Source organism: Salvelinus namaycush, chromosome 5, assembly GCF_016432855.1.
Source record: "Salvelinus namaycush isolate Seneca chromosome 5, SaNama_1.0, whole genome shotgun sequence".
Lineage (NCBI taxonomy): Eukaryota > Metazoa > Chordata > Actinopteri > Salmoniformes > Salmonidae > Salvelinus > Salvelinus namaycush.
In genome coordinates this window covers 71,806,388-71,950,566 of record NC_052311.1, presented here as the reverse complement: position 1 = coordinate 71,950,566, position 144,179 = coordinate 71,806,388, and the positions used below count along the sequence as shown (strand labels likewise).

General features: G+C 43.8%; 6 protein-coding genes, 1 long non-coding RNA gene and 2 pseudogenes across 10 annotated transcripts in view; 5 read left to right on the top strand and 4 right to left on the bottom strand.

The window, feature by feature from the left end:
- Positions 1-1,232, top strand: part of LOC120048874 (disintegrin and metalloproteinase domain-containing protein 22-like) — a 24,771-nt gene extending 23,539 nt beyond the window's left edge. The window contains exon 24 of the mRNA XM_038995173.1: positions 1-1,232. This exon is cut by the window's left edge and continues 676 nt beyond it. The gene's annotated coding sequence lies outside the window, so the exon portion shown is untranslated.
- Positions 1,233-4,264: 3,032 nt separating this feature from the next.
- On the bottom strand, positions 4,265-10,812 carry LOC120048873 (annotated as a pseudogene).
- Positions 10,813-21,594: 10,782 nt separating this feature from the next.
- Positions 21,595-24,115, top strand: osgin2 (oxidative stress induced growth inhibitor family member 2). Its single transcript, XM_038993338.1, has 7 exons — positions 21,595-21,661; positions 21,826-21,962; positions 22,203-22,394; positions 22,598-22,692; positions 22,901-23,058; positions 23,143-23,573; positions 23,688-24,115. Exons 1-7 carry the CDS (start codon positions 21,595-21,597, stop codon positions 24,099-24,101), a joined length of 1,494 nt encoding a protein of 497 aa, XP_038849266.1. The 3' UTR covers positions 24,102-24,115.
- Positions 24,116-26,001: 1,886 nt separating this feature from the next.
- On the bottom strand, positions 26,002-44,730 carry LOC120048872 (nibrin-like). Of its 2 annotated transcripts, XM_038995171.1 has the most exons (17): positions 44,564-44,730; positions 44,001-44,122; positions 43,494-43,621; positions 43,249-43,408; positions 43,032-43,135; positions 42,692-42,809; positions 32,215-32,405; positions 31,859-31,959; positions 31,594-31,732; positions 31,289-31,497; positions 30,983-31,160; positions 30,293-30,878; positions 29,937-30,017; positions 29,017-29,160; positions 28,802-28,915; positions 28,331-28,380; positions 26,002-26,960 (listed from the first exon to the last, which is right to left on the bottom strand). In XM_038995171.1, the coding sequence occupies exons 1-17, from the start codon at positions 44,592-44,594 to the stop codon at positions 26,930-26,932; spliced, it is 2,487 nt and encodes an 828-aa protein (XP_038851099.1). In that variant the 5' UTR covers positions 44,595-44,730; the 3' UTR covers positions 26,002-26,929. The 2 variants fall into 2 exon arrangements, with proteins under 2 accessions (XP_038851099.1, XP_038851100.1); XM_038995172.1 differs by lacking the exon at positions 29,937-30,017.
- Positions 44,731-59,491: 14,761 nt separating this feature from the next.
- Positions 59,492-66,645, bottom strand: LOC120048870 (neurofilament medium polypeptide-like). The gene is made up of 5 exons (XM_038995168.1): positions 65,913-66,645; positions 65,673-65,727; positions 60,705-60,819; positions 60,392-60,576; positions 59,492-59,953 (listed from the first exon to the last, which is right to left on the bottom strand). The coding sequence occupies exons 1-4, from the start codon at positions 66,210-66,212 to the stop codon at positions 60,402-60,404; spliced, it is 645 nt and encodes a 214-aa protein (XP_038851096.1). The 5' UTR covers positions 66,213-66,645; the 3' UTR covers positions 59,492-59,953; positions 60,392-60,401.
- A 35-nt stretch (positions 66,646-66,680) lies between these two features.
- Positions 66,681-82,091, top strand: LOC120048871 (restin homolog). Of its 2 annotated transcripts, none has more exons than XM_038995170.1 (5): positions 66,681-66,799; positions 75,315-75,612; positions 80,013-80,067; positions 80,515-80,632; positions 80,821-82,091. In XM_038995170.1, exons 1-5 carry the CDS (start codon positions 66,747-66,749, stop codon positions 80,852-80,854), a joined length of 558 nt encoding a protein of 185 aa, XP_038851098.1. In that variant the 5' UTR covers positions 66,681-66,746; the 3' UTR covers positions 80,855-82,091. The 2 variants fall into 2 exon arrangements, with proteins under 2 accessions (XP_038851098.1, XP_038851097.1); XM_038995169.1 differs by having other exon boundaries at positions 66,724-66,799; positions 75,312-75,612.
- A 584-nt stretch (positions 82,092-82,675) lies between these two features.
- LOC120048869 lies at positions 82,676-88,339 on the bottom strand. The gene is made up of 4 exons (XR_005477048.1): positions 88,158-88,339; positions 87,949-88,018; positions 87,804-87,844; positions 82,676-82,930 (listed from the first exon to the last, which is right to left on the bottom strand). It is a non-coding gene; the product is annotated as an uncharacterized LOC120048869 (long non-coding RNA).
- On the top strand, positions 88,253-92,687 carry LOC120047787 (annotated as a pseudogene).
- A 4,472-nt stretch (positions 92,688-97,159) lies between these two features.
- Positions 97,160-118,384, top strand: LOC120048868 (nuclear receptor ROR-alpha A-like). Of its 2 annotated transcripts, XM_038995166.1 has the most exons (11): positions 97,160-97,685; positions 101,894-101,923; positions 113,851-113,936; positions 114,048-114,189; positions 114,362-114,682; positions 114,779-115,008; positions 115,441-115,573; positions 115,708-115,815; positions 116,465-116,575; positions 116,773-116,882; positions 117,296-118,384. In XM_038995166.1, the coding sequence occupies exons 1-11, from the start codon at positions 97,625-97,627 to the stop codon at positions 117,452-117,454; spliced, it is 1,491 nt and encodes a 496-aa protein (XP_038851094.1). In that variant the 5' UTR covers positions 97,160-97,624; the 3' UTR covers positions 117,455-118,384. The 2 variants fall into 2 exon arrangements, with proteins under 2 accessions (XP_038851094.1, XP_038851095.1); XM_038995167.1 differs by lacking the exon at positions 101,894-101,923.
- The last annotated feature ends 25,795 nt before the right edge of the window (positions 118,385-144,179 follow it).

Below are 144,179 nucleotides of genomic sequence, written 5' to 3'. Positions count from 1 at the left end.
CATGAGAACCCCCTGTTAATCAACTCTTCCTAGTGTCATAAAGAAGAAGAAGTCTGGGACGGACAGCATGCGGGGGATGGTGATGTCATACGTACTGTAGGCCTTTAAGCTTTCTTTACATTATAGGCTTCTTCTATCTCTGTGATCAGCGACTCATTATGAACTGTATCACACATTATACTAGCCAACTACCCCTGACATGGACCCTAGACCCTAGCCACTCCCTGTTCTCTTTCTTTCGCCGTGTCAGGTTTTCCTGAAGGATTTAGTTATCGTTGTAAATATGTACAGCTTAAAGGCAGAGTAATGTGTGCTTTTCTTTTTTACTTACTGAGAGGTGAATGATGAAGGGATGCTCCCCCTCTTCTCTACTCCTCCTGCGGTGGTTCGTGTTATAGACAGACAGGGTCTCGTAGGTCTTTGTAGAGACCCCGTACTTGTTTTTTCTGTCTGTTTCTCTCTTTTCATTTCTGACTTAACTCTCTTCTCTCCCGTGTGGCTGTGTGAACACTCCAGCTTTCTTTTTCTTCCACAGCAGAATGTACAAACAGTGTTCTATATTTCCTCTTTGTGTCATCCTTTTCTCTGAGTAATGCACTCTCAGTCACAGCCCGTCATAATTAAGACAGTAAACTTAAGAATGTCATTGATTTATAACATTACTGAGCATTTTATCCATTTGGATATTGATAATGGTGAATATGATTTGAACTAAGATAGTCCCATGAGCCCTTCCTCGCTACAGAGGGGAGAGAACAAGTGTTTTTTTTGTAGTTTTAGATGTGATATACATGTTCATTTAGCCATGGTGGTTTAGAGAATTTGGAGAAATGTCCTGTGACTATAATCATCCCACACTACGGTCTGTGTGTACAGCAGGGACAGACTGGCCATCTGGCATTTTGGGCAAATGCAAGACGGCCTGGTCCATTTTTTACACAGTGGGCCTGTCTTACTTGTTTTTTGGGGGGGGGAATGATAATTATCTTGCTAATAATGGGGGCCTCGAGGAAAGAAATGGGCCGTTGTGTTTAAAATGCCAGAGCCGATTTCTGGTCCCAGTCCGCCCCTGGTACACAGTGTAAGACTGACATAACAGATAGATACAACTGGAACCGACAACGCCACTGAGATCCAACTGGACGATGTGGGAATAACAATGTGGAAACTGAACATTGTGTCAGATGAATTTGGATTTGGGATTTATTTGGATAAAATTATTAAAATGTGCATTTTTGCTTTTGTTTTGTTTCCTACTGTAAGTTTGCCCTGCTGTCTGTAAATGACGAAGTGTCCTGTACAGTGCTTGCTGTTTGAGATTTATAGGACCAACAGAATGACAATGGATCTACTAGCTAGCACACTATGGCTGTTCTCTAGTAATCTGTCTGTGAGGCTGTAATACGAAATAAGCATGTCATTGAAATACTTTTTCCTTGATTGCCAATTGCTGTTATCTTCTTGGAATTTCATACCACAAACCCCATTCCAGTAGTGAACAGGTTTTCAACATAATCAACCAGGTCTCAAACATTTTCATGAATGGCCCGAGGAATCTAGTGGTTTAAATGTGGCTTAAGATTCAGGTTCAGGTTCTTACCTACTCAGAGTAGGATAAAGTGTCCCTAGTCACTGATCCAAGGTCAGTTTTGTATCTTACCCCCCTGATGGTAAATGTTGTGAATTGGGGAGTGGAAAGCTGATCTTAGATCTGTGGCTAAAGGGAAACATATTTGTACAGAAGTCACAACCCCCATCCTGTAGTTACTGTACTGTCCATATCAGTTAAGCCTGCTGTATGTTAACTGCGTATGCTTAAGTTTCAAATGTGGGCACTGATCGTTTTGATTTTCTACTGTATGCACTATAGATATTAAGATCACCACAATATCACATTAATATTGCTACTGTATGACAAGTCTCAAGTATTTTTTTTTACTCTTAATTAAGTTCCTTTATATGTTCACTTCTCAGTGTTGTGTACAGCCGTTATTCAGACAGACAAACTGCATTATTGTTCTTCTGTGCGTTGAGTGGAATGGAGATATGATGCGGCCATTTTCGTTTTTAAAGCACACACTAGTCTCGGACCGCTCTGGCATGTGAAGATCTGTACGTGTCTTCTATGGTATGAGGATGGGACACAGCTATAGCAACATGGGGTGCATTATGCTATAGAGATCTATGCAGGTGAGCTCATGTTGACTAAAGCTCTCATCACTCGTCTTATTTCAATTACGATATGATTGGCTGGTGCTTAGTAACTTGAGATTTGACCAAGGGATTACCTAGGCCGTGGTAATATGAAAATAAAGGATCATACTTGTCAAGCAATATTTTAAATATCACACTGTCTTAATTCTGACATCTATGATAATTTACCTGCAGGTCATAGGATTGAGGTATATTAGACGTTAGGATGGTGGCAGGTGTAACCTGTCCAGGTAACAAGATGTAACTTGTCTGATGTGTGTTATCTGTATTAGTGGCTTGACTGACGTAACCCAACCGGACCCACAGAGAAACGTCCAAACGCACACAAAGTATGGACAGATTCTTGAATGTATCAATACAACCAAGCACCAACCACCCAGCCGTAGCCTGTGGAGAAGTAGGTTATATCAGGCCTCTGAATGCACCATGCAGTCTACTGAGAAGTAGGTTATATCAGGCCTCTGAATGCACCATGCAGTCTATTGAGAAGTAGGTTATATCAGGCCTCTGAATGCACCATGCAGTCTACTGAGAAGTAGGTTATATCAGGCCTCTGAACGCACCATGCAGTCTACTGAGAAGTAGGTTATATCAGGCCTCTGAATGCACCATGCAGTCTACTGAGAAGTAGGTTATATCAGGCCTCTGAATGCACCATGCAGTCTACTGAGAAGTAGGTTATATCAGGCCTCTGAATGCACCATGCAGTCTACTGAGAAGTAGGTTATATCAGGCCTCTGAATGCACCATGCAGTCTATTGAGAAGTAGGTTATATCAGGCCTCTGAATGCACCATGCAGTCTATTGAGAAGTAGGTTATATCAGGCCTCTGAATGCACCATGCAGTCTATTGAGAAGTAGGTTATATCAGGCCTCTGAATGCACCATGCAGTCTATGGAGAAGTATGTTATATCAGGCCTCTGAATGCACCATGCAGTCTATTGAGAAGTAGGTTATATCAGGCCTCTGAATGCACCATGCAGTCTATTGAGAAGTAGGTTATATCAGGCCTCTGAATGCACCATGCAGTCTATTGAGAAGTAGGTTATATCAGGCCTCTGAATGCACCATGCAGTCTATTGAGAAGTAGGTTATATCAGGCCTCTGAACGCACCATGCAGTCTACTGAGAAGTAGGTTATATCAGGCCTCTGAATGCACCATGCAGTCTACTGAGAAGTAGGTTATATCAGGCCTCTGAACGCACCATGCAGTCTACTGAGAAGTAGGTTATATCAGGCCTCTGAATGCACCATGCAGTCTACTGAGAAGTAGGTTATATCAGGCCTCTGAATGCACCATGCAGTCCCATCCTGCTGCAGTATGCTCCTACTGCGACCTTAACTTTCATATGTACCGCTACAAAATCTATATACAGTGGGTTCCCAAATGATTGACACCCTGCATAAAGATGAGCAATAATGACTGTAAAATAAATAATTAAAATACTGAACTAAATTGTATGTAACAAAAGAATTGGGAAATTATATTATTTGATAATAATACTTTTGCTCAGAGAAAGATCTACCTCAAAAAGGTGGGGGTCAAAATGATTGAAACGCCAAAGGGTTCTTATAAAGTAATCAAAAGTTTCATATTTGGTCCCATATTCCTAGCACACAATGACTACACCAAGCTTGTGACTCTAAAAACTTGTTGGATACAAAAAAAACACGTGCTAGAAATATGGGACCAAATAAACTTTTGACTGACTTTATTTCTAAGAATCTTTAGGGGTGTCAATTTTGACATTCCTTTTTGAGAAAAATAAGTATTACTTGTTAAACAATCGTTCACTGAGCAACTGTATTAGCATAAATCAATCGTTTCCCCCCTTTAAAAAAAATACAATATAGCTCAGTATTTGAATTATTTCATACAATCATTATTGCTCATCTTTATGGAGGGTGTCAATCATTAAGACCCCACTGTATAATTACTGCACTTTTATTTTACTGTATGCTGTACATAGACTGACAATGCAAAAATCAATGCCCATATTTGTTTTTCTTTTCTTACAATATCATTCAGTATTGTAATATATTTAATATAAAATAAAACATTCATCTTTATTTTCTGTGTATGTATGTTTAGTTTCCCTTAAGGTAAAAGGTTATTGCTAAAGGAGGAAGCATTAATTAACATGTTTATTACTACATGGTGGAAAAGCAACATATTACATCAAACAAACAGTCAGAGACAACATCCAGCAGAAAAACACAAACATACCCCCCCCCCCCCTTTTTGTCAGCCCTCTTTCTCGACCTCTGTAACTCTGTCCATAGTGTGGTCATAAGGGGAAGGCAGGACGACAACATCCTTGCCTGGGTTATGACTGTGGGTGACATCATCGTCAGTGTTTTCCATAGATAGTCTCAAACAGGGTGCAGAGCCAGGATGAATGTCGAGGAGTCATCCTACCTAGGGTATGATAGGTAGGAACATCACCCTGACTTCCACAATATTGAAAACGTTCCAGGCTGAGTGAACATGAATCAAGTTCAAACCCTTTTTCAAAACTGCAGAACATACTAACCCTGAATGTTCCACAGTTCAGCTCAAACTGAGGCGGTGGGGCCCCATGTGAGTGTGTTCTTGGCTGGGACCGCCCCTCTCAGCGCCTGTAGCCTATCACGGTGCAGGGAGTCCGCCGTTGCCATAGAGGCATCCTTGTCAAGTGATTGGCGGATACAGGTCTTGAGGTGTGCGATGCCAAAACCGGTGGCAGCTGAGATAGGAACCACGTGTCTGAAGACCATGTTGTTCTTAGGAAGTATATCGTCGGGTAACAGGTGGGAGAACTCTGAAAAGGAGAAGCACACCAGGGGGGCACTATGAGTAGTCTAATGTCACAGATCGTACACCTTAATTACCTAAGTTTATAATCTATGTATATCATTAGATTACCGTGTGGGTTTAGGAGTTGCTCCTGCAGCTCTGTGAGTTTGTCCTCTGCATCAGGCAGGTCCATCTTATTGACCACCAACACAGCAGGCTTACACGGGAGATCCTCCTTATACAGCTCCAACTCCTATACGAGGGGTCGAGAGAGGAGGGGACGGGCGGCAGCGAGTGGGACAAGGAGAGAGAGAGAACATATTGTGATACTGGTGCTCAGAGGGAGGGAGTGGGTGGTTTCTGTGTAGATGTGTCCTGCTAGCCTCACTTTAATTAAAAGTTGAACAGCCTCAAAAGCAGACCTAAAAGGGCGTTTTGCTTGCCAGCTGGAAACCACAAACGTCCACCTATGACCAGAGAGAGAAGAGAGACTTCATCAGTATTACAGCTAGAGGCTTTCTCACCACAAATCTCCTTGAGACTTTGACCATAAATTGTGTTTGTGTTTAGGTCGAACCACAAAGAGCAGCTGTCTGGTCCTCTCCACGTGTTTGAGGAACTGGTGGCCCATGCCTCTATTCATGTGGGCCCCCTCTATCAGCCCTGGGAGGTCTGCCACTGAGATCTACACCAATCCGAGAAGAGAACACAGAATGGACCAATCAGAGGAGAGAACACCGAGTATGTAAAAACCAGAAGAAAGACAATCTTGAGAATGAACCAATCAGGTGAAGGAAACGACTGAGTTGCACAAAAGGGAGAAAGTGACCTCATCTGCTTCTCTTACCTGTTTATGGTCTTCATACATGACCTTGCCAATCTCCGGTCTCAGAGTGGTGACTGCAGAACGACAACACAAACATTTACAATTCATAAATAATTCAAACATCATGGTGTCATCCTACATTCAAACATTTTACAAAAAACTGGGTAATATATGGAACATTCACTTCAACGGGATGTGTGTGTGTAAATGTGTACTCAATACTCACAGGCATAGCTGGCAATCTGGGGTTTGGCGTGAGACAGGGCGGTCAGTAGAGAGGACTTTTCTGCATTGGGGAACCTGGTAATGATGGAGGGGGAAATCATGTAGTCAATGTGTTCCTGTATGATTGTGTGTGTGTGTGTGTGTGTGTGTGTGTGTGTGTGTGTGTGTGTGTGTGTGTGTGCGTCCTGTCTCACCCCACCAGGCCGAGGTCAGCGATGAGTTTGAGGTCCAGTCGTATCTGTCTGGTCCTTACTGGGCAGGAACTCTGAGTGGTAGGATCCTCCTTGACCCCCTCTGGCCACCAGCACACGATCCCCCTCAGTGTTCAGCTTACCTATGGAGGGGATTGATGAACTATAGTCAGTTGAATTTACACCCAACACTCTCATCCTGAGTGCAGACATCAACATCATCTTCAACCAGTACACAGTGCCTTGTGTCAGTGAAGGAGGTGTATAATGTGTGTAAAGACTTACCGAGGACCTTTCCATCATCGTTGGTGACAGTAATGCCAGGAGGAGCCATGACTTCTTGGTCCTCTCCTTTCTGCCCCCTCAGAGCATGGACACTATACACACACACACACACACACACACACACACACACACACACACACACACACACACACACACACACACACACACACACACACACACACACACACACACACACACACACACACACACACACACTTGGATTAGATTGCTGGTAGTTCATGTCATGACACTTCCAAAAAGGACATTAGAAATAATTGTTGTAAAATTCTTTAATGGGTTATCCAATATGTGTGCTGTCTACATATATAAGTGATTGACCGGTGAGCTCACCGTCCACCCAGTGAGTTGTGGTCCAGACGTACCTGCTGTTGGTTCCTACTCCAGCGATTAAGCGTTTCTGGGGGTACTTATCCTTGACCCTCTTCAGAGTCATCTCCTTCTGAGCCACCACCCACACGTCTCCCCCTTTCCCCCCCTGACCCCCCAGACGGGGCAGCCCCATCCCCCCACTGCCCCCTCGCACATACAGACGCAGGTTGTCCACGAAGTTACCATACTGGAGGAAAGAGAATAGTGATGACATCATTGAACACTTTGCGTCAGACAACTGAAATATCTACAGCAATTAATACAGTAGCGTGCCGTGGGCCTGGGGCCTGGGCCTTCAGTGAGGTCCTACACAGTCCCACCCGAATTAATCCACCTCTTATTACAGAAACGCAGTATAACCAGGCGTTGCGTCACCTTGAAATTGACATTTTTATTCAGAGAATTGCAGGGGAAGAGTACAATACAGTACAGTTCAACTAATAGGCAAGAACATAGTCGAGTGCAACAGAGTTATATTAATATTCTTCTTCTATCCATTTCTGGTCCACAAACTTTGAGCTTTAAGTCCCCCAAAAAATAAATACAGTGTGTTCACTAAACAGCGCATTGTCGCACCCAAAGCAGTTTCACCGTGATGATAAAGACACATAACTATTCACTGAAAATAAAAGAAAGAAAACAAATAATTTGCAACATAGGCTATTTGCCATTATATTTTGTTAATATATAGGGTATTTAATATTAACGAAATAAAATGCGAAACATACATACACATTTAATAAAAAATAACATGCATTGTATGCCTACTCACCAAAGACTGATTATTTGAACACAAAATCCTTCCTCCTTTCTTTCCTCAAGAAGACTTCAATGACTCTGTTGTACAGTCTATCTGTGCATTTTAGTTCCACAAATAAGTCCTTTTCTATCGACATGGAGGCTAATGCTGAAAGCCGAGTCTGTCCAGTAGCATTTCTGGAATACGTTTTGATTCGCTTTAAGGCCGAGAATGACCGCTCGACAGAAGCCGTGGACACAGGGATAGTCACTGTCACACATGCCAATGTGTAAAGTTGCCCCATGTCCTCATTCAGATTTTTCTGCTTAAGGAAATCAAGGAGATCAGAGGGACTTTTCCCTTCAAAATCAGTCATAGCATACATTACAGTCAGTTCTGTTTTTAGCTTGGATAGGTCGAACAGTGTTCCGTGACTCTCTGTTAAGCTGGAGAAGGCTGTTTGCGGGAATTTTTTCCGGTAGGTCTGAAAGTGCCGGGGGTCCAGGAGGGAGAGAAACATTAATTTTTCGTGGTCTTGAAACCTGTTTCGTATCTGGCAAAGAATGTTGTCCAGAATATTGCTGTGGAGTTGTTGATAGTATGTGCGAGGGTCTCCTTGTGCTGGGCCTCTGCGTGCGTTGGGTGAACTTGAGATGCGCGCTGTGTCATCGTAGATTTGACTGAACCTGCACCTCTCTCGCTCAATTGTGTCACAAAACTCGTTCACCCTTGTCAGGCAGAATTGTACATCCAAAGTTTGTTTCTGTAGAATTCCAAAAAGCACATCCGAATAATTAAAAATCCCATTGAATGTTTCAAGCAAAAAACAAAACTCAAAATCATCCAAACGTGCATTAAATCCATCAGCCATAAGCACAGTATCCCCGTCATGGTCATCATGATGTTCCAGTAAGTGGTTAAACAGCTCCTTTAGGGCAACTCTCTTTTCAAAGACTGCATTGACCAATCTAGATGTATATTGCCACCTCGTTGGTGCAACCTTAGGAAGACGACGCTTGCAGATGTCATCCAGCAGTTGCGTGCGCTTAGGGGATCGTGAGAAAAATGCTGCAAGGCCATTGAGGTTGGCAAAGAAGACCTTGCATTCTTTAAGATTTGAGGCTCCTTGAGTCAGTACTAAATTTAGTCGATGTGCATAGCAGTGAATGAATAAGGCCATCGGTGCCCTCTCCTTAACTTTAGCCTGCACCCCATTGAGTCCAGATGCCATGACTGCTGCGCCATCAAAACACTGTGCCACAACTTTATCCAGACTACATTCATTTTCCTCCAAGAAACGGAAAATAAGAGCGGCAATGTCATCAGCTCGCTTGCCGCTTGTCACATCTTCAAATCGGATAAATCGCTCCTTGACTCCTGTGTCCGTCACATAACGCAGGACGAGTGAGAGCTGTGCTGCATTTCCCACATCTGTTGTCTCGTCCACCATAACAGCAACAAAGGGAGCTTTTTTAATCTCCATTTTGATCTCTTCTCCCATCACTTCAGCAATAGCATAAATTAGGTCATTTTGTATTTTGCCGGACGTCCCAATGAACACTTTGTTAGTGGACAGGTGGTATTGTAAATCTGTGTTGCTTTCAGAAAGAAAAGAAAGAAGCTCCACGTAGTTCCCTTTGTTTGTGGAGTCAGCACTTTCATCATGTCCCCTAAAAGAAAGTTCATGTTTACCCAAAAACATGACACAATCAATGAGTCTTTTCAATATTTCCCTATTTTTCTTCACCTTTTCATTGTGCAGCTCCGTTGCCCTGCGCGATTGTTCATTGAGCTGTAGATCCACTCGGGTGTCCCCAAAAGTTTTCAAAAGCACCATTGCTTGTAAGTGCCCAGCCGTACTTTGGTGTCTCGTTGCTGCCTTGGTTAGACAACTCAAGTTTGCAAAGCCAGTGTGGCTCCAAACACCAAATCGATCACTTGCAAATAATAGGCATTCCCAGCAGTACAGTTTGCAGTGCTTCTCGGAGCCTGTGAGCCATTGATAGCGCTCGTAGTTGGAACTTTGAAAGTGGCGAACGAACCCCTTTCCCGCCTGTGACAGGCTTTGTAGCATCGGCGTCGTCTTGAGAATGGCGTTATAATTATATCCTCGACCAAATCGATATCTTCTCCTCCTTCCGCCATTGTGGGTTGAAAAAACAGCTTAGTCGTACGCAAATTAATTCGTTTATCAAGTTCAGTTTCCTAGTTCTGAGGATCTGCATAGACCTGCCCATAGGACCTGCTTCTCAATATTGGTAATCCAATCAAAAGACGTGCACGCACTACGCCTGCTAGCTGGCTCCTGTGTAACACTGGAGCCAGCCAGCAGGCGTACAATAGCCAACTCTAAAGCTGATTGGTTGACACTAAATTTTCATTTCCATTCACTTTAAGCTACAAGCGCCCGCACTGTTGATTCTGAAGGCCTGAGGGCAGATTTTAGACCCCTGGCAACACATGATGGCTGAATATGATTGGATAAAAGATCTAACATAAAGACCAGCCCTCCAAATCTCAACCTGGGGCTGGAAGCAGTGCAACCAAGAGGAAAGCTATGAAATGAAGAGTATAATTCTTACTCTGGGGAATAATTTAATACATATTTGTGGGAAAATATATTTAAAAAATATATATATTCTGATGATGTTTAGGCCAGCAGAGAAGGCCTTGCTGGCCCTGACGGCCCACCACTGAATTAATATATTGTACTGTCTTCTACAATGACGTGGACAGTAACGTTAGGCTACACAGTGAAACTATTTCAATTTCCATAGCTAGCAAGTTCATTGTAGAAACGACCATGTAAAACTGATAGAACAGCACAACCAACTAGCTAGCCCCGTCTACGAAACTGACCGTGAAGGGCAACAGAAGACCACCTACGACTAGCAAACTAAACTAACTAGCATGGCTATCTGGATAGTAGAGCCACACAGACAGGAGGGGTTAGTTATAAATATATTTGGTATAGCTAAGTTAGCTATCTTGTTAGCGAACTATGATGCAATTGTATTTATAACACTGAGTTACTAACCTTCCGGTAACAAATCCTACTGATCCAAACCATTTTGACTGAATATTTAGAAGTTACAGTTGACCGTTTGTGGCATTTTTGCCTGAAGACGTCAGATTAGCCGTTCACATGTGTTGTTTGAATAGGTTGTTTGGTGGTGGAACAGGAAACAGCAAACGGGGCGGTGATTCGATGATGTCAGCGTCAGTCAAGGTAGCTAGTCCCGGCTCCCTCTCCTCCCCAGCTAAACTATGCACACAAAATATTAGGCTATGTTTTGGGATTTTACCTGTAGTCATAGTCTACAAAGAAATCACAGTGTTTTGAACAATAATTTGGTTACATCCCTTTGATAGCCTATACTAGTAGTCTTTTTGAAAAGTTAAGTCATTTTAGGTTAGGCCCTATTTGTTTCTAATGTTACAGCATACTCTACCCTAAATTAATTAATTCATCTATTCAGTCAGTCAGTCAGTTGGTCAATCAGTCAGACATCATGTTTGTTCATAGGCTATCCTTGGTCAACTGTCAGCTCGTGCGCTCCTTGCATGTAGGCTATGACAGGGTATGAGGTGCGCGCGGTGTTTGGCTATAAAGAGCTCCGCCATCGAGTGGCCATGTGAGTCAGTCAATACGTCCACACAGTGAACCACACTTGGGATACGCACCCGCGTTGGATGGTGGTTTTAAAAACTGCAACAGCTGATAGGAACATAACAAGTAAGTCGCCTATATTTTGTTCATATCCTATAGAGGCTATGGAAGTGTTTCTTTGAGAGGGAAATCATTACGCACACCTCTGATTTCACAACTCACATTTTCTGTTTCTAAATTTACATTTTAGTCATTTAGCAGACGCTCTTATCCAGAGCGACTTACAGTAGAGTGCATACATTTTATTACATTTACATACTGAGACAAGGATATCCCTACCGGCCAAACCCTCCCTAACCCGGACGACGCTATGCCAATTGTGCGTCGCCCCACGGACCTCCCGGTCGCGGCCGGCTGCGACAGAGCCTGGGCGCGAACCCAGAGATTGCGCGAACCCACTGCGATGCAGTGCCCTAGACCACTGCGCCACCCGGGAGACCAGTGTATAAATGAGTGTATAATGGCCATCTGATCTGTCACAGTAGGCAGGTAGCCTATATTTTACTTGAGACTTCTTTCTCTTAGGCTATTTGTCTCTGCATTCCCATCTCTTGGCCACTCAGGGCTCTCTCTCCTATCGCGCTAGTCGGATGATGGTTTCTCTCCGTGGCTGGAGTCGTCTCCAGCGCCGGTGTATGCTCCTGACTCTCCCCACCGCCTCTTCCAACACCATGCCCAACATTTTGATCGGGGCGGGGGGAGTGGGGCTCGGTCTTGGTCTCGGTGGATTCAGGGCTCCTGGTAACCTGGACAAGATCGACTCTGACTGCTGGGACTCGTCTTCCCTCGCGGTGATCCAGACACGGCGGCTGCCTGGCGGACAGTCGGGGCGCACTGTGGGATTTCATGACATACTTGCGCGCGTCGCAAAGGCAGAAGCACAACGAGCTGTTCCTAGAGTTCGCGCAGCACTTCTGGGCCATGTACGTGGACTGCATGCTGTCCCGCGCGCACGGACTGGGGAAGCGCGGCTTCACGACAACGCTGTCCGAGCTGCGTGTCATGGACAGCGTGTCATGGAAGTATCCCCAAATTACGCACAGAATTAAACAGAGCGAGTGTTGTCTTTGGGCACAATGCTATGCGTAGGGCTACTGCAAGTGTGACAAGTGTTTCAGATTAACCATTCTAATCTACCACCCTCCCGCTCTAGTGTTTAATATTTAGACTTCTGCAATAGGTGGCTAAAAAGATTGGATGTGTATGAACAGTTCTTAGCACCACGAGTAGCCTAAACCGAGGACATGGCCTTCGATACGGCGCTTTGAATAGATATTTAAGCAGCTTGTCAGACATATTCAAACCTGAAAAGTTGTCTGAAGTCAAGTGTATACCCTAAATTCATATCCCAACTGTTGTGTGATATGCCTTATGAGAGTTTAGCAGGTTTATCCCAAAACATATTTGGATGTTGCCTTATTCATTTCAGGATTTAGGTTTGCAACTTTCTATTGCTGATTTTGTGAACTATTCCTTCAAGGCGGGAAAAATATGAAGATCCTACAGTTAGATATGTCTGCTGCATTATCGCCAAAGACATGACAGTACGGAGGTAAGTGACTCAAATTATTTAGAATGTTGAAGAAACTCAATGTTGCTTTTTAGCAGATGCGTTGATAATCATATTGAAACATAACAAAGTCAATTTGAATTTTTATTGCGTTTATCCATATATATGCCTATGTCAAAATAACATTGAGCCCTATAGGAGGCTTTATACCAATAGATGATTCCTACCACTAAACTACAGCTCTCTTGGAGTTACCCTCACACAGGGAAGAGCAGGAATCCACTGAAGGTGCTGTGGTTAGATGAATCCTCATACACTACCCAGCCTTTGAAAAGGCGCATATGGACCGTATCATCCTTTTGCAGATGCAGAGTCACTCCATTGCACACACTCATTCGCAGCATTGTACTACTGACCATTCTGCAATATTCTCTGGCCATTCCTGTACATGTTTAGACCCCCACTAAATGCGATTTCATTAGAAACCATAGAGAATCGGAAGTAGTAGACTCCTCTCACTGGTGCTGTGAAGATACCTGCATCAGAGGGAAGCAGAGAGAGATCAACAACACTGTCAGTTTCTCATGGGCCTTATACGACAGCGTCAACACCGTAATGTATCATGGGTAAATTGTGACTGACTGATCTACAAATAAAATAGACTAGTTATTTATGATGCAAGGTGATTTGTAGGTCAGTCAGTCGACTGCAATGTCGAATAAGCTCATGGACATTGGAGCAGCATGTTTAGTGATCTAGGACTCGCTGGCCCCCGCTGGCCCACGTGGACATGTGTATTGATGTGTAAGCAGTACCTACCTGTATGTGGGTTGTAGGTGTTGCCGATGTTTGTGAAGACTTTGGTGTAGATCAGTTTGGTCTCAGTATTGAAAGGTCCTACTTTTCCTGAGTTAGTCAAACCAGCAGAGAAGGCCAGCTTTGGTCTATCTTTGAGTACACAGGACACATACATAATGATAATGGAGAAACAAGTAAAAATGAACAATGCAAGATGTCTTTGGAAATATCTTAGTCAGCAGACAAGAAAGGCAACAATTTAAACTTAGAAAATAAATGATAAAGTGGTGGCTGATGCATTTTAGCACTAAAGTTTTTATCAGAGCAAACTTGAGATAAAGTTGTCTGTTTACCTGTATTCTGTCTCTTCAGCTCCTCCACCTGGCTCCCCAAGGCGGACAGTTCTGCTGACATAAAGACAACACATCAAACAGTTACCTAAACTTATTTGTAAGCCATATATTCATATTACCTGCGTTGTCTGTCTTCAGCATCTCTACCTGGCTCTCCCTGGCTGTCACTCTTGCCTCCCTGGCTGACAGTGCTGCTGCTTGTGCTGGAGTTGTAGAATCAAATAAAAAAATATGTTCAAGCATGTCATCTTCAAGCTATTGTTGATTGCTACTAAATTGTATCAATAGTAATAATTCCCTACTGATTGCTTATGATCATATCCGCATACCTGCATTGTCTCTCTTCAGCTCCTCTCCCAGCCTCTCACTGACGCTCAATCTGGTCTCCAGGGCTGAAATAACATGACAATGTATTCAGAAATTATAATGATTTAATTCAGGCAATCGAACAAGTCTCCCAGAGTAGTGTTGCTGTACCTTGGGCCGCTTGTTGATGTTCATTGGCATGAATCTTGCCCTGGAAGCAGAACTGAGCCATTTCCGCTAGATGGGCCAGCTGCAAAGTCAAAAGTGGCTATTTTGTAAAAATCCATGAAAACAAAAATGTCACTTTTTGGTATTAATTTAATGTTAGACATTAGGGTTAGCAGTGTGGTTAATTTTAGAGTTAATGTTAGGCTTAAAATCAGATTGCATGACTTTGTGGCTGTGCCAGCTAGTGACCACTCTGCAGAGCTGCTTCCAGAACAAGATTCATGAAAAAAAACGCTAACCTGCCAATGGACATACATGTAAAGTCATATGATTTATTTAATACAATAAAAATCCTCATTACCTGCATTGTCTCTCTTCAGTTCCTCCACTTGGCTCTCACTAGCTGTCAATCTGTTTCCCATGTACCTCAGCTCCACTCTCTGCTCCACCAGGATGGTTCCCTTATTGTGCACCTTGTCTCTGTGCTTTCAGCTCAGTCCAGATGTCAAGACCACCATTATCACGGCTCTCCCACGTTCACTGTGACCCTGTAGAGTGGTGTCATTCTCCCCTTCACTCTCCCCATGTCCTAGACAGACAGAACAGCAACACCAGCAGAGCTGGTATTTCCTACTCAGAAGTAAAATGAGCGATAAGGATTTTTTTAAAAGTGAAATCATTGAAACTTGTTGAGCTTAAAATGTATTTTCAAAATAATGTTTCAATTATTTATTTTTTTGTCCTTATCCCCCATTCTAGGGGGAGCAGATAAAGGGCAGATAAATCTTGCAGAGTTGAAGAGAGATGTAATATTTAACCACAAGAGGGAATAATTGTCACATTTTGACAGGCTATTGTATTGTACACTGGTGTGCACCTGTATTTGTGTACTTTTTACCCATGACTTTACTTGTCCTTGGTGATATTTTAACATTCCACTGAGTTGCAACATGTGTTGGTTTCTCATGCATCAGGTTACCAAGACCAGTGTGTATAAAGAAGAGGACTGAGCCCAGTAGACTACATTAGTTCTGAAGAGGTATTGTTTCAGAATGAGGGATGCTGTAACTCTGCTGGTGTTGTTGTTCTGTCTGTCTGGGACATGGGCTCAGGAACAGAGTGGAGGGGTTAGGGAGAATGACATCACTCTACAGAGACCAAAACTTTCCGTGTTGCATTTATATTTTTGTTCAGTATAATTTAACGATTTTGTTCAGTTTGATTTTCAAGCTAATGTGTTACAAACAACAAAAATATAAACGCAACATGTGAAGTGTTGGTCCCCTTACTCGAGCTGAAATAAAAGATCTCATTCATTTTCCATGTGCATAAAAAGCTTATTTCTCTCATATTTTGAGCACAAATTTGTTTACATTCCCATTAGTGAGCATTTCTCCTTTGCCAAGATAATCCATCCACCTGACAGGTGTGGCATATCAAGATGCTTATTAAACAGCATTACATAGGTACACCTTGTGCTAGGGACAATAAAAGGCCACTAAAATATGCAGTTTTGTCACACATCACAATGCCACAGATGTGTCAAGTTGAGGGAGCGTGCAATTGGCATGCTGACTGCAGGAATGTTACTTTTTCTACCATAAGCCACCTCCAATGTCATTTTAGAGAATTTAGCAGTATGTCCAACCGGCCTCACAACTGCAGACCATGTGTAACCACGCCAGCCCAGGACCTCCACAACAGGCTTCCTCACCTGCGGGATCGTCTGAGACCAGTCACCCTTTTGTGGGGAAAAACTCATTCTGATTGGCTGGTCCTGGCTCCAAGTGGGTGGGCCTATGCCCTCCCAGGCCCACCCATGACTGCGCCCCTGCCCAGTCATGTGAAATCCAAAGATTAGGGGCCTAATTACTTTATTTCAATTTAGACAGATTTTCTTATATGAACTGTAACTCAGTAAAATCATTAATGATTGCATGTTGCATTTATACTTTTGTTCAGTATAGGTTTTTATTGGGTCTATTGGTATGTCAAAGAAACATTTTGTGTTCTTGGGGACCAATAGGGCCTAGATGATTGTGACAAATTTCACGAGTTTGGCTTCTCACCATCTGACGAACACGTTGGAAGGGGTAGCATTGATAGAGTTTGGCATGATGGTTGATGTGGACGGTGGTCGGGGAGGCCAGCCCCCAGTCATGGATTGGGGTTGGTACCTGGCCTCCACGCTGGGTCAGCTTCCATTCGTGAACAAGTGGTTGTGCTGAGCATGCTGGCAGGGCCATCCTCCAGCCGTGGGTGTGCTGGCACCTCCCGGAAGTGAATTGAGGTTGAGCTGGCTGCTCCCATTGTGCAAGAAGCCTGAGGAGTCGAGGTTTATGCTGAGCCTGCTGGCAGCGCTAACCCCCGAGTGTAGCCGGTCATGGACCAGGGTTGAGCTGGCCCGCCTTAGCGCAGGGTGCCTATAGGATGGGTCGAGTCAAGAAACAGCATGCACTTGTCGTACAGACTGTTTGTAAGACAGATGTACAAAAGCGTGAAGAAGGATGTCGTTTAAATACTATGAGGGTGGTTGATTATTGAGATTGAGGCTGATTTGTAGCTAATGAAGATTAGGTGAGCAAATTAGCGTGGTTACGCTCTATGACCAATTAAGGAGTTCCTTGCTAGTAGCCCGCGCGTTCCAATTCATTTTATTTAACCTTTATTTAACTAGGCAAGTCAGTTAAGAACAAATTCTTATTTTCAATGACGGCCTAGGAACAGTGGGTTAACTGCCTTATTCAGGGATAGAACGACAGATTTTTACTTTGTCAGCTCGGGGATTCGATATTGCAACCTTTCGGTTACTAGTCCAACGCTCTAACCACTATGCTACCTGCCGCCCCAATTTGGGTGTCTGGGCCCATATATGTATTTCCTGCCGCGTTCCAATATGAACGTTAACTACAATATAGCGTCATCAAATTACATTTTAGTTAAATTTTAGTTTCCTCGTCCGGTTCTTGAACCAGAAGAAGCCGCGCGATGGTCTGAGCGCGCGCTCTTTGCAGAGACTACGAATCTGTGGTCTTGCCCTATACCTGCCCTACGGGTGCAGCGTGACTGAACGAGTTTCGATGTGACGCTGAAGTCAAGCCAGAGAGGAAGAGGAAGAGAGATGCCCAACTCGGCGGAAAATCTGTCACCCTCACCAGCTGGCGATTTTTCCTTGTTTCGCCTACAAAGCAATACGTTTTTGTATGGCGGTCAATGAGAGTGTCAGATTTTGTCAACTAAATTACTAGCTAATTTGCTACGTAAGGTTTATTTGATCGAATATACGTTTCGTAATGCTTAAGTTCTTACGTGTACAATTTAAGTAGTACAATTTTGTATGATGTCTTTTTATTTTGTACAATGGCTATTTTTCCACCCTTACCACCCTACAGTAGGTGTCGGCATGCACCTCTAACGCTTGTTTGCGGACCGTCATAATACCATAGAAGAAGAAGAAGAAGAAGAAGAAGAAGGATAGGCGGAAGCTAGACAGACCGCGGTGCCGCTTTGTGGACAACGAGTCCAATTGTAGGGCGCAGAGACGTGTATCTTGTCAGTATATCCATAGTCTTTGGTCAAACACAAAAACCGGTTTCTCTCTCCTGAAATAAGGACATCTGTCCTTGAGGTGGATAGATACAAGTATCGGGTGACATTAGTAGCATATTCGGGATTGGATGCTGTCATTAATGGTTAAAACACATCTCATCAGACAGTGTCTGTTCACTGCAGAGAGAGAGAGAGCGAAAGTGAGAGTGAGTGAGGGAGGTGGTATGTGTGTCATCTCATGAGCTCGATAGAGCCTCCCACCGGCGACTGCATATATACAGTGAGAGCAGCGGCCGTCGGCCGTACAGAGGAGCGATTGGGAGATATAGAGATACATCGTACCGAGGTAAGTAGCCAACAGAGCTGCCGCCTCAGAGCTGAGGGATGGTGTTGCTGCTTTCTCTTGGAAGGATGCGGAGAGCTAGAGGATGGCCGGGAGTGTCTGACCTAAATTATAGGAGGTACCCTACAAGGATGATGAAATTGTCGCTATTCGCATGTGCGCCCGCGTACGATGGAATCACTCTCAAGATCACGGAGGGGAGAGACTGAGTAGCATACCCTATAGCAGCCTAATATAGGATGCTGTATAGATTGTGTACCGGGCCAAAATCGCAGTGCCTTTTAGACTAGAAAAGTCCTGTGATGGGCGGTAATTGTGCAATCCACAAGCCTATTTGTAGAGAATGTAACATTGATTACAGTAACAATCATACATTTTTCTCTCAGAAATATGACAAATTTGCTAAATTCTTATTGTGGTATAGGCATAGTTAGCCAAATGGAGGGTTGAATTAAGCCCTGTTTATACCTGGTGCTAACATGCACACTTTGTCCTCATTCTGATTGTGCTGTTTTAGTGTGGGTGAAGACAGGTATAGACGATTAACAGCCACATTGTGATCCGATTGTGATCCGATCTTCCTGACCACCTTCGGAGGTAGTCAGGCACATAAGCCAAACCATTTAAATCATCAATATACCTGCCTCTAAACTCATTGTCAGGTAGCAGCACCATTGACTTATGTAATCAGTAAATGTCTTTAAATAAATAAATATTATTATTATCTGTCTGGACAGATTTCTGTCAAATAACAGCTAATCTGGCTACAATGCGGACACAGTGGATGAATAAGAGACACATTTTAATACAATCTGTAAACAAAACAAACCATAATCAGATAGTGATTGGATCATATTGATCAGATCCCCAAACTCACGTTAGTGCATGGTGTAAACGAGGCTTTACAGTACAAGAACATAAAACACAATTACAGCTAAAACAGATAAAATACCTATTAGGCCTATTTATTTCAAACATTCCAGCTCAGAATGCCAGCCTTATGCAGTTGGCTTTATATCAGCACTTTTACATGCAGGGAATACTAAAGTGGGCATCTCCACGGTAACGGAATTATGCTTTGACTCAGATTTTTCACTTTAAAATGTATGCCAAACATTGATTTCAAAGTTTAACAAACCATAGAACTCTATGCAAATAGACTACTTTGAACAATTTACACAGCAAACTTAACAAAAAACAAATTTATTGGAAGAACTGTGCAGATGCTGAGAGAGAGAATAGCCGAAGGTAATGATAGACTATTGAATATCACACCATTGATATTCCGACACAGTACAAAGTTCGTGGCACCTGTACAAAGTTTGCACTTGTTATTTTTAACAGCGAATAAAAGTCATGAAAATATGTAAAGTTTTTCTTCCTGTTTAACATTTTATTCTTTATTCTTGTTTAAACTTAAAAGGTACAGACTTTGTACAGGTGCAGATACTGAGTGAGTTTTGCCCTGAAAGTAACAAAATTGTTTATCTGATGTAACAAGTGTCCCCTGGCTTGTTAAGTTGGTAGGGAATTGACCCCAACCCTGGCACTGCCACCTAACCCATTCAACCCTGGCACTGAACCTAACCCATTCAAGCCACGGCATAACAAATCAATGTATTAATCCGTTTTTTAAATTGTTATATATATATAGTGCTTTTAACAACAAAATAAAGTCACAAAGTGCTTTACAGTAACCCAGGTAGAAGTTCTAAAAGTTTTGAGTATATACCCCCCCCCCCCTCTCCATGTGAGTAAGCTGGCTGAATGTGGGTGAGAGTGTTAAATTGGTCAGTGGTGTGGAAATGCCAGATTTAGCCTGCAAACAGGGGGCACGGCTCTACATTACCCCTGCCTGCTCCCTCCATGACTTTCTCTGGTACTCCCGCCCAAACAGCACGGCCAGTGTATGGAATCCTGCCACTTTTACTGAAAAGGATAACACCCAGCACCCCAGCACTGGGTGAAAAACAGCCTGCAGTGCTCTCTCACCCAGGGCTGGGCTGGGCAGGGGAGTGGAAAGGGGGAGATGCGGGAGGGGAGTGCGTGCTTGTCAGAGGGGAGGTGGGAGGGGAGATGGGTGCATGTCAGAGGGAAGGTGGGAGGGATGGTGGGTGCATGTCAGAGGGGAGGTGGGAGGGGAGATGGGTGCATGTCAGAGGGGAGGTGGGTGCATGTCAGAGGGGAGGTGGGAGGGGAGATGGGTGCATGTCAGAGGGAAGGTGGGAGGGATGGTGGGTGCATGTCAGAGGGGAGGTGGGAGGGGAGATGGGTGCATGTCAGAGGGGAGGTGGGAGGGGAGGTGGATGCATGTCAGAGGGGAGGTGGGATTAGAGCCTGCTGGGAGTGATCAGGGGGGATTTCCACCCCGCCGGGCACACAATGGCACTGCCACATAACATAAACACTCATACACACACACACACAATGGCAACGTGGCACAACAGACCTGAGCCTCCATAGATTTGATGCTTACTGTCTTTTGTTTGGGAAGAGGAGGTTCGTCTAGCCACGGGCTGTGTGTACGATGCAGGGGGCGCGGCGGGGTGGCAGGGGAGGGGTGGTGTGGGGTGGGAGGGAGGGAGGGGTGTTGTGGTCCTGATTGGATGTGTGTGTGTGTATATGAGGGGGGTCATGACTGTGTGTGTGTGTGTGTGTGTGTGTGTGTGTGTGTGTGTGTGTGTGTGTGTGTGTGTGTGTGTCTGTGTGTGTGTGTACAGAGAGAGAGACGGACACAATAGCAGGATGAATAGAGTTGTTTTATTCCCTGTGTGTGTGCTGGAGAGTCAGCTGAGCGTCGATAGAGACAGACCGAGGGATGGGACCTACGCTCACATAAAACAACAACCGTCGACGGCCGATCCAGTCCGGTGTGAACCTGTCACACCAGACTGAGAAGCAGACTGAGAAGTGACAACTACAGTAATTTCACAGACCACAACCCTCTCTCTCAGCTCAAAGGCACTAACTTTAACACACTCTAACGGACGACAGCTCTACTGTTGGCCAAGCAGACATTCTTCTCTGTATGATTTGGCAGTCCCACACTCACTCTACTGTACCTGACTCACTTAACCGGTGAGAGAATGAAAGACTGTCTGCAACCACCAACCATCTTCACTTTGTTTACGAGTATCCATCCATCCTGTCACCATGGTGACCCCTTTTCTCTCTCTCTCTCTCTCTCTCTCTCTCTCTCTCTCTCTCTCTCTCTCTCTCAGTGTGCCGGCTCTGGCCCTGGCTACAGCCATGCCTCTTCTGGAAGAGACCACTGTGCCTCGAGAGCATCCCCCCACACTGCCTGTGGTCATCATAGGTATGTTTAGCCCTAACCTCTGACCGCTAACATCTAACCCTAACCTCTAACTCTGCCCCGAGAGGCTAACACCCCTTCGCCATCTCACCTCGCCCGCCGTCATCATTCACAGGTAACCTCTGACATTGCAAACATTTGATTCTCTCCTCTGTATGTCTGTGTAGGTAACGGGCCATCAGGTATCTGCCTGTCCTACCTGCTGAGTGGCTACAAGCCCTACCTGGACCCTTCAGCTGTTCACCCAAACCATGTTCTGTACAGGAAGTTACAGGAGACCAGACACCTGCCCATCACTGAACAGGTGAACATCAAAGCATTGCATTAAACACACATACAGCACACACACACACACACACACACACACACACACACACACACACACACACACACACACACACACACACACACACACACACACACACACACACACACACACACACACACACACACACACACACACACACACACACACACACACACACAGATCACAGTTGACAAACACAAACACTGAAACATGATCAAGTCTGGTCTCTCTATGCAGGATCTGGAGTATCTGAGTGAAGGTCTGGAGGGGCGGTCAGGAAACCCTGTAGCAGTGCTGTTTGACACCCTGCTGCACCCCAATGCTGATTTTGGCTACGAGTTTCCCCCTGTGCTACAGTGGAGAAGAGACAAGCAGCAGCACCTCCCTCACCTGGTGCTGGGCAGGGCTACGCCTGGAGGGGCCTGGCACGTGAGTTATTCCTAAACAGCTTATACCCTCCTTTCCCCATTTATTTACGCCTAACCTCACCCATGGTGCTGGGCAGAGCTATGCCTGGGAAACCTGGAAAGACTTCACCCCCAAATCTCCTCATCCCTATGTTCCAATGCTAAACCTAAACTACATTCTTAAAATCCTCACCTCCAATCCTCTCTCTTTTCTCTCTCTTCTAGGTGATGGAGGGCTCCATGCTGACCATCAGTCTGGGCATCTGGATGGAACTGCCAGGGATCAACTACCGAGACCTGACTAACAATGGCAAATGCAGGTACTGACATATGGCAAATGCAGGTACTGACAATGGCAAATGCAGAGAGGGAAGGAGGGAGGGATGGAGAGAGATAGAGAGATGCTGTAATGAAGTTATATAGATTCAAAACAATGAGACAGCTTAAATCTCCTTAATACTTTAAGAGTTTACTAAAGGATCTTTTGTTTGACAACGAGTGATCTCTCCCCCCCCCCCCCCCCCCCAGGGGCGTGACCAACGACCGGGCCACTCCAGAGGAGATCTCGTCTTACTACCGTAACTACGTCAAGCTGATGGGCCTGAAGCAGAACTTTGTTGACAACACCTACGTGACCTCTGTGCAGAAACTTTTCCGTGGACACGAGGGGGAGGGTCTAGAGAATGGTCATGGAGGTTTGGGGGAGGGGGGAAAGGGGGTGTACGAGGGGGGAAAGGGGGTGTACGAGGGGAGGGAGGGTGAGGGTGTAGACGAAGGGGAAGGTGGGGGCCTGTGGGAGGTGAGGGGGTACCAGCGGGTGCAGGGCGACACCCACGTTCCTTTCTGCCTGTTTTCGGAGAATGTAGTTCTGGCCACGGGCGCGTCTGATTCACCAGCTCAGCTGGGTGTGGAGGGGGAGGAGCTTCCCTTCGTGTTCCACAGCATCTCTGCTCTGGGATTGGCTGTGAGCCGGAAGAAGCTTGGGCCAAACTCTGATCCAGTGCTGATCGTAGGGGCGGGGTTAAGCGCAGCGGATGCGGTTTTGTGCGCTTGTAACAACAACATTTCCGTGCTGCATGCCTTCCGCAAACACGTAGACGACCCAGGCCTCATCTTTAAACAGCTACCCAAGACCCTCTACCCAGAATACCACAAGGTCTACCACATGATGCACTCCCAGACCCACGCAACACCAAACATGGCTGCCACCTCCACCACCAATGGCCTTCCCAGCATGGCCGCCTCAGTCTGCTCCAAGATGTGCTCCAAGCCCCAACCCACCACAACTAACATGGCCACCAGTGGTGGTCCCGTTCTGTTCCCTGACTACACCAGCTTCCCAGAGCACTGCGTGGTGTCCTTCCAGCCAGACATGAAGTGTGTCCTGCAGGGGAGCAACTCCCTCAAGGCCTTTAAGATCTCCATGGCCCTGGTGTTGATCGGCACCCACCCCAACCTGTTCTTCCTCAAGGGCCAGGGCCAGTACCTGGGACTGGACCCCACCAAACCCATCTCCTGCAAGCAGAACCCTGTGGATGTGCACCCCTACACCTTCGAGTGCACCAAGGACCCAGGACTGTTCGCCATGGGCCCGCTGGTGGGAGACAACTTTGTTCGCTTCCTAAAGGGCGGTGCTCTAGGCATTGCCTCCTGCCTGCTCAAGAGACTGAAGAAGAAAGGCAAGCTGATCGCAGAAGGGGGAGGAGTAGGAGGAGGGGAGTTTATCTAGGTGAAGTGTGGATGGAGAGGAATGAGGTGGTGAATGAGTTGGAAGGGAGAGGGAGAGAGGAGGAAGATGCATCTTTATTTAAGCGAAGAGAGAAAGGAGGTAGGGAAAGGGAGGAGAGGAAGGAGGAAGAGGAGGGGGTTCATCTTAGTAAAAATAGCTACTATTACCAATGGAGTTCTGAGTTAAAAGGGCAAAGCCAAGCAGTACGTTTTTAATATTTTATTGTTTGCAGTGGACATACCTATTTGAACTCTGAAGCTTTCTTCCCACTTCTGAGAGAACTGAAAACAATGGAAGTGGAGGCAGGCTAGAGTTACAGTACATGACCAGGTTCAGCCCACCACCTGTTACAGCTCCACTGTTCTGGTTTCTGCTGGGAAGCTGTCACAGGGTTTAATGTCCTCTATCCAGAAATCCAATCTGCAGTGTGACAATGTTTTTTTAAGTCATATTTGTGACATTTTGTAATGTCTTGAGTTTTTGTTATTTGCTCACCTTGTCTTTCAAGCAAGTGCATTTTCTGATTTCTCATCTACTTTAAACAATTGTTCTACTATTTATCTGATGGCCTTCACCATGCAATGGAGTGTGAACCACTACAACTCCCCTTTAAAGCTTCAAGGAAATGGAACTTTGTAGAGATAGGCCCATAGCTGCTATAGTGTTTCTGCCATCATCTCAATTCTGAGTTTCTCATCAGTGCCAAGCTACAGACCCCAAGCAGTATCTGGCAGACCAGGATGTAATGGGAACGTTGAAGTAAGAGATGAATCAACAACCCCATCACCATCCTAATCAGACGAAGTACAACTAACTCACTATGGTTGGAGCGCTCCTCTTAACGTTTTTCCTATGCAAACCCTTCCACTCACACACCTGACCTGAATGTATTCTGGATCAGATAACTCATTGCTAACTTACTGTAAATGTCAGCCTGATTTCAACCAATGGGGCATAAGAGTTCTCTATTGATGTTAAACCATAACAAAATGCCAAATAGTGTTTTTTAGACACACTGAAGTCATGCAGATGCGCGTGACTCTTGGCTGCAGTAAAAAAGCCATCGCCACCTGCGTCCATTCAACATAGCCTGGATTTACGATATTACTCTTAACAAAATAATTGTTTGGGGTCTCATACGCTTACCGTGGTGTTTTGATTCTAGCTGGAACAGTCGCTAAGATTATATTTGGTTGTGATCTTTGAAAAATAACTATTTTGGATGCAGCAGTTGTTAGCTAGAAAGCTAACGCTCATTGACATAGGCTGTAGCAAAAGCTAGCCAAATAGCCATTTTACTGGTTGAAGTGTTTTTTTTAAGTATAATGCATAATGCAGTTGAAGTATAAAGTATAATGCAGTTGATTTGGGATAACACAAACAGCAGGACATTCATACGAGCCTTAAAATCCAATTATAATCCAAAAGTAGTGTGAAATGCACTCATAAGTAACATCTAAATATAGGCTTTTTTGCTGCCACCAATTTGCAGCAATGTTAACAAACACAGAAAGGGGTCTATAAAATACTACTAGTCGACGACTCCTGATAAGTGTACATTGGATAAACGCAAACTGTAGGTGCATTCATTGACATCCACCAGTCTGAATACAAAACTGCTAGTCCATTGCATTTATCAGGAGTTGACTATCGCCTATTGAAGTCATAATGACTATGTTAAATGCACATTTTCTGGTTGCCATTATGGAGTAAATATTATGCCTGTTGCTGATTCCAGGTCCGTATAGTATTCTCTGTGACATTTCTCATACAATGTCACTTTCACACAGCCATCATACGCCTCATGTGTCTGTTGTGCCAAATACCTGTCACTGTATGTAAAGCTGTGAGGACTGAGGGTAGAGTTTCATTCATTTATTGAACCAGTCAGTCGCCATTAGAATGTGTGTATTCATATGCAGTTTATTTCCGCATTCAGTCATCCTCAAGACTGAAGCTGCTTGCAGAAAAGAAGAAAACGAAACAAATTGTGGAATTGGGATAAAATATAGATTGTTGACAAGATCAGCAAACTGAAAATGTATGGAGTTCCTGGTCAATATGCTGTATTCCAAACTAACCATCCCTTAGGCACTACATCCAGACCTGAAAAGATGAATCAGTGGATAGGTGTAAATGTAAGGTGGTGGTAGTCACTCAACCTTGCCCCCAGATAGACCATTGGCTTATGGCTAATTACACCTACATGTCCAATCTACACAGTAGGTGCCTTGATGAGAAGGGTTAACTAGGGGTTGATTAATAAAAGGAAACAGCAGGTTCCCCAACCCCTGGGGTCTAACCAGGGTTTTCTACTACTGTCTTACAACATATATCCCACGGTCTTCTCCTGTTCACAACAGACACACAAGCTGCTTGGTGCGTGGTAGAGTTGGACTCCTCTCTTGTACAACTCAAATGAGTTTTTAATATGTTTTGTATACTGTATTTTTTATTATGAACAAATAAAAATCTTGAAATGTAAAACCTATTTATTTGTTTACATTTCCTCGCCATCAGTGACTAAATCAAGGTATATAATTAGTGTACAGTACATAGAAAGTTAGACATTTCTGCCCACATCTATCACCGACAAAAAACGTTTAAACATTTGTCATTGACAGGCCCCTCTTGTACTCATTGTACTCAAAATGACCAGAGTTAACTCAAAGATCCATTCATGAACATTATTAGTGGAGCGGAGATGACAGTTCTATCAAACTGAGAATTATAGAAGCGCAAAACATTCCATGGGGTGTTGACATCCCTTCCTGTGTCTTAAGATGAACATTTGTCTGCAGGGCTTCAAATGTTGCAGCCAGGTGCTCTCATCTTTTCTTGGTGGGTTTGGGGTTGTACCTACACACACACACACACACACACACACACACACACACACACACACACACACACACACACACACACACACACACACACACACACACACACACACACACACACACACACACACACACACACACACACACACACAGGTTAAGTCAGGGCAGTGGCCATCTAGACATCCCACCTAAACACTCAGGCTTTTAAAATTCCTGCTAGATCAATCCTGGATGCATTTTGGACAAATATTAAAAATAGCCCAAATTAAGCCAGCGCTGTAAACCTCTGGCCGGGTTTGAAGAACTCAAACCAAACATCCTCCCAATAAACTAAGTCTGGGAGACGGGTTCGGGCCAGACCCAAAAACATAAAACCACGACTTGTTTTCTTAGTAGCCGGCGCTGTCCTCTGGCCATGCATGACTGAGTGGGCATCATGACTCAATGATCAAACAGCAGTCTCGCTCCAGGCAGGCACGCACGCACACACCCTTTTCTGCTTAGCCAGGGAAAATGCAGCAGCCCTAGCGTGTGCATACATCACCAGCATAACCCAGACAACCAGGTGTGACGCAGGAATCACTGGGCGCTGATTGGTCAGTGACAACAAGCCCAAACCGTCCAAAAACAAAAATCCACCCACTCACATCAGGAATGTTTCTCTCTGTTCTGTGGGTCTTGGTCTAAACGGTCCTTTTCAGATGACTATTTGACAGGCGATTCCAAAAATGGTGTTGATGTGTATTGTACGTATGCAGGGGACCAGCTAATTTCTCCTTGAGGGAGAATACAGCTCTATTGAATGTGAATCATAGTTTAGCTGGAATCAAAACCTGAGATCAGCCATGTTGGTTGGATTACAGCTACAACCAAGGCTATGTTGCTGGGCGGTCAATGTTGTTTTGTGTTTCTGAATTGGGGTTAAGGGAATGAATAGATGAATGAATGAGTGTGGAGTAGTGAAGAGCTCAGCAGACAACCTCTAGTCCCAGTCATCGTGTGGGCAGGCAGCTGTGTGTGCGTCAGCCTGTAGGGCGCTGTTGTCTTGTGTCTGGTAGTGACGTCCTTGAACACGGAGCAATGCCCCCTGGGAATGTGATGTTTGTGTAAGCTGGGTGCTCCAACCCTTCTGCTCCACTGCAGACTGCAGACGGAGTGGCTGACTTTTTCTACCTTGGGGGCTGGAGGGTTCAACATAATCAACATCACTCTACATTTATCCATTCATTCCCAGCCTGGCTCCAAACCTCTTCCAACCAATAGCCCGGGCCACAGCTTGGTTTACATTGTACTGTAGACTGTGGTGTCCTCCACCTGAAATAATGACACCCAAATTGGTTTGGGTTGATTGTTTTGGTGTTTGCAGCCTGACAAGCCTTGTCCTCGTACCTGAAGAGGTCATCTCCCAAAGTCTCCTCTTTCTTGTTCTGACGCTCATCCTGAAACACACAGACACAGGGCTTTGACTCACAGACCCACAAACCTCCATCTCCTCTCTACCCAGCCTCAGCCCCCTCCATCTCCTCTCTACCCAGCCTCAGCCCCCTCCATCTCCTCTCTACCCAGCCTCAACCCCCCCTCTACCCAGCCTCAACCCCCCCCTCTACCCAGCCTCAACCCCCCCCTCTACCCAGCCTCAACCCCCCCTTTACCCAGCCTCAACCCCCTCCATCTCCTCTCTACCCAGCCTCAGCCCCCTCCATCTCCTCTCTACCCAGCCTCAGCTCCCTCCATCCCCTGTTACTACCATTTCATGGTAAATACCATGTACTTCTCTTCTAGGAGTGTTTGTGTGTCTCAAGGGTTGCTAAACAGACAGTAAGTATTGTAGTAAACAGCAGCTGAAGTAGGACTGTGTACCTCTGCTGCGTCTCTCAGCCACTCCTCCAGCTCAGAGTTCTTGCCTCGGTTGTGGGCCAACAGGTCTGACCCTCCGATGATGTTGGGCAAACCCTGGGCACCGGGAACTGGGACCTGAAACACACACACATTACTACACACACACAGAAACAGAGACACTAAGCTAACAGAGTCCCATGACCCTGTGTTGCGGTGAGGTGCATTCTGGGGTCTACCTTGCGGAAGCGTTTAAAGTCCTTCCTGTTGACATTGCCGTGCGTCTCCATGGGGCGTGGTTTAGGTCTTGCCGGTGTTGCCACGGTGAGGGATTTGAACTCCACCACTATAAGTCTGCTGGGGAGATTCTCACCCCCTAAACCCTACATCACAACACACAGACCAGTTACTGACAGACCTAACTCTTCCCCACTGGCCCCTACTCCAGACCAGTTACTGACAGACCTAACTCTTCTCCACTGGCCCCTACTCCAGACCAGTTACTGACAGACCTAACTCTTCCCCACTGGCCCCTACTCCAGACCAGTTACTGACAGACCTAACTCTTCCCCACTGGCCCCTACTCCAGACCAGTTACTGACAGACCTAACTCTTCCCCACTGGCCCCTACTCCAGACCAGTTACTGACAGACCTAACTCTTCCCCACTGGCCCCTACTCCAGACCAGTTACTGACAGACCTAACTCTTCCCCACTGGCCCCTACTCCAGACCAGTTACTGACAGACCTAACTCTTCCCCACTGGCCCCTACTCCAGACCAGTTACTGACAGACCTAACTCTTCCCCACTGGCCCCTACTCCAGACCAGTTACTGACAGACCTAACTCTTCCCCACTGGCCCCTACTCCAGACCAGTTACTGACAGACCTAACTCTTCCCCACTGGCCCCTACTCCAGACCAGTTACTGACAGACCTAACTCTTCCCCACTGGCCCCTACTCCAGACCAGTTACTGACAGACCTAACTCTTCCCCACTGGCCCCTACTCCAGACCAGTTACTGACAGACCTAACTCTTCCCCACTGGCCCCTACTCCAGACCAGTTACTGACAGACCTAACTCTTCCCCACTGGCCCCTACTCCAGACCTAACTCTTCCCCACTGGCCCCTACTCCAGACAGATACAGACAGGACTTACTGAGGCTTCCTGTTTGACAGGTTTGGCATCAGTCTCTGGCTCTTCCAGATGACCAGGGGTCACACCATTAACAGGTTTTGACTTGGGGGGGGACAGAAGATAGAGGATAGTGCATAATAATAGTCACCTCATAGAAACCAGGGCTGGGGAAGGCAGTCAATTCAGGAAGTAAACTGAAATTACAATTCAGTGATTTTAAAAATGGCAGATATTTTCAATGAAACTGAGAAGTCGAAGCTATCAATTTGTATATTTTAAATTAAAATCACTTCCTGAATCGAGTGGCTTCAATTGGAATTGATCCCAGTCTTGATAGAAACACATGACAACAAACACACAATGACAGCTCCTCTCACCTCAATGAAAGACACCTCTTCGTCTTTGACCTCAGCTACAGGCTCCGCTCGCTGTCGTCTGCTGGCTGACGATCGCTCTTCTGAATCCAAGCCTGACCTATGATTAGCTGCGATTGGTTCCACTGGATAAACCCGCTGTTTCTTATTGGCAGAGGTAAGTTCCACTGTCTCTAGGAGCTGTTTTCTATTGGTTGAGCTCTTGTCTGTCAGCTTCAACCGCTGGCCTTGACTGGCTGACATAGGCTCATCCGATTCGTCCATGTCCTCAGACATGATGGACTCCAGTTCGTCCATCTCTATCTCTGAAGCCCCACCCCCTTTAGTCTCCTCCATCTCCTTCCTCTTCCTGGATTGGAGCCCCTGCTGGGCAGGGTTGGAGAACCCCTCTGACAGAGCCTCAGTCTGACCTGGAAACAGATGTGCACCTGAGCTGTGTTGGCCCTGGGACCTGCCTGCGGGGGTGTGTGTGGAGTTGGAGGTCTCTGAGTGCTGTGGTACTGTCCTCTTCGACTTCTCCTTGTCTTCTTCCCTCCTGGAGAGCTTGGCCTCTGATTGGACAGTAGGGGACTCCTCACCTTCCCGAGGTCTGAGAGAGAAAACATTGGTGTCTGTATATAATATCACCATTAACTCAAGATTGATAAGCCACTGTGTGGAATTGTATGGATATCTCCAGAGAGCTGCACTTGCCTTTTCTTGCCGACAGGCTGGAAGAAATTAGTGAGGGCAGACTGTTTCTGGGGGGAACCTTTCTGCGAGACCTGTTGTTTCTGGGAGGAGCGCTTCTGTGGGGACATCGTCTGCACTCCTCCGTTGGTCCGAGGGGCTGTGGCCAGGAATCTGGTGATAGCATCACCTTTCTCTCCACCTAATATCATGATAATGCAATGTCATTTAGCAGACCCGTGTTTTCAGTTTATATGGCCCACGCCAGAACTTTCCTACTGTAACTCTGACACCCACCCACTCTGCCTAAGTCATTAGAAACTATTCTACCTGGATGTTGTAGCTCTCCCCTTTTTCTGTCCGAGCCGCCACCACCAGCGCTGTCTGAGGCGCTGAATGATGACATCATAGTCTCTGCCACTGTGCAGGTCCCGGCCAGCTCTCGGCCTGAGGGTTTGGATCGGTTAAGATGAGAGGTGGTCCGGCTCTGGTCCCTCTCAGGGGTCTCTCCAACTGCGCTCACCCCAGCCACGTCCACCCTACTCAGGGATAAGACAACACAGATCAGCCTGATGCACTCAAATAGAACTGTGAGTTTGGAGCTCAGGTTGTGTGTGTGTGTGTGTGTGTCTTACCCACTGATGCCCTGTGAAGGCTCTGTGTTTACAGCATAGGCTGTGATGTTCTGAGACGCTGCTGGCATTACCGTCTCGTCCACTGGTGCATTCTGGGATAGCGTGGCGCCAGGGATGGTGGGTTTCATTCTCATGGATTCTGACCAGGGGAAAAAAACATTAACAACGATACAAGTGTTGACTCCACTATATAAGTCCATATCATTATAAAATCAGGAACTCAAAATAAACAGACTATGATTCACCGTATGAGAGCCCCACCCACCTGAGTCAGCCATCTGATTGGAGGGATTGCAGTACTTGTCACAGCTGACATAGATGGCAGCCAATCCGATCTCAGACTCTGTGATGAATCGAAGACCTTTCCTGGAGAGCGTGCGAGATGGTAAATATAGACTGTGCTGACAACCAGTTAGTCTCATTTCAGAGCTGCAGAGAAGAAGTGTAACACCATAACACTGAATTGACATAGGAAAAGCCTCAAGTCTCAAAAGCTTTGGGAATGTCTCAATTGTTTGTGTAGTTCAACCCCCCCCCCCTCCCCCAAAACAAATCTCCCTTTTTTAGGTATGGAACACACTCAAACTGCACTCTGTCTTTATGATACTGCAATGTGTGTACCTCTGTAGAATCCTCCCCACAGAGTCTGCCCACTTCTTAGTGGAGGGGGGCAGTAGTGCTTGGGAGTTTCCCGTTGCCATGCCGATCACACAGCTCAATGGTGATTCCAGGAGTGACACAGGGACAGACCCCTCCTCCAAGAGCTGGCTCCTCCCACCTCCACAACTCACTGCCAAACTCAGACGCTTTTGCTGGAGAGAAGTGAGTGAGAGATTTATTATTATTATTGTGATTATTATTCCAAATAGTAGCGGTACGGGTAGTAGGGGTGACGGTAATGATAGTAGTTTAATGATGGTAGGGATAGTGGTGGTGGTAGTAGTAATGATGATGGTAGTTGTGATGTAATGGTGATGATGACAGTTATAAGTTAGTTATAGTAGGTAGTCGGTAGAGATAGAAGTGCTACTAGTGGTAATGGTGGTAGTAGAGATAAAGGTAGAAGTGCTACTAGTGGTAATGGTAGTAGTAGAGATAGAGGTAGAAGTGCTACTAGTGGTAATGGTAGTAGTAGAGATAAAGGTAGAAGTGCTACTAGTGGTAATGGTGGTAGTAGAGATATTAGAGGTAGAAGTGCTACTAGTGGTAATGGTAGTAGTAGGGATATTAGAGGTAGAAGTGCTACTAGTGGTAATGGTAGTAGTAGGGATATTAGAGGTAGAAGTGCTACTAGTGGTAATGGTAGTAGTAGAGATAAAGGTAGAAGTGCTACTAGTGGTAATGGTATTATTAGAGATAGAGGTAGAAGTGCTACTAGTGGTAATGGTAGTAGTAGAGATAAAGGTAGAAGTGCTACTAGTGGTAATAGTAATAGTAGGGATATTAGAGGTAGAAATGCTACTAGTGGTAATGGTATTATTAGAGATAGAGGTAGAAGTGCTACTAGTGGTAATGGTAGTAGTAGAGATAAAGGTAGAAGTGCTACTAGTGGTAATGGTAGTAGTAGAGATAAAGGTAGAAGTGCTACTAGTGGTAATGGTAGTAGTAGAGATAAAGGTAGAAGTGCTACTAGTGGTAATGGTATTATTAGAGATAAAGGTAGAAGTGCTACTAGTGGTAATGGTATTATTAGAGATAAAGGTATAAGTGCTACTAGTGGTAATGGTAGTAGTAGGGATATTAGAGGTAGAAGTGCTACTAGTGGTAATGGTGGTAGTAGGGATATTAGAGGTAGAAGTGCTACTAGTGGTAATGGTGGTAGTAGGGATATTAGAGGTAGAAGTGCTACTAGTGGTAATGGTGGTAGTAGGGATATTAGAGGTAGAAGTGCTACTAGTGGTAATGGTAGTAGTAGAGATAGAGGTAGAAGTGCTACTAGTGGTAATGGTAGTAGTAGAGATAAAGGTATAAGTGCTACTAGTGGTAATGGTGGTAGTAGGGATAAAGGTAGAAGTGCTACTAGTGGTAATGGTAGTAGTAGAGATAAAGGTAGAAGTGCTACTAGTGGTAATGGTAGTAGTAGAGATAAAGGTAGAAGTGCTACTAGTGGTAATGGTAATAGTAGGGATATTAGAGGTAGAAGTGCTACTAGTGGTAATGGTATTATTAGAGATAGAGGTAGAAGTGCTACTAGTGGTAATGGTAGTAGTAGAGATAAAGGTAGAAGTGCTACTAGTGGTAATGGTATTATTAGAGATAAAGGTAGAAATGCTACTAGTGGTAATGGTAGTAGTAGAGATAAAGGTAGAAGTGCTACTAGTGGTAATGGTAATAGTAGGGATATTAGAGGTAGAAGTGCTACTAGTGGTAATGGTATTATTAGAGATAGAGGTAGAAGTGCTACTAGTGGTAATGGTAGTAGTAGAGATAGAGGTAGAAGTGCTACTAGTGGTAATGGTAGTAGTAGAGATAGAGGTAGAAGTGCTACTAGTGGTAATGGTAGTAGTAGAGATAAAGGTAGAAGTGCTACTAGTGGTAATGGTGGTAGTAGGGATAAAGGTAGAAGTGCTACTAGTGGTAATGGTAGTAGTAGAGATAGAGGTAGAAGTGCTACTAGTGGTAATGGTAGTAGTAGAGATAGAGGTAGAAGTGCTACTAGTGGTAATGGTAGTAGTAGAGATAGAGGTAGAAGTGCTACTAGTGGTAATGGTAGTAGTAGAGATAGAGGTAGAAGTGCTACTAGTGGTAATGGTAGTAGTAGAGATAGAGGTAGAAGTGCTACTAGTGGTAATGGTAGTATTAGGGATAGTTGTAGTATTAGTGTTAATAATAGTGGTGGTGGCATTCATTTTAGTAGTAATAATAGTAGCATGTTCATTTTGGCCTCCTGAGTGGCGCAGCATTTTAAGGCACAGCATCTCAATGCAAGAGGCATCACTACAGTCCCTGGTTCGAATCCAGGCTGTATCACATCCGGCCTGATTGGGAGTCCCATAGGACGGCACACAATTGTCCCAGCATCGTCCGGGTTTGGCCGTCATTGTAAATAAGAATTTGCTCTTAACTGACTTGACTAGTTAAATAAAGGTTAAATAAAAATCCATATTTAAACTTTGTCCCTAATATTCACTATATTTTTTGATTTCTACTATTGACTTACCATTTTATTTATGTTATTTCTATTATTTATTTGTATTATTTTACTACCATTTTATATTATTCTTCATTATACTATACACCGAGTATACCAAACATTAGGAACACCTTCCTAATATTGAGTTGCACCCCCTTTTTGCCCTCAGAACAGCCTCAATTCGTCAGGGCATGGACTCTACAAGGTGTTGAAAGCGTTCGACAGGGATGCTGGCCCATGTTGACTCCAATGCTTCCCACAGTTGTGTCAAGTTGGCTAGATGTCCTTTGGGTGGTGGACCATTCTTGATACACAGGAAACTGTTGAGCATGAAAAACCTAGCAGCGCTGCAGTTCTTGACACACTGAAACCGGTGCGCCTGGCACTGACTACCATACCCCATTCAAAGGCACTTATCTTTTGTCTTGCCCAAGCACACTCTGAATGACACACATACAAAATCCATGTCTCAATTATCTCAAGGCTTAAAAATCCTTCTTTAACCTGTCTCCTCCCCTTCTTATACACTGACTGAAGTGGAATTAACAGGTGCCATCAATAAGGGATCATAGCTTTCACCTGGATTCACAGACAGAGACACAGAGAGAGACAGAGAGCGAGAGAGAGACACACAGAGAAAGACACACAGAGATAGAGACACAGAGATAGAGACACAGAGATAGAGACACAGAGATAGAGACACAGAGATAGAGACACAGAGATAGAGACACAGAGATAGAGACACAGAGACAGAGTGGGAGGGGGAGAGAGAAAGCGGGAGGGAGAGAGAGAAAGCGGGAGGGAGAGAGAGAAAGCGGGAGGGAGAGAGAGAAAGCGGGAAGGGGATGGGGAGAGGGAGGGAGAGAGAAGGAGAGAGGGAAGGAGAGAGCAACAGAACAGGAGGGGGAGAGCGACAGAGCGGGAGGGGGAGATTGACAGAGCGGGAGGTGGAGAGCGACAGAACGGGAGAGCGACAGAAAGAGAGAGTGCGAGACAGAAAAAGAGAAACAGAAAAAGAGAGAGACAGAGACTGTATTGAGAGATAAAATAAACACATCACAGATTTTAACAACCATTTCCTCAAATACATAACTGAGTGACCACAAATAACCAACCACCTAACATCATTACCTGGTCTCCAGCTGATGAGAAGAGGCAATAAACAGGACATAAAGACTAATGGAAGCCCTTAATTGATTTATTCAGACTCTCACATTGGGGAGCCATGTGAGGTGAACGCTGTTCTATAACGTTGGATTGTATAACGGCTATGCATAGAGAGAAAGAGGCCGGCCAGTACCTGTTTTGAGTGAGAGAGGCAGGTCAGTACCTGTTTGGAGTGAGAGTGGCAGGCCAGTATCTGTTTGGAATGAGAGAGGCAGGCCAGTACCTGTATTGAATGAGAGAGGCAGGCCAGTACCTGTTTGAGTGAGAGAGAGAGAGAGAGCGCGCGCCAGAGTGAGACAGGCCAGTACCTGTTTGAGTGAGAGAGAGAGAGAGCGCGAGAGAGTGAGACAGGCCAGTACCTGTTTGAAGTGTGAGAGGCTTGAGTTGATTTTATTTTTACAGGGACAGTGCACATTAATCAACGTTTCAGTAAAAGTGACGGTTTTAGCCAGCCGGCTAATTTTCAACCGCAGTCCCTGGGCAGGTTATTAAAAACAATTACAATACAGACAATCATTGAGCAGTGAGCACACGCAGAGCAACATGGGACAAGCAAGACATAGCACAAAAAGCAACAAGACAAAATCCATAAAAGCAACAGTGTTTCCACACCTCACAAGCTAAAGACAACAGACAACATGGAAAGCGGCAATACACAGCTAGGGATTATGTTCACAAATCTGATTGACCTTTAGCCATGTCTTCATGTTTTTTGTGAAAGTTTGATCAGTTGGTGCAGTTGTGTGTGTCCGATGGCAGTGTATTCCAGACATGGGAAGCTCTCACAGAGAAAGCAGATTGACTAAAAAGGTGCTTTTCCTTAGGGGAACTATACAGTTACCTCTCATGGCAGATCTTGTGGATCTGCTGCCATATGTTTGGGTTTTCTGTGTAACAAAAGTACTGAGTGGAGGGGGAGCCAGGCCATTTAGGATCTTGAATACAAAACATGCGTCGGTGTATTGCACAAGATTTTCCCAACTCAGGAGCTCAAGCTTTCTGAGGATGTAACAGTGATGATGGCTATTGGGCTTCCTACCAAGCACTTTGAGAGCCTGTTTGTAGACAGACTGAATGGGTTTTAATGTTGTAAAGCAAGCTTGGGCCCAACTAGTCAAGCAGTATGTTAAGTGGGGGAGTATCATAGATTTGAAGTACAGTTTTGCTACCTCTGTAGTCAAACAATTTTGTATAAATCGGAAATTAGCTAGGTTGAATTTGGTTATTTGAATTACCTTTTTCACCTGCTTTTTAAAAGAGAGGTTGGAATGATGCCACACTGAGTTCTGCCTTCAAGGTATGATTTCATCCATCTCAAGGCATCGGGGGAAAAGTTGAACTTCAACAATTTTGTGATGAGAACCTCATGGTTAACAGTATCAAAAGCCTTCCTTAGGTCCAGAAACATAGCCCCAACAACACCCCCTTTGTCCATCTTGGACTTCACATTTTCCAGAAGAAAGCAGTTGGCTGTTTCTGTGGAGTGTTTTGCTCTGAAGCCAAACTGCATGGAGTGTAATGTGAAGGGGCTGTTGTTGAGGTGGGCAATCAGTTATTCTGCTACACACTTTTCAACAACCTTCGACACCACAGGTAGTATACTAATGGGCCTGTAGTTACTCATGTCAGCAGGGTCACCCGATTTAAAGATGGCTGTTATTATGGCCGACTTCCATACCCTTGGAAACACCCCCTGACCAACAGATGTGTTGGTGACCTTAGTAATGGGGCCAATGAGTGACTCTCTGTAGTTTTTAAGAAAGGTAGAGTCCAGCCCAAACACTTTTTGGGCTTTAGAGTTCTTTAGTGAGCTAATCACCCTGTTCACCTGACTCAAAAACCTCCCTTATGACGAAGACAGGTTGAGCGTCATTCACTAACACTGAGCCCAAGAAACCAGTGGAGGGGTTCTGTCAGTACCCTGACAGAGTCAATAAAGTAGGAATTGAAGGCTATTGCTATTTTGACTGCATCCTGTGTTAGATTGTTATTCACCATGATTTCTAGTCTTTTTGCAGTGTTACTATGGTCTTTCCCTGTTAACTTTTTTTGATTCTCCCAGATAAATTTAGAATTTCCCTTTGCTTCACCAGTTATGTTAATAAAAAGGTTTGCCTTGGCCTGTCTGATTTCTTTCATCACGTTATTTCTCAACATGGTAAACCTACATCTGTCATGCTCTAATTTGGACTTTAGGGCTGTTTTTAGAGCATTTTCATCAATTTCCAGATTTCTCCATTTAGCCAAGGAAGAGTGCTCCTTTGGCCAGGTTTGGATTTTCTTTTCTTTAGGAAACCATTTATTGTAGTCTGGATTGTGGATAGAAAAACCTGACTATCAGCTTCGACATCTGTATAGGACAAGAGATCATTCCAGTTAATTCCCTTAATTGCATTTTGAAAATAATTTAATTCACTCTTAGGTATTCTTAGTTGATCCGGCTTTCTAACAGTAGAGAGGTTAAACCTGCTCTTAGAAAGCTTTCTGGCTAAAAGTGTCAGATTATGAATGATTTAGTCACTCTCTCTGGTTTATTACTGAACACCAAATCAATCTGTGTTTTAGAGCAACAAGTCACTCTGGTTGGCCCTTTAACTAGCTGTGTAAGGTCAAAGGTATTAGTGATCCGTTTGATGGTTTTCCTACAAGACTTGTCTTCATAATTCATGTTAAAATCCCTCCATTAAGATGACCTCTTCCCCAAAATCACATTCTCTAAGCATGTTATTAAACTGATAACAAAACACTTTTGGTGGAAGGTGGCCTATACATTCCAATGAGGGTAAAATACATTTGGGGAGACAGTGTAACCTTCAGGCCAATACAGTCTAGTTTATTATCACATGACCACTCAATTTGTTTACACCGGATATGTTCTTTAATGTAAATCACCAGACCCCCTCTTCCTTCAGTCCTGTCTCTCCTGAAAACATTGTAGCCAGGCACAATCAAAGCAGCATATGGAGAGTTTTTAATGGAGCCATGTCTCTGAAAGACAGAGGTAGTCAAGGTTGGAGTCTGTGAAAAGATGTTGAATTTGATCACTTTTTTGAATGACACTACAAATGTTCAAGTGCCCCCCTAGTAGTCCCTTGGGCTTAGCTCGTGGACTTAGCTCGTGGGTCCCAGATGACTCGAGAGTGATTGTAAAATTTTCATGTGTTTTCTGACGGCTGGGTTTAGGCTGTTTTGAATCGGGGCAGTTCGGTTGTGCAATTAACTATCCCTCCCGCCTGCACTGGATGCGGGGAACTGATTAAAACAGCTTGCGTACCAGAAGCAGAGTCCGGGATAACATATTACGACTTGGATATGTTTGAAGAGTCAAATTCCATCTTGGAGCCGGGTGAGTCGAGAGAAACCATGGGACCATAGCACTCACCCACTTCCGCAGCGGCGACGATCAGTGGACGAGGCCATCCACTGCTTTCCACTCCGGTGAGTATTGCTGGCTCGGTGATGTTAGGCCCAGGATTGAGTTGCACATCCCCGAAGAGCAGGAGGGTAGTGAACAAGTAGTTTAACAGTTTCCGATAAATGTTGGACTTGTGTTTGTTACGCCTAAGCGGTTCAGGGGAATAGAGAGCGAGGTAGACTTGGCTATTATTCAGAACATTATGGTATGCTGTGTGCTGTGCGCTCCCGTGGAACGGTGAACCAATGTGTTTGGTGTTGATATTCTCAAGCAGTCATCCCAGCAAGGACGCACTGAGATTATCAGTAGAGCAGCTACATAACTGACAATCATGGCAATATACTGGAGATAAAACACATAATTGCGCTTTAAATTTTAGCATGAGTTACTTAGCTGGGGTCGGCGTACACCTGATGTTTTAGATAAAATAACAGCATCTGTAGGAGAAGCAGCACCTGCCGCACCACCCTCACTTCCGTCTGCCATTGTTTGTTTGGGGCCAAAACAACAGGCCAGTAGCTGTTTTTTTACGGGCTCCTAACCAACTGTGCTATTTTTTATTTCTTTTTTGCATTGTTTGTAACTCATTCTGTACATAATGTTGCTGCTACCGTCTCTTATGAAAAGAGCTTCTGGACATCAGAACAGCGATTACTCACCTCAACCTGGATTAAGATTTATTCTTTAATGAGTCTGACGCTAAGAATATACTGCTTTGTCAAGACAAGGCCCAAATCCCTGTCATCAGCGTGAAGAAAAGACGGAGGAAAAGGGAGGGCTGCGGGGTGCCTTGTAAGAATTTGTCGACGAGGAGGTAAACCACCACTACCCTCCGTATTATTGGCCTATGTGAAATCATTGGAAAACAAAATTGGACAATCTACGATTAGGACTATCCTACCAACGGAACATTAAACTGTAATATCCTATGTTTCACCGAGACATGGCTGAACGACGACACGGATAATATAGAGCTGGCTGGCTTCTCAGTGCATCGGCAGGACAGAGCAGCTACGTCTGGTAAGACAAGGGGTGTGGGTGTGTGTCTATTGGTCAATAACTGCTGGTGCGCAATGTCTAATATTAAAGAAGCCTCAAAGTATTTCTCGCCTGAAGTAGAATACCTCATGATAAGCTGTAGACCACACTATCTACCAAGAGAGTTCTCATCTATATTATTCGTAGCCGTCTATTTACCACCCCAAACCGATGCTGGCACTAAGACCGCACTCAACGAGCTGTATAAGGCCATAAGCAAACAAAAAAATGCACATTCAGAAGCGGCGCTCCTAGTGGCCGGAGACTTTAATGTAGGCAAACTTAAATCTGTTTTACCTCATTTCTACCAGCATGTCACATGTGCAACCAGAGGGGGAAAAAAACTCTAGACCACCTTTACTCCACACACAGAGACGCATACAAAGCTCTCCCTCTCCCTCCATTTGGCAATCCTACCAATAATTCTATCCTCCTGATTCCTGCTTACAAGCAAAAACTAAAGCAGGAAGTACCAGTGACTCGCTCAATACGGAAGTGTTCAGATTACTCGGATGCTACGTTACAGGACTGTTTTACAAGCACAGACTGGAATATGTTCCGGGATTCATTCAATGGCATTGAGGAGTATGCCACCTCAGCCACCGGCTTCATCAATAAGTACATTGACGCAATCGTCCCCACAGTGACCGTACGTACATTTCCCAACCAGAAGCCATGGATTACAGGCAACATCCGCACCGAGCTAAAGGCTAGAGCTGCCGCGTTCAAGGAGTGGGACACCAATAAGAAATCCCGCTATGCCCTCAGACGAACCATCCAGCAGGCAAAGGGTCAATACAGGACTAAGATTGAATTCTACTACATCGGCTCAGATGCTCGTCGGATGTGGCAGGGCTTGAAAAATATTACAGACTACAAAGGGAAACCCAGACGCGAGCTGCCAAGTGACGCGAGCCTACCAGAAGAGCTAAATTATTTTTATGCTCGCTTCGAGGCCAGCAACACTGAAGCATGCATAAGACTACCAGCTGTTCCGGACGACTGTGTGATCACGCTCTCCGTAGCCGATATGAGCAAGACCTTTATACAGGTCAACATTCACAAAGCCGCAGGGCCAGACAAATTACCAGGACTTGTACTCATAGCATGCGCGGACCAACTGGCAAGTGACTTCACTGACATTTTCAACCTCTCACTGACCGAGTCTGTAATACCTACATGTTTCAAGCGGAACACCATAGTACCTGTGCCCAAGAAAGTGAAGGTAACCTGCCTAAATGATTACCGCCCCGTAGCACTCACGTTGGTAGCCATGAAGTGCTTTGAAAGGCTGGTCATGGCTCACATCAACACCATCATGCCGGAAACCCTAGACCCACTCCAATTCGCATACCACCATAACAGATCCACAGACAACACAATCTCAATCGCACTCCACACTGCCCTTTCACACCTGGACAAAAGGAACACCTATGTGGGAATGCTGTTCATTGACTAAAGCTCAGCGTTCAACACCATAGTGCCCACAAAGCTCATCACTAAGCTAAGGACCCTGGGACTAAACACCTCCCTCTGCAACCGGATCCTGGACTTCCTGACAGGCCGCCCCCAGGTTGTAAGGGTAGGCAACAACACATCTGCTATGCAGGCAACAACACTCTCTGCTACCGCACGGCATGCGGTACCGGAGCGCCAAGTCTAGGACAAAAGGGCTCCTTAACAGCTTCTACCCCCAAGCCATAAGACGTCTGAACAATTCATCAAATGGCCACCCAAACTATTTACATTGACCCCCACCCCTTTGATTTTACACTGCTGCTACTCGCTGTTTATTATCTATGCATAGTCACTTTACAAATTACCTCGACTAACCTGTACCCCCGCACCTTGATTCGGTAACTCGTTATTGTTATGTAATTTTCTTCTGTTACTTTTTTTTCTCCCCTTAATTTTTTCTCTCATTAGTTTATTGAGTAAATATTTTCTTAACTCTATTTCTTGAACTGCATTGTTGGTTAAGGGCTTATAAGTAAGCATTTCATGGTAAGGTCTACTACACCTGTTGTATTCAGCGCATGTGACTTTGAAATGTTGATTTGTTTGCAGTGTGAGCGAGAGAGGCAGGCCAGTACCTGTTTGGTGTGTGAGCGAGAGAGGCAGGCCAGTACCTGTTTGGTGTGTGAGCGAGAGAGGCAGGCCAGTACCTGTTTGGTGTGTGAGCGAGAGAGGCAGGCCAGTACCTGTTTGCAGTGTGAGCGAGAGAGGCAGGCCAGTACCTGTTTGGTGTGTGAGCGAGAGAGGCAGGCCAGTACCTGTTTGGTGTGTGAGCGAGAGAGGCAGGCCAGTACCTGTTTGGTGTGTGAGCGAGAGAGGCAGGCCAGTACCTGTTTGGCATTGAGGAAGAGGAAGGTCTTGCCAGTGAAAAGTTCTTTACGTTCTGGCCTCTCGGTCAGGTCCACCTCATCCTTATTCAGACTGGGCTCGTCTATCTCTGGGAAGAAACTATTAACACCCACAAACAGTCCTTCAATAACATTGAAGGGATAGTGAGCGATTTGGGCAATTTAAAAAATACAATTTCATCAATTTCAGAATAAGGCTGTAACATAACAAAATGTGGAAATGCACTGTAGGTATATAAAATGAGGCCTGGATGAAGTGGCAGCTATTATTGTGTGGTTTGTGGAGGTGAGCAGCAGTCTTGTGTGTGGTGTCTCTTAGTACCTCTCAGCTTTTGGAGGTGGTTGTTTCTGTTGCAGGGCTTTGGTGAGCTCAGTGAAAAACTCCTGCTTGACTATGGGCCGACAGCACAGCAAAGCACAGATAGTCTGCATGGGGAGAGAGCACATTCTGTATGTACAGATGAATTAACACACACACACACACACACACACACACACACACACACACACACACACACAGTTTGTGGTCATGTGTTGACCTTGATGGTGACTTTAACAGTGGGCATGACCAGGTGAGTGCAGTCCTGTGTCCAGGTGTTGGTCAGCCGGCCACCCAGAAGCTGCAGGGTCTGAGACAGTGAGACCTTCCCTTCATTATCAACACAGGACGAGCACACCACCGCAGTTACCTGCTGCACACTGGAGAGAGAGAGACATTTCAAAATATAGATTTCTAATTTGTTTCCATCAAAATTCTTATCATTGCGTAAATGTGGGTGCACACCTGAACTTGCTGTGAAAGACCCCAAATGTCACTCTGTCCCCTGCCGTCAGGCTGCGAGGGGTTTCTCCTGACAGACGCTCCTCGTTAACAAACGTGCCATACTTAGAACTGTCCTTCAGGGTCAGGGCCTGGCACACAACAACAGTCTGTTGGTTACATCTACTTTATGAAAAACTCTCTTAACCAAACAATACAAGACGTGGATTTTGATATCCCTAAAAACAAGTGTCTCCTTATGTAACACATGTACAACATTAGGCAAAAAACCCAGCTCTGTCTACAAGACAAGATTCATGCTGGCTAGTTAGGATGGTGAACAGTGCGAGAGCACCTTCTACTGCAAGGGAGACATGACAGCATTTGATGGACTAGGGACTGCTCACATTCAGCCTATATATTTTTCAGTGAAGTATTTAGCAGTTGTAGGGTAGTGCTCTGGTTAAGCGGGTGTGTAGGGTTTGTGTGTGTGAGTAAAATTACTATAAAGAATATCCCCGTCTCTCTCACCTGATCTGTAGCAGTGAGGTGAGCATGAGCCCGGCTGATGGACTGGTCATTGGGCAGGATGACCTCACAGTTCTTACGCCCCACCACATACTCCTTATCTGGCAGGAGGTAGTGGGTGACACCTGGGACATGATATGTCATGAGATTGAATAATGAGAAAAGTAATGTTCTTATTCAAAACAACTGGAGGATGATTAAGGGCTTAATCATCATATGTTATGCGTTAGATAGAAGATTACCAACTGCAACAGTGTAGGACTGCACGTTAGCTTGCTAGCCAGGTGTAACTTGGATGAATTGTGTCATAGGAATAATACTAGCTAGCTAATTAACGTTAGACATTAACAATTTTTAATAGTTACTGTAACAGATTTGATTCTCATCTTCTAAGCGCGTATTCTAATACTCCAAAATACACTGAGAAACATAGCTAGCTAACATCTAGAACGAGCTGTCAAATGTAGCTAGCTACTAATGTTGTTAGCTGGTGGGTTGGTCATCCACTATGGCTAAGATAGCTAACGTTACTGTAGCTAACTAGAGCTGGGCAAAACAGAAGTTACCTCCGGATTCTAAAGGGTTCAGTGTCCACATGTTATAATACACTACGAGCTATGGAACGAACCGCCGAACATGTGCTCTTCTCTGTCGATAACTAGCTAGCTAGGTATACATCTACAAATAGTAAAATATCTAATGCGAGTCCGAGTTGCGTACAGTCAGCGCGAAAGTCCACATCAACTTCCTTTCAAAATAAGAGTCCCAACTGTGGGCATTGACATGATGCCGCTACTTATCAACTGAATCCAGTATAATTTTGTAATATGTAGTCCCCCATACAGTGATACCTGCCAATGGTTCGTGAGAATATGTGCACAAAACAGAAAGGCCAATGTCTGACTGTGCTTCAAATGTGCTTTATGTAGTGACAATATCAGTGAGGTGTATTCATGGATGCCAAGGGAAGCCAGGCTTCCCCCAAAAATGTAAAGAAAAAAACACAATAATTTATCTTTCTATCACACCGGAGAAAGCATCCGAGCGAGTGAAACAGCGCCCCTCTGTCTCTGTATGTGTAGGCCATCTAACTAATGTTGTCTAATCAAAAATAGTATGACATCATTGTCACCTGTATGGCCTCCCTTGATAAAAAAAAAAGTGTACAATAATAGCCCATGTTGAGCTAACTGAGCAAGCTCAACTGTGAATGGTGTCAAGGGAAGCCAGTTTGGATTTGGCTTCACTCTAATCACATCACATGGAGAGCAATACCTAATTGGTCTTGTCTACACTTGACACTTACATGTGACTTCTGCTATCAGACTACGAAGCTCGCATTGTGCGGATTTCCCCTCAGTCTTGATGAAATCAGGCTACTGAAAGCGCATACAGTGGGGGACTTCAGCACTCAGCACTCCTCCCACAAGTCTCAAGAAAACTTGTGTTTTGGGACAGAGGCACCTTTTCATTATAACATTGGAGGAAATACATTCCTAGTGTACGGGGAACGTGTTTGCTGGCCTCAAATGCTAGCCAGCTAGTTAATATTAAGAAAAACTATTTTTGGGGGGCTAGAGTTATGCTAACTCGTTTGCAATCCCTTTAGCCTTGCTTGCTATCTTGCTGGCTAGCTACAGAGGTTAGCTGGCTACTTAGAGTCTAAAGACCTGTCATACAGAGAAGGTAGGCCCACACACACACACACACACACACACACACACACACACACACACACACACACACACACACACACCCTGACAGCTGCAACATAGCCTCAATACATACACACACACGCTATTATGACTTGCCTTCGTCATCTCCTCTTGTTTCCCTGCAGTGATTGTCCCTGTGCAAACAGTGTGGACTCACTCAGATAACAGTTGCCCCAGGAAGCAGTTATTTTTATGGATCCCCCAAACTGGATGTGACATGTGGTTTCAGAGAGTTAAACCACTAGTGATCATGTGGCTTCAGAGAGTTAAACCACTGGTGATCATGTGGCTTCAGAGAGTTAAACCACTGGTGATCTTGTGGCTTCAGAGAGTTAAACCACTGGTGATCATGTGGCTTCAGAGAGTTAAACCACTGGTGATCATGTGGCTTCAGAGAGTTAAACCACTGGTGATCTTGTGGCTTCAGAGAGTTAAACCACTGGTGATCTTGTGGCTTCAGAGAGTTAAACCACTGGTGATCATGTGGCTTCAGAGAGTTAAACCACTGGTGATCATGTGGCTTCAGAGAGTTAAACCACTGGTGATCATGTGGCTTCAGAGAGTTAAACCACTGGTGATCATGTGGCTTCAGAGAGTTAAACCACTGGTGATCTTGTGGCTTCAGAGAGTTAAACCACTGGTGATCATGTGGCTTCAGAGAGTTAAACCACTGGTGATCATGTGGCTTCAGAGAGTTAAACCACTGGTGATCATGTGGCCTCAGAGAGTTAAACCACTGGTGATCATGTGGCTTCAGAGAGTTAAACCACTGGTGATCATGTGGCCTCAGAGAGTTAAACCACTGGTGATCATGTGGCCTCAGAGAGTTAAACCACTGGTGATCATGTGGCTTCAGAGAGTTAAACCACTGGTGATCTCTATCAATGTAGCTGTTTAGTAACCATTAACCTATGCCATCACGGGACAGCAGATGAGTGTTTGGTTTCTGTGCATGTGTGTGTGTTTGGTTTGCGTTTGTATGTGTGTGTGTGTGTGTGCACCCTTGTGTGTTTATGAGGGAGGGAAAGTCATTGAGAGAAGGTGTCTGCAATATTTGAGGGACCATGTTGTAAGACCACATAAAATGACCACTCAGTATACCAGACGTACTCCTATAGCTCCTTCCACCAGCCTCCTCTGCTATATACAGTTGAAGTCGGAAGTTTACATACACTTAGGTTGGAGTCATTAAAACTCGTTTTTCAACCACTCCACAAATGTATTGTTAACAAACTATAGTTTTGGCAAGTCGGTTAGGACATCTACTTTGTGCATGACACAAGTAATTTTTCCAACAATTGTTTAAAGACAGATTATTTCACTTATAATTCGCTGTATTATAATTCCAGTGGGTCAAAAGTTTACATACACTAAGTTGACTGTGCCTTTAAACAGCTTGGAACATTCCAGAAAATGATGTCATGGCTTTAGAAGCTTCTGATCGGCTAATTGACATAATTTGAGTCAATTGGAGGTGTACCTGTGAATGTATTTCAAGGACTACCTTCAAACTCAGTGCCTCTTTGCTTGACATCATGGGAAAATCAAAATATATCAGCCAAGACCTAAGAAAAAAAATGTAGACCTCCACAAGTCTGGTTCATCCTTCGGAGCAATTTCCAAACGCCTGAAGGTACCACGTTCATCTGTACAAACAATTGTACGCAAGTATAAACACCATGGGATCACGCAGCCATCACACCGCTCAGGAAGGAGACGCATTCTGTCTCCTAGAGATGAACGTACTTTGGTGCGAAAAGTGCAAATCAATCCCAGAACAACAGCAAAGGACCTTGTGAAGATGCTGGAGGAAACAGGTACAAAAGTATCTATATCCACAGTTAAACAAGTCCTGTATCGGCATAACCTGAAAGGCCGCTCAGCAAGGAAGTGCTGGACTGCTCCAAAACCGCCATAAAAAGCCAGACTACGGTTTGCAACTGCACATGGGGACAAAGATCATACTTTTTGGAGGAATGTTCTCTGGTCTTATGAAACAAAAATAGAACTGATTGGCCATAATGACCATCGTTATGTTTGGAGGAAAAAGGGGGAGGCTTGCAAGCCGAAGAACACCATCCAAACCGTGAAGCACGGGGGTGGCAGAATCATGTTGTGGGGGTGCTTTGCTGCAGGAGGGACTGGTGTACTTCACAAAATAGATGGCATCATGAGAATGGAAAATTATTAGGATATATTGAAGCAACATCTCAAGGCATCAGTCAGGAAGTTAAACATTGGTCACAAATGGGTCTTCCAAAGTTATGTCAAAATGGCTTAAGGACAACAAAGTCAAGGTATTGGAGTGGCCATCACAATCCTCAATTCTATAGAAAATTTGTGGGCTGAACTGAAAAGCGTGTGTGAGCAAGGAGGCCTACAAACCTGACTCATTTACACCAGCTCTGTCAGGAGGAATGGGCCAAAATTCACCCAACTTATTGTGGGAAACTTGTGGAAGGCTACCCAAAACGTTTGACCCAAGAAACGTTTGACCAAAGTTAAACAATTTAAAGGCAATGCTACCAAATACTAATTGAGTGTATGTAAACTTCTGACCCACGGGGAATGTGATGAAAGAAATAAAAGCTGAAATAAATAATTCTCCCAACTATTATTCAGACATTTCAAATTCTTAAAATAAAGTGGTGATCCTAACTGACCCAAGACAGGGAATTTACTCGGATTAAATGTCAGGAATTGTGAAAAACTGAGTTTAAATGTATTTGTCTAAGGTGTATGTAGACTTCCGACTTGAACTTTACCCATTGCGTGCCTGAACATATTTCTTTAGCAGATGCACTTTACTTTAGATTACGAGGAAGTCTTTTAATGGCTGCATTGTCCAACAATTGCTTTATGATGCAATTACATTAATACATTCATGCATATCAGTCATTATGTATAACAAGAGGTTCTATCAATTATGATGAGTCATTAAAGCTCGAATCCTTAATTGAAATAATAACAAAGTGGCTAACCCCGCCTGTGTTTTGGTAAAAAGCTGAGGGATGGGCCTGGAGAAATGAAACCACTTTCAAATTTAAAGCAAGAGCTATGTATGCAAGGACTGACCATCCATGATATCAATATTATTGTTTTAACCATGTTTTGAGGCTGTACAGTGTTTGTTTACATTGACTTTGTTTACAAACATTGGAGTATAACAAGCCTATATATGGGTTAAGATGGTGTATGACAGTTGAACTAAGCCCATGAGGCATTTAGAAGTTATATTCTTCAAGAATCAATGGCTATTAATGTATATTATTAAGTCCTACAATGGATGTAGCAACTAAGGATTCTAGCTTTAAAATGTGTTTGTGAATATGGCATCACTGTGTTTCACTGCAGCCATCTAATTATGTAGATATAGGCAATCTTATCCACACTATTTCAAAGTTTTGTGTGTGTGTGTCAGAGTTTATCTTGTAATCTGTTGTTTATACACATTAATGTTCTTTCTTCTTGAAATTGTTTGTATTCACCACCTTGGGTGTCCTGATAACACTCACAAAACAACACACACACACACACACACACCGTGTGTGATACATACAGGAGATATAGAGATCTATGGTGCTGCTGTGAAACCATATTGATATTTTCTGTCCTATCCTGGGTAAGCAGCATCTCATAGATATTCATATTGTCTGACATCAGAAAACCCACCCACCCAGTATACACTACTACCCACATCAGTCAAATTGACATCATTGTGATGTGCAATACATTTTTCCTAATGCTCTCAGAAGCATGTACAGAGTGGTGTAAAGCAATTAAGTACAAATTCTTTAAAGTACTACTTAAGTAGTTTTGGGGGGTAAACCAGACAAAATTAAACGGGCCTATTTATATAATGAATATGAATTCAGAAGACAGAAATGATTAAATATTAAAGTATTAGACCTCTCACTAAAGGCTTCAGTCATACAAAAGTTATACTTAAATCAGAACTGGTTCACTAGGAAATTAATAAGAATGTCTCACCCTATGTTCAAAAATGGCCTTTTCCCTTTATTCAGATTACAACCTCTCACTTTCAGTTATTTGAAAAGGAAATCATCTCCCAAATATCGCTATTTTTAAAACAAGCCTTGGAAAGTTGCAATTTCAATTTAATCCTCCAGAAAAAACAGAATATAGATTGCAAAATAGTTGGGAAGAGATTTTTGACGTACCGATTCCATGGCACATGGTTTATGAACTGATACGCAAAACGACGCCAGATTCAAAACTTAGAATTTTTCATTTTAAATTATTTCATTTTAAATTAATTCTTGCAACCAATATATGGGTGATACAACCTTCCCAGCTCTGCAGATTTAGCTGCGAACAGACAGAATCATTAGATCATTTGTTTTGGTACTGTCCATATGTATCTTGTTTTTGGTCACATGTCCAGGAATGGCTGAAGAATTGCAACATTTACTTCCAGCTAACTCTGCAGATAGCACTACTGGGTGATCTGAAAAGTCATAGTCAATCAATCCATAATATAATAATACTTTTAGCAAAAACTTTCATTTACAATCTGTGGAAATTATGAGAATAGAAAGGTTCAGAACTTTTGTGAAACATCACAGCACACTTGAAAAATATATGGCAAATAGAAATCCAATATGGATGGTGTTAAGAGATAGATGGGAGGGGTTGAATGGAGCAGAAGGTTGGGAATAATAGCAACTAATAACAAGAAGATAACTAATGTAAAACATACGGTGTCCGTAAAACATATATTGGTTCAGAAATTTGGTGAAAGAAACAGATGGAGAGGTTGAGGTTAGCGGAAGGACAGGAGTAAAAACAAACAAAATAGAACTATTGTAAAATAGACTGTGCCATAAAATGTATACAGTCTGTATAAGCTGGAAGTAGAAGCCTAAGTGTTGTTGTTCACTAGTTTACTCCAATTAGGGAGGGGTGGTAGGGTTAGAAAGTAATAAAGGAAAAAATATATATATAAAGATGTGTATGTATATGTATTTATATGTATCTATGTATGTATCTATTTATGTATGTGTATATGTATGTATCTATGTATGTACAGTGTGTATGTATGTAAACTCAGCAAAAAAAGAAATGTCCTCTCACTGTTAACTGCGTTTATTTTCAGCAAACTTATCGTGTAAATATTTGTATGAACATAACAAGATTCAACAACTGAGACATAAACTGAACAAGTTCCACAGACGTGACTAACAGAAATTTAATGTGTCCCTGAACAAAGAGGGGGTCAAAATCAAAAGTAACAGTCAGTATCTGGTGTGGCCACCAGCTGCATTAAGTACTGCAGTGCATCTCCTCCTCCTCCTCCGCACCAGGTTTGCCAGTTCTTGCTGTGAGATGTTACCCCACTCTTCAAACCAAGGCACCTGCAAGATCCCAGACATTTCTGGGGGGAAATGGCCCTAGCCCTCACCCTCCGATCCAACAGGTCCCAGACGTGCTCAATGGGATTGAGATCCGGTCTTTTCGCTGGCCATGGCAGAACACTGACATTCCTGCCTTGCAGGAAATCACCCACAGAATGAGCAGTATGGCTGGTGGTATTGTCATGCTGGAGGGTCATGTCAGGATGAGCCTGCAAGAAGGGTACCACATGAGGGAGGAGGATGTCTTCCCTGTAACGCATAGCGTTGAGATTGCCTGCAATGACAACAAGCTCAGTCTGATGATGCTGTGACACACCACCCCAGACCATGACGGACCCTCCACCTCCAAATCGATCCCGCTCCAGAGTACAGGCATCGGTGTAACGCTCATTCCTTCGACGATAAACGCGAATCCGACCATCACCCCCGGTGAGACAAAACTGCGACTCGTCAGTGAAGAGCACTTTTTGCCAGTCCTGTCTGGTCCAGCGACGGTGGGTTTGTGCCCATAGGTGACGTTGTTGCCGGTGATGTCTGGTGAAGATCTGCCTACAACAGGCCTACAAGCCCTCAATCCAGCTTCTCTCAGCCTATTGTGGACAGTCTGAGCACTGATGGAGGGATTGTGCGTTCCTGGTGTAACTTGGGCAGTTGTTGTTGCCATCCTGTACCTGTCCCGCAGGTGTGATGTTCGGATGTACCGTGTTGTTACACGTGGTCTGCCACTGCGAGGACGATGAGCTGTCCGTCCTGTCTCCCTGTAGTGCTGTCTTAGGCATCTCACAGTACGGACATCTGCAGTCCTCATGCCTCCTTACAGCATGCCTAAGGCACGTTCACGCAGAAGAGCAGGGACCCTGGGCCTCTTTCTTTTGGTGTTTTTCAGAGTCAGTAGAAAGGCCTCTTTAGTGTCCTAAGTTTTCATAACTGTGACCTTAATTGCCTACCGTCTGTAAACTGCTAGTGTCTTAACGACCGTTCCACAGGTGCATGTTCATTAATTGTTTATGGTTCATTGAACAAGCATGGGAAACAGTGTTTAAACCCTTTACAATGAAGATCTGTGAAGTTATTTGGATTTTTACGAATTAGCTTTGAATGACAGGGTCCTAAAAAAGGGACGTTTCTTTTTTTGCTGAGTTTATATGTGTTTATATATTTGCAAAAAAATATATGGGGGATTGGAAGTGATGCAGACAATTACATTGATGGAAGCTACATTCTATCTGCAATATTAAAGCTGATCTACCCCCTAAAGATAAATGTATAAATAAAAATAATACATTTTGGGGGGTATCTGTACTTTATTATTTACATTTTTGACAACTTTTACTTAACTACATTTCTTTAAAACATTATGTACTTTTTACTCCATACGTTTATCCAGACACCAAAAAGAACAATTTACATGTTGAATGCTTAGCAGGACAGAAAAATGGTTCAATCACGCACTTATCAAGAGAACATCCCTGGTTATTCCTACTGACTGATCTGGCAGACTCACTAAAAACAAATGCTTCGTTTGTAAATTATATCTAGAGTGTTGGAATGTGCCCCTGGCTATCCGTAAATTTTAAAAAACTAAATTGTGCCGTTTGCTTAATATAAGCAATTTGAAATTATTAATGCTTTTACTTTTGATATTTAAGTATATTTTTGCAATTAAATTTACTTTTGATACTTAAGTATATTTGAAACTAAATAATTGTTTACTTTTATTCAAGTAGTACTTTACCAGGTGACTTTCACTTTTACTTGTCATTTTCTATTAAGGTATCTTTACTTTTACTCAAGTATGACAATTGGGTATTTTTTCCACCACTGCATGTATACATCACACACATGATGATATTACTCATTATCCTTAATCATATTAGCCGTTGCTTAGCGACTAGCACAAACTCTTAGTGTCTGGAAGTAATGTGGAAAGTCTCTCATTCCCAAACTAAGTCAAAGATATAATTAAAATATAAAATAGCCTGCCAAAGACTTCTCGCAATATCTCTGCATAGGTAATACTGTTGAGCGACATGGATTCAGAGAGGGGTGAGTAAGGGAGAGAAGAGGGAGAGAGGGTGTGAGAGAAAAAGAGAGCAAGGGGGGAAGAAAGAGGGAGGGAGGGAGGGAGGGAGGGAGGGAGGGAGGGAGGGAGGGAGGGAGGGAGGGAGGGAGGGAAATGAGACAACGATCAGTTTTACTGTCTCTGTGAGGTTTGATATTTTGATGTGGAGTTTTTGGAAGGTCAATCCACGTCCATCCTCTTAAATGTAGAGGCAACATCAGCAGCCTCCACAGTTTGGACCACTTCCTATCTGTGGGACTGGGATGGACTGTTATGGCCATGGACCACTTCATATCTTTGGGACTGGGATGGGCTGCTATGGCCATGGACCACTTCCTATCTGTGGGACTGGGATGGGCTGCTATGGCCATGGACCACTTCCTATCTGTGGGACTGGGATGGGCTGCTATGACCATGGACCACTTCCTATCTGTGGGACTGCGATGGGCTGCTATGGCCATGGACCACTTCCTATCTGTGGGACTGGGATGGGCTGCTATGGCCATGGACCACTTCCTATCTGTGGGACTGGGATGGACTGCTATGTCCATGGACCACTTCATATCTTTGGGACTGGGATGGGCTGCTATGGCCATGGACCACTTCCTATCTGTGGGACTGGGATGGGCTGCTATGGCCATGGACCACTTCCTATCTGTGGGACTGGGATGGGCTGCTATGACCATGGACCACTTCCTATCTGTGGGACTGGGATGGGCTGCTATGGCCATGGACCACTTCCTATCTGTGGGACTGGGATGGGCTGCTATGGCCATGGACCACTTCCTATCTGTGGGACTGGGATGGACTGCTATGGCCATGGACAACTTCCTATCTGTGGGACTGGGATGGGCTGCAATGGCCATGGACCACTTCCTATCTGTGGGACTGGGATGGACTGCTATGGCCATGGACCACTTCCTATCTGTGGGACTGGGATGGGCTGCTATGACCATGGACCACTTCCTATCTGTGGGACTGCGATGGGCTGCTATGGCCATGGACCACTTCCTATCTGTGGGACTGGGATGGGCTGCTATGGCCATGGACCACTTCCTATCTGTGGGACTGCGATGGGCTGCTATGGCCATGGACCACTTCCTATTTGTGGGACTGGGATGGGCTGCTATGACCATGGACCACTTCCTATCTGTGGGACTGGGATGGGCTGCTATGGCCATGGACCACTTCCTATCTGTGGGACTGGGATGGGCTGCTATGGCCATGGACCACTTCCTATTTGTGGGACTGGGATGGGCTGCTATGACCATGGACCACTTCCTATCTGTGGGACTGGGATGGGCTGCTATGACCATGGACCACTTCCTATCTGTGGGACTGGGATGGGCTGCTATGACCTTGGACCACTTCCTATTTGTGGGACTGGGATGGGCTGCTATGGCCATGGCTCATAACTGTACTAAGGTGCCATTATAATTAGCCTACTGTTCACTTCTGATTAGTGCACATCGGATAACACAATCTTTGTGTAAGTGCATCAGTCCCAATTTAGATATCCACAGTGGATTTGGTATATCTGCGCCTGATATCTATATAGTAATTATAAACTATTGCAGATAGTAAAAGTCAACTGTACCCTCAGTGACCTGACAACCAGATACAATTCGCTGTACTGCCCATAAAAATGCACATTTGCATTTGTTGATGGACAAACCGTAGTGAACTGTAAATGGTTGTTTGTTTAGTGGGCGGAGTCTGTTGGCAGCTGCCAAACTGGAGGTGCAAATATTGCGAAAGAGATGATGGATTCCCTACACACCAATACTCTGACATCAAACGTCATTAACCCTCACACCTCCGCACTTCTCATTTGTTCAATGTTTTCTGTATACACAGCAGACACGGATCTTATCTCTTGAAACACTGTGGCAACATTTTCCAATCAGTCTTTTCCAGGTTTAACCGTCTTTATTCAAAGTAGATGCAATAGCAAAGACAATATATATATTTTTAAATGAAATCTAAGCAGCCAAATACTACATTACATTACCTGAATGTTGTCAATTGGTTATTTTAATAATGTTAAAACATATAAAATAGAAATGTTTGTTTCATTTTAATTTACAATATAGTCGTCCATGCTCGTCTATTCAAAAACTGGATAACTCTTTAGAATAAAATAAAATAATAGCTCATGAATAAAGCATTTTTAAAATGATTTACAAACAATACAAACCCTGATTATCTGACTCGACTGGCCTGTTAGTATCCATGGTCTGTAGATGTGTGCCAGGCTCTGTAGGAATATGTCTGATATTTAGTTGACTTGATTACGCAGGAGAACAACCGAATATCAAACATATCACACAGCCCCTGGCCAAACAGGACCCCGTGCAGCCATCCTGTCTTCTGTCTGAAAAGAGACAGATATGGGTGGGTTTTTAGGACAGATCATTTGTATGCTAGTGTTAAGAGTTAGAGAGATGATGAAAAAGAATCAGGAAAAGGTGAATTTGGACATCAACCTGAACAATTTATTTAAAAAAATTAAAAAAACGGTGGTATAAACTGGTTTAAGACATTTGATGTAAGTGCACATTTAACATGTTATTTAGTTTCATAAGGAGAGGACCAGACATGAATGATATCCAGAGTTCCACCTACAGCAAAGTAACAGAGCAGAGGGAAGAGCCCTTTGTGGGGAGAGAGTAAAGGTGGGTTGGGAGGGACAGACGAAACAGATGAAAGACAGGAAACCAACTGATCCAACAGTCCTACAGAGCAAGAGAGAGAGAATCTTATACTTACAATGTTTTCTATGTCCCAATAGCATAGTCCTATTTATCTTGGTCCAGTATGTGTGTGTCATATCCATTGCCCATGTTCTGGGTTGTTGACATGAAGAGCAACAGCCGTTCAATGCATGTCCCATTCACACATCTACTCTAGTAACAAAGGTGTTAGGTCTCAGCATGTGGGTGCGTAGGTTTGTGAAGTTTCCGTAAAGTATGTAAGTACAAGTCTATGTCTTTTTAAAGTGCTGGGGTATTTGAGAACATATGTGTGTGTGTGTGTAGCTGTGTGGTGTGTAGCTGTGTGTCAGTGTGTAGTGTGGTTGTGGTCTGTGTGTAAGAGTTTGTGTGAGTTCCCTGTGGGACGAGGTATATATACACCCCTGTAGATTTGGGGGGCTCCACACACACCCATACATAATTAGGAGTGTATTGATTGCTGTGGCCTAGGGCCCTTCCTCCCTGCATTAGCTGGATCAATACATCAGACTTTCATCCAGCTGTGAGTTCACACACTCACACACCCACATGGTCATAGACTAAAGTCAATTAACTCCATGTTTGAATATATGTTCTTAGCTGTAACTATGGCTATAACGTCACTGTAACTATGGCTAGAATGTCACATACAGCCTTATAAGTGGACTATCTTTGTGAGTTTAGTAGATAGGAAAGTTGTTTGGATTGATTGTTGCTCTCTCCAGCAGTGGCCCTGTGGTGGGCCTACTGTGGATGGATGTACTGTAGACAAGATATAAATAACCTGTGTTTTCTCCTTACAGCCTTTTTCTTTATTTTCAACCACCCCCTGTCATCAAGGAGCCCTGGTTGTCAAGGTGAACCTAGTCGTCATGTTGACCTTAGTCATCAAGGTGACCTCTGGTTGTCAATGGAACCCCATGGTGGCTTGTGATGTCATCTGGTGAGATTCTGCCGTGTGTCTGTGTATCTCACTCTGAATGCAGGTCAAGGGTCAACACTCTTGATGCGTGAAGGGCTCAATGAGAGCAGAGCAACACTTCTCTGGGTGGTATGAACCCACACCTTTAGGGGTAGAATGAGGGAGGAATCTGAAAAGGGAAAATCAACCAGTTCAACAAGGGGTTTGGTGTTGTGTCGTGTGAAGGGATTCACAGTCTTATTTCACAATCATCCAAATATTCTGTTTACTTCCCTTCTTTCAATCATGAGCCTGCCTCAGATGTGCCATCTACTGAGTTCCTGTAGGACAAAAAGGGTACAAAGGATATTATAAAGTAAATATGAACAACAAAAAATCTGACTGTTTTCCAGCAAAACCGACCAACAGAGGGTTATTAAAAAAAATGTATATGAGGCTCCAACTACATATACTTAAACTTATACAACATTATAAAAAAAATTATCATACATTTACAATACAATTTAAAGTCTAAATGAAGTCTGGTTCAGCTTTGCAGCATGATTAAGTCTAATAGTAACAATTCTATTTATCTGTTGAGGATTTGTCATCTGTTAATTTCTAATTCTATTTATCCTGTACTGTTAGAACATGTAGTACTTTCATATTAAACTGAATGACTAAGAATAATTTAACGTCATGACTACCACCTTACATCATTTGAATTGTCTACTTCCTCATTGCTTCGATTAAGGACAGATATTAGGCATATCAGGACATACTATATGTATTAGTGATGTTAGTGGGATGTTGGGCAGAGGTCCACTCCCCCATCCCATCCTATCCCTCCCTCCTCCCCCTTTCCCCACTCTCTCTGTCCTACAGTTGCCGGGCGGTAACAGTGACCTTGTGAGTTTGCTGGAGCGGAAGGATAGTTCCCTAATTGGCTAGGCCTAATTTAAGCCTGAAGGGAGCATTGTCATCTGTGGAGGGAGGTAGGGGGGAGGGAGGTAGGGGGGAATAGAAAGAGAGAAGGGGGAGGCAGAGGGGAAGAGATAGGAGGGAGAAAGGTGGAGAGGGGGAGACATTAAATGGATAGGAGAGGGAGAGCAAGTGAAAGGTAAAGATAAAAGGACAGAGAGTGAACAGGATGGAGTGACAGAAAGACAGTCTCTGCAGTCTCCACAGTATATTGTATGAAAAAAAATAAGGACAATTATTTTATACCAATACAATTGCACAGAGAAAAACATGTAATTCTCAAAAAGACACGTGTCTAAATTATTGGCACCATTAAATATTCTTATATTTTATCCGAATTAACATTTTTCTTTTTTAAGTTGATCTCAGTTTAAGGAACTGAATTGTGGATTTCCATTGCTTCCTGTTTCACTGGGGCATAAAAATGAGGTAACACGCATGTAAAATCCCTCTGTCATTCATCACCTTGGGGAAAGGCAAAGCACTCACAAATAAGAGACATGGTTGTTGACTTTCATAAAATCAGGCAGTGTGTACGATTTTTTTTCTGAAAAAACAAATATACCACTTAATGTTATTAAGGCAACAATTTTGAAGTTTTAAACCACTGGAACAGTGGTAAACTTGCCTGGTATCGGATGCAAGTATATCTTGTCCCCAGTGGTGTAGTGGTAAAATTGCAATACTTGGTTGCATCTTCGGGTCACCAAATCTACAATGAGACGCCACCTCCATGCCAGTTGGCTATTTGGAAGGGCTTCAGTAAAAAGCCTTTACTGAGAGGAACCAGCATATGGAAACGCCTGGGGTTTACTAAACGGCATTGGCACTTTGACTGGAACAAGAAATAGAGCTCTTTGGCCATGCACACTAGTGTTGGGTTTGGTGTCAAAAGAAGAATGCATATGCAGAAAATAGCCTCATACCTACTGTAAAATATGGTGGCGGATCTTTGATGTTAAAAGGCTGTTTTGCTTCCACTTGTCCTGGGGCCCTTGTTAAGGTCAACAGCATCATGAACTCGTAGTACATTTTTTGGGGAAACTTGGCCGCAAGTGGATCTTCCAGCAAGACAATGACCCCAAGCAAACATCCACAAATAAATGCTTAATTGACCACAAAAATCTACATTTTGCAATGGCCATCTCAGTCTCCGGACTAAAGAAACCTGTGGTTTGAACTGAAGAGGCCAGTCCATAAGCACAGGCCAACAGATATCAGGGATCTGGAAAGATTCTGTATGGAGGAATGGTCTAAGATCCTTCAATCTCATAAAACATCCTAGAAAAAGGCTCAAACACATTATCCTGGCTTGGTGTGGGTACACAAAGCATTGAAAACAGGTGTGCCAATAACTTTGACACTTGTCTTTGAGATAAAAATATATAAATACTTGTTCAACAAAATATTTTTCTCTGAGCAATTGTATTACTATAAATCTTATTTTTATTTGAGCACACAATATACACAATAGCTTAATATTTGTATTATATAGTACTTTTTGCTCATCTTTATCAAGGGTGCCAATAATGAGGTGACTTCATTCTATATGAGTTTTACATCATTGTGATACTCTAACAGATCTCCAGCAGCTGTTATTAGTTATTTGTCTTGAAATGTTTAAAGATGGAGGGAATCAGAACATACAGTAAACAATGCCAATGTTTGTGCTCACATTAAATATGAAATGGTTCTGTATCAATAGTTAATCAAATCCACATTCAAAACTTTCCTTTAGGGTTAAGCTTTATTACATCAGAATCAGACTAACAGAAATAACAGTTAGTTTAATCCACGACTTTTGATTGGTCAATGCTATGGTCGCCACCCCTGCAAAATACCGTCACCGGGGTAACAGAGTGAGGATGATGAGGAGTGACAGAGAGAGGCTCTGGACTTTCCGATTGGTCGATACTGGTGGCACATACACATTTGTTCAAATCACACACAAACACCCCCTGAGGGAGGGTCATACTGAGAGAGAGGAATGGACAAGGTTAACAAAAACTATTCAATATCCACTCATGTTAGATGGTAGTTAATAGACACTCTAAAGTAGCACGAAGGACAAGTTCTAACGAGTTTAAAAAGAAACAGAGAAATGTCCTGCAGAAGGTCTCCATTTTTCATCCGCCTTCCTTATGTCTTTTCTTTGATTCCATGTTGCTCTTCCCGTTCTCGTCGCCCACCCTAAAAACAAACAAAGGTCAAAATGAAAGAGTCAGTCATCCTTCACACAACAAAGGAAAATACAACCAACATCCTGATAGACAGATGAGACATTGTTCCAGAGGTGGATAATACATCTGTCATGCACACACCTCTGTCAACAATGAGAGATGGGGATAATAACTAGGACATCATAAAGCTGGTTAACAACATCATACTGACACTAGTCAACTCTAATACAGTCCCAGACACCAAGACTCAAAAGATAGTGACACTGTATTTGACTGAAATACTATCCTTTTTCATGATAGAAGCCCTTTTTTATGATGGTGTTTTTGAGTCTTATCTGGCATTTCTACATAATAACATGTATCTTCACTGCTATAAGCTGTTTCCTAATGCTATCAAGAGAATACCAATCAGTGGAATGCTAACAGAAAAAGACAGAACAAAAGATACCCAGCTCTGCTCATCTCATCTTTGGAGCCTCAGGTTTGGGAACATCTGGTTTGGGGGCAGCCTCTTGTTTAGGGGCTTCTTTAGGAGAATCAGGTTTGGGAGCATCTGGTTTGGATTCTTCTGGTTTGGGGGCATCTGGTTTTGGAGTGGCCTCTTGTTTAGGCGGTTCATCCCCACACAGTTTCCTTTGGGAGTCAGAGACAGATAGAGCTAATGTGTGCAAGTGTCCATATACCTGTGGTGTACAGGTATACATACAGATGGACATGTATAGAGGTGTTCCATGTTCAGGGCTCCAGTCCCAGTCTCTTACCTTCCCTCTACAGAGTCCTTCTTCACAAAGACACACACTTTGCTGCGCTGCGCCACCTGCTGTTTGAGAGACGTCATCTCTGCTTCCCAGGCAGCCTTTTGCTTCTCAAACTCAGCTACAGGACCAGACAGAGAGGGGGTTAGATGCTACAGGACACAACATGGGGCTAAAAGCTACAGGACAGAGACAGAACATGGAGCTTAAAGGCTACAGGACAGAGACAGAACATGGAGCTTAGAGGCTACAGGACAGAGACAGAACACGGAGCTTAGAGGCTACAGGACAGAGACAGAACACGGAGCTTAGAGGCTACAGGACAGAGACAGAACACGGAGCTAGAAGCTACAGGACAGAGAGAACACGGAGCTAGAGGCTACAGGACAGAGACAGAACATGGAGCTAGAGGCTACAGGACAGAACACGGAGCTAGAAGCTACAGGACAGAACACGGAGCTAGAAGCTACAGGACAGAACACGGAGCTAGAAGCTACAGGACAGAGACAGAACACGGAGCTAGAAGCTACAGGACAGAGAGAACACGGAGCTAGAGGCTACAGGACAGAGACAGAACACGGAGCTAGAGGCTACAGGACAGAGACAGAACACGGAGCTAGAGGCTACAGGACAGAGACAGAACACGGAGCTAGAGGCTACAGGACAGAGACAGAACACAGAGCTAGAAGCTACAGGACAGAGACAGAACACGGAGCTAGAGGCTACAGGACAGAGACAGAACACGGAGCTAGAAGCTACAGGACAGAGACAGAACACGGAGCTAGAAGCTACAGGACAGAGACAGAACACGGAGCTAGAAGCTACAGGACAGAGACAGAACACGGAGCTAGAAGCTACAGGACAGACAGAACACGGAGCTAGAGGCTACAGGACAGAGAGAACATGGAGCTAGAAGCTACAGGACAGAACATGGAGCTAGAAGCTACAGGACAGAGACAGACCATGGAGCTAGAAGCTACAGGACAGAGACAGAACATGGAGCTAGAAGCTACAGGACAGAGACAGAACATGGAGCTAGAGGCTACAGGACAGAGAGAACATGGAGCTAGAGGCTACAGGACAGAACACGGAGCTAGAAGCTACAGGACAGAGACAGAACACGGAGCTAGAAGCTACAGGACAGAGACAGAACACGGAGCTAGAGGCTACAGGACAGAGACAGAACATGGAGCTAGAAGCTACAGGACAGACAGAACATGGAGCTAGAGGCTACAGGACAGAGAGAACATGGAGCTAGAAGCTACAGGACAGAACACGGAGCTAGAAGCTACAGGACAGAGACAGACCATGGAGCTAGAAGCTACAGGACAGAGACAGAACATGGAGCTAGAAGCTACAGGACAGAGACAGAACATGGAGCTAGAGGCTACAGGACAGAGAGAACATGGAGCTAGAGGCTACAGGACAGAACACGGAGCTAGAAGCTACAGGACAGAGACAGAACACGGAGCTAGAAGCTACAGGACAGAGACAGAACACGGAGCTAGAAGCTACAGGACAGAGACAGAACACGGAGCTAGAAGCTACAGGACAGAGACAGAACACGGAGCTAGAGGCTACAGGACAGAGAGAACATGGAGCTAGAGGCTACAGGACAGAACACGGAGCTAGAAGCTACAGGACAGAGACAGAACACGGAGCTAGAAGCTACAGGACAGAGACAGAACACGGAGCTAGAGGCTACAGGCCAGAGACAGAACACGGAGCTAGAGGCTACAGGACAGAACACGGAGCTAGAAGCTACAGGACAGAGAGAACACGGAGCTAGAAGCTACAGGACAGAGAGAACACGGAGCTAGAAGCTACAGGACAGAGAGAACACGGAGCTAGAAGCTACAGGACAGAGAGAACACGGAGCTAGAAGCTACAGGACAGAGACAGAACACGGAGCTAGAGGCTACAGGACAGAGACAGAACACGGAGCTAGAAGCTACAGGACAGAGACAGAACACGGAGCTAGAAGCTACAGGACAGAGACAGAACACGGAGCTAGAAGCTACAGGACAGAGAGAACACGGAGCTAGAGGCTACAGGACAGAGACAGAACACGGAGCTAGAAGCTACAGGACAGAGACAGAACACGGAGCTAGAAGCTACAGGACAGAGACAGAACACGGAGCTAGAGGCTACAGGACAGAGACAGAACACGGAGCTAGAAGCTACAGGACAGAGACAGAACACGGAGCTAGAAGCTACAGGACAGAGACAGAACACGGAGCTAGAAGCTACAGGACAGAGACAGAACACGGAGCTAGAAGCTACAGGACAGAGACAGAACACGGAGCTAGAAGCTACAGGACAGAGACAGAACACAGAGCTAGAGGCTACAGGACAGAGACAGAACATGGAGCTAGAAGCTACAGGACAGACAGAACACGGAGCTAGAGGCTACAGGACAGAGAGAACATGGAGCTAGAAGCTACAGGACAGAACATGGAGCTAGAAGCTACAGGACAGAGACAGACCATGGAGCTAGAAGCTACAGGACAGAGACAGAACATGGAGCTAGAAGCTACAGGACAGAGACAGAACATGGAGCTAGAGGCTACAGGACAGAGAGAACATGGAGCTAGAGGCTACAGGACAGAGACAGAACATGGAGCTAGAGGCTACAGGACAGAGAGAACATGGAGCTAGAAGCTACAGGACAGAGACAGAACATGGAGCTAGAAGCTACAGGACAGAGACAGAACATGGAGCTAGAAGCTACAGGACAGAGACAGAACATGGAGCTAGAGGCTACAGGACAGAACACGGAGCTAGAAGCTACAGGACAGAGACAGAACACGGAGCTAGAAGCTACAGGACAGAGACAGAACACGGAGCTAGAGGCTACAGGACAGAGACAGAACATGGAGCTAGAGGCTACAGGACAGACAGAACATGGAGCTAGAGGCTACAGGACAGAGAGAACATGGAGCTAGAAGCTACAGGACAGAACATGGAGCTAGAAGCTACAGGACAGAGACAGACCATGGAGCTAGAAGCTACAGGACAGAGACAGAACATGGAGCTAGAAGCTACAGGACAGAGACAGAACATGGAGCTAGAGGCTACAGGACAGAGAGAACATGGAGCTAGAGGCTACAGGACAGAACACGGAGCTAGAAGCTACAGGACAGAGACAGAACACGGAGCTAGAAGCTACAGGACAGAGACAGAACACGGAGCTAGAAGCTACAGGACAGAGACAGAACACGGAGCTAGAAGCTACAGGACAGAGACAGAACACGGAGCTAGAGGCTACAGGACAGAGAGAACATGGAGCTAGAGGCTACAGGACAGAACACGGAGCTAGAAGCTACAGGACAGAGACAGAACACGGAGCTAGAAGCTACAGGACAGAGACAGAACACGGAGCTAGAGGCTACAGGCCAGAGACAGAACACGGAGCTAGAGGCTACAGGACAGAACACGGAGCTAGAAGCTACAGGACAGAACACGGAGCTAGAGGCTACAGGACAGAACACGGAGCTAGAGGCTACAGGACACAACACGGAGCTAGAAGCTACAGGACAGAACACGGAGCTAGAGGCTACAGGACAGAACACGGAGCTAGAGGCTACAGGACAGAGACAGAACACGGAGCTAGAGGCTACAGGACAGAGACAGAACACGGAGCTAGAGGCTACAGGACAGAGACAGAACACGGAGCTAGAAGCTACAGGACAGAGACAGAACACGGAGCTAGAAGCTACAGGACAGAGACAGAACACGGAGCTAGAAGCTACAGGACAGAGACAGAACACGGAGCTAGAGGCTACAGGACAGAGAGAACATGGAGCTAGAGGCTACAGGACAGAACACGGAGCTAGAAGCTACAGGACAGAGACAGAACACGGAGCTAGAAGCTACAGGACAGAGACAGAACACGGAGCTAGAGGCTACAGGCCAGAGACAGAACACGGAGCTAGAGGCTACAGGACAGAACACGGAGCTAGAAGCTACAGGACAGAACACGGAGCTAGAGGCTACAGGACAGAACACGGAGCTAGAAGCTACAGGACAGAACACGGAGCTAGAGGCTACAGGACAGAGACAGAACACGGAGCTAGAGGCTACTGGACAGAGACAGAACACGGAGCTAGAGGCTACTGGACAGAGACAGAACACGGAGCTAGAGGCTACAGGACAGAGACAGAACACGGAGCTAGAGGCTACAGGACAGAGACAGAACACAGAGCTAGAGGCTACAGGACAGAGACAGAACACGGAGCTAGAGGCTACAGGACAGAACACGGAGCTAGAAGCTACAGGACAGAACACGGAGCTAGAGGCTACAGGACAGAGACAGAACACGGAGCTAGAGGCTACAGGACAGAGACAGAACACGGAGCTAGAGGCTACTGGACAGAGACAGAACACGGAGCTAGAGGCTACAGGACAGAGACAGAACACGGAGCTAGAGGCTACAGGACAGAGACAGAACATGGAGCTTAGAGGCTACAGGACAGAGACAGAACATGGAGCTAGAGGCTACAGGACAGAGACAGGGGGATACTAGAAGACAGGTTAGTGAATAAAACATATTCAATAAGACCAGTCGCATATACAGAATACTACTAACACTACTCTTAATCCCAGCGACCTGCAATGAGCTTATTCCACCACAAGATGTCTCTTTCATCCACCAAAATATTTAGAAGAGAAAACAAAGCTTGCACCTAGAACTGGTCATGGACCAGTTTTAAACCTGTTTTTAAGTTATAGTTCACTGTGAAAGGGGATACCTAGCTAGTTACACAACTGAATGCATTCAACTGAAATGTGTCTTCTGCATTTAACCCAACCCCTCTGAATCAGAGGTGCGGGGAGCTGTCTTAATCGACGTCCACTTCATTGAGGAGCAGTGAACGATCATACACGTTATCATTGTCGTATCAGTAATAAGGCGAAGATCCTTTCAGAACAGTGTTGATGTAACCATAGAGTTTCAGGTGTTTAAACACTCACTTTTGGAGTTACTGTTCTCTGCCTCAACGGCCCCCACCTCATCAGCGACATGTTTCTGTAACAGGAGAGAGAGAACACACACACACACACACACACACACACACACACACACACACACACACACACACACACACACACACACACACACACACACACACACACACACACACACACACACACACACACAGAGGAAATCAATTGTGTACACTCTAAACCCCAGACATACCCCTCCTTCCTTACCTTTTCTCCCTGGCATGCCTCCAGTTCACTCTTCTTCTTGGCCTCTGCAGCCTGCAGTGGGGGGAGTTCTGACCCCAGAGTGTCCACCTGAGCCTTGGTCTTGTCCAGCAGGTTGTGGGCTCTGATCACCTCGTGTTGGTACTCTCCCAGTACGTCTCTGGTCACACGCAGTTTAATCGTCTCGAACGATACATGTTTCTGCTCCTTCATCTCTTCTTTCCGCCGCACGTTTATCAGTCCCAGCAGAGCTACGCTAGTCAGCAGAGACACCCCCACCAACACACCCTGTGTCTTCATCATGCCGTGGAGTTTGACCAAGGAACAGTCGTTTTCGCTGGTCCCTGTCGACTGCTCGGCAGGAGTGTTGACGACGTCCTCGCAGACTTACAGCGGAAGTACCAATGGAGTGTAAAAGGACAGGTGGCCACACACTGTACTTGAGCGGAGTCCGTGCTTCAGTTTTCAGGTGAAACGGAAGTCAGGTTGAAAATACTATATCCACTATATCCCTGAAAAACAGAAACATCTGCCTTTGTCGACTCCGCGGAGAGCGCACTTATTCTTCTTCTTTTTTCTTTTGGAGAGCCCTTCACCAAAACCATCCCCGTGCCCGCCCACCTGTCACGGTCTATGCTATCTGGGATCCTTGGGACGGACCTACCTCCCTTTGAAGTTGACATTTAAAATGGTTAATAATGCTTAAAGTTAGGTAAGGAGTATGGTTAGAGTAAGGGTAGGGTTTAAGGTTAGGGTTAGGATTTAGGGTATGGACGTCCCAAGGCTCCCAGATAGCACTAGCATACCTGGCACTGCTACGCGGAAGTAAATGGATGAATGCAAAATGGTCATCAGCACTCCGGAATTCAAGGGAATATAAACGTAAAAAGGTAACGTGACAATACTGTATAACATGCGCAACTCGAATTAGGAATGATATCATAATTTGTTATAACACGCCCTAGCCTATAGGCTACGGCTACCTTTGATTTAGTTCTAGTATAAACATTTAGTCATGACAAACCTATTAACCTATAAAGCTCTGCCAGTTTGAGGTAAGACCACACTAGCTATGTTTCCAGTAACTTGTCTAGTAACTAGGAATTTACAGGAAAACAAAAAGCAGAGCAAAATCGTTGGTAAAAGTCAATAAAAAAAATCTGGTGCATTAAGTTACAACCAATAATTTATATACAGTAGATGACAGACATGGGGCGCTGTGTTGAAGCCACCTGCGCCTCCATCTTGGAACTCCCCCGCCGTTGTAAAAAAATATTTAAGGAAATATAGAAATGTACCAAGCTTAGGACCCTGGGACTAAACACCTCCCTCTGCAACTGGATCCTGGACTTCCTTACAGGGTGCATGCTTATTGATGAATTGGAGAGAAAAAAATGTAATCTATATTAGAATAAGGCTGTAACGTAACAAAATTTGGAAAAAGTCAAGGGGTCTGAATACTTTCCGAATGCACTGTATATTTTCAGTTTGTGAGTGTGTGATATGCGGGTTGGAGACATGTTTATTTTGACATAATAAAGAACAACTTTTATAAACAATGGGAACACTGCCATGTTGCACTGAGCCTTGCTGTTGGAAAACCACATCAGTGTCTGACTTTCGGCTGTCACAGATGCACCTCCCCCGACTTCACTCCTCGACTTTTGTCGACAGTCGGTTGCTTTTCCCTTCCCACTCAAATGATCCCAATGTCTTACTGGCCTCTTAGAGACAAGCCCTTTATATCCTAATCAGACAGCACCAGAGTAAACACCAGCCTCTTGGAGACAGGCCCTTTATATCCTAATCAGACAGCACCAGAGTAAACACCGGCCTCTTGGAGACAGGCCCTTTATATCCTAATCAGACAGCACCAGAGTAAACACCAGCCTCTTGGAGACAGGCCCTTTATATCGTAATCAGACAGCACCAGAGTAAACACCAGCCTCTTGGAGACAGGCCCTTTATATCATAATCAGACAGCACCAGAGTAAACACCAGCCTCTTGGAGACAGGCCCTTTATATCCTAATCAGACAGCACCAGAGTAAACACCAGCCTCTTGGAGACAGGCCCTTTATATCCTAATCAGACAGCACCAGAGTAAACACCGGCCTCTTGGAGACAGGCCCTTTATATCCTTATCAGACAGCACCAGAGTAAACACCGGCCTCTTGGAGACAGGCCCTTTATATCCTTATCAGACAGCACCAGAGTAAACACCAGCCTCTTGGAGACAGGCCCTCTATATCCTAATCAGACAGCACCAGAGTAAACACCGGCCTCTTGGAGACAGGCCCTTTATATCCTTATCAGACAGCACCAGAGTAAACACCGGCCTCTTGGAGACAGGCCCTTTATATCCTAATCAGACAGCACCAGAGTAAACACCAGCCTCTTGGAGACAGGCCCTTTATATCCTTATCAGACAGCACCAGAGTAAACACCGGCCTCTTGGAGACAGGCCCTTTATATCCTAATCAGACAGCACCAGAGTAAACACCAGCCTCTTGGAGACAGGCCCTTTATATCCTAATCAGACAGCACCAGAGTAAACACCAGCCTCTTGGAGACAGGCCCTTTATATCTTTATCAGACAGCACCAAAGTAAACACCAGCCTCTTGGAGACAGGCCCTTTATATCGTAATCAGACAGCACCAGAGTAAACACCAGCCTCTTGGAGACAGGCCCTTTATATCCTAATCAGACAGCACCAGAGTAAACACCAGCCTCTTGGAGACAGGCCCTTTATATCCTAATCAGACAGCACCAGAGTAAACACTGGCCTCTTGGAGACAGGCCCTTTATATTGTAATCAGACAGCACCAGAGTAAACACCGGCCTCTTGGAGACAGGCCCTTTATATCCTAATCAGACAGCACCAGAGTAAACACCAGCCTCTTGGAGACAGGCCCTTTATATTGTAATCAGACAGCACCAGAGTAAACACCAGCCTCTTGGAGACAGGCCCTTTATATCCTAATCAGACAGCACCAGAGTAAACACCAGCCTCTTGGAGACAGGCCCTTTATATCCTAATCAGACAGCACCAGAGTAAACACCGGCCTCTTGGAGACAGGCCCTTTATATCGTAATCAGACAGCACCAGAGTAAACACCGGCCTCTTGGAGACAGGCCCTTTATATCGTAATCAGACAGCACCAGAGTAAACACCAGCCTCTTGGAGACTTGCCCTTTATATCATAATCAGACAGCACCAGAGTAAACACCAGCCTCTTGGAGACAGGCCCTTTATATCCTAATCAGACAGCACCAGAGTAAACACCGGCCTCTTGGAGACAGGCCCTTTATATCCTAATCAGACAGCACCAGAGTAAACACCAGCCTCTTGGAGACAGGCCCTTTATATCCTAATCAGACAGCACCAGAGTAAACACCAGCCTCTTGGAGACAGGCCCTCTATATCGTAATCAGACAGCACCAGAGTAAACACCAGCCTCTTGGAGACAGGCCCTTTATATCCTAATCAGACAGCACCAGAGTAAACACCAGCCTCTTGGAGACAGGCCCTTTATATCCTAATCAGACAGCACCAGAGTAAACACTGGCCTCTTGGAGACAGGCCCTTTATATTGTAATCAGACAGCACCAGAGTAAACACCGGCCTCTTGGAGACAGGCCCTTTATATCCTAATCAGACAGCACCAGAGTAAACACCAGCCTCTTGGAGACAGGCCCTTTATATTGTAATCAGACAGCACCAGAGTAAACACCAGCCTCTTGGAGACAGGCCCTTTATATCCTAATCAGACAGCACCAGAGTAAACACCAGCCTCTTGGAGACAGGCCCTTTATATCCTAATCAGACAGCACCAGAGTAAACACCGGCCTCTTGGAGACAGGCCCTTTATATCGTAATCAGACAGCACCAGAGTAAACACCGGCCTCTTGGAGACAGGCCCTTTATATCGTAATCAGACAGCACCAGAGTAAACACCAGCCTCTTGGAGACTTGCCCTTTATATCATAATCAGACAGCACCAGAGTAAACACCAGCCTCTTGGAGACAGGCCCTTTATATCCTAATCAGACAGCACCAGAGTAAACACCGGCCTCTTGGAGACAGGCCCTTTATATCCTAATCAGACAGCACCAGAGTAAACACCAGCCTCTTGGAGACAGGCCCTTTATATCCTAATCAGACAGCACCAGAGTAAACACCAGCCTCTTGGAGACAGGCCCTCTATATCCTAATCAGACAGCACCAGAGTAAACACCAGCCTCTTGGAGACAGGCCCTTTATATCCTAATCAGACAGCACCAGAGTAAACACCAGCCTCTTGGAGACAGGCCCTTTATATCTTTATCAGACAGCACCAGAGTAAACACCAGCCTCTTGGAGACAGGCCCTTTATATCCTAATCAGACAGCACCAGAGTAAACACCGGCCTCTTGGAGACAGGCCCTTTATATCCTAATCAGACAGCACCAGAGTAAACACCAGCCTCTTGGAGACAGGCCCTTTATATCGTAATCAGACAGCACCAGAGTAAACACCAGCCTCTTGGAGACAGGCCCTTTATATCATAATCAGACAGCACCAGAGTAAACACCAGCCTCTTGGAGACAGGCCCTTTATATCCTAATCAGACAGCACCAGAGTAAACACCAGCCTCTTGGAGACAGGCCCTTTATATCCTAATCAGACAGCACCAGAGTAAACACCGGCCTCTTGGAGACAGGCCCTTTATATCCTTATCAGACAGCACCAGAGTAAACACCGGCCTCTTGGAGACAGGCCCTTTATATCCTTATCAGACAGCACCAGAGTAAACACCAGCCTCTTGGAGACAGGCCCTCTATATCCTAATCAGACAGCACCAGAGTAAACACCGGCCTCTTGGAGACAGGCCCTTTATATCCTTATCAGACAGCACCAGAGTAAACACCGGCCTCTTGGAGACAGGCCCTTTATATCCTAATCAGACAGCACCAGAGTAAACACCAGCCTCTTGGAGACAGGCCCTTTATATCCTTATCAGACAGCACCAGAGTAAACACCGGCCTCTTGGAGACAGGCCCTTTATATCCTAATCAGACAGCACCAGAGTAAACACCAGCCTCTTGGAGACAGGCCCTTTATATCCTAATCAGACAGCACCAGAGTAAACACCAGCCTCTTGGAGACAGGCCCTTTATATCTTTATCAGACAGCACCAAAGTAAACACCAGCCTCTTGGAGACAGGCCCTTTATATCGTAATCAGACAGCACCAGAGTAAACACCAGCCTCTTGGAGACAGGCCCTTTATATCCTAATCAGACAGCACCAGAGTAAACACCAGCCTCTTGGAGACAGGCCCTTTATATCCTAATCAGACAGCACCAGAGTAAACACTGGCCTCTTGGAGACAGGCCCTTTATATTGTAATCAGACAGCACCAGAGTAAACACCGGCCTCTTGGAGACAGGCCCTTTATATCCTAATCAGACAGCACCAGAGTAAACACCAGCCTCTTGGAGACAGGCCCTTTATATTGTAATCAGACAGCACCAGAGTAAACACCAGCCTCTTGGAGACAGGCCCTTTATATCCTAATCAGACAGCACCAGAGTAAACACCAGCCTCTTGGAGACAGGCCCTTTATATCCTAATCAGACAGCACCAGAGTAAACACCGGCCTCTTGGAGACAGGCCCTTTATATCGTAATCAGACAGCACCAGAGTAAACACCGGCCTCTTGGAGACAGGCCCTTTATATCGTAATCAGACAGCACCAGAGTAAACACCAGCCTCTTGGAGACTTGCCCTTTATATCATAATCAGACAGCACCAGAGTAAACACCAGCCTCTTGGAGACAGGCCCTTTATATCCTAATCAGACAGCACCAGAGTAAACACCGGCCTCTTGGAGACAGGCCCTTTATATCCTAATCAGACAGCACCAGAGTAAACACCAGCCTCTTGGAGACAGGCCCTTTATATCCTAATCAGACAGCACCAGAGTAAACACCAGCCTCTTGGAGACAGGCCCTCTATATCCTAATCAGACAGCACCAGAGTAAACACCAGCCTCTTGGAGACAGGCCCTTTATATCCTAATCAGACAGCACCAGAGTAAACACCAGCCTCTTGGAGACAGGCCCTTTATATCTTTATCAGACAGCACCAGAGTAAACACCAGCCTCTTGGAGACAGGCCCTTTATATCCTAATCAGACAGCACCAGAGTAAACACCAGCCTCTTGGAGACAGGCCCTCTATATCCTAATCAGACAGCACCAGAGTAAACACCAGCCTCTTGGAGACAGGCCCTTTATATCCTAATCAGACAGCACCAGAGTAAACACCAGCCTCTTGGAGACAGGCCCTTTATATCTTTATCAGACAGCACCAGAGTAAACACCAGCCTCTTGGAGACAGGCCCTTTATATCTTTATCAGACATCACCAGAGTAAACACCAGCCTCTTGGAGACAGGCCCTTTATATCTTTATCAGACAGCACCAGAGTAAACACCAGCCTCTTGGAGACAGGCCCTTTATATCTTTATCAGACATCACCAGAGTAAACACCAGCCTCTTGGAGACAGGCCCTTTATATCTTTATCAGACAGCACCAAAGTAAACACCAGCCTCTTGGAGACAGGCCCTTTATATCCTAATCAGACAGCACCAGAGTAAACACCAGCCTCTTGGAGACAGGCCCTTTATATCCTAATCAGACAGCACCAGAGTAAACACTGGCCTCTTGGAGACAGGCCCTTTATATTGTAATCAGACAGCACCAGAGTAAACACCGGCCTCTTGGAGACAGGCCCTTTATATCCTAATCAGACAGCACCAGAGTAAACACCAGCCTCTTGGAGACAGGCCCTTTATATTGTAATCAGACAGCACCAGAGTAAACACCAGCCTCTTGGAGACAGGCCCTTTATATCCTAATCAGACAGCACCAGAGTAAACACCAGCCTCTTGGAGACAGGCCCTTTATATCCTAATCAGACAGCACCAGAGTAAACACCGGCCTCTTGGAGACAGGCCCTTTATATCGTAATCAGACAGCACCAGAGTAAACACCGGCCTCTTGGAGACAGGCCCTTTATATCGTAATCAGACAGCACCAGAGTAAACACCAGCCTCTTGGAGACTTGCCCTTTATATCGTAATCAGACAGCACCAGAGTAAACACCAGCCTCTTGGAGACAGGCCCTTTATATCCTAATCAGACAGCACCAGAGTAAACACCGGCCTCTTGGAGACAGGCCCTTTATATCGTAATCAGACAGCACCAGAGTAAACACCAGCCTCTTGGAGACTTGCCCTTTATATCGTAATCAGACAGCACCAGAGTAAACACCAGCCTCTTGGAGACAGGCCCTTTATATCCTAATCAGACAGCACCAGAGTAAACACCGGCCTCTTGGAGACAGGCCCTTTATATCCTAATCAGACAGCACCAGAGTAAACACCAGCCTCTTGGAGACAGGCCCTTTATATCTTTATCAGACAGCACCAGAGTAAACACCAGCCTCTTGGAGACAGGCCCTTTATATCCTAATCAGACAGCACCAGAGTAAACACCAGCCTCTTGGAGACAGGCCCTCTATATCCTAATCAGACAGCACCAGAGTAAACACCAGCCTCTTGGAGACAGGCCCTTTATATCCTAATCAGACAGCACCAGAGTAAACACCAGCCTCTTGGAGACAGGCCCTTTATATCTTTATCAGACAGCACCAGAGTAAACACCAGCCTCTTGGAGACAGGCCCTTTATATCTTTATCAGACATCACCAGAGTAAACACCAGCCTCTTGGAGACAGGCCCTTTATATCTTTATCAGACAGCACCAAAGTAAACACCAGCCTCTTGGAGACAGGCCCTTTATATCCTAATCAGACAGCACCAGAGTAAACACCAGCCTCTTGGAGACAGGCCCTTTATATCCTAATCAGACAGCACCAGAGTAAACACTGGCCTCTTGGAGACAGGCCCTTTATATTGTAATCAGACAGCACCAGAGTAAACACCGGCCTCTTGGAGACAGGCCCTTTATATCCTAATCAGACAGCACCAGAGTAAACACCAGCCTCTTGGAGACAGGCCCTTTATATTGTAATCAGACAGCACCAGAGTAAACACCAGCCTCTTGGAGACAGGCCCTTTATATCTTTATCAGACAGCACCAGAGTAAACACCAGCCTCTTGGAGACAGGCCCTTTATATCTTTATCAGACATCACCAGAGTAAACACCAGCCTCTTGGAGACAGGCCCTTTATATCCTAATCAGACAGCACCAGAGTAAACACCAGCCTCTTGGAGACAGGCCCTTTATATCTTTATCAGACAGCACCAGAGTAAACACTAGCCTCTTGGAGACAGGCCCTTTATATCTTTATCAGACAGCACCAGAGTAAACACTAGCCTCTTGGAGACAGGCCCTTTATATCCTAATCAGACAGCACCAGAGTAAACACCAGCCTCTTGGAGACAGGCCCTTTATATCTTTATCAGACAGCACCAGAGTAAACACCAGCCTCTTGGAGACAGGCCCTTTATATCCTTATCAGACAGCACCAGAGTAAACACCAGCCCATGAGGCTGGTAGGAAGTCAAAACAAAAGGCTGCTACTTTGCTAGCTCTACAGAATCATACAGTGTTAACACAATGTCATCAATACAATATGAATAATCAGTGTGTCCTCGGTCCTTGTACATCCAGTCTGGCGTTAATCACTATCAACAGATATGAGAATAATCCATAACATTCAGTATCAAGTCTAGTGACCATCAACCCGCACCTTGAGTGTCACATACACTGGAAATCATGTGTTTTACAGAAGGAACATAATATATACTACTATGCTAAACATTGTGTTAATGACTCTAAACTGAATATGAACTTTAATGATCTTAAATCTCCCCATTGCACACACTGCACCCTAAATGATGACTTACTACATGGAACAATTTCATAATCTCTGGTTGTCTGTGTACCCTCAAAGAGGAAGAGGGAGGAGAAATTAAATGCAAATGAATGAGGTAGATAAACAATAGAGAGAGAGCATATCTGTTAACCATGACCTCTGAAACAGAAGGTGAGAGAGCAAGAGAGGAAGGGAGGGAGAGAGAAGTGGGGAGGGAGGGAGATAAAAGCGGTAGGAGTGTGGTAGTTAAACAGGGAAGTAGATTTCACTTTGTCTACCAAACATTCCGCCTAGTAGGACGAAGCGGTTACAGGTGGACAGACTGCCATCAGCAACCAGAGGGAGGGAATGTGAACACACACACTCTCCAACACACACAGGCTGACTACAGGGATGGTTGAGGAGTGACCGATCAAGACAGCAGCCAAGAAAGACAAACTGGACCTGACTTGAGCCTCATCTCTTCCTCCCTCTCTCTTTCTCTACCTCCTTCCTTCTCTCTGTCCTGTCCCAGCAGTATGCGGGCTGTGTCTGCGCTAGTGTTCCTGGCCGTGGGTGTGATGGTGGTGTTGATTTACCAGGCGGTCCGCCAGGAGCTGACTCTGCGGGGTCTTAAAGCCCGCGCTCTGGAGAGCTCCTCTCAGGTCAAGCAGAAGGAGAACGACATCGTCCAGGTCAAGATGAAGATCCAGAAGCTGAATGGTGAGCTGGAGCCCATCAACACCAAGAGAGACGAGCTGACTAAGAAGAAGGAGCAGTCTGCTAAAGCCACAGGCGAGGCGGACAAGAGTCTAAAGACCTGTCATACAGAGAAGGTAGGCCCACACACGCACGCACGCACGCACACGCAAAGCAAACAGACACCTGCTACAAACACACTAGAAGGTAAACTGACATGGGATGTAATACAGTGCCTTCAGAAAGTATTCACACTCCTTCACTTTTTGTTGTTTTTCAACCTGAAGTTAAAATGGATTCAATTGAGATTTTGTGTCACTGATCTACACACAATACCTCAAAATGTCAAAGTGGTATTATGTGTTCTGAAATTGTAAAAAAATATATAAAAATGAAAAGCTGAAATGTCTTGAGTCAATAAGTAATCAGCACCTTTGTTATGGCAAGCCTAAATAAATTGAGGAGTAAAAATCTGCTTCTGCTCAGCTAATTGTTTTAAGATGGTCATACCATGGATTATTTAGCTATTTGTTTGGAATTGTTTATATCTTTAGGTATATAAAGAAAAATATAGCACATAGAAACGCATTGAATAACGCATTCATAAATGGCAAAACAGACAGTCAAAAAATAAATAATAAGGAATAAGGTTTTGATGTGTCTGTCCTATACAGTGGGGAGAACAAGTATTTGATACACTGCCGATTTTGCAGGTTTTCCTACTTACAAAGCAAACTTACAAAAATCCAGAAAATCACATTGTATGATTTTTAAGTAATTAATTTGCATTTTATTGCATGACATAAGTATTTGATACATCAGAAAAGCAGAACTTAATATTTGGTACAGACACCTTTGTTTGCAGAGATCATACGTTTCCTGTAGTTCTTGACCAGGTTTGCACACACTGCAGCAGGGATTTTGGCCCACTCCTCCATACAGACCTTCTCTAGATCCTTCAGGTTTCGGGGCTGTCGCTGGGCAATACAGACTTTCAGCTCCCTCCAAAGATTTTCTATTGGGTTCAGGTCTGGAGACTGGCTAGGCCACTCCAGGACCTTGAGATGCTTCTTACGGAGCCACTCCTTAGTTGCCCTGGCTGTGTGTTTCGGGTCGTTGTCATGCTGGAAGACCCAGCCACGACCCATCTTCAATGCTCTTACTGAGGGAAGGAGGTTGTTGGCCAAGATCTCGCGATACATGGCCCCATCCATCCTCCCCTCAATACGGTGCAGTTGTCCTGTCCCCTTTGCAGAAAAGCATCCCCAAAGAATGATGTTTCCACCTCCATGCTTCACGGTTGGGATGGTGTTCTTGGGGTTGTACTCATCCTTCTTCTTCCTCCAAACACGGCGAGTGGAGTTTAGACCAAGAAGCTCTATTTTTGTCTCATCAGACCACATGATCTTCTCCCATTCCTCCTCTGGATCATCCAGATGGTCATTGGCAAACTTCAGATGGGCCTGGACATGCGCTGGCTTGAGCAGGGGGACCTTGCGTGCGCTGCAGGATTTTAATCCATGACGGCGTAGTGTGTTACTAATGGTTTTCTTTGAGACTGTGGTCCCAGCTCTCTTCAGGTCATTGACCAGGTCCTGCCGTGTAGTTCTGGGCTGATCCCTCACCTTCCTCATGATCATTGATGCCCCACGAGGTGAGATCTTGCATGGAGCCCCAGACCGAGGGTGATTGACTGTCATCTTGAACTTCCATTTTCTAATAACTGCGCCAACAGTTGTTGCCTTCTCACCAAGCTGCTTGCCTATTGTCCTGTAGCCCATCCCAGCCTTGTGCAGGTCTACCATTTTAGCCCTGATGTCCTTACACGGCTCTTTGGTCTTGGCCATTGTGGAGAGGTTGGAGTCTGTTTGATTGAGTGTGTGTACAGGTGTCTTTTATACAGGTAACGAGTTCAAACAGGTGCAGTTAGTACAGGTAATGAGTGGAGAACAGGAGGGCTTCTTAAAGAAAAACTAACAGGTCTGTGAGAGCTGGAATTCTTACTGGTTGGTAGGTGATCAAATACTTATGTCATGCAATAAAATGCAAATGAATTACTTAAAAATCATACAATGGGGCCTCCCGGGTGGCGCAGTGGTCTAGGGCACTGCATCGCAGTGCTAGCTGCGCCACCAGAGTCTCTGGGTTCGCGCCCAGGCTCTGTCGCAGCCGGCCGCGACCGGGAGGTCCATGGGGCGACGCACAATTGGGCTAGCGTCGTCCGGGTTAGGGAGGGTTTGGCCGGTAGGGATATCCTTGTCTCATCGCGCTCCAGCGACTCCTGTGGCGGGCCGGGCGCAGTGCGCGCTAACCAAGGGGGCCAGGTGCACGGTGTTTCCTCCGACACATTGGTGCGGCTGGCTTCCGGGTTGGAGGCGCGCTGTGTTAAGAAGCAGTGCGGCTTGGTTGGGTTGTGCTTCGGAGGACGCGTGGCTTTCGACCTTCGTCTCTCCCGAGCCCGTACGGGAGTTGTAGCGATGAGACAAGATAGTAATTACTAGCGATTGGATACCACGAAAATTGGGGAGAAAAGGGGATAAAATTTAAAATTAAAAAAACTTTTAAAAAAATAATAATCATGCAATGTGATTTTCTGGATTTTTGTTTTAGATTCCGTCTCTCACAGTTGAAGTGTACCTATGATAAAAATTACAGACCTCTACATGCTTTGTAAGTAGGAAAACCTGCAAAATCGGCAGTGTATCAAATACTTGTTCTCCCCACTGTATCTAGGAGATATAAGAAAGCTCAGGAAATAAACAATTTTTTGGCACAAAACTACTTCCATACTTCCATTCATTTTTTGACCCGTTACAGGGTTACGTTCAGATGAGCCCCATGACACTTGTTCGGACACTACAAAAGTTTTTGTGAGGAGACCGATTTTCGGGATGTATGCTGATCTGACAAACAGCATTGTAGCTCTGCCACTTTCCACTGCAGATGCGCTGCGCAAGGTGGATGCAGTGGATTGAGACACAGCCCATACAGTATCTCTATCTTAAACAGACAGATTTTGATGGGGATTTTGCATGGACTCACTCTGTGTGCCACAAGTGTTTAACATGATTACCCCACATAATGATTACCCCATCTAAGTACCCCACACATACAATTATTTGTAAGGTCCCTCAGTCCAGCACTGAATTTCAAGCACAGATTCAACTACAAAGACCAAGGAGGTTTTCCAGTGCCTCGCAAAGAAGGACACCTTTTGGTAGGACACCTTTGAGCATGGTGAAGTTATTAATTACATTTTGGATGGTGTATCAATACACCCAGTCACTACAAAGATACAGGCGTCCTCAGTGGCTGTAGAGGAAGGAAACCGCTCAGGAATTTCACCATGAAGCTAATTGTGATTTTTAAAACAGAGTTTATTGGCTGTGATAGGAGAAAACTGAGGATGGATCAACAACATTGTAGTTATTCCACAATACTAGCCTCAAGGACAGAGTGAAAAGAAGGAAGTCTGTACAGAATAAAAAATATTCCAAAACAGGAATCCTGTTTGCAATAAGGCACTTTAGCAATACTGCAAATAATGAGGCAAAGAAATTACATTTTTCTCCTGAATACAAAGCTTTATATTTGGGGCAAATCCAACACAACACATCACCACACATCGCCACTCTTCATATTTTCAAGCATGTTGGTGGCTGCATCATGTTATGGGTGTGCTTGTCATCGGCAAGAACTAGGGAGTTTTTATGATAAAAATGTATGGAATAGAGCTAAGCACAGGCAAAACCCTAGAGGAAAACCTGGTTCAGTCTGCTTTCCAACAGACACTGGGAGACAAATTCACCTTTCAGCAGGACAATAACCTAAAACACAAGGCCAAATATACACTGGAGTTGCTTACCAAGACGCCATTGAATGTTCCTGAGTGGCCTGAGTTGAAAATCTATGGCAAGACATGAAAATGGCTGTCGAGCAATGATCAACAAACAAGTTGAAAGAGCTTTAAGAATGTTTTAAAGAATATTGGGCAAATATTGTACAATCAGATGTGCAAAGCTGTGTGCTCACAGCTGTAATCGCTGCCGAAGGGGATTCTAACATGTATTGGCAGGGGGATTGAATACGTACAGTATCTAATCAAGATATATTAGTGTTTTATTTTTCCATTACTTTTTTATTTTTTTATTTTCCTCTTTGAATTACAGAGTATTTTGTGTAGATCGTTGGCAAAAAAGTACAATTTAACCTATTTGAATCCCACTTTGTTTCACAACAAAATTTGGAAAAAGTCAAGGGGTGTGAATACTTTCTGAAGGTACTGTATGTTTTGTGTTGAGTGGCATGTGAGAGGAATTCTGCCAGGTATTCTCTTAGCAGTGATCAGTCAGGAATTACATTTTGTTCTCACTTATTAGTCACAAAAATGATTAGTCACACTTTAAACAAAGTGCATATTATGAAGGAATCATTGTATGCCTTATGTAGCCCTTAATAAGGCCTAGCTAGATAAGGCCCACAATGCTTAAAATACCGGTCCTCATCTTCCTCATCTCCCCTCTTTTTTTCTCCTCAGGCCGATGTGGAGAAAAAGAAGACTGACGCATCGGCGGCCCTTCAGAAAGTTAAAGGTACGATGGCTATTTTACTGCAGTGATGGGAGACCGTCAGCTCAGTCATGAATTGCTTCCTTTTAGGTGGTTGTAGAATTTATCGTCTCTTTTCTGGATTTTGATCATTAGAGGGTATCAGCCTAATTCTGCTCTGCATGCATTATTTGTGTGTTATTTGTGTTTTACATTTTACACGGGGTATATTTTTGCAGAATTCTGCATGCAGAGTCTCAATTTGGTGTTTGTCCCATTTTGTGAATTCTTGGTTGTTGAGCAGACCCCAGACCTCACAATCTTTCTCTCTCTCAATACATTTTTCCTGCCCTCCCCATTTCCCGCCATGTCTTTCTCTCCTCCTTCCCACCTCTCAATACCCTTTCCTCCTTATCCACCCATTTCCTTCTGTCTTTTTTCCTACCCTCCTGCTTTCCACCCCTCTCTCATTATCCCTCGCTCCCCCTCTAGATGATCAAGAAGCACAGAAGAAGAAAGCTCAGGAGGAGATCCAGGCGTTGAAACAGCAGATTCTGGAGCGGGACAAGGCACTGTGTGCGTTTGTGGACCAGACCAATGAGGAAGGACGGTAAGAGCAGATACACACCCAGACATTCAAGCACACTCACACACACCCAGTAACACAGTCTTGTGGTCACCATTATGAAAGACTTCTATGGTCACGGTGTACTGTGTGTCATGTAGTTCTGTGGTTACTGGGTGCTCACATGCTATTGATAACTAATGGTTGTTGTTGTTTTCTTTGTTGTTTTGCAGGAAGCTGTGTGGAATCACAGAGGCCCCAAAATGAAGACTTGGACTACACTATCAGCCTCCATCCCTCCCTCATGCTTGCCGTGATGCACACACACCCATACACATCATCGTTGTGCAGCTCATAACATTCACCACCTACAACCACCTTCACTTCACTGTACCTCTCAATACTCAGGAAAATAAAAAACAAGAAGGGTTTGGAAAACCCAGTCTGAATGTCATGTCTTCATTACATACAGTACACTGTTAGTTTATGTATGCAGGTAAGGAAGGGAGACATTACATTATTTAATTAGTGAGTTTCATCCTATGGTACAGTACATTAATGTAGGAATGACTGAAAGAGGTTAGGGCTAATTCCCTCAGAGATGGAGCAAGGTGTCTCTGAGGTGACTTCTGAATGTTGCAAAGGTTCTAGAGAAGAGTTCTAGAGAAGAGTTCTAGAGAAGTGTGCAGGTGCATGCCCATCTGGTTCAATTGTCTATTAAATATGTATTATGCATAGATGTATGATTGACCTTTATAGTGCATAGATCTATGATTGACCTTTATAGTGCATAGATGTATGATTGACCTTTATAGTGCATAGATCTATGATTGACCTTTATAGTGCATAGATGTATGATTGACCTTTATAGTGCATAGATGTATGATTGACCTTTATAGTGCATAGATCTATGATTGACCTTTATAGTGCATAGATGTATGATTGACCTTTATAGTGCATAGATGTATGATTGACCTTTATAGTGCATAGATGTATGATTGACCTTTATAGTGCATAGATGTATGATTGACCTTTATAGTGCATAGATGTATGATTGACCTTTATTGCATTTGGGTGTGGTGTGCATTAATCAGAGTATATAATTTTTTTTAAAGATGAATAAAGTGAATATTCAATTAACAGTAATTAACACAATGATTAGCATATTTATATGTTTTCCCTTTCTATAATACACATGATTTCCAATGTTCTATTTGTGACACACTTTTGTATGGGTTGATGGTCACTAGACCTGAGCTACTGAAGGTACAAGGACCGAGAACACACTGATTATTATTGTATTGATGACATTATGAACACTGTGTGATTCTGTAGCAGCCGGCAAAGTCACTGTCTTTGTATTGACTCCAAGCCTCTCTGGTTGATGTTTTAGAGAACATTTGGTACTGTCTGATTAGAATATGAAGGTTCTGTCTCCAAGAGCCCCGTTGGACATTTTCTATGCTTCTGTTCTGGAGGTGTCTCCCTGAAGGATTGTATTAAACTGGATCTGATTGATATCAACGACTGCTCTCCTTGTTGTTTCTCTGGAAATTCCAGGTACAGTGTGTGCGCACATCAAACATTCTCAGTCTGTGTTACAGTCTCCAACCCTGCATTACCAAGTGTCCCAGATATGGCTAGAGAGATTGGACCTGTCATTGTGAGCTACAATACAGTATCTTAAATGTAGTGAGCACATATGTTACATAATTACCCCTCAAAGACTGAAGCAAATGACCAGTAGAAAGTTCTACTGAATGGACAAATGCCCGACTGTGTATCGGTTTACTTTTTTGGTCTTGCTTGCTGTTGACAAGGAGACCTGTTTGTTAACCAATTATGTGTTTTGTTTATGTACAGTGCTACCTCCCTGACTGTCACACAAATTCCTGTTTTGTTAAGGTGACATGAGTCATGTGACATGAGGCCCAGTAATTTGTTACTGGAATGTAAATTGCTTAAAAGTGTACTTTTACAGAATCATTTTATCCACTCTGCTTCTGTACAGATCAGACCTTTTTTTATTTATGTAAATACAACGATGTAAAACTGTAATCCTAAAGATAAAACACATGTTAAATTGTAAACAAGGTGCTTGTAGATGGCTGTGAGTAAATGTTTTCACATTAATACTTCAAAGTATTCTATAGTTGTTCACACATCCTAGCTGCTAGATGGCTTTCAGCATAAACTTCAGATGGTCGTTGGTGTTGTTATGGGTCTAGTGGAGACTAGAGTCTTGACTCTCTGTTTGTAGATGGTCTTGCCCAGTCTGTTGAGCTCTATGACGTACTGCTGTCTCTCATGCTCCAGGAGGGCCTGCAGTGCTGCTCTACGGACCTGCACACACACAGAAAGCAGACATCATGGAGAGCATGTACTGTAGATACAGGGGAAGCCGTAGTTGAAGTTCTGGTACAAATATGGACAATGCAAGCAATTCATAAGTTTGATAAGTTGGTGTGTCCTAAATGGAAAACCTGACAATGTGTGGCCTACGTTTACCCCTACCTGGTGTTACAAATGTGTAATTGCTCTGACAGTGTAGGTGTGTAAAGGACACTGCAATACAAATTAACAAGAATAAGCCCATTAATTTTCCTCAGTCAGAGGAATAGGTTAGAGATATGATGCTACGAACCTTCATGAAAGAGCTGATAATAGGTTATTTAATAACGTCCCTTAAGAGAATTAGTACTTTATATAAATCAAATCAAACATGCGCCAAATACAACAGGTGTAGTAGACCTTACAGTGAAATGCTTACTTACAAGCCCTAACCAACAATGCACTTAAAAAATGTATAAAATCAACAACAACAAAAAACGAATATATATATATAAATTAAAAAGTTACATAATTAATTAATTAATAAAAAATAAAAAATAAAAATTAAAGTAACAAATAATGAAAAAGCAGCAGTAAAATAACAATAGCGAGGCTATATACAGGGGCTACCGGTACAGAGTCAATGTACAGTAAGATAAAGAATATTATAAAGTGGAGCATATTGAGAAAATGGTTGGCGCTTAATAATAGCCTACTGGTAAAGAAATATACATTAAACATAAAAAATATATATTTACAGTGGGGCAAAAAAGTATTTAGTCAGCCACCAATTGTGCAAGTTCTCCCACTTAAAAAGATGAGAGAGGCCTGTAATTTTCATCATAGGTACACTTCAACTATGACAGACAAAATGAGGAAAAAAAATCCAGAAAATCACATTGTAGGATTTTTAATGAATTTATTTGCAAATTATGGTGGAAAATAAGTATTTGGTCAATAACAAAAGTTTATCTCAATACTTTGTTATATACCCTTTGTTGGCAATGACAGAGGTCAAACGTTTTCTGTAAGTCTTTACAAGGTTTTCACACACTGTTGCTGGTATTTTGGCCCATTCCTCCATGCAGATCTCCTCTAGAGCAGTAATGTTTTGGGGCTGTTGCTGGGCAACACGGACTTTCAACTCCCTCCAAAGATTTTCTATGGGGTTGAGATCTGGAGACTGGCTAGGCCACTCCAGGACCTTGAAATGCTTCTTAAGAAGCCACTCCTTCGTTGCCCGGGCGGTGTGTTTGGAATCATTGTCATGCTGAAAGACCCAGCCACGTTTCATCTTCAATGCCCTTGCTGATGGAAGGAGGTTTTCACTCAAAATCTCACGATACATGGCCCCATTCATTCTGTCCTTTGCACGGATCAGTCGTCCTGGTCCCTTTGCAGAAAAACAGCCGCCCCAAAGCATGATGTTTCCACCCACATGCTTCACAGTAGCTATGGTGTTCTTTGGATGCAACTCAGCATTCTTTGTCCTCCAAACACGACGAGTTGAGTTTTTACCAAAAAGTTATATTTTGGTTTCATCTGACCATATGACATTCTCCCAATCTTCTTCTGGATCATCCAAATGCTCTCTAGCAAACTTCAGACGGGCCTGGACATGTACTGGCTTAAGCAGGGGGACACGTCTGGCACTGCAGGATTTGAGTCCCTGGCGGCGTAGTGTGTTACTGATGGTAGGCTTTGTTACTTTGGTCCCAGCTCTCTGCAGGTCATTCACTAGGTCCCCCCGTGTGGTTCTGGGATTTTTGCTCACCGTTCTTGTGATCATTTTGAACCTACGGGGTGAGATCTTGCGTGGAGCCCCAGATCGAGGGAGATTATCAGTTGTCTTGTATGTCTTCCATTTCCTAATAATTGCTCCCACAGTTGATTTCTTCAAACCAAGCTGCTTACCTATTGCAGATTCAGTCTTCCCAGCCTGGTGCAGGTCTACAATTTTGTTTCTGGTGTCCTTTGACAGCTCTTTGGTCTTGGCCATAGTGGAGTTTGGAGTGTGACTGTTTGAGGTTGTGGACAGGTGTCTTTTATACTGATAACAAGTTCAAACAGGTGCCATTAATACAGGTAACGAGTGGAGGACAGAGGAGCCTCTTAAAGAAGAAGTTACAGGTCTGTGAGAGCCAGAAATCTTGCATGTTTGTAGGTGACCAAATACTTATTTTCCACCATAATTTGCAAATAAATTCATTAAAAATCCTACAATGTGATTTTCTGTATTTTTTTCCCTCATTTTGTCTGTCATAGTTGAAGTGTACCTATGATGAAAATTACAGGCCTCTCTCATCTTTTTAAGTGGGAGAACTTGCACAATTGGTGGCTGACTAAATACTTTTTTGCCCCACTGTATGTTGATTGTATGATTCTTGCTTATTTACTGGTGCTATTGTTTAAGGATGCAATTTGAAATGTAATGTTTAAGAAAAAAGTACTGTATTTTTGTTGTATTGCACAGACAAACTGCACACAGGAAAAGCGATTGATTGTGTGTCCATAAAACCAGGGCCCAGTCTACTCACTAGAGTTCCTAGAATACAAATCAGATGAGTTAGAACAAAAAGCTAGGTCATAGGAAGTGTTGCTGTACTTTTACTGTGGTCAAACATCTTAAAATGGGGTGCCTGGACACTATACGATTATTTGTGCAGATGTAAAAATGGGGTGGGGAGTACTCAGGGTCTGTAGAATGTAATGGTGTCATTTCATGGGACTCTGAATAATACAGAGTGTTGCTGGCCTTTTACTCCACCCGTTCCATTGGCCAAGATGCAAATCACTGTATAAGGAATACATGTTGGCTTATAGAGCAAGAACTATTCTAGGTGTCGCAGTAGAAGCATTGTAGGGAATACTCAGTAGGGTCTGTAGAATGTATATATGGTGTCATTTCATTGGGCTCTGAATAATACAGAGTGTTCCTTCCTGTACAGTGCTATATTTGTACCTGATAGTGTCCAGGCACCCCATTTTAAGCTGTTTGACAACAGTGAAAATTAAATCAAATTAAATGTTATTTGTCACATACACGTGTTAAGCAGATGTTATTGTTGGTGTAGCGAAATGCTTGTGTTTCTAGCTCTAACAGTGCAGTAATATCTAAGAGTAATATCTAACAATTTCACAGCAATACACACAATCTAAAGTAAAGGAAAGGAATTAAGAATATATAAATATTTGGGCGAGCAATGTCAGAGCGGCATAGACTAAGATACAGTAGAATACAGTATATACATATGAGATGAGTAATGCAAAATATGTAAACATTATTAAAGTGACTAGTGTTCCATTATTAAAGTGGCCTCTAATGTGCTACTGATGGCTATTTAACAGTATCTAACAGTTTGATGGCCTTGAGATAGAAGCTGTTTTTCAGTCTCTCAGTCTCAGCTTTGATGCACCTGTACTGACCTCGCCTTCTGGATGATAGCGGGGTGAACAGGCAGTGGCTCGGGTGGTTGTTGTCCTTGTCCCTTTTGCCCTTCCTGTGACATCGGGTGCTGTAGGTGTCCTGGAGGGCAGGTAGTTTGCCCCCGGTGATGCGTTGGGCAGACCGCACCACCCTCTGGAGAGCCCTGCGGTTGCGTGCAGTGCAGTTGCCGTACCAGGCAGTGATACAGCCTGACAGGATGCTCTCAATTGTGCATCTGTAAAAGTTTGTGAGGGTTTTAGGTACCAAGCCAAATTTCTTCAGCCTCCTGAGGTTGAAGAGGTGCTGTTGCGCCTTCTTCACCACACTGTCTGTGTAGGTGGACCATTTCAGTTTGTCAGTGATGTGTACGCAAGGAACTTGAAGCTTTCCACCTTCTCCACTGTGGTCACATCGATGTGGATAGGGGGGTGCTCCCTCTGCTGTTTCCTGAAATCCACGATCAGCTCCTTTGTTTTGTTGACGTTGGGTGAGAGATTATTTTCCTGTCACCACACTCCCAGGGTCATCACCTCCTCCCTGTAGGCTGTCTCTTCATTGTTGGTAATCAGGCCTACTACTGTTGTGTCATCTGCAGACTTGATGATTGAGTTGGAGGCATGCATGGTCACGCAGTCATGGGTGAACAGGGAGTACAGGAGGGGGCTGAGCATGCATCCTTGTGGGGCCCCAGTGTTGAGTATCAGCGAAGTGGAGGTGTTTTTTCCTACAGTACCTTCACCACCTGGGGGCGGCCCGTCAGGAAGTCCAGGACCCAGTTGCACAGGGTGGGGTTCAGACCCAGGGCCTCAAGCTTAATGATGAGCTTGGAGGGTACTATGGTGTTGAATGCTGAGCTATCTTGATCTGTATTATTCAGAGCCCTATGGAATTACACCATATATACATTCTACAGACCCTACTGAGTATTCCCTACAACACTTCTACTGCGGCACCTAGAATAGTATTTGCTCTATAAGTCAATATGTATTCCATACACATTGATTTGCATCGGGGGCATTTAGGCTTTTCTGCTATTACTTGCAGACATTTATACTGAACATTCTGAAATTCTGTGACCCAAAAGTACTTTTTTAGTGTTGCTGAGGAGAGAGGGCCCTGTTTCAGCACCCCTCCACTCCCTCACTATCGTCAGAGCAGTCTTTCCCAGCTCAGTCTCTCTCTGCTGGGTCAGCTCTCTCAACTTCAGGGTCTTCATGGAACCAGCCTGGGTGGAGACCTCAAACTCAGCCTTTTGCATCACACCACAGATACTGAGAGAGAGAGATAGAGAGAAAGAGAGAGAAAGAAAGAGAGAGAGGGGGGGGGGGTCCTTTCACTACAGTTCTTTCACTACATTGAGAAGTGAAAGGACTGTAACTTCAAGATATTTCAGGGAAAACGTATCAAACGTTGCAGTTACAATTAGCCCAACAGTACAGAACTGAATAGTTTACACACCTGTCCAGCTCTGCAATGCGGTTAGTCATCTCGCCATCTTTCTATAAAAGAGGGAAAATGCAGACTATAACACATTTCCAGCCACTTAGCTATAGGTATCTGACCACTTTTTTGTCTGTGTGTTGCCTAGTAGTGACATGCTTACCTTGATTCTGTCTCTCGCCCTCTGCACAAGTTTGTTTTTGGAACGTCGTTCCTCACAACCAAACATCCTGCTGGCAATTTATTTGAAGTAAATAGTCACAAACTATCTTGCTTTAACAAAAACTGCACAATAAACGAATAAATGGTTAAAAAAATGTCAGCGTCTCAAAGGATGGAGGCGAGTCTGTCTACGTTGGCATGGTAACTAACCTATGTAGCCGGAAATATCCTTCCTTCGCTGCCAATTACAGTGAACGATATAGATCACATGACAAGCATGACGCGTGTTGCCCGTCGTCGTTCCTGTTGCAGAAAGTGATAACATGGGGCGATGAGATACACATGAAAGTCATTCTACCGGCAAAACCAGAGGCGAGACAAAATTGACAAAAGCTCCGTATTTATCCTCCTGTTGTTAGTTTGTTACAGTAGAAAGTTATAGTGCGATGTTAGGTTTGATTCTGAATGTGTATTGCTATCATACCTCAGCCACTAACTAGTCAGTAAAGCTAAAGGGCTAGCTAGTAGTAACCGTAACTTTACAGTAGGTAGCTAGTTTACATTAGCTAATTTACTTGTAGTTACATCAGAATAGGGCTTGGCAATCTTACCCCAACATTGTCATCATGATACGAACAGGAGTGCAGCAGATGGCCAGGGGACTGTGCCAAATAATGGGACGTGAAATCTCAAAAGGAAATTTCAACACCAACATCAGACAACAAATGACTCCAAGAGGGACTTTCCAGCTTCCCTGGTCCTCTATCAACAGTGTCCGAACCATGGCGGTAGGTCCAGAAACACACACACAGTCACACATATTTAGCTAGCTACAAACAGCCATAACATTAGTGTAGCCTACTGTCAAGGGCAATGTGAGTGAGAACATGTGAGTCATGATTCATCTTACCTAAACATTTGTCATGGTTCCCTTTTCCCTAACGTTACTGCCGATAGAAACAGTATTTTTTTCCCCACAATGTGCATTGTGAACTGTGCTGTAATGTATTTCGTTCTGGATGTTTCTGCCGTGTCATGCTGTTATGTTGTCATACAGTGGGACCCCCTGTACTCAGTCAGATAATACTGTAACAAAGTATGGATGAGAGTGTAATAGTAGTGTTTGTCCACTAGGTGCTGCCCTGGCCTTTCTCTTTCCAGCCACGGGACTTCAGCCTGCCCAACTCGTCCTGGGGCTCCGACATGAGGCGTCTGTATGAGCATGACGGAGAGAAGAAGTGGGGGGTCTGGAGAAGACTGCCCAGCTATAACCGCTCCCTCAAGTACGCCACAGGTACAGTAAGGAAGGGTTTCTGCCACATATGGATGGTGTGTGTGTGTGTGTGTGTGTGTGTGTGTGTGTGTGTGTGTGTGTGTGTGTGTGTGTGTGTGTGTGTGTGTGTGTGTGTGTGTGTGTGTGTGTGTGTACGAAAATTACTAAAATGTAATGTAAAAATGTAACGTGTTTGTATAACCCTGTCTCTCATGTCCTGGGCATAGTGTCTGAGTAAGATGTTGTGTGTAACTCTGTTTCTCCTTCCAAGGTTGGGTGTATCTGAGTAAGATGTTGTCTATATGTGTGTTTCTCCTTCCAAGGTTGGGTGTATCTGAGTAAGATGTTGTCTATATGTGTGTTTCTCCTTCCAAGGTTGGGTGTATCTGAGTAAGATGTTGTCTATATGTGTGTTTCTCCTTCCAAGGTTGGGTGTATCTGAGTAAGATGTTGTCTATATGTGTGTTTCTCCTTCCAAGGTTGGGTGTATCTGAGTAAGATGTTGTCTATATGTGTGTTTCTCCTTCCAAGGTTGGGTGTATCTGAGTAAGATGTTGTCTATATGTGTGTTTCTCCTTCCAAGGTTGGGTGTATCTGAGTAAGATGTTGTCTATATGTGTGTTTCTCCTTCCAAGGTGGGGTGTATCTGAGTAAAATGTTGTCTATATGTGTGTTTCTCCTTCCAAGGTGGGGTGTATCTGAGTAAGATGTTGTCTATATGTGTGTTTCTCCTTCCAAGGTTGGGTGTATCTGAGTAAGATGTTGTCTATATGTGTGTTTCTCCTTCCAAGGTTGGGTGTATCTGAGTAAGATGTTGTCTATATGTGTGTTTCTCCTTCCAAGGTTGGGTGTATCTGAGTAAGATGTTGTCTATATGTGTGTTTCTCCTTCCAAGGTTGGGTGTATCTGAGTAAGATGTTGTCTATATGTGTGTTTCTCCTTCCAAGGTTGGGTGTATCTGAGTAAGATGTTGTCTATATGTGTGTTTCTCCTTCCAAGGTGGGGTGTATCTGAGTAAGATGTTGTCTATATGTGTGTTTCTCCTTCCAAGGTGGGGTGTATCTGAGTAAGATGTTGTCTATATGTGTGTTTCTCCTTCCAAGGTTGGGTGTATCTGAGTAAGATGTTGTCTATATGTGTGTTTCTCCTTCCAAGGTTGGGTGTATCTGAGTAAGATGTTGTCTATATGTGTGTTTCTCCTTCCAAGGTTGGGTGTATCTGAGTAAGATGTTGTCTATATGTGTGTTTCTCCTTCCAAGGTGGGGTGTATCTGAGTAAGATGTTGTCTATATGTGTGTTTCTCCTTCCAAGGTTGGGTGTATCTGAGTAAGATGTTGTCTATATGTGTGTTTCTCCTTCCAAGGTGGGGTGTATTTGAGTAAGATCATTCAGTCGAAGGCGCGTCTGTTCACGCGGAACATCAGGGAGTACGGGGGGACGTTCGAGTACGTCGTGTTTGTCAACAAGCAGGAGCAGAAGTGTGTGTGTGTGTGTTCCAGGCTGGCCACCTACTGGAGGGACCCCCGGGGTGAGCTGTTTGTGTCTGTGTGTGCTGATGGCATGTGTATACTGTGACAATGTTTGTCCTTGTGTGTATCTCTGTAAAAATGACACAATCAACTGCTAGCATTCAAACATCATATTTAGTCAGAAGTGTAATGTTTATAAATGATGTGTGCGATTCCAGGCACGTCCATGGGGTGGCAATAGCTACCATGATTGACACTGTAACGGGGACCCACGCCACCTACCTCTCTGGGCCTGTCATGACTGCCAACCTCAACATCAACTACCGCAGGTACACACACTTTCTCCCTCACTCCCTTCCTCATTCTCTCCATCACTCACTCACGGCTTATTAAGCTCTAAAAACATGTTTTCATGTTATTGTGGTCATTATTGTAGGGTTTTAAGTGAGGATCTAGATTTTTCCTGACCACATTTCCTGGTTATGACACATACGGTATCCCGCCTCTCCTCCCCAAAGCCCCATCTCATTGGGTAGTACAGTGCTGCTCACCTGCTCATTGGATAAGAAGGAGGGACGGAAAACCTTTGTTTCCTGTCAAGTCACCATCACGGACAGCTCCAAACTACACACAGAGGCCACAGGTACTGTCACCCACCCTCACGTGTTGGTTGTGTTTTTAGATGTGTGTCATTGGACTTTCAGTCTGAAGTGTTCTCTCAGTCTTAGTATGTTTCTCTCTTCTCCCTCATCCTTCTCTCTCTCTCTCTCTCTCTCTCACTCTCCTTCTCCCTCTCTTTCTCTCTCACTCTCTTTCTCTCTCCTCCTCCCTCTCTCTCTCTCCTTCTCCCTCGCTCTCTCTCCTTCTCTCAGGGCTGTTTCTGTCAATCACAATGGGACACCTATTAGGAGGATGATGGATAGGCCAACTCATCGACCAACCAGACGCTACAAACACACATCAGAAACAGCACTGACTTCCTAGGGGGTGTGTTTGTCTGCACACAAATGTTTGGGTGTATATCAGTACCTGAGTGTGGGAGTGTGTATCCTTGAGTGTGTGCACGCATGCATGTGTGTGTGTGTGTGTGTGTGTGGTTCTGACTGTCAGATCCAGTAATCTTCTTAACTCTAGCAGTTTGCCTGAGACACCTGATGCCTTGCGCTCCACTGACATAGCATACAGATACTGTATATCATAGACACAACCGGTTGTGGATATTTTACCTCTCTTTCTCCACTGTTACACACTCCTGGACAACCAGCTCCAGTCAGAGTGAAGGACATAACCTCTGGTATATTATATTTAGGTCGAGGCTGTGGATACAACTTTTCTGAACCCTTCTTCCCGACAGCTAAAGGTCCCGACACTTCTGCATGTGCAGGATTCTCTACTTTACGCACCTCCCTTCACATTTCTCAGTCAATTGTGAATGATAATCTTCATGTTTTACCAGTGAAATGTCCATGCAGCATCTGCATACCTGTGTCTAGTTTCAATCATAGCACATATTTTGCCTAGTGGCACGTGCTGTTGAGTTTTGGCCACATGAGAGAAAAATGTGCCCATTTGCACAATCATTCTAAAATCTCATAAGAAATGAGGTGGTGTTTTTGTCTTACAGTAATTTTATACTACACTATTATATTGGGTTCTGTTATGTAGAATACCATCATTGTGTGATCTGGCAGACATTGATTCAGCTTTGATCTAACTTTATTAAACGCGCACCATTCACCAGAGTAGCTTGTTCTCTACGAGTAGAACAGAGACTGTGTGTAAAGAAGCTTCGGGACCTTTAGCTGTCGGAATGAGGGGTCTAGAAAAGTTGGATCCACAGCCACTCTGATATATTTAATAGATTGTTTATTTTTTGTATTTTATTTATATAATTCGGAATAATTTATTAGGCCTTTTACAGTTTGAGGTTTGAGTCATTGCTGATACGTTATTTTGTGACCAGTATGACCTCTTGAATAAAGCCTTACCTCTTGGGTACTGTAGACTGTTTTTCTATGGTATCTGGCTCAATGTGGGATACCTTTTCCATTCTCACTGGTCCATGTGTTATAAACAACCTTCAGACAGACTGATGTCATACAGACCCTTTTCTCTTCATCTGTCGTCCTCTGACTACGAATCTACATCTCCCTCTCACCTCTTCTTCCTTCCTCTCTCTGTTCCTGTCTGTCTCCCTCTTTCTTTTTCTTTATTTGTCAGTCTATCTTGTCTCTGACCCCTCCCTCTTTGTGAATGATCCCCTTCCAGTAAGAAATGAATGACAGGCAGCATAACCGTAAAAACTGACACGTTGTTCACATCACAGAGTTCAGAGGATTCTGTCAGCATAAACCCAGCAGACCACATAGCCTTAACCAGCACTCTCACTACTGAGACTGGCTCTGAGGACAAAACATAGTCACTATGGTCCCAATCTGGCCCTTTCAAAATGCTACTTTATTAGACTCTTAGGGTATCGTAGGCACCCATAACACATAGTACGCATGGTAACGAACTCATAATAGTAGGAATGGTAACGAACTCATAATAGTAGGCATGGTAACGAACTCATAATACTAGGCATGGTAACGAACTGATACTAGTAGGCATGGTAACTAACTGATACCAATAGGCATGGTAACTAACTGATACCAATAGTCATGGTAACGAACTGATACTAGTAGGCATGGTAACTAACTGATAGTAGCAGTCATGGTAACTAACTGATAGTAGCTGTCATGGTAACTAACTGATAGTAGCTGTCATGGTAATGAACTGATAGTAGCAGTCATGGTAACTAACTGATACTAGTAGGCATGGTAATTAGCTGATACTAGTAGGCATGGTAACTAACTGATAGTAGCAGGCATGGTAACTAACTGATAGTAGTAGACATGGTAATGAACTGATACTAGTAGGCATGGTAACTAACTGATACTAGTAAGCATGGTAACTAACTGATACTAGTAGGCATGGTAACTAACTGATACTAGTAGGCATGGTAACTAACTGATACTAGTAGACATGGTAATGAACTGATACTAGTAGGCATGGTAACTAACTGATACTAGTAGGCATGGTAACTAACTGATACTAGTAGGCATGGTAATGAACTGATACTAGTAGGCATGGTAACTAACTGATACTAGTAGGCATGGTAATGAACTGATACTAGTAGGCATGGTAACTAACTGATACTAGTAGGCATGGTAATGAACTGATACTAGTAGGCATGGTAACTAACTGATACTAGTAGGCATGTTAACGAACTGATACTAGTAGGCATGGTAACTAACTGATACTAGTAGGCATGGTAACTAACTGATAATACTAGGCATGGTAACTAACTGATACGAGTAGGCATGGTAACTAACTGATACTAGTAAGCATGGTAACTAACTGATACTAGTAGGCATGGTAACTAACTGATACTAGTAGGCATGGTAACTAACTGATACTAGTAGGCATGGTAACTAACTGATACTAGTAGGCATGGTAACTAACTGATACTAGTAGGCATGGTAACTAACTGATACTAGTAGGCATGGTAACTAACTGATAATACTAGGCATGGTAACTAACTGATACGAGTAGGCATGGTAACTAACTGATAATACTAGGCATGGTAACTAACTGATACTAGTAAGCATGGTAACTATCTGATACTAGTAGGCATGGTAACTAACTGATACTAGTAGGCATGGTAACTAACTGATACTAGTAAGCATGGTAACTAACTGATACTAGTAGGCATGGTAACTAACTGATAATACTAGGCATGGTAACTAACTGATAATACTAGGCATGGTAACTAACTGATACTAGTAAGCATGGTAACTAACTGATACTAGTAGGCATGGTAACTAACTGATAATACTAGGCATGGTAACTAACTGATACTAGTAAGCATGGTAACTAACTGATAATACTAGGCATGGTAACTAACTGATACTAGTAGGCATGGTAACTAACTGATAATACTAGGCATGGTAACTAAATGATACTAGTAAGCATGGTAACTATCTGATACTAGTAGGCATGGTAACTAACTGATACTAGTAAGCATGGTAACTAACTGATAATACTAGGCATGGTAACTAACTGATACTAGTAGGCATGGTAACTAGCTGATACTAGTAAGCATGGTAACTAACTGATAATACTAGGCATGGTAACTAACTGATACTAGTAAGCATGGTAACTAACTGATACTAGTAGACATGGTAACTAACTGATACTAGTAAGCATGGTAACTAACTGATAATACTAGGCATGGTAACTAACTGATACTAGTAAGCATGGTAACTAACTGATACTAGTAGACATGGTAACTAACTGATACTAGTAAGCATGGTAACTAACTGATAATACTAGGCATGGTAACTGATACTAGGGATTTTTTTAGGGCTCCCGAGTGGCGCAGCGGTCTAAGACGCTGCATCTCAGTGCAAGAGGCGTTACTGCAGTACCTTGTTCGATTCCAGGCTGCATCACATCCAGCCGTGATTGGGAGTCCCATAATGCTGGCGCACAATTGGCCCAGCATTGTTCGGGTTTGGCAGGGGTAAGGAAGTCATTGCAAATAAGAATTTGTTCTTAACTGACTTGCCTAGTTAAATAAAGGTTCCATTTTTTAAAATACTAGTAGGAATGGTAACTAACTGATACTAGTAGGCATGGTAATGAACTGATACTAGTAGGCCTGGTAACTAACTGATAATACTAGGCATGATAGCTAACTGAAAATAATATGTCTGGTAACTAACTGATACTAGTGGCCCATTTCTCTGGAGTTTCTGATATAATTAGTGTTTCACAGGAACCCTACAGTGTCCCTCCTCATGAAATACATGCACACAGTTTACTGGTGTGGTTTTGAAGTATGTAGCTGTGTGTGTGTGTGTGTGTGTGTGTGTGTGTGTGTGTGTGTGTGTGTGTGTGTGTGTGTGTGTGTGTGTGTGTGTGGTTAGGTGTGAACTCCCCCATCCCCCTTCCCTTAGGCCCCTCGAGTTTCTGTCCTCATATTGGAGAGATGGCTGCAGAGCAGCTGTGTGTGTGTGTGTGTGTGTGTGTGTGTGTGTGTGTGTGTGTGTGTGTGTGTGTGCGTGCGTGCGTGCGTGCGTGCGTGGAAGACACAGCCAGAGCGGCGGTAGGGAGAGCCTGAGACTCAGGTGTGGTCAGATGGGCTTTGAGGAGCGAGGGTGCAGTGGAACTGAGGTGGACAACTTTCCAGTCATTTCATTTTGTTAAAACCACCTAAACACACATACATTGTATGTCCAGAGAGTAGTATAGCTTTCTTTCACTGAGAGAGATTAGATTTTTGTTTTATTTCATCTCGTATTTGATTGCAATAATCTGTAGCCCTGGCATATTGTCAGTTATGTATTGATCTGATTTATCTCTTTACAGATTGATGGCCTTGCTCACACAAATGCCATATCATATAGAGTAAATAATAAGCAGATCACCTCACTGAGACAGTTAAGCCTGTAACTCTGGTCCAGCCGAAGGAAACCGACAGTTGCTAAACCGCGCGGCTGTAATTAAAAAAGGATAGCACTGACGCACCTTTCTTGCGCAATCAAATGTGCAAAAGCGCAACAGTCGCTCTACCCCAGAGCTTCAAACGCAGAGGTCGATATTTCCACGGTCATCTTCTTGAGACCACACCAAAATGAACGGGAACACACTGTTCATCCCGGGTGAAACCTGAGTAGCCTGAACTGAACTGAAAATGAAGTTGGCTGATGTTACCTTTACCTGGAGACAAGGCGGAATATGGAGAGTGACAACAGAGAATGACAAAGACGTTCTCAGAGTAAATGAGTTTAGTAACTATAACAGAGATGATAGTGCATGTTGTAAAGCGCATGCGCAGGTTACCACTTTTGCTTTAGTTTAGGACGGTTGGTTACAACTTGCTCCCAACTATTGTAGCTATTTATAGCCCACAAAAAAAACATTAAATTGCTTAAATCAGCTTTATCTGATATGACCTGAGTTAGAACCATCAACAACAAGCAGGTTAAGTAACTGTAGTGGTTAAATACAGTAATTTGTTTACACCGGATAATTCAGTACGTTGTAGATTATGTAACGGGTAAACCGGGCCTTGGTAACCCTTTACCATTCACACTGCTGGAGACTACATGCGCTTCTATTAATGACCTAATTAAAACCGAAAAGGAAAGCAATAAAATTAAATTAAATGTTTTATAATTAGTCTATAATGACACATTTTCTTTCTTCATATTTCCATTGGCCGTATCATATATCAAGCTACTGAAAAAAAAACTCCAGACAAACATATAGGCCTAGCCTATAGGCCTAAACGTTTTGCGTTTTGCTTGCCTGCCCTCATATATATTTAGGTAAAATTCGTTGGTTGGGCTATGTTTTAACCGGGCACTACAGAATAAAGACCGACCCTCTGCAGCAAACAAACGGTCGTGAGTTATTACATAAATCCTGGTGACATAACCTCTGAGCGCGAGCTCGGGACGACAGCCAGGGCGCAAAGAGCAAGCGGGTTGAAACCGGAGTAGCCTGAACTGCTTGTACAAGGAAGTTCGTTGCAAAAATGAAGTTGGCTGATATTATCCTCACGTGAAGACAAGACGGAATATGGAGAGAGTGACAACAGAAAATGACAAAGACGTTGTCAGAGTAAATGAGCGTACTGACTAACAGAGATGGTAGTGCATGTTTTAAAGCGCATGCGCCGTCCCTGCCTCTAGAACAGCAGGTAGTTCTATATATTTAGAAATAAAGATCCAAAGTTTTTAAAGTTATTTATTGTGCATAGCAAAACGCGCGGTAGAATAGACAATAAAAAGGGGTGTGTAGACACGCTTGTCCCAGGAGTGTGAAGTGGCGTAGTGTGTGTCAGAGCCAGGTGCAAGCACACGCAGTTTGTTTTGACGGGGGGAGTTATGGAATATGAGGAGCCCGAATCACCCGAACACATCACTACAGAAGAGCCAATCAAAAGAGGTGAGATATATTATCTTGATTATTGATAGGTTAGGCCTAGTGTATTCATGTGTAGGCTAGGCCTAGTCTATTCAGTAATTTACATTTCACAAATGTCAATTATTTGCAGATGCAACTTATTGTTTTAGCTATACATTGTGGATTGGGTGAAATGAAAAGGTCACAGATTTGCATTATAAATTAATGCACATTTAAAGGTGAATGTGTGTGTGTGTGTGTGCTTGTGTGCTTGTGTGTGTGGATCCACATGTATGCACACACACAGACACACCTGTTTGCCAGTCTAGAGCATTGACTATTGTGTAGCAATACCTAGGGATGACAGAAGTGCTGTATGAGTGTTGGTATACAGTCACTGCCCCCTTCTCCCTCTCCTCCCCTATCACCCTGTCCCCTCCTTTAAGAGAGCCTCATTCTAATGCTTATCTCTCCCCTCTCTCCTCCCATTTCTCTTTATCTTTATCTCCTTCTCTCTTTTTATCTCTTATCTATCCCTGTCACTATGTCTCTCTCTTACACATTAGTTGTCTCGTTCTCTCTCTCTTACCCCCCTCACTCTGTCTTTGTCAGATCACCAAGGCTCCCTCCCGCCAAGTTCTTTCTCTGCCTTCCCCCTCACATCCTCCACTTTCTCATCCTGCCTCATTCACTCTCCCTCCTCCCATCTTCCCTATCCCTCACTCTTTTTCTTCTTACCCCATTCCCTCTCCTCCCCTTCTTCCCTCCCTCCCCCCTCTCTCATTAACTCACCTCTCTTCTGTTGTCCACCTGATGGTGTAACTCTTGCTCCTTGAGGGTAAACATGGCAGTAATCCTCTATAAAACCAGGGATTAGCTCTTAGCTGTGTGGGCCTGTTTTGGGCTTGCTGCATTTCCCAGCAATACACAGTCTAAAATCAAACCATGGCTTTCAACTTAGATTCCTTCAGTCTCTATCACACGTACTCCATACGTCATTCATGAAATGACGTCATCCACCAGGCCTAAACCACAGGTGTCAAACTCATTCTATGGTGGCCGAGTGTCTGCGGGTTTTAACTCCTCCCTTGTACTTGATTAATCAATGAAGGTCACTGATTAGTTAGAAGCTCCACTCACCTGGTTGTCTACTCTAGGTCTTAATTGGACACAAATTGAAATTCAATAACAAGAACCAGCAGACACTGGGCTCTCCATGGAGTGAGATGGACACCATAGCTAAATATAGGCTACAGACTCAGATGGATATTTTCATCTTTATTCCCTACATTTAACCAGGTCTGGCTGAGAGGGTGCACTGATACAAATATCCTGCAATGATGCCGCAGTTGTCCTCTAGATACTTATCTGGCTTTAGAACACATTAAAACCCTTTCTCACGGTGCCGTGACACTGCATATTACTCTCTCCGTTACTCATTGACAGGACATCATGATAGCTATACACTTCTGCACCAGAGAGCTACTCTCTTCTATACTGTGTACATACATGCACGCACACACAAACACGCACACTCTCACACACACGTGAATGTACCAGCAGTCGCTCCCTTATTACATCACAGTGTGTGTGGAGAGCTGATAATGTGTAACATGCAGCGGTTATCTCTGTGTGTGTTCTTCTGTCACTCTCCAGCCTGCAGCTGCTATATCTCCATACAGAGTAGGATAGAGAGACGGGGAGAAGAGAAACCCTTGGAAACCGCTTTTGATTAAATAGCGCCGTCTAAATCTTAGCAAGACTTCCATTGTTAGATAAAGTATTGATTGAAAAAGACAGAATGCTGCTGTTTGATTGGATTGAGAGAACAAGGGAGATAGACAGATACGGAGAGAAAGAGAGCGATAGAGAGAGATAAGATGGGGCGGGTTGGTATTGATGCTGACAGACCAGTCTTTCTGAAAAGTAGAGCACATTGAGGAGTTAGAAGAAGATAGCGGTTTCCATTGCCTTCATGTTGGTCTTGTGTAACATGGCCTCTTTGTCCCCACACTGTGGCTTGGGCTGATACTCAGTGGCATGGGTCAGGTGTCACTGCAGTTCTCACTGGAATCAGATCATTAGCACTTAGGTTTAGGATTTAATTTAGTTTGGAATCACATGAAATTGACTCATGATCCGACAGCATGACGTTCTTAGTCCAGTGAAGGTTGAAAAGCGACTCAAATCCTTACTTTTTGCGTACAATCGCAAACGGCAGTGTGTGTGTGTCTATGCGTTTTCTGAGTCTTAAGTGTGTATGTTTTCTGTGTGTGTGTCAACTGCTCTGCTTTCACCAGACCTCTGTGTTCTGCTTATGAAGCAAACGTGATTTGATGAGGAGGGGAAACAGAGGGAAGCAGTGAAAGCCGCAGCAGACCTTCTCTACCCCAGACACAAAGACCCAGGCTACCTCTGCCTCTGTCTGCCTCCACCCAGCGATGCTTATCTCCCCTGCCCTCTCTCAACACACACGCACACACACTAAAAATACACACCTCAGCTTGGAAACAACCCCCACACACACATACACACACCCAGTCTAATATGAACTTTCTCACAATTGTGGTCAGAAAGCTAGACTCCCACCTTCCTCCACTATAACTGTGTCTGTCTCTTACTCACCAAGGTGTGTGTGTCTGCGTGTGCCTGAGAGAGAGTTCAAACTCCATCCACACTCTGCTTGTGTCAGCTCCTACTCTCCCAACTCTCTCTTTTTCAAGGCTCTTCCACACCAATTCATTTCATACAACAGACACTATAAACACATCAGGCCCTGTGTGCAGAGGCCCAGCATCATCCTGGCATAAATTCAGTTCTCCTCTGTTGTGTCAGAGAGACATTGACTCAGTCCTCCTCGGTTGTGTCAGAGAGACATAGACTCAGTCCTCCTCTGATGTGTCAGAGAGACATAGACTCAGTCCTCCTCTGTTGTGTCAGAGAGACATAGACTCAGTCCTCCTCTGATGTCAGAGAGACATAGACTCAGTCCTCCTTTGTTGTGTCAGAGACACATAGACTCAGTCCTCCTCGGTTGTGTAGACTCAGTCCTCCTCTGATGTGTCATAGAGACATAGACTCAGTCCTCCCCTGTTGGGTCAGAGAGACATAGACTCAGTCCTCCTCTGTTGTGTAGACTCAGTCCTCCTCTGATGTGTCATAGAGACATAGACCCAGTCCTCCTCTGTTGTGTCAGAGAGACATAGACTCAGTCCTCCTCTGATGTGTCAGAGAGACATAGACTCAGTCCTCCTCTGTTGTGTCAGAGACACATAGACTCAGTCCTCCTCGGTTGTGTCAGAGAGACATAGACTCAGTCCTCCTCTGATGTGTCATAGAGACATAGACTCAGTCCTCCTCTGTTGTGTCAGAGAGACATAGACTCAGTCCTCCTCTGTTGTGTCAGAGAGACAGACTCAGTCCTCCTCTGTTATTTTTACATTTGAAATGTAACCTTTATTTAACTAGGCAAGTCAGTTAAGAACAAACTATTATTTACAATGACGGCCTACACCGGCCAAGCCCGGACGACGCTGGGCCAATTGTGCGCCGCCCTATGGGACTCCCAATCACGGCCGGTTGTGATACAGCCTGGAATCGAACCAGGGTGTCTGTAGTAAAGCCTCAAGCACTGAGATGCAGTGCCTTAGACCGCTGCTCCTCTCGGGAACCCTATTGTTATTGCCAGAGAGACATAGACTCAGTCCTCCTCTGTCAGTGTCACGTCCTGACCATAGAGAGCCCTTATTTTCAATGGTAGAGTAGGTCAGGGCGTGACTGGGGGGTTAGTCTAGTTTATTATTTCTATGTGGGGTTCTAGGTTGTTTTTTCTATGTTGGTGATTTTGTATGATTCCCAATTAGAGGCAGCTGGTAATCGTTGTCTCTACATGGGGATCATATTTAAGTAGCATTTTTCCCACCTGTGTTTTATGGGATATTGTTTTGAGTTAGTGCACGTAGCATCTCTGTAGTCACGGCTCGTTGTTAGTTTATTGTTTATTTGTTTTTGTCTTTGCTAAGTTTCACTTTATCATTAAATTATGTGGAACTCAACATCCGCTGCGCCTTGGTCCGATATTTATTCCAGCGAACGTGACAGTCGGAGAGACTGAGATGAGCCCAGTTGGGAGTGAGTGGGATGATAAGGGACATGGGGCTGAAGCTACAGTAGAGCATTGAACTAAGATGTGAGAGAGGAAGTGTGTCTTGTGTTCAAGCAGAATTTAACTTCTATTTTCTTTGCTACAGGAGACACTGTGTCCAAGAAGACTCATTTGAGTAAGTGTTTGTGTTTGTGTGTGTTTGTTTCTGTGTCAATATGCTTGTCTGTACATGCCCATGTGTTATGTGTGTGCTAGTTATATGAGCATGCAGTGTGGTTATGCCAGGATCGCTAGTATTTGCACACATTTGCACCTGTGCTGAAAAACACACACACACACACACACACACACACACACACACACACACACACACACACACACACACACACACACACACACACACACACACACACACACACACACACACACACACACACACACACACAGGTTTCTCTGTGGTGCCAACATCAACATTATAGCTCTGTTATGCACCTGTGGTACTTTGTGTAGACAGTATTCTCCTTTTTGATGGATTTAGGTTTGGAGATAAACTCTATATTGGTATTCTGGCATCTGGATGCAGATAGTATCAGATAGCATCTCCTTCACATGTGGTGGTGTTTCTGGGCTGTTTCTGCTCCTGACTACAACACACCTGTTACTTTTGAGTGGAGGGAGAAAATTGAAAAATGCCTGGTCGGTTTTCATGATACTAGTTTTCACTTTGAATAATAATCATACGGATGATGGAATGTGTATCATCAGAAAGCTCTCTCTTTATTGGCTGTTTCAGATGTCTGTCTATACTCAATTGGCTAGTTAGGCTGTCACTCTGTGCTGTTGGTACAGTCCTATCCTCTTGACGTGTTAGAGAAGTACAGTATATGTCCTTTCATGCCAATAAAACTTTTTTGTATTTCAATGTATATTTGAGGGAGATAGAACGGTGGGTACAGAGAGTGGTTAAGGCTTTGAGGGTGACTAGGTGAGTGGGTTACGCACAACAAAGAACGGGAAAAAAGTACCGTAAGAAAAGAGAGAGAGCAAAAGGGGAAAGGCCCTCTGTATTTCACACGCACACACACTGTGTGACTGACAGAGCGCTTGAGCAGTGACTAGCGGAGACTCTGAGGCCTAAACATTCTGTAGGTGCACTAAGATAGTCACTCTGCAAGATAAAGGACAGACAGAGAGAGAAGAGAGGAAAGAGAGAGAGAGAGTGACAGTGACAATTTGACAGTGATTGTGAATTGAGGGTGAACAAGAAAGAGAGAGAAATAGAGTTTGTGAAAGTGGGACAAGAAGACTGAGAAGTGGAGTGAAGATGATGCGAGGTAGGAGTGATGGCCTTGATTTAATGTGTGTTACTCTGTACCGTATCTGTGTGTGTGAGAGAGAGAGAGTGTATACTGTACTGTAGCCTACATTTGAAGTATGTTTGTTTGGCTTTTTTTGGTCCCCCATTCTCCTTCCGTATTCCTCCAACTCTTCAAGTACAGCAACAGCAACGTATCCGCTCACAGTCATATTCATTTCTAAACTCAAAACATGATCATGTAAATCTATTTTTCAGAATGATGATAGTGCATTGTGTTTCAGCCTGTTGGCATGTCCAACATCCTCACCAGATTCTGGTCCTGTTTCTTTCCAAAACCTCCAACAACTTGACTCTGTAGCTGCTCTTCAAGTTTACATTTGACATTTTAGTCATTTAGCTGACGCTTTTATCCAGAGCCACTTACAGGAGCAATTAGGGTTAAGTGTCTTGCTCCAGGGACAGGTTTTTCAGGGGGTTCAGGGGCTCGGGGATTCGAACAAGAGGTTAAGAGCCCAACTCATAACCACTAGACTACCTGCCCCCCCAAGTGTCTGCTGATTTTTGTTCTAGTTCTTCTAGAAGCATAATGGAGTCAGAATAGAACCGTTTCGTCTGATTCTACAGGGCTGTAGAAGTGATATAATGTAACCATCTATTTTGATAATACTCTTGAAAATAATGTATATATTTCAAAACATCTTGCACAGCATTATCACTTATTGTAAAAATACACAAGTGATGTAGTTATAAAATGTCAAGGTGGAAGTTGGGCCTAATCAGTCTTCAAAATATTTGATCGTTTTTGTCTAAATATGTAAATGGTTAACTATGACTACTTGTTTAGGTTGCTTTGAAACCAAATGAGGGATCTTTGAAGCCTCTCATTGGTTAGTAAGTGGGCACTAGGACATTTAAGTGTCATTACTGTGGTCGTGGATACTGTCCTGATATGACTAAGTATTTTACCTGCTTATGTTTCAAAGACTTAAATTACAGCAACACATTTCCATGTTCTCTCACTACCACTCACACAGTCTGTGATGTGACACACGAGAACTACCACACACAGTATGTGATGTGACACATGAGAACTACCACTCACACAGTCTGTGATGTGACACACGAGAACTACCACTCACACAGTCTGTGATGTGACACACGAGAACTACCACACACAGTATGTGATGTGACACACGAGAACTACCACTCACACAGTCTGTGATGTGACACACGAGAACTACCACTCACACAGTCTGTGATGTGACACACGAGAACTACTACTCACACAGTCTGTGATGTGACACACGAGAACTACCACACACAGTATGTGATGTGACACACGAAAACTACTACTCACACAGTCTGTGATGTGACACACGAGAACTACCACTCACACAGTCTGTGATGTGACACACGAGAACTACCACTCACACAGTCTGTGATGTGACACACGAGAGAGGAACAGGGACTGTGTAGGCAGAAGGGGAGAGAGGAACAGGGACTGTGTAGGCAGAAGGGGAGAGAGGGATAGGGAGTTTGGCATGAGACCGTACTGTGTTGTGAGATGGTCCTCTCAGAGCATCCTCTGCACCAGTTTCTATTCACGCATCTATATGGCGCCATAGGGACTGTGTAGACACACACACACACACCGTAGCACAGCTGCCCCTCTGTGGTTGGCGCCTCAGTGTGTGTGTGTGTGGTAGTGTGATATACACTGAGTGTAGAAAACATTACCAGGTGAAAGCTACCAACCCTTATGTCACTTGTTAAATCCACTTCTATCAGTGTAGATTGAGGGGAGGAGACAGGTTAAAGAAGGAGTTTTAAGCCCTGAGACATGGATTGTGTGTGTGTGCCATTCAGAGGGCGAATGGGCAAGTTAAAATATATCCCATTGAACAGAGTATGGTTGTAGGTGCCTGGGGCACCGGTTTGTGTCAAGAACTGCAATGCTGCTGGGTTTTTCACACAACAGTTTCCCGTGTGTATCAAGAATAGACCACCACCCCAAGGACATCCAGACAACTTGGCACAACTTTGGGTAGCATTGGAGTCAATATGGGCCAGCATCCCTGTGGAACGCATTCGACACCTTGTAGAGTCCATGCGCCGACAAATTGAGGCTGTTCTGACGGCAAAGGGGGTGCAACTCAATGTCAGGAAGGTGTTCTGAATGATTTGTACACTCAGTGCATATCTCCTGTGTGTTTGTCACTGAATATAACATGATGCAGATGTCATTTCTAATATTACACACACTGGGCTCTAATTTTAATGTCAAGGAAGGAGAGTTTTCACCTTAGCTCCTAAACCCTGTTAGAATAATTAACACAACTGTAGACTGTTTTACAATGATGACATTACTTAAATACAACAGTGAACATTTCTGCATTTCAAATCATTTTTCTCTGAGAGTGGCCCACCACCATAGCCATAGGCTTGGTTCAGGCGGCGTTCTCCGTTCACAAACAAGAGTCTGCTGATGCTTCTGGGGGATTCCTGTTCAGATTCCTGTTCTCTTACTTCAAAAGACTTTCCTTACGCATACATACAGCTGCACACACATACACACTTCCAAAGCACCTCACTTTACTTCAAAGAGTTGATACCAAAATCTGAAGTAACACATTCACCCCCAAACATGAGAAATGAAAGAGAGCAGTCACACAGTCACACGGTCACACACCCATCACCATTACTTGGTTTACCTCACAACTCATTATTGTTCCCCTTGGACTCAGTCTGGGGTTCAAAACAGCCTTTCTAAAATGCTTATGTTGAAATACGTAAGATGTCTTTATTATTGATTGTGAAGATTTCCGTTTTTTTTACTCACTAGAGCCACAGTTCTTCTAACCAGACAGCATGGTATTACTCACAAATTACACTTTCCAAAATAACTATTCAGAGGCTCCACTCAAAACAAATTCAGTGTGATGCGTATCATTTCATTGAAGATATAGTCTTCAAGCTTGTCATGTAGAGAATTCTCATGGCAATACTGTAAAAAAACGGTGTTATTTATCTAGGATTATCTTGCATAAAAATGTTCTATCTCTCAAAGCGCTTTCAATTGTATAGCTCCCACATCCACTTTCAATATAGCACCCACCTGGGTGGTGCACAACTTCCATTTTGAGGCATACTGTCCCCACATCAGCTATCACCGCTCAATAACCTACCAATAACAAATAACTTACATTAAATGGGTCTCAAACGGCACAAGAAACTTCAAAATATACGTTAAATTAAATGTGTCTTAAATTCCAGAGATTCCTTTACTAATTAAGTTATATTAGTATTATAAATATGTTATAGCACATTTACAAAAGTTTTAATTGTAAAGCATTAAGAGCATATTAAGGTTAAGTGTGATGGATACGTATTTGATATTTACAGCATATATAATTCAGAGTCTCAGATGTTTCATTTAAAGTAATTTCATTCTAATTATGATATTTGCTTCTATATTTTGTCATGTTTCATATTAAGGTTTTTCAAATGTGGAATTGATTCATTTATAGCAAATTGTTGAAATCTACCAAGAAGTAAGTAACATTAAGGATCAATAATCACCCTAAATACATTTACATTTATAGCTATTTTATTCTTTGATCATATTTAACCAACATTTCTGATTCCCTTTGGAACATCTTTATTGTCATATTTGTCCAGATACTGCTTGTCAGTAATAAGAAATAAAAAATCATATCAAGTAATCGTTATCTAGACCAACATTTTTTGACAGAAAAACACAAGTTATTTTTGGTTGAAACATGTCAGTGTGCCGTCAATTAGATTGGAGATTTTATTTCAAAGTATTCACACAATGTTCCAATGTTATCTCAAGTAAATCTCTTACTCTCTAAGGATAACCGTATGCCCTGTGTTCTCTTTGTCATGCATCTGTATGTTGGAGGGTGTAATTCTGCGGGGTGTTTCCTGTGGAGGAAAGTTGAGGTTTTTGTCCGTTTACAGAGCAAAATGCAGAATGCTGACAGGGGACTTTATACAAAGACAAGGGAAAGGTGCTGAATGGCACTCGCTGCTCATGTCAGAGATATTCAACCCCTTATGAAAGACAATGGACATTTTATATAAAAGGCCCTTTTTTATTAGGCTGCATAGCCTCTGATAGTGGCTTTCTACTGCCCTTCTGCATTAGCTCAATGAACCTTGTCGCGGAAACCATCACAACCTCACTGTATTTGATTTGACTCTCGCTTTATGTATAATACAGTGCCTTCAGAAAGTATTCACACCACATTTTATTGTGTTACAGCCTAAATTCAAAATTGATTAAAGTAAGATGTCCTACATACAATACCCCATAAAGTCAAAGTGTAATTGTGTTTTTTGACATTTTTACAAATTAATTAAAAATGAAAATCTGAAATGTCTAGAGTCAAGTATACAACCCCTTTGTTATGGCAAGCCTAAATAAGTTAATGAGTAAATATTTGCTTAACAAGTCACATAATAAGTTGCATGGACTCACTCTGTGTACAATAATAGTGTTTAACATGATTTTTGAATAACTACCTCATCTCTGTACCCCACACACATAATTATCTGTAAGGTCCCTCAGCCGAGCAGTGAATTTCAAATACGGATTCCACCACAAAGACCAGAAAGGTTTTCCAAGTATTGACTCATGGGTGTGAATACTTACAGTTGAAGTCTGAAGTTTACGTACACTTAGGTTGCAGTCATTAAAACTTGTTTTTCAACCGCTCCAGAAATTTCTTGTTAACAAACTATAGTTTTGGTAAGTCCGTTAGGACATCTACTTTGTGCATGACACAAGTCATTTTTCCAACAATTGTTTACAGACAGATTATTTCACTTATAATTCACTGTATCATAATTCCAGTGGATCAGAAGTTTACATACACTAAGTTGACTGTGCCTTTAAACAGCTTGGAAAATTCCAGAAAATGATGTCATGGCTTTAGAAGCTTCTGATCGGCTAATTGACATCATTTGAGTCAATTGGAGGTGTACCTGGGGATGTGTTTCAAGGCCTACCTTCAAACTCAGTGCCTCTGCTTGACATCATGGGAAAATCAAAAGAAATCAGCCAAGACCTTAGAAAAAAATTGTAGACCTCCACAAGTCTGGTTTATCCGTGGGAGCAATTTCCAGATGCCTGAAGGTACCACATTCATCTGTACAAACAATTGTACGCAAGTATAAACACCATGGGACCACGCAGCCGCCATGCCGCTCAGAAAGGAGACGCTTTCTGTCTCCTAGAGATGAACGTACTTTGGTGCAAAAAGTGCAAATCAATCCCAGAATTGATTTGCACTTGTGATGATGCTGAAGGAAACAGGTACAAAAGTATCTATATCCACAGTAAAACTAGTCCTATATCGACATAACCTGAAAGGCCGCCCAGCAAGGAAGAAGCCACTGCTCCAAAACCGCCATAAAAAAGCCAGACTACGGTTTACAACTGCACATGGGGACAAAGATTGTACTTTTTTGAGAAATGTCCTCTGGTCTGATGAAACAAAAATAGAACTGTTTGGCCATAATGACCATCATTATGTTTGGCGGAAAAAGGAGGAGGCTTGCAAGCTGAAAAACACCATCCCAACCGTGAAGCACGTGGGTGGCAGCCTCATGTTGTGGGGGTGCTTTGCTGCAGGAGGGACTTCACAAAATAGATTGCATCATGAGCAAGGAAAATTCTGTGGATATATTGAAGCAACATCTCAAGACATCAGTCAGGAAGTTAAAGCTTGGTCACAGATGGGTCTTCCAAATGGACAATGACCCCAAGCATACTTCCAAAGTTGTGGCAAAATGGCTTAAGGACAACAAAGTCAAGGTATTGGAGTGGCCATCACAAAGCCCTGACCTCAATCCTATAGAACATTTGTGGGCAGAACTGAAAAAGTGTTTGCGAGCAAGGAGGCCTACAAACCTGACTCAGTTACACTAGCTCTGTCAGGAGGAATGGGCCAAAATTCACCCAACTTATTGTGGGAAGCTTGTGGAAGGCTAACTGAAACGTTTGACCCAAGTTAAACAATTTAAAGGCAATGCTACCAAATACTAATTGAGTGTATGTAAACTTCTGACCCACTGGGAAAGTGATGAAAGAAATAAAAGCTGAAATAAATCATTCTCTCTACTATTATTCTGATATTTCACATTCTTAAAATAAAGTGGTGATCCTAACTGACCTAAGACAGGGAATTTTTACTAGGATTCAATGTCATGAAGTTTGAAAAACTGAGTTTAAATGTATTTGGCTAAGGTGTATGTAAACTTCCGACTTCAACTGTATGTAAATTAGATATTTCTGTATTGCATTTTCCCAAAAATTGCAAGAATTTCTAAAAGCATATTTTCACGTTGTCAATATGGGGTATTGTGTGTCGATGTGTGAAAATAAATTATTTTTAATCCATTTTGAATTTAGATTGTAACACAACCAAATGTGGAATAAGTCGAGGGTTATTAATTAATTAATTTTTATTTAACCTTTATTTAACTAGGCAAGTCAGTTAAGAACAAATTCTTATTTACAATGACGGCCAACCAAACGACAAAAGGCCTCCTACAGGGATGGGGCCTGGGATTAAAAATAAGTAAGTAATAAATAAAATATGAATATAGGACAAAACACACGTCACGACAAGAGAGACAACACAACACTACATAAAGAGAGACCTAAGGCAGCAACACATGACAACAACATGGTAGCAACATAACATGGTAGCAGCACAAAACATGGTCAAACATTATTGGGCACAGACAACAGCACAAAGGGCAAGAAGGTAGAGACAACAATACATCACGTGAAGCAGCCACACCTGTCAGTAAGAGTGTCCATGATTGAGTCTTTGAATGAAGAGATTGAGATAAAACTGTCCAATTTGAGTGTTTGTTGCAGCTCGTTCCAGTCGCTAGCTGCAGCGAACTGAAAAGACCAGCGACCCATGGATGTGTGTGCTTTGGGGACCTTTAACAGAATGTGACTGGCAGAACGGGTGTTGTATGTGGAGGATGAGGGCTGCAGTAGATATCTCAGATAGGGGGAGTGAGGCCTAAGAGGGTTTTATAAATAAGCATCAACCAGTGGGTCTTGCGACGGGTGCACAGAGATGGCCAGTTTACAGAGGACTATAGAGTGCAGTGATGTGTCCTTTAAGGAGTATTGGTGGCAAATCTGATGGTCGAATGGTACAGAACATCTAGCAGTTCGAGAGCACCCATACCTGCCGATCTATAAATGATGTCTCTGTAATCTAGCATGGGTAGGATGGTCATCTGAATCAGGGTTAGTTTGGCAGCTGGGGTGAAAGAGGAGCGATTACAATAGAGGAAACCAAGTCTAGATTTAACTTCATCCTGCAGCTTTGATATGTGCTGAGAGAACGACAGAGTACCGTCTAGCCATACTCCAAAATACTTGTATGTAGGGGCGGCTAATGCAATCCAGTTGTAGCCTAGGTGATTTCTGATGCTCATTGACAGAGGGAAGATGATGAGGGAGGGGAATAGAGATTATATGTGTATCTGTGGACTAGTGTTGCATAACATTTCTCTCTCGCTCTCTCTACAGTATTTCTTGCTCTCCCTCGCTATGCCCACTCTCCCTCTCTCCTTACCAGTCACTTCTCTCTCGCTCACTATTACTCTCATCTTCTATTATCTCTCTCTCAACTCTCTCTCCCGCTTTTCTTTCTTAATTTAGATCAGTAATTCTGTATTTTTTTCTGAATCTGGCCTATAGCTGGTTTGGCTCAAGAGATCAGGGATGGGATGAGGGGGGACTGAGAACTCAGTGTCAATAGTATCATGTCAGTAACTGTCGAGACCATATCATAATTTACTACACTGAGGGGAAATTGAAAAGTCAAGTAAAGGTTGAGAACAGTAACATGGATCCACCTGCCATCCCTAGACGAGCTGCTGTTTGTTAGTGTGTAGGATGTCCCAGGGCCATAGTGCCGTAGCAGACACTACCATAGTGACTAGTCAGAGGAGACGGAAGTGTAGGAGGTCATGTTATATTAGCTAGCTGCCATCGCTCCTCATCCGTTCCAGCAATACCACCACTGGTGCTATCAACAGATGTGAAGGAGGCTGGGTAAATGACGGCTCTGATGAAGTTGGAGCCAGGTTAGCTGTTAGCCAGGTTAGCAGTTAGCCAGGTTAGCTGTTAGCCATGTTAGCTGTTGATCTTAACTAGATGGATAGGCCTGCCTGGGGTAGAGATGCCTATAACAGTTAAAGATAGGGCTGCTGTGCACATCACAGAAGATCACTGACTGGTCTTGGTGATGGAGATCTATAGATATATTTGAGAGAGAGATTTATCTAGAGGCCTGTGGTCTGTATAGGTGGAGAGATATGAGAATAAAGGACACATAGAGGAAATAGACCAATATCAGCAATGTGGCTTCAGAATAAGATGAAGAAAGAGAATAGAGAGATAGAGGGTGAGTTTGAGAGATAGGGACCAAGATGGAAACACAGTTTGCTGTGGCAGTTGCAAATTATTCCTACGTGTTTTAAATCATCAATGATCTAATGTGGAGATGAGTCCACATCCCACACCATATGTTGTCTATGGTATTGCTGATCCTCATACAGCCCTGTAGTACATACTGGTCCTCAATCCCAAATGAATGGAAAAGATAGAGACATACATGTGTGTATGTGTGTCAACAGTGAAAGGTTGTGGGTCAGGTTGGTTTCCTGTTGTTTGAGGTCGAGAATCAGAACTGAGAGAGCAAAAAACAGAGACCACTGACTCTCTCTCTCTCTCTCTCTCTCTCTTGCTCTCTCTCTCTTTAGCTCTCTCTCTATACAGTTTTGCAGGCAGTCACTCTACTTGTTCTATCTACCCACCCATCCATTCTGTCTATCCACTTTCCCATTAACATTCTCACACAATTAGTCAGTCTTCATGAAGTGTTGTTCAGTTGTTTTACTGCACATAGACAATACCATGCATGCAGTCTTTAGGGTTATAGTTTGTTACTCTTTTCAGATGTGCAGTATAGTGTGTATTCTATCAGATGTTCAGTATACTGTGTATTCTATCAGATGTTCAGTATAGTGTGTATTCTATCAGATGTTCAGTATACTGTGTATTCTATCAGATGTTCAGTATACTGTGTATTCTATCAGATGTTCAGTATACTGTGTATTCTATCAGATGTTCAGTATAGTGTGTATTCTATCAGATGTTCAGTATAGTGTGTATTCTATCAGATGTGCAGTATAGTGTGTATTCTATCAGATGTGCAGTATACTGTGTATTCTATCAGATGTTCAGTATACTGTGTATTCTATCAGATGTTCAGTATACTGTGTATTCTATCAGATGTTCAGTATACTGTGTATTCTATCAGATGTTCAGTATACTGTGTATTCTATCAGATGTTCAGTATACTGTGTATTCTATCAGATGTTCAGTATACTGTGTATTCTATCAGATGTGCAGTATAGTGTGTATTCTATCAGATGTTCAGTATAGTGTGTATTCTATCAGATGTGCAGGAGGTTTCTCAGTTTCACCGCTGACTGCCCTCTTACGGCCTCTGGGAGATTCCTGTGGCACCTGAAAAGAGGGCACAAACACTTGACACACTGACACACACACACACACACACATATTTCACACAATTAATTGCTGTACTGTAAACACAAGGGATTGTCTCACCTCTTGACAAACTAACTTACACACACCAGCACAAAGAAAGACAAACACTCTTCCCGAACTCTAAAATCACGATGGAATAGCGTATTTATTTTCATATGTTCTGAATGTAATAATGTATGATTTGTTGAATGATGAGGAGGTGGGGGGGAGGAGGATGGACATTCCTGGCAGTGTCAACCAAGATGAAAGACTCTATTACTGGCAGCACTATCCTTTATGAGACAGATAGAGAGAGAGGGATGGAGAGAGCGAGAGGTGAGATGAAAGAAGGATAGTCAGAGCAAAAGAGAAGCCAGTTAACCACTTGAAAGACTGAGGTTGACACCTTCACCTCCTCCTCCTCTCTCCATTCGCAAATATTCCCCCTCTACTGTTGTCTCTTCTGTCTGTCGCTGCGTATTTCATGTCATTCGGTTCATTTTTAACAATGTAAGAAATGCTAATGAGAGGAAAACAGAATATTCATTCTTTCACTCTGATTGCAACGTTTGATGACAACCAAGCAAATTGTCTCTTTTTTAACAAGCCCGTATTATTGTAGCAAAGCTGCAATATGTGTGTTTGTTCATGTGAAGTGTTGTTGATTTGTTAGGGGAATGGTCAAACCTCAATGGGATAGATATACTGACATACCTGCTGAACACACACAACGCAGGTGTCACGTAATCAGGTGTCACGTACACAGACCAAAAACCCGTTTTCCACTCCATATTTGTGTGGTCAACCAACTTTCTCAGTCTGATTTTGTGTTAATGTTACCTCTCTGCAGTCTAGGTTTCTCTTTCCCCTTCCTGCCCTCAATTCTCTTTACCATCATCTATATTTCACTTTCTCTTCTCCCCCTAAGGCTCCCTAAGGCTCCATTATCTCCTTGATAGACAGTTCTGAATGGGCTCACACTGTAGTTCTGAAAGATCTGGGTTTGGACATTGGCTACATTGGCTCTGCTGGCCAACGTAGTCCACAGGTGTTTGTGTTACTGTGAACTGTAATGTGTGTGTTAACTGTATTATGTTACTGTTAACTGTAATGTGTGTGAACTGTAATATGTTACCGTTAACTGTAATGTGTGTGAACTGTAATGTGCGTGTAGCTGAGATTGAGGTGATTCCCTGTAAGATCTGTGGTGATAAATCATCAGGAGTTCACTATGGAGTCATCACCTGCGAGGGCTGCAAGGTGAGACTGCAGCACTACACACCTGATTTCACTCTGACCAAGCAGACATAACAAACAGACTTATTTCCAGGGGTTTCATTGGTTATGTCAATGGTCCTCTCTCCCCCTCAGGGTTTTTTCCGGCGTAGCCAGCTGCCGTCCGTGTCCTACTCCTGTTCCAGACAGAGTAACTGTCCTATAGACAGAGCCAGCCGCAACCGCTGCCAGAGCTGCCGACTGCAGAAGTGTGTGACCCAGGGCATGAGCCGGGATGGTGAGACACGCATGCACACAAAAAAAGATGTCTCCTGGTAAAATAAAGGTTGAATAAATACACACTTTTCAAATCACTTTACTTAAAAATATATATTTTATTTAACCTTTATTTAACTTTATATGAGGGTAATTCAACTCATCTCCACCACAAACTGTTTTTGTTTCCCCAGCGGTGAAGTTTGGTCGGATGTCGAAACGTCAGCTTGAGTCTCTGCGTGCCGAGGTGGAGAGACACCGTCAGCAGCAGCAGCATCTCCAGGCAGAGGCCCAGCCCGCACTGCCCTACCACAGCAAGGCATGCCGTTTCCGGACACCCCACCTGCTCCAGGCCCCGGCTCCGGCCTACTCCTTCCCTGGAGAGCCAGAGCTGCCACCCTGCCCGACAGATGTGCTCCCCTACCTGGTGTGCTCCCCAGGCGAGTCCCAGGCTCCAGGTCTGGCCTACCAGGGCTCCTGTGTGTTTCATGGCAGTGGGCACTCAGACAAAAGAGGTAAGGGAGTGGACACATACACACACTCGAAACACATAATCAGACTAGCACTGTTTAATATCTATTACCCCTTCCTTCTCACTCCCTCTTCTTCAGGGTTCGACTCCCGTCAGCCGTCTCTTGACCAGACGATAGGGATGGGAATTAGATCGTATGACCCAGAAGACCCCTACTGCCCTTACCCCACCTCCCTGCTACACATAGAGGAGCTGTGTGACAGTATTGTGCGGTCCCATAGGGACACCAGTCAGTTCAGACTGGAGGAACTGCAGGCTCTGAGATGGAAGTTGTTCAGCAGAGAGGAGCTCCATGCCTACCAGAGCAAGGTACTGTACCAACACATCACTGGTCTCTTATAAATCATCAGTCACTCGTCAGTAGTAAATAACAGTTTCATTAATAAGTTAAAAGAAGTCTGACCCCTGAAATCAAGTTTTTCATTTTATTTTTTATTTTACCTTTATTTAACTAGTCAGTTAAGAACAAATTCTTATTTTCAATGACGGCCTAGGAACAGTGGGTAACAACAGATTTTTACCTAGTCAGCTCGGGGACTTGATCTTGCAACCTTTTCAGTTACTAGTACAACGCTCTAACCACTAGGCTATCTGCCGCCCCAGATGTGAAGAAATCTGGTCTCTCTCTTCTCCTTCTCACTTCTTTTTGGAATTCCCTCTCCCCTCACATCTCTCTTTTTCTCTTGTCTCCCTCCCTCTTTCTCTCTCCCCCTCCCCCTCCCTCCCTCTCTCCCTCTCCAGTCAGTAGATGAGATGTGGCAGCACTGTGCCGTGAGGCTGACTGAAGCGGTACAGTACGTGGTGGAGTTCGCCAAACGCATCCCAGGGTTCCGTGGGCTTGGACAGAACGACCAGATCACCCTGCTCAAGACTGGTGAGCCGAATCCACCTGTCAATCACTACTTACTCTACTGTCCTCTCTCAAGAAAAGTCTTCCTGTAAGAAGTGCACATTGCCATTATTAAATATTCTCTCCCCTCTCTCTCTCTCGCTCCATCTCTCTCTCAGGTTCGATGGAGGTGGTTCTGGTCAGAATGAGCAGGTGTTTTAACACAGAGAACAGCACCGTCTTCTTCGATGGGAAGTTTGGCAGCACTGAACTTTTCAAGTCTCTGGGTTAGTCCATTGGTTCCTAGTCTTAGCTGTTGAATGGATGCTACACTGCCCTCCATAATTATTGGGACAGTGAAGGATTTTGTATTCTTATGGCTCTGCTCCAAAAGTTTGGATTTGAAGCCAAACAATGACTGAGGTTAAAGTGCAGACTGTCCGCTTTAATTTGAGGGTACATAGCACCCCCATTTTAGGGGACCAAAATGATTGGGACGAATTCACTTATGTGTATTAAAATAGTAAAAAGTTAAGTATTTGGTCCCATATTCATAGCACACAATGACTACATCAAGCATTTGACTCAAAACATTTGTTGGATGCATTTGCTGTTTGTTTTGGTTGTGTTTCAGATTATTTTGTGCCCAATAGAAATTAATGGTAAATAATGCTTTGTGTCATTTTGGAGTCACTTTTATTGTAAAGAATAGAATATGTTTGCTAATACTTCTACATTAATGTGGAAGCTGTATGATATTTGTGTGTCTAACCATCTGAACTTTAACTTCAAATACAAACTTTTGGAGTATAGAGCCAAAATATTTTTTTAAATCCTTCACTGTCCCAATAATTACGGAGGACACGATCTCATATTAACTTCACCAATTGGTTCCTAGTCTTAGTGGTGCTAACTATGCTAACTGTGTCGTTGCAGGCTGTGGTGATCTGATGGTGGCGGTGTTTGACTTCGCTCACAGTGTGTGTGCCCTGAGACTGACTGAGCAGCAGATGGCTCTCTTCAGCTCACTGGTGCTCATTAACCCAGGTAAGACACACAAATGCACACACATTCTGTAAAATGATACTGCAGATAATCTTAGTACAATAAAGTCACAGATCTGTAAAGTCACATATCCGTAAAGTCATAGAACATAATAAGCTGATTAATGGTATAAAATTATCTATTTTATCTCTTTTAATCTTTTTTTGTGTGTATTTGTGTGTGTGTGTGTGTGTGTGTAGATCGCCCCTGTCTTGAGGATAGAGGCAGAGTACATAGAATGAGGAGAGACTTGGAGGTATGCCTCAGCCACATGCTACGCAGAGACAACCAGGAGAGCCTTCAGCACAAGGTAACACACACAGGCACTTGCACATATACACACGCGCACACACACTCACGCATTCAAGTTTGACGGAGTAGTGAGTTACCAGTGGTGTAAAGTACTTAAGTAAAAATACTTTAAAGTACAACTTAAGTAGTTTTTTGGGGTATCTGTACTTTACTTTACTATTTATATTTTTGTCAACTTTTACTTTTACTTCACTACATTCCTAAAAAAAATAATGTACTTTTTACTCCATACATTTTCCCTGATACCCAAAAGTACTCATTACATTTTGACAGGAAAATGTTCCAATTCACACACTTATCAAGAGAACATCCCTGGTCATCCCTACTGCCACCACTGGTGTTTACCCTCTATGACATCACTGGACAGTGTGTAGAACTGTCATTGACTAGCTCTGTGTGTGTTGTCCCCAGCTCTACCAGAAGGTGTCAGTGTTGCAGTCTCTGTGCAGTCTTCATGTGGAGAAGCTGCACTGGTTCAGCCAGCGCTACCCGCTCATCGTCCACTCTGTCTTCCCTCCTCTATACAAGGAGCTGTTCACCTCCGACCTGCCTTCTGTGGACTCCCTCTGAACTCCCTCTGAACTGCACCGTACATGTTGACAGATAATTAGACACAGAAACATGCATACAGTAGTAGACAGACACAAACATAGACACTTAAGAGACACACAGACACATACACAGACACACAAACTTAGAGACACAGACACATGAGAATGAATTGATAACATGACATGAAATTACTTTGAATGCTTCACTTGTTGAATAAATATATTTTTGTCATTTCAGAGAGCTTTGATTTGATGAAATTATTTCAGTAGCCTATTAGTGATTGGACATTGAAGTGATTTTCATGCAAAAAAATGTTTTATAGATTTTTGTTTTGTTTTTCCTTTTTGAGAGTGTTATTTCGTCCTTGAGATTATGTATGTTATTTTGACTCAGGGCGGCTGTTGTGACTGTATCCAGACCAGTTTCTAGCTGGTATAAATGACCATATTTAGATGATCACTATGAAATCTAATGGGTGTTTTCTGAGTTGTTTTTAAATGTATGACTTTACAGAGTTGGCAAACCCATCAGACTGAGTACCTGAACTATAGCCCATGGGCCCCACGGTTCAGGACCCAAACACACAGTCAAGTATATAGCTAGTCTTCTCAATGAACTGTGTGTGGATCGAATTTGACCAACAATCCTATCTGTCTCTATCGAGCTTTAAAAGAGGCTGTGTGTTGCATTAGAACAGAGTCAGAAATCCTAGACAGGCAGAAATGTAAATATGAGTAATCTACAACATTTGATGCTGGGTAATATTGCTGTAGGCCTACAGTATGTAGGCATTTGAATGACTAACTTTGGGCATGACTGTTATTGTAAACAGATTTTACAAACATTACCGGTGTGTTTCTTTAACGTTCTCTGTTAGGAGACAAACTAAGTGTTACCATGGTGATTCCCATGGCTTCCAATAAACTGCTGATATGATTTAAAAAATGACTGGTGTTCCTGTATTGTCTGTTTTCCCAATGTACAAAATAGGATGCAATAATTGTAATGTAATAATCTGTAATAATTGCATACCAGGAAGGGAAAGAGCTTGAAGAAACATAGCAGGGGAGAGCTCAGTGCATGCAGCTGCACACTGGTCGAATTGACATGTTTTAACATCTATGACAAAACACACACAGACATTCCTGCTTTGAGCCGTCCTCAACGGTGTGTGTGTTTGATTCATAGACTATCCAATGAGCCGAGTTTGTTCTATCGACATCTGTGTGTATTTGTGTGTGAGAGAGCGTGGTGAAAGCAAAGTAGACCCCAGCACACTGCTGAATGCTGCGGCTGTTCGAGTGCAATTTCCAGGCTTGAATCATCATTTCCACTTGAGTTTCAAACGTAACTTAGTCACGCATTGATGTCATTGAGGGTCAAAATTCAACTTAAGTGGGAGTTAAGATTCACCTCTTGATGAACTGCAGAGGCATTCAGCAGTGTGCGGATGTCTGTCTTTCTTTCATGACTTTACCTTCGGTACCTCGTAGCTGAAAGTATCCTAACTGGATGTGGGTACAGAACACCACTTCTTAACTGTGTGTGAGAGTGGCAGTGGCTGACATTCAGCTGAGCTTTGTTGTGTGTATGGGAAGACTTTTGTTCGGTCTAAGAGTTTGTATGAGAGAACTGAAGAATGTTGTTTACTGAGCTCCCAAGGAGAAGTGACTAAGACCCGGGTGAGTTGTTAGGACATGATTAAGACAACCACTCTCTCTCTCCGCCCTACAACCACAAACGCTTCAAATCCGGTCAGAGAGGTTGCCCAGCGTTCAGGGACTAGGATCAGTCCCACACAGTAACAGTGACAGGGAGAGTTACATGTGGTCTCTCTCTGAGTTGTTTTTTGCTGTGCTCTCTGGCCTTTCCTGGGGAATGTGTGTTCTGTTCCAGCACAAACACACATTTCTGACTTACTGGTTCTTCTAGACACATCTCAGAACAAAAACTATCAGTCAAATCTGGCATACAATCTCTGTACCATCAAAAGTACTAATTCTGTGAGATTAAAGTACCGTTTGAAGATTATCGGTAGATTGTCCCTTGAGTTTTAGTCATAAAAGCTATTTTACTCTTCCTCCTCTTAATTCTGCTTTTCCTGGGAAGTTCTAAATCTGAGAAACACTGCTCAGGGACATTGTATTTGTGTGTCACCCATGAAGGGGAGGAGGGATGAAGGGGAGGAGGGATGAAGGGGAGGAGGGATGAAGGGACAGAGGGAAAGAAAAGGGGTAAAAGGGTGAGGCAAGGGGGAGCCACAGTCTGTGGATTTACAATGGAATCGTTCAGTGTTAACTCTGCACAGGATTAACTGGGGCGGTAGATAGCCTAGTGGTTAGAGTATTGGGCCAGTAACTGAAAGGTTGCTGGATCGAATCCCCGAGCTGGTAAAAATCTGTCGTTCTGCCCCTGAACAAGGCTATTCCCCGGTAGGCTGTCAATATAAATAAGAATTTGTTCTTAACTGACTTGCTTAGTTAAATTATTATTATTCTGCGTGTGCACAGTAGCTATGTTTCCAATAACTTGTCCTTATTGGAAAGTACTGGTCCTGTGATTCTTATCTGACTTGCCTAGTTAAATTAAGGTTAAATAAAAATTTATAAATATAGAGCTGGTGGGATTTTCCATGCATCGGCAGGACAGAGAGGCTACGTCTGGTAAGATGAGGGGTGGGGGTGTGTGTCTATTTGTCAATAACAGCTAGTGCGCAATGTCTAATATGAAAGAAGTCTCAAGGTATTGCTCGCCTGAGGTAGAGTACCTTATGATAAGCTTTAGACCACACTATCTACCAAGAGAGTTCTCATCCATATTATTCGTAGAAGTCCATTTACCACCACAAACCGATGCTGACACCAGCTGTATAAGGCCATAAGCAAACAAGAAAATTCTCATCCAGAAGTGGCAGTCCTAGTGGCCGGGGACTTTAATGCAGGCAAACTTAAATCTGTTTTACCTAATTTCCACCAGCATGTCACATGTGCAACCAGAGGAAAAAACACCTCTAGACCACCTTTACTCCACACACAGAGATGCATACAAAGCTCTCCCTCGCCCTCCATTTGGCAAATCTAACCATAATTTTATCCTCCTGATTCCTGCTTACAAGCAAAAACTAAAGCAGGAAGTATCAGTGACTCGCTCAATACGGAAGTGGTCAGATGACACGGATGCTACGCGACAGGAATGTTTTGCTAGCCAGACTGGAATATGTTCCAGGATTCATCCAATGGCATTAAGGAGTATACCACCTCAGTCATCGGCTTCATCAATAAATGCATCGACGATGTCATCCCCACAGTGACCGTACGTACGTATCCCAACCAGAAGCCATGGATTACAGCCAACATCCACATCGAGCTAAAGGCTAGAGCTGCCGCTTTCAAGGAGCGTGACACTAATCCGGACGCTTAGAATAGGATTAAGATTGAATCCTAATACACTGGCTCTGACGCTCGTCGGATGTGGCAGGGTGTAAAAACTATTACGGACTACAAAGGGAAACCCAGCCGCAAGCTGCCCAGTGACGTGAGCCTACCAGACGAGCTAAATGCCATTTATGCTCGCATCGAGGCAATCAACCCTGAAGCATGCATGAGACCACCAGCTGTTCCGGACGACTGTGTGATAACGCTTTCGGTAGCCGATGTGAGCAAGACCTTTAAACAGGTCAATATTCACAAAGCCACTGGGCCAGATGGATTACCAGGATGTGTACTCAAAGCAGAACACCATAGTCCCTGTGCCCAAGGAAGCGAAGGTAACCTGCCTAAATGATTACCGCCCCCTAGCACTCACGTCGGTAGCCATGAAGTGCTTTGAAAGGCTGGTCATGGCTCACATCAACACCATTATCCCAGAAACCATAGACCCACTTCAATTCGCATACTGCCCCAACAGATCCACAGATGATGCAATCTTAATCTCACTCAACACTGCCCTTTCCCACCTGGACAAAAGGAGCACCTATGTCAGAATGCTGTTCATTGACTACAGCTCAGCGTTCAACACCATAGTGCCCACAAAGCTCATCACTAAGCTAAAGACCCTGGGACTAAACACCTCCCTCTGCAACTGGATCCTGGACTTCCTGACGGGCCGCCCCCAGGTGGTAAGGGTAGGCAACAACACGCCTGCCATGCTGATCCTCAACACTGGGGCCCCTCAGAGGTGTGTACTTAGTCCCCTCCTGTTCTCCCTGTTCACCCACGACTGCGTGGCCAAACACGACTCCAACACCATAATTAAGTTCGCTGACGACATAACAGTGGTAGGCCTGATTACCGACAATGATGAGACGGCCTATAGGGAGGAGGTCAGAGACAACAACCTCTTCCTCGATGTGAGAAAGACAAAGGAGCTGATCGTGGACTACAAGAAAATGCGGGTTGAACAGGCCCCCATTAACATCGACGGGGCTGTAGTGGAGCGGGTCGAGTGTTTCAAGTTCCTTGGTGTCCACATCAACAAACTATCATGGTACAAACATACCAAGACAGTCGTGAAGAGGGCACGACAAAACCTTTTCCCCCTCAGGAGACTGAAAAGATTTGACATGGGTCCCCAGATCCTCAAAAGGTTCTACAGATGCACCATCGAGAGCATACTGACTGGTTTTATCACCGGCTGGTATGGCAATTGCTCGGCATCTGACCACAAGGCACAACAGAGGGTAGTGCGTACGGCCCATTACATCACTGGGGCCAAGCTTCCTGCCAGGACCTCTATACCAGGCTTTGTCAGAAGAAGGCCCTAAAAATTGTCAAAGACTCCACCCTAGTCATAGACTGTTCTCTCTGCTACCGCATGGCAAGTGGTAAGTCTAGGTTCAAACGGCTTCTTAACAGCTTCTACCCCCAATCCATAAGACTGCTGAACAATTAATCAAATGGCCACCCGGACTATTTGCATTGACATCTACCCCCCTTTGTTTTTACACCGCTGCTACTGTTTATTATCTTTGAAAAGTCACTGTACCCCTACCTACATGTATAAATTACCTTGACTAACCTGTACCCTCACACATTGACTTGGTACCGGTCCACCCTGTATATAGCCTCGTTATTGTTATTTTATTGTGTTACTTTTTATTTATTTTTACTTTCGTTTATTTAGTAAATATTTTCTTAACTCTTATTTTTTCTTTAATTGCATTGTTGGTTAAGGGCTTGTGAGTAAGCATTTCACGGTGTTGTATTACGCACATGTGACAAATAAAATGTGTGCCCGACAGGTGGGGGCGAAGGACAGTCTACTGGTGTGTACTAGCTATAGCTAGCTACCGTTGTCGCCCCTGCCTCTTCTTCAGTGGGGTTGATCGGTGGTTGGCATCCAACATTATGGTACATTACAGCCACCTACTGTACTGGAGTGCCCCTGCCTCCAGTCAGCTTAAAAATTTACCAATATAAGTATAAAGAAGGGTTCCTGCAGATGCGAGGAATGCCCACTTGTAGGAACGCCCTTGAATTGCGGGCTGCATTTGCACCTTTCTCCACTAGGAGAAAGTTTCCATTGCGTTTCCATTGAACTATCTTGTGTCGATAAAAACTGCTGGACGTAATGACGTCACACCTAAAAAAAACGTTTCCGCAAAAACCTAGTGTTGAATAAAAATATAGTGGTAGAAGTGTTTCCATTACCCATTTAAGCAAATTGCGCATTAACAAATTGGCCCTCCCACCTACCTGTTTCATGTCTCAGGTAGCCTGCGAAAGCCAGCATGGATACTATTATTCTAGGTGTAACAAACATCTAGAGTAGAGAATTCACAGCATGTTAATTAAAGGTGCAATATGCAGAAGTCGCTCCGCAATTTCCTGGTTGAAGCCGGTATACAAAACCAGAAGCAAAAATGTAACTTAAAACCTCTTTAGGATCTTTCCTTTTTTTTTTTTTTTCTCGCCTAAAATGACATACCCAAATCTAACTGCCTGTCTCAGGCATTGAAGCAAGGATATGCATATTCTTGATACCATTTAAAAGGAAACAATTTGAAGTTTGTGGAAATGTTAAATGAAAGTAAGAGAATATAACACATTAAATCTGGTAAAAGAAAATACAAAGAAAAAAACAACCGTTTTTTGTATTTTTTTTGTACCGTCATCTTTGAAATGCAAGAGAAAAGCCATAATGTATTATTCCAGCCCAGGCACAATTTTGATTTTGGCCACTGATGGCAGCAGTGGATGTGCAAAGTTTTAGACTGATCCAATGAACCACTGCATTTCTGTTCAAAATTTTGTCTCAAGACTGCCCAAATGTGCCTAATTGGTTTATTAATAACTTTTGAAGTTCATAACTGTGCACTCTCCTCAAACAATAGCATGGTATTATTTCACTGTAATAGCTACTGTAAATTGAAAGCAAGTCTAAGAAGCGGAAGATCTGTTCTATGTGTAACAGTATAACTTTAAACCGTCCCCTCGCCCCGACACGGGCGCGAACCAGGGACCTTCTGCACACATCGACAACAGCCACCCTCGAAGCGTCGTTACCCATCACTCCACAAAAGCCACGGCCTTGCAGGGCAAGGGGAACAACTACTTCAAGGTCTCAGAGCGAGTGACGTAACCGATTGAAACGCTATTAGCGCGCAGCCCACTAACTAGCTAGCCATTTCACATCGGTTACATTAGCAGTTGATGCTATTCTTCAATAAGACAAACCCCAAAGCAAATCAGGGGGAGGAAAATAGGTTTATTCAAAGAGAACAAATCATGGGGGGAGGTAGATGTTCATTCTCCCCCTGTCCTCAGTGATGCTCCTACAGTGATCCTCTCCTGTGGTTCTTTCCACAGAACAAAGGGGCAGCATGTAGTTTTATATCCGAGCCCTAGCCTGTGGTTGACCAATTAGAATTCCTTGCAATAAAACTAAGCCAATGGTCAGATAACAAGTATCCTATTTCAGGCTCACTGTATAGACAAATTCCTCCCATTTCTCTGACCCATTGCTCATTAATTTCCTATCACAGAAAAAACACTATTTCCATTGATCGTCCTCTTGACCTCTCGTACTCTGCGTTGTGTATTTATCTTCAACATATTCTTACAAAGGGGTACGGGACTATAAAAAGTTTGGGAACCTACTGGCGTAGAGTATGTCTAGGCTATATCAGATAGGCCTACATTTCTTCTTTCTTTGAATGGGAAAAATGTGACCTTTTATAAACACATTTCATGCCATTCTACTACACTTTATATATGACTGGAGACATTAGCAGAATCTTTTTTTAATGGGACAAATTAAAGGGTAGCATATTCTGGTGACATTGACAAAAATATCAATTAAAAACGACATTGTCCATGTAATAGGCCTACGAGAAGGGGAGACAAATAGAATATGACATCCATCTAAACTGGAGGAAATTATTGTCCAAAAACAAACTTTAAAGTAGTACTGAAAAATTGTGAATATGCGCAATGTGCACTCACCAAGAATATTGCTGTTGCTCTCGGCTGGTGCCAATAAAATAGGCTATACTGTTGTTCGCTCAATTCAATTGAGAATTTTGATAACTAAAAGACAGATTAGTCCTTTCATTGTCTTCTCTTTACAGCGATAACCATTTGCTTTCCAAACTATGTTTTCCCGCAATTGTATTTTGAAATATTGCGATACGCCTGGCTTGGCCTCTACTTTTCACAGAGAGTCTCAACTCAACAATAATCTGCCCAAATTGCGCGTTGCCTTTCCTTCCGACTGTAGGCAAGTCTATTTAAAACAATCCACAACAAAATAAATATCCTCTGTGGCCAAATCATGCTTTAGTAGCCTATTTTGAGCGATTTAATGTATTTCTGTATAGACAGGAGTAGGCTAATTAGGCTATATAATTTTGGCAATTTTATTCAATTTACTTTAGGAAAAGCTTCTCCTAGCCTTATGGACGCGCCGCCTATGCTTGGATTTTAAAAACATACAGTAACTGCACATAACCTCCATTCACTATTGAAGTGCAGGCTACTGTCATGACGTTGGCCTGTGGGTAAGGTTTATGACCCCCCCCATAAATACCTTTCTCCCTTCCCTCTCTCTTGACTCTACAGAGGGACTCTTGAATAGCCTTTGTTAAACATAGAGAGTCTGGGAACATCAAACAAGTGGAGGGAAAGGAACCATATTTCGGTAATAGAACCAGTTGAAAATATGCGTTGGTACTTAATGAATATGATGTCAGTTCGGTTGTCATCTGAGACATTAGGACTGATGACAGGATGACCTAAACTGTATCTGGGAAAGTCTACACATTATAGTTATCAGATTCACATGGAATTGTTGTGCAATTAAAATGTTTAAATATAAAATTATTTGTGAAAAGATTAAATGTTATTTTTGTATTTTTTTTTATTTGTAATTTGACCCCCTTTTCTCCCCAATTTTTGTGGTATCCAATTGTTAGTAATTACTATCTTGTCTCATCGCTGCAACTCCCGTACGGGCTCGGGAGAGACGAAGGTCGAAAGCCATGCGTCCTCCGAAACACAACCCAACCAAGCCGCACTGCTTCTTAACACAGCGCGCCTCCAACCCGGAAGCCAGCCGCACCAATGTGTCGGAGGAAACACCGTGCACCTGGCTCCCTTGGTTAGCGCGCACTGCGCCCGGCCCACCACAGGAGTCGCTGGTGCGCGATGAGACAAGGATATCCCTACCGGCCAAACCCTCCCTAACCCTGACAACGCTAGGCCAATTGTGTGTCGCCCCACGGACCTCCCGGTCGCGGCCGGCTGCGACAGAGCCTGGGCGCGAACCCAGAGTTTCTGGTGGCGCAGCTGGCGCTGCGATGCAGTGCCCTAGACCACTGCGCCACCCGGGAGGCCTGATTTAAATGTAATTTTAGCTTCCAAATGAGAGATTTGGGTTTTCATAAGGTTAGGGCTCTGCTCAATCAGTGGCCCGCCCCTGTGAAGAGACATGCGTTATAAACTATGAAACACACCCTTCTCCCTCCACTAAATAAGCCCTTGACGAAAATGTAACCTGCTGTTCCGTGTACATTAGGACTACGGTCCGATGTCAGAAGGATTCAGATAATAACTACAGAACGAAGCCAACCTCAGCGTGAGCTTTGGTTGCGAATGGTATGAACTTTGAACTCTTATTCGCTACAGAAGTGATACCTCCTAGCCGTTGAGTTAGCAGCGGCCGCTGTAAAAGTGGGCTAGGAGAGGCCAGACAGAGTATCCCGTCTACCAAACAACGACGACACTACAACGTATCCCGTTCACCACCAGAGACACTCGACAAAGGACTCTGTTGGGCAACACGGCCTTCCATCTACCACCAACCTCTTGAAGCGCAGCTCAGAGTAAATATTTATTACATTTTCCTTTTCCAAATGTGCGGTAATTTAGAATGCATAAGATTCTGTATTTACGATAGAGTAGCTGCCTACGGCTCGATAGAGACATCGCTTCTCCCTTTGTTCTTCAGTCTTCCCGCTCTTTCACTCAAACCCAACGCCCTTTTCTTTGCGTAACCAGCTGTCATATCTGTTCCGTCCGCTAGGGACGTTTTCCTTTATGACATCATTTGTAATCAAGGTATGATTCATTCTGTGTATATGTAATTATGTGTGATTAGTTAGGTATTTAGTAAATAAATAATTAAACCCAATTTTGTTAGCCAGGGTTCGTGAAGATAACCAAGAATTTACAACTTTCAGATGAGACTGAAATAAGATGACGATTAATATTGACTGCTATTGATGTAAAATATTAATAGGTCTTTAAGAGTTTATTCGGAAGATAACAGCTCTATAAATATTATTTTGTGGTGCCCCGACTTTCTAGTTAATTACATTTACATGATTAGCTCAATCAGGTGATATTAATTACAGAGAAAGGATTTTATAGAATAGCATGTCATATCACTTAATCCGGCATAGCCAAAGACACGACAGTACGTTCATCTCTAGGAGACAGAACACGTCTCCTTCCTGAGCAGTATAACGGCTGCGTGGTCCCATGGTGTTTATACTTGCGTACTATTGTTTGTACAGATGAACGTGGTACCGTCAGGCAGTTGGAAATTGCTCCCAATGATGAACCAGACTTGTGGAGGTCTACAGTTATTTTTCTGAGGTCTTGGCTGATTTCTTTTGATTTACCCACGATGTCAAGCAAAAGAGGCACTGAGTTTGAAGGTAGGCCTTGAAATACATCCACAAGTACACCTCCAATTGACTCAAATGATGTCAATTAGCCTATTAGAAGCTTCTAAAGCCATGACATCATTTTCATCATTTTCAGGAATTTTCCAAGCTGTTTAAAGGCACAGTCAACTTAGTGTATGTAAACTTCTGACCAACTGGAATTGTGATACAGTGAATTCTAAGTGAAATAATCTCTGTAAACAATTGTTGGAAAAATTACTTGTGTCATGCACAAAGTAGATGTCCTAACCGACTTGCCAAAACTATAGTTTGTTAACTTCTCTGGGATAGGTGGGACGGTAGCGTCCCACTTGGCCAAAATCCAGAAAAAATGTAGCGCGCCAAATTCAAATATATTACTATAAAAATCAATCTTTCATGAAATCACACAGGAAAGACACCAAATTAAAGCTACACATGTTGTGAATCCAGCCAACATGTCTGATTTCAAAAAGGATTTACGGGGAAAGCACACCAAACAATTATGTTAGCTCAGTACATAGCCACAGAAAAACACAGCCATTTTCCCAGCAAAAGATAGTAGTATCAAAAAGCAGAAATAGAGATACAATTAATCACTAACCTTTGATGATCTTCATCAGATGACACTCATAGGACATCATGTTACACAATACATTTATGTTTTGTTCGATAATGTGCATATTTATATCCACAAATCTCGGTTTACATTGGCGCCATGTTCAGAAATGCCTCTATATCCGGAGTAATTGCAGAGAGCCACGTCAAATAACAGACATACTCATCGTAAACTTTGATGAAAGATACATGTTTTACACAGAATTAAAGATACACTTGTTCTTAATGCAACCGCTGTGTCAGATTTAAAAAATACTTTACGTAAAAAGCACACCGTGCAATAATCTGAGACAGCGCTCAGATTTAACAACATTTGAACGTTCTGCTGCCTGCAACATCCTCCAGCATGACCGGTTTGGCGGTGGGTCAGTCATGGTGTGGGGTGGCATTTCTTTGTGGGGCCGCACAGCCCTCCATGTGCTCGACAGAGGTAGCCTGACTGCCATTAGGTACCGAGATGAGATCCTCAGACCCCTTGTGAGACCATATGCTGACACATGCACATTTGTGGCCTGCTGGAGGTCATTTTGCAGGGCTCTGGCAGTGCTCCTCCTTGCACAAAGGCGGAGGTAGCGGTCCTGCTGCTGGGTTGTTGCCCTGCTACGGCCTCCTCCACGTCTCCTGATGTACTGGCCTGTCTCCTGGCAGCGCCTCCATGCTCTGGACACAACGCTGACAGACACAGCAAACCTTCTTGCCACAGCTCGCATTGATGTGCCATCCTGGATGAGCTGCACTACCTGAGCCACTTGTGTGGGTTGTAGACTCCGTCTCATGCTACCACTAGAGTGAAAGCACCGCCAGCATTCAAAAGTGACCAAAACATCAGCCAGGAAGCATAGGAACTGAGAAGTGGTCTGTGGTCACCACCTGCAGAACCACTCCTTTATTGGGGGTGTCTTGCTAATTGCCTATAATTTCCACCTTTTGTCTATTCCATTTGCACAACAGCATGTGGAATTTATTGTCAATCAGTGTTGCTTCCTAAGTGGACAGTTTGATTTCACAGAAGTGTGATTGACTTGGAGTTACATTGTGTTGTTTAAGTGTTCCCTTTATTTTTTTGAGCAGTGTATATATATATTTTATTTTACTAATACACAGTTATGGTACGACCCATAACTTTCTAAGTGACCCCAAACTTTTGAACGGTAGTGTATAAATCAAAACAAGCACATAAATCAATCAAATGTATTTATAAAGCCCTTCTTACATCAGCTGATGTCACAAAGTGCTGTACAGAAACCCAGCCTAAAACTCCAAACAGCAAGCAATGCAGGTGTAGACGCACGGTGGTTAGGAAAAACTCCCTAGAAAGGCCAGAACCTAGGAAGAAACCTAGAGAGGAACCAGGCTATGAGAGGTGGCCAGTCCTCTTCTGGCTGTGCTGGGTGGAGATTATAACAGAACATGGCCAAATGTTCATAGATGACCAGAAGGGTCAAATAATAATAATCACAGTGGTTGTAGAGGGTGCAACAGGTCAGCACCTCAGGAGTAAATGTCAGTTGGCTTTTCATAGCCGATCATTCAGAGTATCTCTACCGCTCCTGCTGTCTCTAGAGAGTTGAAAACAGCAGGTCTGGGAAAAGGTAGCAGGTCCGGTAAACAGGTCAGGGTTCTCGTCACCGCAGGCAGAACAGTTGAAATTGGACTAGCAGTATGGCCAGGTGGACTGGGGACAGCAAGGAGTCATCAGGACAGGTAGTCCTGAGGCATGGTCCTAGGGCTCAGGTCCTCCGAGAGAGAGAAAGAAAGAGAGAATTAGAGAGAGCATACTTAAATTCACACAGGACACCGGATAAGACAGGAGAAATACTCCAGATATAAGATTGACTCTAGCCACCCGACACATAAACTATTGCAGCATAAATACTGGATGCTGAGAGAGGAGGGGTCGGGAGACACTGTGGCCCCGTCCGACGATACCCCCGGACAGGGCCAAACAGGCAGGATATAACCCCACCCACTTTGCCAAAGCACAGCCCCAACACCACTAGAGGGATAACTTCAACCACCAACTTAACATCCTGAGACAAGGCCGAGTATAGCCCACAAAGATCTCCGCCACGGCACAACCCAAAGGTGGCATACATAATTCATAAAGGTCACGTTAACTGACTGATATTATCTCATAGAACACAACATATTAGATCTCCTAAGCCTTCATTTCTGTGTATATCCCAAAATCCCATTATTTCCCTATTAGAAATGGCCAACGAAGCAAAGACAGAAAATGCTAACTAATTTCTGTTTTTGAGGACTACAAGCTGGCTAGCTCTATATGCAACTGGATTTCCAGCAAAGTTGGTCATTGGTTGTTGAAATAACATAAATATTTTCCATGACAACATGTGGAGCCTTGAAAATAGAATTTGAATTATAAGTCTAAAACAAACATTTAGCTATTAGCTAGGCAAGTTGAGATATTTTAAAGCTTAAAGCCAGACTCAGTAAGTCTCATTTACATAATTTGTGATTATGAAGTGAGTTCGTAAATACATTTTGACTATCTACACTGATTTTTAGAGCACTCTCGTTTGAGTGTGCCAGAGCGGAGAATAACTGATGAATTTACAAACGCACAACACCCGTTGAATATGACAGGTGTCAGTAAAGGTTGGCAAAAAAACGATTAAGTTGTTGCTAGCAGCACAGTTAGTCACTCATGTTGCAATTGTGGTGGGAACCATTACTGTACAAAGTTAGAGGTGCGCTATTTGATAGATTCCCCGCGCCCCCTACCTCGGGCTTCCAGTGGGGAGACCTGAGGTCAACCTACCCCCGCCCATCCTCCCCATCTCGTACTTCTGAGTGGGAGACCTTCCCAGGCAGTAGCCTGCCTAGCTCGCTCACAAACTAGAATCAGGGTGCCCACTCCGACAAGGTTAATTGACCAACAGTCCCACATGGTGACATGATATCATTGACGTGACTTGCAAATGAGCGATAGAAAACCGATCGTGCAAATGTCACCATTCTGAATTTTTTTGTGCAGGCGCTTGTGCCGCCCCCGGGCAACATGCCGCCATGGGCGGATGCCCATGTCACCTATACCTAAATTCGCCACTGGAACCATGAAGCCACGTCTTTGGTATGCCCAACAAGGGTGAAAGAGAATGAGGTGTCCGAAGTCAGGGCTATCCAGAGCATTTCATATGCAGCGGCTGTTAAAAGGTTTGAGGGTTCGAATGGTGCTCCTGAAGAGTCCATGGTTGTGGATAGGCCTTCACTGAAGGCTGCAGGGGTTTCTTTTCAACAGCAGGACCCAGATATGTTAAAGGTTAAGAAGGTGGACTTTGTGGCCTTTATAGCCAATGTTGATTAACGGCACTGCCAAGGTGGAGAGAAGTCCAGGAAAATAGATTTCACTGTGGAAGCGGTGGAGACTTCTCGGTGATGGAGTTGCATGGAGTATTGTCACAATCAATCAATCAATCAAGTTTATTTTATATAGCCCTTCGTACATCAGCTAATATCTCGAAGTGCTGTACAGAAACCCAGCCTAAAACCCCAAACAGCTAGTAATGCAGGTGTAGAAGCACGGTGGCTAGGAAAAACTCCCTAGAAAGGCCAAAACCTAGGAAGAAACCTATAGAGGAACCAGGCTATGAGGGGTGGCCAGTCCTCTTCTGGCTGTGCCGGGTGGAGATTATAACAGAACTATGCCAAGATGTTCAAAAATGTTCATAAGTGACAAGCATGTTCAAATAATAATCATGAATAATTTTCAGTTGGCTTTTCATAGCCGATCATTAAGAGTTGAAAAACAACAGGTCTGGGACAGGTGGCGGTTCCATAACCGCAGGCAGAACAGTTGAAACTGGAATAGCAGCAAGGCCAGGCGGACTGGGGACAGCAAGGAGTCACCACGGCCGGTAGTCCCGACGTATGGTCCTAGGGCTCAGGTCCTCCGAGAGAAAGAAAGAGAGAAGGAGAAAATTAGAGAGAGCCAAGATTTTCAAAATGTTCATAAATGACAAGCATGGTCAAATAATAATCAGGAATAAATCTCAGTTGGCTTTTCATAGCCGATCATTAAGAGTTGAAAACAGCAGGTCTGGGACAGGTAGGGGTTCCATAACCGCAGGCAGAACAGTTGAAACTGGAATAGCAGCAAGGCCAGGCGGACTGGGGACAGCAAGGAGTCACCACGGCCGGTAGTCCCGACGTATGGTCCTAGGGCTCAGGTCCTCCGAGAGAAAGAAAGAGAGAAGGAGAAAATTAGAGAGAGCCAAGATTTTCAAAATGTTCATAAATGACAAGCATGGTCAAATAATAATCAGGAATAAATCTCAGTTGGCTTTTCATAGCCGATCATTAAGAGTTGAAAACAGCAGGTCTGGGACAGGTAGGGGTTCCATAACCGCAGGCAGAACAGTTGAAACTGGAATAGCAGCAAGGCCAGGCGGACTGGGGACAGCAAGGAGTCATCATGCCCGGTAGTCCTGACGTATGGTCCTAGGGCTCAGGTTCTCAGAGAGAGAGAAAGAGAGAACGAGAGAATTAGAGAGAGCATACTTAAATTCACACAGGACACTGGATAAGACAGGAGAAGTACTCCAGGTATAACCAACTGACCCTAGCCCCCCGACACATAAACTACTGCAGCATAAATACTGGAGGCTGAGACAGGAGCGGTCAGGAGACACTGTGGCCCCATCCGAAGAAACCCCCGGACAGGGCCAAACAGGAAGGATATAACCCCACCCACTTTGCCAAAGCACAGCCCCCGCACCACTAGAGGGATATCTTCAACCACCAACTTACAATCCTGAGACAAGGCCGAGTATAGCCCACAAAGGTCTCCACCACAGCACAAACCAAGGGGGGGCGCCAACCCAGACAGGAAGATCACGTCAGTAACTCAACCCACTCAAGTGACGCACCCCTCCTAGGGACGGCATGAAAGAGCACCAGTAAGCCAGTGACTCAGCCCCTGTAATAGGGTTAGAGGCAGAGAATCCCAGTGGAGAGAGGGGAACCGGCCTGGCAGAGACAGCAAGGGCGGTTCGTTGCTCCAGAGCCTTTCCGTTCACCTTCACACTCCTGGGCCAGACTACACTCAATCATATGACCTACTGAAGAGATAAGTCTTCAGTAAAGACTTAAAGGTTGAGACCGAGTCTGCGTCTCTCACATGGGTAGGCAGACTGTTCCATAAAAATGGAGATCTATAGGAGAAAGCCCTGCCTCCCGCTGTTTGCTTAGAAATTCTAGGGACAATTAGGAGGCCTGCGTCTTGTGACCGTAGCGTACGTATTGGTATGTACGGCAGGACCAACTCGGAAAGATAGATAGGAGCAAGCCCATGTAACGCTTTATAGGTTAACAGTAAAACCTTGAAATCAGCCCTTGCCTTAACAGGAAGCCAGTGTAGGGAAGCTAGCACTGGAGTAATATGATCAAATTTCTTGGTTCTAGTCAGGATTCTAGCAGCCGTATTTAGCACTAACTGAAGTTTATTTAGTGCTTTATCCGGGTAGCCGGAAAGTAGAGCATTGCAGTAGTCTAACCTAGAAGTAACAAATGCATGGATTAATTTTTCTGCATCATTTTTGGACAGAAAATTTCTGATTTTTGCAATGTTACGTAGATGGAAAAAAGCTGTCCTTGAAACAGTCTTGATATGTTCGTCAAAAGAGAGATCAGGGTCAAGAGTAACGCCGAGGTCCTTCACAGTTTTATTTGAGACGACTTTACAACCATCAAGATGAATTGTCAGATTTAACAGAAGATCTCTTTGTTTCTTGGGACCTAGAACAAGCATCTCTGTTTTGTCCGAGTTTAAAAGTAGAACGTTTTCAGCCATCCACTTCCTTATGTCTGAAACACAGGCTTCTAGCGAGGGCAATTTTGGGGCTTCACCATGTTTCATTGAAATGTACAGCTGTGTGTCATCGGCATAGCAGTGAAAGTTAACATTATGTTTTCGAATAACATCCCCAAGAGGTAAAATATATAGTGAAAACAATAGTGGTCCTAAAACGGAACCTTGAGGAACACCGAAATGTACAGTTGATTTGTCAGAGGACAGACCATTCACAGAGACAAACTGATATCTTTCCGACAGGTAAGATCTAAACCAGGCCAGAACTTGTCCGTGTAGACCAATTTGGGTTTCCAGTCTCTCCAAAAGAATGTGGTGATCGATGGTGTCAAAGGCAGCAAGCCTAACTACCCTCTCAGGTCATCGAGCCTGAGAAGCACAAGCCTTACTACCCTCTCAGGTCATCGAGCCTGAGAAGGGAGATATTCAGATTCGAAGGAAGGAAGGAAGAAAGAAGTGGGAGTTTAAGGATTTTGGTTTTATCAATGTGTTTTTTAAATAATTTTATTTTTGGGTGGATTAAGTTCGTTTTTCCTATCATGTATGGGTTTTATTTGTACCTTTTTTTTCAACCCCGTTCAGTTGGTTGCGGTATTACACATTTTGGGGTTGTAGTCTGCCATAAAACCCACAGAAGAATAAGAATAATTTAGTCACTAACGCACTTGCTAACATGAAAAAAATCTAACTGCTAGGGCGAGTAAAATGGTCAGAGTGAGGTGTTCTCTCATTTGTGTCTGGAAGTAGCTAGACAACTTTAGCCAGTTATTATGGGCGCTTGACTTTCGTTGTGAGGTCAGACCGCTCGGATTAACCCTACTCCTCTGCCATACTGTTAAAGGAATTTCGATTCCTGTTTATTAACCAATTCAATTAAAACACTCTGCCCATAAATAAGAATTTGTAAGATAATTATCTGCATAAAATGGACAGATGCCAGTCTTAAAATCAATCAATCAATAGCGTTAATTCTCGAGAGTACTGATCATAATACATTTTACATCAGGTTATATAATAAGAATGATGTCATAGGTTTTAATGTCCAACCTCCTCTCGGATACAATGGCAATACAGTTCGAGTTCTCATTACTGTCTGCCACCTGTTCAACTATCTACAACCAACTCAAGGTCTTTCCCCTCCCTGGGTAGAGACATCATTCTAGCCTGTCTGAAGATAAACCCATTCTTTCTAACAAGGAACACATAACATTCAACATTTATGAGTTATAATTCTAAGTCAAATGTATACATATTTTAGTCATTAAACACAAAAATCCCGTAACACATACCGTCCAGTGTGCGCTCTGAACGCACCGAGAGCGAAACGTTCTGAACGCACCGAGAGCGAAACGTTCTGAATTTACGAACGAACAACATGGACATCACCAGAACCAGGCTTTTTTTTTTACCGTGATTTTGGGTCACCCCCGAATATTTTGCGCTGCTGCAATAGTGTAAAAACTGAATGCGCCACTTAGTCCATAGATCTGTGGTTACGTGAAACTTCCGAAGTCATCCAACAGTTATAATCAGGGGTGTAGTGCTGCCGGCGGTGCTCAGCGGAGCGACGCTCCACCACTTCTCAGAATGGTGCTATGTCTCGAAAGATCACATGATGATTAATTAGTATTCTACATAACACAGCGAATATAATAGCATGATAATGTCAGGCTACTGTTATACCAAAAACACCATGTATTTTCTAATGACAATTTAGGATGACCGCTGATTCTTTTTATTTCATCTGCTCTAAAATTCGACGAGTTAGGCCGGTTAGCCATCCTCACGTCATTCAAGAAGATCGAAATGCATATCCACATGAAAGTGACTGGGATGCGCAGCATGGACGTTTGACCTCTAAAACGTGAAGAATTGTCATTCACGATTAACAGTGATGATGGCCTAATTTATAATAAGGTAGGCCTAATTTGGTGTTTTATGAATTAAAAAATATAATATTTCCCTTTAGCCACTTACAGTATGTGTAGGCATAGGCAATCATGCTATTTGGATGATGCATTGTCTGTATATTCTAAAATGATTTTATACAATAGGTTTCATGTCGTTACCAACTTTAATTCAGAAATAATGGCTTAATAATAATTAAAAGATGGTGCTCCGGTAGGCTACCAACAAAAAAATGGCACTATACCACTGGTTATAATACATATAAAGCAATTGCCATGTGTGGTCATCTGATAATTCCAGCACCGTTTTGATTGGGACAGTATCATTGTGCTGCTTTGAGACAAGCATGGGAACTCATCTTGATAAATCAATCTGTCAGATTTTTGTTTTCACTGAATCTCCGTTTGGATATTTGGTTACAATTATGCTTGGAAATGTTAGCTAAATTGAGGCTCATGATCATTAGTCTAGCAATTGAAAACCAAGCAGATCCTCTACACACACGCATTAAGCCTATAGCCTATCTGATGAGCTTCCCTGATGATTTCCTGAACTTTCCAATACTTTTCAGTTACTTTGCCTACTGATGCGAATACACATTTTTACACTTTTTCCATAGGCTATTCAAGTAATTTGACATATTTTAGTATTGTTTAAAAAGGTCGTAAGGACTACATTGTTTCAATAACAATATAACTGAAACCACGATTGGCTTTATTGACTTACTGAATGTATTCTCGTAATTGTCTACAGCAGGTCTACCTACACTATAACCTCATGTGGTTACTGATCACAATCAATTGAATTAATAATTCAATAGAAGTGTTGATTAATATATTTGGCAATGGGGAGAGCACAGTGCATGGAAGAAAACAGCGCTACAGGAAGGGGTGATGGAAGCGCTGCAGATATATTGAAAACATTTGCCAAATTATATAATTAATCCTGTCTATTAATATAATAAATTAAATCACTGAAAATACTACACCATCGTAATTTAGCCGCAGAGGATCAATAGCTTTTTAAACATTTTAAATGCTGTAGATTGTGTTTTGTCACATTATGAGCGCATTGGCCTAGTCTACTGTCAGAAATCCAGCAATTGGGCAGTCAGCGCAGCAAATATAAAACAGCTGATTGTTGACTTGTGGCTGTCAATGAACAGCAGGCAGCAGCTAGAAGGTATTTAGCAAAGTTATTTAGCAATATTTCAAAATACAATTGCGGGAAAAATCTGTTTTAAATAAGTGAGTGCTACTGGAAAGTTGGTGGATTATCATTTCCTCCTCATATTGTAGGCCTAAAATCTGTGTATCCACTATTTTCATTGGCCTATACTAAGTGGTGTAAAGTACTTAAGTTAAAATACTTGAAAGTACTACTTAAGTAGTTTTTGGGGATATCTGTACTTTACTATTTACACTACCATTCAAAAGTTTGGGGTCACTTAGAAATGTCCTTGTTTTTGAAAAAGCAAATTTTTGTCCATTACAATAACATCAAATCGATCAGAAATACAGTGTAGACATTGTTAATGTTGTAATTGACTATTGTAGCTGAAAACTGCACATTTTGGGGGGAATATCTACATAGGCCTACAGAGGCCCATTATCAGCAATCATCACTCCTGTGTTCCAATGGCATGTTGTGTTAGCTAATCCAAGTTTATCATTTTAAAAGGCGTATTTGATCATTAGAAAACCCTTTTGCTATTATGTTAGCACAGCTGAAAACTGTGCTGATTTTAAAGAAGCAATAAAACTGGCCATCTTTAGACTCATTGAGTATCTGGAGCATCAGCATTTGTGGGTTCGATTACAGGCTCAAAAGGGCCGGAAACAAAGACTTTCTTCTGAAACTGTTCAGTCTATTCTTGTTCTGAGAAACAAAGGCTATTCCATGCGAGAAATTGCCAACAAACTGAAGATCTCGTACAACGCTGTGTACTACTCCCTTCACAGAACAGTGCAAACTCTCTTACCAGAATAGAAAGGAGTGAGAGGCCCCGGTGCACAACTGAACAAGAGGACAAGTACATTAGAGTTTCTAGTTTGAGAAACAGACGCCTCACAAGTCCTCAACTGGCAGTTTCATTAAATAGTACCCGCAAAACACCAGTCTTGACGTCAACAGTGAAGAGGCTACTCCGGGATGCTGGCCTTCTAGGCAGAGATCCTCTGTCCAGTGTCTGTGTTCTTTTGCCCATCTTAATCTTTTCTTTTTATTGGCTAGTCTGAGATGGCTTTTTCTTTGCAACTCTGCAAAAACAAGCCAGAGCTCCCACCTCATCTGTTGAATACACGGAACAGGCCTATCAATTCCTCTAAGTTTGTTCAAGGCCGACACGTCCCACGCGCCAAAGAAAGGCAAAAATGTGGTACTCATGAGTACGCTGCATAGGGATGGGAGAATCTGAGGCCAGGAACATCAAAAACAGAAATCCTAATGGATTACAATGCCACAAAAGGTTGGGTGGACAATTTAGATAAGCTGGTGACTGGCTAGAGCTGCAAAAGAAGAACCCTACGCTGGCCTCTTGTGATATTCTTGGACATCTCGGCGTACCAATGCGTTTGTCATCTGGATGGCGTTAAACCCAGATTGGAACAGAGGGACGCTCCAGAGGAGACTGCTCTTTCTCAAGGAGCTGGGCAGGCATTGGTAAGACCTCAAATCCAGAGGAGGCAACATATCCCAAGGACCTCAGCTTCTGCAGCCACCGTGAGGAGGATTCAGGAGGAGGACGCTGTTGCCCCATCCGCCCGACCCACAGAACCAACAACTCCAATACCGGAAGTAAGTGTGAGTGATGTTGTTGCATGTGTGTTTCTGACTCTCCTTCCTTGGCCTGCTGTAACTAGATATGTGAGTGATGTGTTTCTGACTCTCCTTCCTTGGCCTGCTGTAACTAGATATGTGAGTGATGTGTGTCTGACTCTCCTTCCTTGGCCTGCTGTAACTAGATATGTGAGTGATGTGTGTCTGACTCTCCTTCCTTGGCCTGCTGTAACTAGATATGTGAGTGATGTGTGTCTGACTCTCCTTCCTTGGCCTGCTGTAACTAGATATGTGAGTGATGTGTGTCTGACTCTCCTTCCTTGGCCTGCTGTAACTAGATATGTGAGTGATGTGTGTCTGACTCTCCTTCCTTGGCCTGCTGTAACTAGATATGTGAGTGATGTGTGTCTGACTCTCCTTCCTTGGCCTGCTGTAACTAGATATGTGAGTGAGATGTCAGTAAAATTCCTGAACTAAGTGTTTTCATCATTCTGGATTGCAGCCGGTAGCAACAAGAAGAAGCGCTGCGATGTGTGTGGACCCAAGAAGAACAGAAAAACACAGTACACATGCATCAAGTGCAAGAAATACTTTTGCAACACACACACAATAAAACTCTGTCCCTCATTTGGTGTGTAGACCGGCCTTAATTTGTGTTCAATGGGACTCATTTTTCAAATTCTTCTTTCATCAATACATTTCGAGATATATTTGGGACTTACTGAGTCTGGCTTTAAAATAAAAAGGAAGACATTTTGTGGTTGGAATTGCAGTATGTATTTAGTTTGAGAGCCAGGCACCACACCCCAATAGGGATTTTCCCCACTTTAAGTTGAATGTAGACACATAATTGTTTGTATGGAAAAATTCTGAAATATTGTATTATAATATGTAAATGAGGCGATCTCATAAAATTTTACATATTTGTATATCCCTTAAACTCATTTTTCTGGACACTGGATTAAGTCAGCCTAAATATGTTGGTTTAATTTTGTTAAGACACTCCAGGACAGGACTAACTCAGAGCAGATTGTGGATAAATACTTTTTAAAAATCTTTCTAGCTGTAAAATACATTTTAGGCACATTAAAAAAAAAAAAAAAAAAAATTGTATAGAATAAAATGTGTTGGTGTGTGGGAAGAGTCTGACTTTTGGGAAATTACAGTTAAAAACAAATATTGAATTTAAAAGACCAAATGCCAAACACATATTTAGGGCTAATCACCATCTCCTCAAAGTAAGATAGTACATAACCCTCAGGACTACCTGGCCTGATGACTCCTTGCTGTCCCTAGTCCACTTGATCGTGCTGCTGCTCCAGTTTCAACTGCTCTGCCTGTGGCTATGGAACACTGACCTGTTCACCAGAGGTGCTACCTTGTCCCAGACCTGCTGTTTTCGACTCTCTCTCTACCGCACTTGCTGTCTCTAACTCTGAATGAAAAGCCAAACTGACATTTACTCCTGAGGTGCTGACCTGTTACACCCTCTACAACCACTGTGATTATTATTATTTGACCTTGCTGGTCATCTATGAACATTTGAACATCTATGAACATGTACTGTTATAATCTCCACCCGGCACAACCAGAAGAGGAATGGCCACCCCTCAGAGCCTGGTTCCTCTCTAGGTTTCTTCCTAGGTTCCGGCCTTTCTAGGGAGTTTTTCCTAGCCACCGTTATTCTACATCTGCATTGCTTGCTGTTTGGGGTTTTAAAGAAGGCCAGTTTTATTGCTTCTTTAATTAGGACAACCGTTTTCAGCTGTGCTAACAGAATTGCAAAAAGGTTTTCTAATGATCAACTAGCCTTTTAAAATGATAAACTTGGATTATCAGCCGTTTCCAGCTACAGTAGTCATTTACAACATTAACAATGTATACACTGTATTTCTGATCAATTTTATGTTATTTTAATTGACAAAAAATGTGATTTTCTTTCAAAAACAAAGGACATTTCTAAGTGAACCCAAACTTTTGAACGGTAGTATATGTTTAGTCCATTTTGAATACAGGCTGTAACACACCAAGTCAAGGGGTATGAATACTTTCTGAAGACACTGTACAGTCGAGGGTGAAAGCAACAGACTAACTGTCTGTTAGTGCACTTGTTCCTGCAGTCAGCAGTACTGGCTAGTTAACTATGTTTGATCATATGGTTATGTAGCCATATAATTTATATGGTAATCAATTGCTGAGAGAGTGTGCTGTGAAAATTCATATTAATGTGATTGGCTCAGTGCTCTGTCACTCATGGGGACACTACGTCACCGCCAAGCCTAAGGGTAAAGCTTGAAAATTCAAGCCCCTTGGGTGCTGCCATAGAGTTACATTAGAAGGGCCCAGTCGCAATTCAATGGCTCAGACACGGGATGTATGTAGCAGGGTCTACAGTCAATCACGTATTACAAAAAGAAAACCAGCCCCGTCGCGGACACTGACGTCTTGCTCCCAGACAAATTAAACAACTTCTTTGCTCGCTTTGAGGACAATACAGTGCCACTGACACGGCCCGCTACCAAAACCTGCGGGCTCTCTTTCACCGTGGCCAACGTGAGTAAAACATTTAAACGTGTTAACCATCGCAAGGCGGCCGGACCAGACGACCTCCCTAGCCGCGTCCTCAGAGCATGCACAGACCAGCTGGCTGGTGTGTTTACGGACATATTCAATCAATCCCTATCCCAGTCTGCTGTTCCAACGTGCTTCAAGAGGGCCACCATTGTTCCTGTTCCCAAGAAAGCTAAGGTAACTGAGCTAAACGACTATCGCCCCGTAGCACTCACTTCCGTCATCATGAAGTGCTTTGAGAGACTAGTCAAGGACCATATCACCTCCACCCTACCCGACACCCTAGACCCACTCCAATTTGCTTACCGCCCCAATAGGTCCACAGACTATGCAATCACACTGCACACTGCCCTAACCCATCTGGACAAGATTACCTATGTAAGAATGCTGTTCATCGATTACAGCTCAGTATTTAACCCCATAGTACCATCCAAACTCATCATTAAGCTCGAGACCCTGGGTCTCAACCCCGCCCTGTGCAACTGGGTCCTGGACTTTCTGAAGGGCCACCCCTAGGTGGTGAGGGTAGGAAACAACATCTCCACCCCGCTGATCCTCAACATTGGGGCCCCACAAGGGTGCGTTCTCAGCCCTCTCCTGTACTCCCTGTTCACCCATGACTGCATGGCCATGCACGCCTCCAACTCAATCATCAAGTTTGCAGACGACACTACAGTGGTAGGCTTGATTACAAACAACGATGAGACAGCCTACATGTAGGAGGTGATGGCCCTTGGGGTGTGGGACCAGGAAAATAACTTCACACTCAACGTCAACAAAACAAAGGAGATGATCGTGGACTTCAGGAAACAGTAGAGGGAGCACCCCCCTATCCACATCGACGGGACAGTAGTGGAGAGGGTAGAAAGTTTTAAGTTCCTCGGCGTACACATCACGTGCAAACTGAAATGGTCCACCCATACAGACAGCGTGGTGAAGAAGGCGCAACAGCGCCTCTTCAACCTCAGGAGGCTGAAAAGAATTGGGCTTGTCGCCGTAAACACTCACAAACTTCTACAGATGCACAATCAAGAGCATCCTGTCGGGCTGTATCACCGCCTGGTACGGCAACTGCTCCGCCCACAACCGCAAGGCTCTCCAGAGGGTAGTGAGGTCTGCACAACGCATCACCGGGGCAAACTACCTGCCCTCCAGGACACCTACACCACCCGATGTCACAGGAAGGCCAGAAAGATCATCAAGGACAACAACCACCCGAGCCACTGCCTGTTCACCCCGCTATCATCCAGAAGGCGAGGTCAGTACAGGTGCATCAAAACTGGGACCGAGAGACTGAAAAACAGCTTCTATCAAGGCCATCAGACTGTTAAACAACCATCACTAACATTGAGTGGCTGCTGCCAACAATCTGACTCAATCTCTAGCCACTTTAATAATTAAAAATTGGATGTAATAAATGTATCACTAGTCACTTTAAACAATGCCACTTTATATAATGTTTACATACCCTACATTACTCATCTCATATGTATATACTGTACTCTATACCATCTACTGCATCTTGCCTATGCCGCACATCCATCACTCATCCATGTATTTGTATGTACATATTCTTATTCATTCCTTTACACTTGTGTGTATAAGGTAGTTGTTGTGAAATTGTTAGATTACTTGTTAGATATTACTGCATGGTCGGAACTAAAAGCACAAGCATTTTGCTACACTCGCATTAACATCTGCTAACCATGTGTATGTGACCAATACAATTTGATTTGAAGGGCCCATCCAAGAAGGCTCAAGGTCATTGCCCACAGTTTATATCTACAGTAGCTTTGATTGGATGTCAACATCATACTTTCAAAATCTTAGCTAGCAGTCATCATCATGAATCAAGTTGACAATCTACTGGCAAATCCTTTTTAATCCTTGTCATATGAAGAGAAATAATGAAGAGAAATTGTAGATAAAATTTATCGGTGCTCATTGACCATTGGACATAAACATTACACAACAAGTTGGAAATCTCAAATTCAACAATGAGTGATTTGGAAGGAATCAGTGGCTAACTGCAAGCATTGCAAAGCAATCTTTAGCCTGATATTCAGGGGAGTGGCTGTGTGGTCCCAAGTATAAGATTAAGGGTCTCTTTTCCTAGTTAAAAATTATAAACACATGCATCGCACATGTATTTTTTTGCCCAACCAAGATTTACATGCTAAAATTGCCACTGGAGAGGAGACATGTCATACTCATCGTAGACGTCTCTAAAGCATAGGTACTGGTGCATCTGGCACCCAGGCTAGGGGACAGTAGGTTCGGGTGGGTTGTTTAGCAACAAAACTGATGAGCACTCAACTGCGGAGCAAAACAGGTGGAGTTGGCATAGAATCAAAGGGTTGTTGACAACATGTACAGTTGAAGTCGGAAGTTTACATTCACCTTAGCCAAATACATTTAAACTCCGTTTTTCACTATTCCTGACATTGAATCCTCGTAAAAATTCCCTGTCTTAGGTCAGTTAGGATCACCACTTTATTTTAAGAATGTGAAATGTCAGAATAATAGTAGAGAATGATTTATTTCAGCTTTTATTTCTTTCATCACATTCCCAGGGGTCAGAAGTTTACATACACTCAATTAGTATTTGGTAGCATTGCCTTTAAATTGTATAACTTGGGTCAAACGTTTCAGGTAGCCTTCCACAAGCTTCCCACAATAAGTTGGGTGAATTTTGGCCCATTCCTCCTAACAGAGCTGGTGTAACTGAGTCAGGTTTGTAGGCCTCCTTGCTCGCACACATTTTCTATAGGATTGAGGTCAGGGCTTTGTGATGGCCACTCCAATACCTTGACTTTGTTGTCCTTAAGTCATTTTGCCACAACTTATGTATGCTTGGGGTCATTGTCCGTTTGGAAGACCCATTTGCGACCAAG

Excerpts from the sequence above, each read along its gene's own strand:
- LOC120048870 (XM_038995168.1), bottom strand. The coding sequence starts at position 66,212 with ATGATGAAGACACAGGGTGTGTTGGTGGGGGTGTCTCTGCTGACTAGC. Across the intron at positions 65,728-65,912 it reads AGGCATGCCAGGGAGAAAAG|AAACATGTCGCTGATGAGGT; the intron begins GTAAGGAAGGAG and ends CTCCTGTTACAG. Across the intron at positions 60,820-65,672 it reads AGAGAACAGTAACTCCAAAA|CTGAGTTTGAGAAGCAAAAG; the intron begins GTGAGTGTTTAA and ends CTGGTCCTGTAG.
- LOC120048868 (XM_038995166.1), top strand. The coding sequence starts at position 97,625 with ATGGAATATGAGGAGCCCGAATCACCCGAACACATCACTACAGAAGAG. Across the intron at positions 115,009-115,440 it reads TCCATGCCTACCAGAGCAAG|TCAGTAGATGAGATGTGGCA; the intron begins GTACTGTACCAA and ends CTCCCTCTCCAG. Across the intron at positions 115,574-115,707 it reads GATCACCCTGCTCAAGACTG|GTTCGATGGAGGTGGTTCTG; the intron begins GTGAGCCGAATC and ends TCTCTCTCTCAG.
- LOC120048871 (XM_038995169.1), top strand. The coding sequence starts at position 66,747 with ATGCAAAATGGTCATCAGCACTCCGGAATTCAAGGGAATATAAACGTA. Across the intron at positions 75,613-80,012 it reads AGACCTGTCATACAGAGAAG|GCCGATGTGGAGAAAAAGAA; the intron begins GTAGGCCCACAC and ends TTTTCTCCTCAG. Across the intron at positions 80,068-80,514 it reads GGCCCTTCAGAAAGTTAAAG|ATGATCAAGAAGCACAGAAG; the intron begins GTACGATGGCTA and ends CTCCCCCTCTAG.
- LOC120048872 (XM_038995171.1), bottom strand. The coding sequence starts at position 44,594 with ATGTGGACACTGAACCCTTTAGAATCCGGAG. Across the intron at positions 31,161-31,288 it reads GGGAGAGCTACAACATCCAG|GTGGAGAGAAAGGTGATGCT; the intron begins GTAGAATAGTTT and ends TCATGATATTAG. Across the intron at positions 29,161-29,936 it reads CTGTCAAACAGGAAGCCTCA|GGTTTAGGGGGTGAGAATCT; the intron begins GTAAGTCCTGTC and ends GTTGTGATGTAG.
- osgin2 (XM_038993338.1), top strand. The coding sequence starts at position 21,595 with ATGCCTCTTCTGGAAGAGACCACTGTGCCTCGAGAGCATCCCCCCACA. Across the intron at positions 22,395-22,597 it reads CGCCTGGAGGGGCCTGGCAC|GTGATGGAGGGCTCCATGCT; the intron begins GTGAGTTATTCC and ends TCTCTCTTCTAG. Across the intron at positions 23,574-23,687 it reads CCCACGCAACACCAAACATG|CTGTTCCCTGACTACACCAG; the intron begins GCTGCCACCTCC and ends GGTGGTCCCGTT.